The sequence below is a fragment of the Pristiophorus japonicus genome, chromosome 3 (assembly GCF_044704955.1).
Source record: "Pristiophorus japonicus isolate sPriJap1 chromosome 3, sPriJap1.hap1, whole genome shotgun sequence".
In the NCBI taxonomy this organism is placed as follows: Eukaryota; Metazoa; Chordata; class Chondrichthyes; family Pristiophoridae; genus Pristiophorus; species Pristiophorus japonicus.
Window position 1 is genome coordinate 319755273 of NC_091979.1, and position 144179 is coordinate 319899451.

General features: G+C 47.3%; 1 protein-coding gene across 1 annotated transcript; it reads right to left on the reverse strand.

Annotated features, from left to right (window-relative positions):
- Positions 1-10919: 10919 nt before the first annotated feature.
- Positions 10920-117327, reverse strand: LOC139259616 (pantothenate kinase 1-like). Its single transcript, XM_070875101.1, has 7 exons — positions 117034-117327; positions 67648-68000; positions 64386-64639; positions 31919-32095; positions 22041-22164; positions 15383-15508; positions 10920-12662 (listed from the first exon to the last, which is right to left on the reverse strand). The coding sequence occupies exons 1-7, from the start codon at positions 117227-117229 to the stop codon at positions 12603-12605; spliced, it is 1290 nt and encodes a 429-aa protein (XP_070731202.1). The 5' UTR covers positions 117230-117327; the 3' UTR covers positions 10920-12602.
- Between the last annotated feature and the right edge of the window lie 26852 nt (positions 117328-144179).

The following is a 144179-nucleotide window of genomic DNA, read 5'->3' on the forward strand; positions in this document are numbered from 1 at the left end:
GGAAATGCCCAAGCCGACCAGGCAGCTAAAGATGCCACTTCACAAGGCATTCCCCAGAAGAACCAACACAGATGTGCAGATTGAAAGCTCTCAGGACTCTGACACGGGACCTTCAAACAATGCAAGGCGAGTGCTCCCGGGAGGAAAAATGGACATGGATTGAGGCAAGAATTAAGCTATGCGAAGATGGTGTCTGGAGACAAAGAGTTACCGACAAGCCAGTCACGCCACAAGCGCTTATGCCATTTTTAGCCCAACAGATCCACTCGTGGAGACACTTGGCCTCACAACAGATGATGGCATGGTTCCAGAAAAGTTGGTGGGGTCGGGGATTTAAAAAACATGCCCAGCTGGTAGCAGACCGTTGTGTGGTCTGCCAGAAAAATAATTCTGGACCCATCACGGTAATGCCCCAACTGAGGCCCCCTGCCCCTGTCGGACCATTCCAGCATCTGCAGGTTGATTATAGCTCTCTCCCTCCATGCCAAGGATACACTAACATTCTTGTCATGGTCGACAGATTCTCTAGATGGGTAGAAGCTGTCCCAACTAAAAGAGCCACAGCCAATTACACTGCAAAGGTCTTGTGTAAGGATTACATTCTCCGATGGGGAGTACCGAGTAGCATGACTCAGATCAGGGAACACACTTCACAGGTGCTGTCTGCCAAGAAGTCTGTAGGTTACTGAACAGTACGTGGGATTTACACTGTTCTTGTCATCCACAATCATCAGGACAAGTAGAGCAAATGAATCGAACTCTGAAACAACGGTGTGCCAAATATCACCAAGAAGGAACACCATGGCCCCAGGCACTACCAATAGTGCTATGTAGTATTAGGGCAACCCCGAACAGAACTACAGGTCTAAGCCCATTTGAAATTATAACAGGAAGACCCATGTCACTGCCAGGAACTTTTGATTTACGGAAAGTTGATGTTCACTTAATGAGTAACACTTTGTTATCATACTGTCAGAACCTAACCAATGCTATTAGTTCTGTTTCCTGACAGGTATCGGCAGCTTGGGGTAATCCACCCGGAGGAGGACACGACGTCATCCCGGGAGTCTGGGTGTATGTGAAAAAGTTGCATAAAGAACCTTTGGGTGCCAAGTGGGAGGGACCTTACCAAATGTTATTGACCACCCAGGCAGCTGTTAAAGTTCAAGGAAAGAAAGCCTGGATCCACGCCTCACACGTTAAACGAGCACCCGTAACTGAAGCTGAAATCTAATAAGGACAATTACTTTTTGCGAAAATGTATAAATTTACTGTATTACTGATTGTAGGTATTCTAGGCATAGGCCTACTTCTTACTAGCCGACCCTCTGCACCAAAGGGAAATAGTAGAGGACCCAGGGAATTAAATGTAAATACTTTTTATATATGTGTCATACATTTATGCCAAACAAGGTAACATTTCCAGTTGTTGGGTGTGTGCTCATATTCCTATTCACTCAAAGGGAGGGATTCCCTTGAGGCCAGTTCCCTTGAATATCTCGGAAATGGCTGAGTGGATAATTAATCAAAACAAAACAGGCAATGCGTTTCAGGGTATGGAAAACTGGGCACGTAAATGGAAGTCAGCAGGTTACAATCTGACTACCTTTGAAGGGAGGTACCAACCATGCTACAATAATTCCAAACGGCCCCCATTTTTTGTTATCACTAATACAACGGGGGTAGGAAGACCGGGGGAATCGGTCTGTCTGATTAGAACAGCAAAGGAGGCCAAAATATGGGGTATAGTAACTGCTCCCGGAATTATAATATAATCAAGCCACGGAACCGTCCAAACTGGGCCGATGTGGGAGTTCTTAAAGTAACGGGGATCCTGAATAAAACAGATGGAAAAGCCTGGACAGGCCCCAGAGTGTTGCTGACAAAGAAAGAGCTAACATTCATTGCCTATAATGGCACCTATTGGGTGTGTGGCCACAAGGCCTACCCTTGGCTGCCCCAGAATTGGATGAGATCCTGCTATTTAGCCTATATTGTGCCTTATATGTATCATATAAAGTCACTGTCGGAACATCTACACCATCCTAAGAGAGCTATCACAGCAACAGAGAGGTTCTTTGCCATTCTGATCCCCGGGTATGGGACCGCCAAACTGGTAATGGAATCCATTACCATGGCATCCGTTGTGGAACGGATAGCCAATGATACCTCAGAGGCCCTAGTTAAAATCAATGCAGAAATGGTAGCAATCCGCACAGTAGCCCTACAGAATAGACTGGCCCTTGATTACATCCTGGCTGAAAAGGGAGGTACTTGCACCCTACTCGGAACTGAGTGTTGCACATATATCCCAGAGAGCTCCGAAGAAATTACCCACTTAGCGGAGCATATCCAAAAGGAGGTAGAAAAACTTAAGCAACCCCCATCATTCACTTTGTGGAGCGGAGCCACTGAATGGCTAGGTTCAATAGGAACTTCATTGGTGGAAGGTTTAATTCTATTTGTTGTAATTATTTTACTTTTATATTGTTTGTTTATGTTGATTAAATGTTGTTGCAACCAGGCAGCTGTAGCTGCTGTCCCGCAGGTGAGACACCTTGCAGGTCCCAGCAGACCGTCTGTACGTGGCACAGGGGTCTGTTATGCTTAAGGGAAGGTTGTTTACTGGTTGAATTAAGATATTGATATGGATTAAATTGGAATAAGGTTAATTAATCTACTAAAACCAGACTTCCATTGTGGCCACAATGGAATTCGGGTTGGTGTAAATTTGTGTGGAAGCTATTAGTCCGGACATGTGGCGAAACACATCAACAAATTTTAGAACGAAACTCTATTAACATGTATGAAATTATTTTGTAGAATGTTTAGCCAGTGATACTTGATGTTTTATGATTCAGTTTGTGAAAGAATCAAAGGGGGGGATTGATAGAGAATTCAAACAGACTGCAAAGTTGAGAAAACACAGACCCCTGCCTACATGAGAACCAGCACATTGCATTGAGCTATAACTCATGCTTGATATTTCAGGACTTTGGCCAGGGAGCCAATTAGGGGTTAACAACATATCAATTGAGCCAATAAGGTCAAAGGGGACGAGCCGGGGATAAGTACAGTCATTTCTTGCCATGTGTTTCAGAAGGATAAAGGACCTGGCATAAAGCCAGCAATTTGTTGCAGCTGCCAGAATAAAGTTATGTTAAACTATCACCCGAGTTCGCATCTCATTGAAAATTAAGAGACTTAACAACTGAAAGCATTTGACTTTTACAAGGTGAGCGTTTTTATAATACCGCGACCTTATCTCCAAGGCAGTAAAATACACAATAGGGTAACCATTCTTCAAATTACACAGCACACTAAAGACAGGACTAACTGCAGTATGTTTTTATCTCAGAGGTTGAAAAGCATGGATATTAAGATATACTTTTAAGGATGAGAAAAATAAAAAGCATGCAAAAATATCTTTAAAATGCCTGTGTTGTTTCAATTCTATAGTCACAATTTTAGACGATTTGTAATAAATTAGTCTTTAGACTACCCGTTAGACTTCTCAGTGGTAGCACACTCGCCTCCAGGTCAGAAGGTTGCGAGGTCAAGCCTCACTCCAGAGACTTGAACACAAGATTTCGGCTGACATTTCAGTTCAGTACCGAGTGCTACATTATCAATGGTGTCGTCTTTTGAAAGAGACGATAAACCGAAATCCCACCTGCCCTCTTGGGTGGATGTAAAAGAGCTCATGGCAAGAGAGTTCGCCCAGTGTCCTGGCCAACATTTATCTCTCAACCAACATCCCCAAAAACTGGTAATCTGGATAACATAAGAAATAGGAACAGGAGTAGGCCATACGGCCCCTCGAGCCTACTCCACCATTTAAGACGATCATTGCTGATCTGATCATGGACTCAGCTCCACTTCCCCGCCTGCTCTCCATAACCCCTTATCCTCTTATTAAGAAACTATTTCTGTCTTAAATTTATTCAATGCCCCAGCTTCCACAGCTCTCGAAAGCAATAAATTCCACAGATTTACAACCCTCTGAGAAGAAATTTCTCCTCATCTCAATTTTAAATGGGCGGCCCTTATTCTAAGATCATGCCCTCTACTTCTAGTCTCCCTCATTAGTGGAAATATCCTCTCTGCATCCACCTTGTCAAGCCACCTCATAATCTTATACGTTTCAATAAGATCACCTCACATTCTTCTGAATCTCAATGAGTAGAGGCCCAACCTACTCAACCTTTCCTCATATATTAACCCCCTCATCAACCTAGTGAACCTTCTCTGATCTGTCTCCAAAGCAAGTATATCCTTTCGTAAATATGGAAACCAAAACTGCATGCAGTATTCCAGGTGTGGCCTCACCAATACCCTGTATAGCTGTAGCAGGACTTCACTGCTTTTATACTCCATCCACTTTGCAATAAAGGCCAAGATTCCATTGGCCTTCCTGATCACTTGCTGTACCAGTATACTATCCTTTTGTGTTTCATGCACAAGTACCCCCAGGTCCCGCTGTACTGCAGCACTTTGCAATCTTTCTCCATTTAAATAATAACTTGCTCTTTGATTTTTTTCTGCCAAAGTGCATGACCTCACACTTTCCAACATTATACTCCATCTGCCAAATTTTTACCCACTCACTTAGCCTGTCTATGTCCTTTTGTAGAATTTTTGTGTCCTCTTCACACATTGCATTTCCTCCCATCTTTGTATCATCAGCAAACTTGGCTACGTTACACTCAGTCCCTTCTTCCAAGTCGTTAATATAGATTGTAAATAGTTGGGGTCCAAGCACTGATCCCTGTGGCACCCCACTAGTTACTGGTTGCCAACCAAAGAATGAACCTGAATGCCTGACCGAATTTTGCTTTTCCAAATGTCCTGCTACTGTTTCTTTAATAATGGACTCCAACATTTTCCCAACCACAGATGTTAGGCTAACTAGTCTATAGTTTCCTGGTTTTTTCTGCCTCCTTTTTCAAATAGGGGCATTACATTTGCAGTTTTACAATCTGCTGGGACCTCCCCAGAATCCAGGAAATTTTGGTAAATTACAACCAATGCATCCACTATCCCAGCTGATCCTTCTCTAAGTTGCTGACAATACTAGTAACTACAGGCCAGTCAGTATAACCATCAGTGGTGGGCAAGGTTTTAGAAACAATAATCAGGGAAAAAAATTAACAAGCATTTGGAGAGGTTTAAGTTCAGGAGAGCCTGAACGGATTGGTAAAAGGCAGATCCTGTTTGACTAATCTAATTGAATTTTTTTGATGAAGTAAGAGGTTAAGGAAATGTAGTTGATATTGTCCGTATGGATTTTAAGAAAGCATTTGACAAAATACCATATAAAAGGCTGGTTAGCAAAATTGAGGCTCATGGAATAGGAGGGTCAGTGTCAGCTTGGATAAGAAATTGGTTTAGGAACAGAAATCAGCGAGTCATGGTGAATGGTTGTTTTTCGGACTGGAGAATGGTGGACAATGGTGTTCCCCACGGGTCAGTAGGAGAACCACTGCTTTTTTTGATATATATAAATGACTTGGATATTGGAATAATGGGTAAAATTTTAAAGTTTGCTGATGATACCAAACTTGGAGGTGTGGCAAACAGGGCTGATGATACCAATCGACGACAACAGGACATAGATAGGCTGGCAGAATGGGCAGACAAGTGGCAGATGGAATTTAATACAGAGAAATGTGAGGTGATGCATTTTGACAGAAGGGATAGGGAGAGACAATATAGATTTAATGGCACAGTTCTAAAGAGTGTGCAGGGATAGAGGGACCTGAGGGTTCATGTGCATAGATCTTTGAAGGTGGCAGGACATAATGAGAGTAGTTAGCAAAGCATATGGCACCTTGGGCTTTTTAAATCGAGGTATTGAGAACAAAAGCAGAAAATCTCTGGTTAGGCCACAACTGGAGTATTGCGTCCAGTTCTGGTTACCGCACTTTAGGAAGGATGTGAAGGTCCTTCAGAGGATGCAGATTTACCAGAATGGTTCCAGGGATGAGGGATTTTAGCTATGAGGTTAGGTTGGAGAAACTGGGGTTGTTCTCTTTGGAGCAAAGGAGGTTGAGGGGAGATCTGATAGAGGTGTACAAGATTATGATGGGTTTGGATAAGGTAGACAGAGAAAGGTTATTCCCATTAGCTGATGGTACAAGGATTCGTGGATTTAAGGTTATGGCAAGAGATACAGGGGGGGTTTGTGAGGAAGAACGTTTTTACGCAATGAGTGGTAATGACTTGGAACTCGCTGCCAATGAGAGTGATGGAAGCAGAGATGATCAATCAATGATTTCAAAAAGAAATTGGATAGGCACTTGAGGGAAATAAACTATCCCAGGGATAGAGTGGCGAATGGGACTGATGGATTGCTCTACAGAGAGCCGGCATGGACTCAATGGGCTGAATGGCCTCCTTCTGTGCCATAATGACTGACTCTAGATCGGCAGCTGCGTTTCCTACATCAAAATAATGACTATACTTGAAAAGAACTTCATTGCTTATGAAGTGCTTTGGGACTTCTTGATGATATGAAAAGTGCTATATAAATGAAAGTGTTTCTTTTTAAAAAAAGTACAGGTGCAGCGTCCAAAAATCCAGAACCCTTGGAACTGAGGCCGTTCCGGATTCCGGGCTTTCGATTTGTTTTCAAATGTCACGAATCCGGAAACACCAGAGCCCAGGTTCGGGTATTTTCGGATTCCCGCCGAAGAGCTGTTCTGGCTGTCCAGCCCCGCCAAGGAGGTTACCGTCAGGCTGTCCAGTCACACCAAGGAAGATGTCTTAGGGCGGGCTCCGCCAAGCAGGTTGTCGTCGGGCTGGCCCCCGCCGAGGATGTTGCCGGACATGGCACTGTCAAGCAGGTTATCGGTCGATCCTGCCATGTCAAGGTGTTTGGCAGGGCCGGCCCCGCCGAGGTGTTCGGGCAGGCCCCACCAAGGAGGCTCCAAGGTAAGGCCAGCGGTGGCGAGGCGTGACCAGAGGTCGGGCAGTGGCGGGGCCCCCGAGGTCGGCCGGTCCGGATTCAGGAACATTTTACGGATTCCGGATGACCCTGCCACCGATCGGTCTGGAATTGGGAACATTCCGCACCTGTAAATACATCTTATTCCATCCATTAAGAAAATAGGTTTTCTGTTTCCTTTCTTACTCAATTCTCTCCACCCATGACTGTCTCTGCCAATCTTTATCTTACTGCACCAATCTTCATTCTACAAAAAACAATGCTCCAACTAAGCTCTTATTATAACCTTGCACGCAGAAAGAAAATCTCTTTCCACAGACCAACTTAGGAACAACAGTGACACCCTGATCGCCATTACAAAAACTTTCTGTACCCCAAACGTCTCTTTCTCCTTTCTTGAAGTTTCTAAAATGTGAGGTTCTACATCTTCCCAATTTTTATTTTTGCAGTTTTGCTAATTTTGCTTAAAGGTGTAGGGACACATTTTCTTAATGAGCAAAACAATTGAATGTGCGCTACATTGGCCAAAGGCAGAAATGACATTCTCTGTGGCTGACGGTAGTGTGTTATATCTCTTTGCCTTCAGTGTTTAATTCTGTTGACCAATCCATCAGCTCTCTTCCATAGGGCTGCCCTCACATAGTTCCACCCCTATACCTGTCTGAACAATGTATTTCCAGCAATGGTTCACTCTTCCTGCCGTTGCCCTAGTATGGTCATCGCTGGAGTCCCCCCCCCCCCCAACGATCTATCTTCCTCTTCCTCATCTACATCATCATCATAGGTGGTCCCTCGAACGAGGATGACTTGCTTCCACACCAAAAGGGACGAGTTCACGGATGTTTCATATTCCAGTCCTGAACCCCAATTGAGGGGGTGGAAGATGCCTGTGCGTGGATTTTTTTTAAACGTGTGGTGACCGTTGCATATCAGCCACCATATGGCCTTTATCCAGTGGCAAGGGTTAACCAGGACGACTGGAGACCTGCTCTGCTGCACGGACCTAGTGCACACACATATCGCAGTGTGCTATCTACATCCACATGCTGCCGCTCAGTGACAGCATTTTCAGGCAGGGGAAGGGGACACCAGCTTCTACATGTACATAGACGACACCCAGCTCCACGACGTCAGAAGAACAGGAGTAGACCATTCATCCCCTAAACCTCTTCTGCCATTCAATTAGATTATGGCTCATCTGCATCTTAACTCCATCTACCTGCTTGGGTTCCATAACCCTTAATATCGAACAAAAATCTAGCAATTGTAGTTTTGAAATTCTCAATTGACCTAGCATCAATAGCTTTTTGGGAGAGTACCAGATTTCCACTGCCTTTTGTGTGAAGAAGTGCTTCCTGTCATCACATCTGAATGGCCCATCTCTCATTTTAAGGTTATGCCCTTGTTCTGGACTCACCCATCAGAGGAAATAATTTCTCTCTATCTATCTTATCAAATACTTTAATCGTCGTAAACAGCTCAATTAGCTCACCCCTTAATCTTCTATATTCAAGAGAATATAAATCTGTTCTGTGCAACCTATCCTCAGAATGTAACCCTTTCAGCCCCAGAATTGTTCTAGTGAATCTGAACTGCACCCAGTCCAAGGCTAATATCCTTCATGAGGTGTGATGCCCAGAAATGAATGCAGTACTCCAGTTGCAGTCTAACCAGAGCTTTATACGAAGTCATCATTTTCCTTCACCCCAAGGCCACTCTGTGCTGTCAAGACTCCATCTCGGACATCAAATCATGGATGAATCAAAGTCCATGCCCCACTGAACATAGGAAAAACCACTTTGGTAGGAAAAACATAAGGACAAAGTATTATTTAAATGGTGATGGCTTGGGAAATGTCGATGTACAGAGGGACCTGGGTGTCCTTGTACACCAGTCATTGAAAGCAAACATGCAGCAGTTAGGAAGGGAAATGGTATGTTGGCCTTCATTGCAAAAGAATTTGCGTACAGGAGCAAGGATGTCTTAATACAGTTATACAGGGCCTTGGTGAGACCGCACCTGGAGTATTGTGCGCAGTTTTGGTCTCCTTACCTAAGAAAGGATATACTTGCCATAGAGGGAGTGCAGCGAAGGTTCACCAGACTGATTCCTGGGATGGCAGGACTGTCATATGAGGAGAGATTGGGTCGACTAGGCCTGTATTCACTAGAGTTTAGAATATTGAGAGGGGATCTCATTGAAACATATAAAAATTCTGACTGGGTTGGATAGACTGGATGCGGGGAGGATGTTTCCCCTGGCTGGGAAGTCGAGAACAAGGGGGTCACAGTCTCAGGATACGGGATAGGAAATTTAGGACTGAGATGAGGAGAAATTTTTTCACTCAGAGGGTGGTGAACCTGTGGAATTTTCTATCACAGAAGGCTGTGGAGGCCAAGTCATTGAAAATATTTAAGCGGGAGATAGATAGATTTCTAGAAACAAAAGGCACCAAGGGTTATGGGGAAAAAGCGGGAATATGGTGTTGAGATAGAGGATCAGCCATGATCATATTGAATGGTGGTGCAGGCTCAAAGGGCCGAATGGCCCACTACTGCTCCTATTTTCTATGTTTCTAAGAATGAAGCATCATTTTTGCCGCCTTCTCTCCCCTTCCCACCAATCCCATCCCCAGTCACTTACTCAGGCTGAACCAGACCATGTGAAACCTTGGCTTCCTGACAGAGTTTCAAATCCCACATCCTATCCATGACTAGTGCCACTTGCTTTCAGCTCTTCTATCGCTTGCCTTCATCCCCTATCTCACTCCCCACTGTCACTGAAACCCTCATTCACACTCTTGTCCTTCTAGAATCAAATGTTTCCAATGTCCTGCTTCCTGTCCTCCGCCATCCATAAACTCCAACTTGTTCAAAACTCACCTGCCCATATCCTGTCCTGCACCAAATCTCAATTGCCCATCACTTTCCTCCTCGCTAACCTATATTGGCTCCTTGTACCCCAATGCATTACATTTAACATCCCCATCTTCGAATCCCCATTTGACTTCATCCATGCATTCTCTGCAACCTCCTGCAGAAGCTACAGCCATTTTAACCCTATGTTCATAAAAAGGACAGATCAGTGTACTTTCTAAATGGTGAAAAACTAAAAACAGTGGAGGTCCAAAGAGCTTTAAGGGTCCATGTGCATAGATCATTAAAATATGTACAGGTACATAATAATCAAATAGGCTAATGGAATGCTAGCTTTTATATCTGGAGGACTAGAATACAGTGGGGCAGAAGTTATGCTGCAGCTGTACAAAGCCCTGGTAAGACCACACCTGGAGTACTGGGTTCAGTTCTGGGTTCCACACCTTAGGAAGAATATATTGGCTCTGAAGGGAGTGTAGTGTAGATTTACTAGAATGATACCTGGACTTCGAGGGTTAAATTACGAGGAGGGATCACGCAAATAGGGTTGTATTCCTTGGAATTTAGAAGATTAAAGGATGATTTAATCAAAGTTTTCAAGATATTAAATGGAAGTGTTAGGGTATATGGAGTTAGGTCACAGATCAGCCATGATCTAATTGAATGGCGGAACAGGCTCGAGGGGATAAATGGCCTAACTCCTGTTCCCATGTCCCTATAAAGTTCTAGGAATTGTTGATCGATCTGCGAAAGTTTGGCGATGTCACTTCCTGTTGAAGTAGTCAGCTGTGGAGGGCTGCTTCATGAATGCTCAGGATATTTCCTGCAGTAAATCCTTTTCCTGTAAGGTGCTAGGATATCTGACACTCTTCATTGTACCGTTTCAGAGTGACCCTTTATTTGTCGGTGTATTTCAACATTACTGGACTGCTATAAGCTGCCTGCAGAGCTTTCCAAGTCTTTATTGAATCTGGAATTTCTAAAATCTATTGCACAATGCCTGAATAATTTGGAAGTCTACAATGAAGCTGAATTTCTCAGTAAAATAAAAATACCACCATTACAAAATTTGAAATCAGACATATTTTGAGTCTTTATTTTAAAATGTAAATGTTGTCGACTTTCCCAGTTGGGTTAGAACAGACATCGTACAGTTCCATTTTTATACACAAAATGGACTTCCAAGAACAACACAAAACAGACTAAGAACCAGTAATGTACACTGTTAAACCATTTCAATTAGTGTTACATTCTCAGGTAAGTCAGCAACTAGCCTTACATTCCAGCTCTTCAGGGTCCTCACTCTTTTGAATTCAACAGGATTAATGCTGGTGGTGTACTTAATTAATCCATTGAACACGAGACCAGTTTCCATAAATGGCAAAGGACATACTAATCTTAGTCCATAACCCTGTCTTTTTTTTAAAAACACAAATACACGTAAAACAGGATAGAAATATAGATAGTATGACTAGTTACAATGAATTTAAATCAAACGGATCAATGTATACAAGCAGAGAAATGAAGAGTTTGGATAAAATCTGTTTACGCACCAGAAGGGGTAGAGCATTGCAACGAAAACCCAGTGCAACATTACACAGCCAAAGCCATGCATCTCCTGCCATCATGGAAACCAAACCCAGAAAAAAAGGGCCCTTCATATGTGTTAATGATTTTCTTTAAAGTCCCCAATAAAACTGAAGTCAATGTTAGAAACATGATATCAATGGAATATGGAATATATTCCAACAAGAAGCTGATTTTAACCCTTATGTACATCCAGTTTTCCTATTTGCATGATTAAGTTCAATGATCAGGTATACCCTAGGTATTGTGCAGTAATTACTAAAGGTACCTGCCTCAAAATGCACAGTACAATGATGGGAATTATTATTTTTTTTTTTTAAATAAGAGTTTTGAAATATCAGATAATGAGCTGTCACAGTACAATGTTATGCAGTTTGGTGATGTTTGAATCATACAGTAGTTTTTATGAAGTGGCTTTCCTTAAAAATAAGAGAACAAATATTACCCAAGCAGCTTCACATTTGCGGAAATGTACCTTCACTTATGTGACCAAAAATAGTGTTTACACAAAGAAGCTTTGTTGTGACCAGACAAGTACTTTCAACCATAAAGTCGGCACATCAAGAAAGGATAGGCTTTCAAACTGGTCTTTAGATGGGCACGTTTGCCAGTGCCCATGGTCACTACTTGTGCGTGTTCAAAGAAAGGTCATCCTTTATAAATACTTACGTAGGACAGTTTCACAAAGGCAGCAAAGTCAATGAGCTACACGATTAACAGGTTCATTTTCAGCTTTGTAGCTTCATTTGAAACTAAGGACAGTTCTTGAAATTACATGAAATTAAATTACAAATCTTCCAGGTGGTTTATAAATAATACTTAAATCATTACAGTTTGATCATTCACAAGCCAGTATGTCCCAGAAGACAAAAAACAATTCAGATTGGTCGACTTTTGTACAGAAATTATTATTTTCAAATATCAATACATGAAACCAGTGGGTTTTGGCTATCTTGCACATTGTTTAAAATATATACAGTATATACAACAGGTTATTTAATTTTCCTTAGAAACAAGTCTCAGTGCAGCACAACAGTAGCTGCTGTAAAGTACAAGATTTATTCTTAACCTAATGTGAAAATTAAGAATAGTTAACCGTTTAGTTAGACAAGTTCCTTTCCGGCACTAATTTCTGAACAGTAGCTTTTAAAATACAAACGATCTTTGTCGCTAGTTGTGGCCTACTCCGCACCTCAGTAGGCATCTGTCATCTTCAGTAATTCCAGCAATGCCCCAACTGCTCCAAAATAACCCTATAGGACGAAGAAGGAACAGATGTGACTGGGTCAAGTGTGGCTTTTCCCAAGAATGGTAAGTTTTAGCACACAATTATTTGACAGCACACCGCAAATTATGGCAGCGTAATTCCAGATGCCATAGAAATAGCAACATAAAATATCTGAGCCATGTCTGTGCCAGTGAGTTTAAAAGCCAAGTGCTTGAAGTCATTTTTTTTTTCTTGTGATTTATTTATCTTTTTTTCCCGCTTTCTCCACTCTTATTTGCAAGTGATTTTGGTCCCTTCCCATCAGAGAAGTGGAACAGTAACCCCGTAGCACTTATGCCTCTGTTCAGCTGTGCAAAGCGCCGTACGGATTGGTAAGTCCTTACAATCGCTTAACTGCTGGGCAACAAGAATGCCAACAAGCCCGTGAGGTCCAATGGTGCGATTTGTACTTCAGCAGGGTTTATTTAGATTAAGTCAGGGTCTTAATTTCTGCAATATTAGATTCCTAGTCAACATCCACATAACAGGATCGGCGTACATATTTAAAGATCTATGGTACATACACAGATCAAATATAGCAACTTAATGGGACTGATGTGTCATGTTACTGCCCCCATAACAGGACACTACGACGAAAACACTTCAGTCGGAAGAGAAAAGGAAGGCATGCTGCCAACTACCCAGCTATGCGTGGCCTCCAACCATCTCCAATGCTGTGTGTCCTTCCTCTGAAATGGGAGAGCGAAGGATTGCTGGTGCTGGGGCTAAAGTCTAGTGTTGCAGGGCTGTGTAGAGAGCAAGAGCGATAGAAAGAGGAGTCTTGCCTTGGTAATCCTAGTAAGGCTATTACATTTCTTTCTGCACAGCAGTCAGGTCCTAGGGACAGCGCTACCATTGGCCCGCCCAGCCACCTCCCTCCACCGCTGTTGCCTAATTTTCCAGGCACCCATCTGAAAGAAGGAGAACCTCCTTCCTGTTCCTCTTTTTCTCCACAAGGACCTCCATGGAAGCACTGGAGAATCGGGGTGCTCTGGCTGATGCCACGCTGCCTCACTGATCACCTCTGAAAAGTGCGCCTCCCCTTTAAGAGCTGAAGGCAGCCTTTAAATAGTGGCAGGCCCTAGGGTTCCCACCCTCCCAAATGGCGCACTGCCTATAGCGAGCACAATTAGCATTAGCAGCTCACTTGATTAAATGAGTCCCCAACGTGAAGATTGATTGGACCTCCCGCCGATGTCATCGGGCAGACACCGGGTCTACTACCTGCCCAATCTGCGCTCTACACCAAAATCTACCCTAGGGACTCCCAACACATACCTTTATTAACTCTCCCCTACTTATAGGATCTTGGCTAGTGGGTGCACCCTCGGCTTTACTTGTATGTGGGAGGCGGGGGAAAGAGAGAGAGATGGAGGGGGGGAAAAAGAGGGAGGTAGTGGGATAAGGGATGGAGGGAGGAAAATGGAGAGCTGGGAGAGAAGACTGTCGTCCAACCGGGGGGGGGGGGGGAGGGGGGATTCGTCTGATTGGCAGGTGGAAGAGGTTAAGGTTCACTCCTGTAATTTTTGATTTGTGAAGGGGATCCCCTTTGCCAGAATTACTGCCCGATGGTCATAGACTGGGCGGGGGGGGGGGGAGGAGTTGGGGGCTAAGTGTATGTTTGTGTTTTTTAATTGGGCTTTTTTATCAAGTGGGTTAGAGTGGAATTGGTTCCTTTTCCATTGTAGGGGTGGAGGTGGTCAAGATATTTGTCCATTTCCTGGCTTGTGGTTGATTGCCAATAGATGTGCTCAGTGGATGGGGTGGGGTGGGTTGTGGTGATTTATTTGACTGTGTTTGCAGCACCTTGTACTTTGCCCAAACAGCAGTGCTTCAGTCCATATTTTTGGACAACAACCATTAGCTTTTTTTGTTTATGCTTTTTCTGAGTTTGCAACATTTCTTTTTATCTTGCAAGTCACCATTTTCACAAGATTCAGAGTTGCTTAATAGATTGGCCTTTGCTTTTGTGCATTTGTTTATGTTCTGACGATACAGCTGCCTCATTGATCACCTTTGAACAGTGCGCCCCCCCCCCCGCCCCCCTTTAAGAGCTGCCAGCGACCTTTAAATAGGGGTAGGCCCCGAGGATTCTCGCTCTCCCAAATGGTGAATTGCCTATAGTGAGCGCTATAGTTTGGGCCTCACAAATTGTTTCAACGCACTGTTTGCCGGTTTTCCGGAGGTGGCAAAGTGTCACTTATCTTGCGACGTGGTCTGGTTTATTGTTGCGAGTCAAGATAGAGGCTGTCTCATCATTTTATGTGGCTCCACAGTTTTCAATCTGTACGTAACATTATGTTTATGGCGCCATTTACTGGTGCAACACCGTTGGCATCTTGATACCACTCAAACCGAGAGATCTTGCCAGCTACCTTAGGATCAGGTACAATGACGTAACAACAATGATCCTGTTGCATCCGTCCTTGTACAACGATAATACTTGGATTGAAGATTCCCCCAGTTCATTAATGTATTTGCTAAATGAAATTCCAGTCTAATCGAGTAGCCCGATCCTAACCATATAGATTTGCACCAGGTGTCTTCCTTGGCATGAGGTTTCCATGGTCAGTGTAAGTTGGCTCACTTGAATTAAATCACATGGTGAAATAGAAATTGCGTACATTTAAATCTTGTGCTGGTTTCAATTAATTCAGCTAAACATCAACTCAACTAATGCTGCAATATAGCACTGCTGATACCCACCTCATGTTCCAAGAACAAGGCTTTCAGTTGCCCATTAGACCAATAATCCATGGCATAGGCTAGTAACTTCATGGAGACCATATTGATTCTCAGGAAGTTTCCAACAAACACCACCCTGTCGATATTCTGTAACAAGGCCAAGATTCAGAAGATCAGGATTTAAAAAATATATATATTTATATCACTCTGATCAACTTGAGGAAACCTGCACTGGGTAAATGCATTGCATGGTAGTGACCTAATCAGACCAGGAAGATGCTTTACTTATCTCTGATCTATACTGAGTTAGCTCTCAGCCGGGGAATCGGTTAGACACAACAACTGACCTGAGTATCACCAGGAGAGGGGGGGGGACGGAAATCAGCAAGGGTTTCTCCACCGCTCTGAATGTTGGGAGAGCACAGATCAGTCCAACAGCTTACTGAAACTTTGTCTAGGCTCACAACTAGAATGGTCACCCCTCCCAGCCCAGTCTCCTATCCGTGGAACAGCTCATCCGGAGTCCCTATCCTTAGGAGAGGACAAAAAGAGTACCAATCCCCAGTTTCTCGAATCTTCTGCTTTCAAAAGGTTGTAAACATTTTTGTTGAATTAAGTTTAAGGTGTTTTAGGAAGTTTTAAGTGAGAGGCGATTACCTCCTTATCTGTTCCACATTTTCTCCTACTGCTCACCCCCACAAAAATATGATCTACGATGTCCTGGTTCACCTAATATTTCACTGAACTACTTGGGAGAGAGTGTACTCCCCGAACATTTCCATGATCCCCTGTGGAATATACACTATGCAGAGATTGCTATAGGATCAATTAATGCATTGGAGTTAAATTTCTTAGCCAGCTATTTTACTACAGGTGTTAAACCGCTTGTTTTAAAATGTTTTGACACCTCCATTAAAATATCAGGCTAAGGAATTTAATACGAACACTAAAACCTTTGGAAAGTAGCTTCACACATTTTGAGGCCAATGTTTTGAATTGGAATCATGCTAACCACAATGTGAGCACAGACAAGACAGAATCCCAGAAGCTTTGCAAAGAACAAACTTGGATTTATATAGCACCTTTCATGTCCTAAAGATTGTTTCCTACGACATATATTTTCCAATGGGCACAATATTTCCTACAAGTGTATTGTTCAATAGAAGTCATTGTATTCTAAATATATCTGTTTAATTCCTTTAAATTTATAGAGGCCTTTAATTAAAACTATGAACCACAAGTTATATTATGAAAGTACATATCATGTTTACTCACATAAAGCAACGGTTTCTGCAACACAAACAGACCGAAAACTTGCAGCATTGAGTCCAAGATGCTCGTCGCTGCACTTTGATAGCCCTGTACAATGCTGCTTGATCTCCATGCTACAAGGCAACACTGTAAAGAAGCTCAAAGCACAGAGAACATGTGAAGACTGATCTGTTCAAGTTTCAAAGGACCTTCTACTCGGGGTCGTCATTTTGTTTTAAAAAGACAAACCATGCAAACACCGATCACTGATTATATTCCAGAAGATCGCGCCTTGTGGTGTCAAGCAACACTTCTCCGCTGAGTTCTTATCTCAAACGTTTTCAAAATTCTTGGTGCGAGGAACCAATGCAAACACTGATGCACTCCCACGAATCCCCTGTCCAAAACCTCAGAAAAACAGGCCCGGTTTTAATGGGGGATGGCTCAGGAATGGTGCACGATATAAGTGGGCGGCCGGGCCTCATTTCAACCAATCGCATCGGACTCCCAAGCTGGACCCAGAAGGATCCATTACCTGGCGGGCCTCGCGAGCCGGAATTTAGGCAGCCTGTGGTCGTGGCCGGGGATCGGTGCCTAGCAGTCAGGTTCGTGTTTGGGCAATCGGGGAGAGGGTCAAACCCCCAAGGCATTCCTGCTCCTCCGGGCCCAAAGCAAAGCGTAAATATTTTAGCATCTCCCTGGGTCTCTTCAGGCCCACAATCTCTCTCCTAATAAGGTTTAATCTGACAGAGAAGCTGTTGCTATGCCCCCACTCAAGCCTCCAACTTAAATTGCATGCGATCGGGACCTAATCTACAAATTTGAAAGAAGGACTCCGAGAGGTGATCTTATCAAAACGTATAAGATTGTGAGGGGGCTTGACAAGGTGGATCCAGAGAGGATGTTTCCACTGATGGGGGAGATTAGAACTACAGGGCATAATCTTAGAATAAGGGGCCGCCCATTTAAAACTGAGATGAGGAGGAATTTCTTCTCTCAGAGGGTTGTGGATCTGTGAGGTTCGCTGCCTCAGAGAGCTGTGGAAGCTGGGACATTGAATAAATTTAAGACAGAAATAGACAGTTTCTTAACCGATAAGGGAATAAGGGGTTATGGAGAGCAGGCAGGGAAGTGGACTTGAGTCCATGATCAGATCAGCCATGATCGTATTAAATGGCGCAGCAGGCTCAAGGGGCCGCATGGCCTACTCCTGCTCCTATTTCTTATGCTCTTATGTTCCTTCCTGCGGGCAACCTGCTCACCTACTCCAAAGAGCAGGTTACTATCTGGACCAGTCGAGAAGGCAGCGGGATCACAGTGGACAAGTCGCTGCCCTTAATTTAGCTATCTCCCCTGCCCGGTTGCGGTTGTTAAAATCGAGGCCACAATCTTAGCTACCTGAGAGACAACAGTGCAATCACTGTGGAAAGCATTGCGTATTGGCTAAAAAAATAACATGTAAATCAACAAATGATGGAAATGATGTAGAATGCAGAATACTCGAGACAGTCCACGGTGCTATGTCAGCCAGTGGAAAGGCTTTGCTCTGTGTGATGCACTGATACATTGCTCAAGTGTTGTCAAGCGGTAGCGAAGTGAATAATTCTGGAAGAGAATTCCAGAGCGCTTGGAAAAATATGAGTTGATGAGAGAGAGAGAGAGAGTCAGAATGGATCTGTAAAAGATAGATCATATCCAACACAGCTAGTTGAATTATTTAAGGAGGTCACTGCAAGGTGAATAGGGGAGTATCTATGGATATTGTCTATGTAGACTTCCAGAAAGCACTTGATAAGGTTCTGCACAAGAAACTATTAGCAAAAGTGAAAGCGTATTAAATTGGAGGTAACTTTGTGGCATGATACTTGGTTGGGAGACAGGAAATGTAGAATAGAAGGGATAAATGGATTTACGCTGATTGGCAGGATGTGACAAGTGACGCTCCCCAGGGCTTTGTCCAGGGGGCTCAACCTTTCACTGTACACATCACTGATTGGATGAAACATAGAAACATAGAAACATAGAAAATAGGTGCAGGAGTAGGCCATTCGGCCCTTCTAGCCTGCACCGCCATTCAATGAGTTCATGGCTGAACATTCAACTTCAGTACCCCATTCCTGCTTTCTCGCCATACCCCTTGATCCCCCTAGCAGTAAGGACCTCATCTAACTCCTTTTTGAATATATTTAGTGAATTGGCCTCAACAACTTTCTGTGGTAGAGAATTCCACAGGTTCACCACTCTCTGGGTGAAGAAGTTCCTCCGCATCTCGGTCCTAAATGGCTTACCCCTTATCCTTAGACTGTGACCCCTGGTTCTGGACTTCCCCAACATTGGGAACATTCTTCCTGCATCTAACCTGTCTAACCCCGTCAGAATTTTATATGTTTCTATGAGGTCCCCTCTCATTCTTCTGAACTCCAGTGAATACAAGCCCAGTTGATCCAGTCTTTCTTGATAGGTCAGTCCCGCCATCCCGGGAATCAGTCTGGTGAACCTTCGCTGCACTCCCTCAATAGCAAGAATGTCCTTCCTCAGGTTAGGAGACCAAAACTGTACACAATACTCCAGGTGTGGCCTCACCAAGGCCCTGTACAACTGTAGCAACACCTCCCTGCCCCTGTACTCAAATCCCCTTGCTATGAAGGCCAACATGCCATTTGCTTTCTTAACCGCCTGCTGCACCTGCATGCCAACCTTCAATGACTGATGTACCATGACACCCAGGTCTCTTTGCACCTCCCCTTTTCCTAATCTGTCACCATTCAGATAATAGTCTGTCTCTCTGTTTTTACCACCAAAGTGGATAACCTCACATTTATCCACATTATACTTCATCTGCCATGCATTTGAAGGAATAGGGAGTTGTATATCCAAATTTGGAGATGACATTAGGTTAGGAGGCACAGTAAATTGTGTAGATAGGAACGATTAGTTATAAAGGGACAGAGACAGATTGGGCAGATGTTGTTCCAACAACAACATCCTGCATTTATATAGCAGCTTTAACACAGTAAAAGCTCCCAAGGTGCTTCACAGGGCCGTTAGTCTCTTGTGTGGAACCGTTCAATGCGAGGGGAGCGTTTGGATCCAAGAAAGACAAATCAGAATATTTTCTTAATGGTGAGAGGCTAGGAGTTGTGGAGGGGCAACGGATTTGCTGCGTGTCCGTGTACACAAATCACCAAACACCAGTTCACATCTACAAAAAGTCATCAAAAAGACTAATGGAATGTTGGCCTTTATCTCAAGGGGGCTGGCATACAAAAATGAGGACATTATGCTTCAGTTGTACAGAGCCTTGGTCAGATCCCATGGGCATCACACCTCAGGAAATATATACTGACCTTGGAGGGGGTGAAGTACAGGGTCACCAGAATGATACCAGGCCTTAAGAGGTTAAATTATGAGGGCAATTTCCATAAACTTGGTTTGCATTCCCTTGATTCTAGAAGGTTGACGGATGATTGAATCAAAGTATTTAAAATGATAAAGAGATTCGATAGGGTAGATAGAGAAATTATTTTCTTTGGTGGGGAAATGCAGAAAAAGGGGCCATAATCTTAAAATTAGAGCTAGGTTATTCAGGACTGGAATCAGGAAGCACTTTTTCCACACAAAGGGTAGTGAAAATCTGGAATTCTCTCCTCCCCCCCCAAAACACTGTCGATGCTGGGACAATTGACATTTTCAGACTGAAACCGATAGATATTTTAAGTAATGGTAGCAGGAGTTCTGGAACAAAGATGGGTAAATGTAGCTGACGTACAAACCAGCTGTGATCTAATTGAATGGTTAAACTCGCACAAGGGGCTGAAACTCCTGTTCCTATGTTCCCGTCAAGAGGAATGGAGGGAATGGGAAAAAGTAGTAATCCAAGGTCAGGCTGTGTCGTAGATCCAGCGATTCCAAGTGGATCTTTGGTGTAAAACCACATTTATTTATTTGGCGTGGGCGGGCAGGACGGGTGAGAGAGAAAGAAAAGTCACAAATACTTTAAAACTCATCACAAGATGCTTTGTAGGCTCTGTAGAAATGGCACTGGCAGCTATCAAATCATATATTTTTCTTTATCGTTCAGTATTCTTGGATTAGCAAGCAGCTGATGTGACACAGGATCTGCCACACTTCCCATCAGGCAAGACATAATTTGCCTCTTGCTTTCCTCACTACAGGACAACAGCAGCAAGCAACAACACGTTGTAGAATTGTGTATAAATATAGTTTAAAAAAATAGAAGTCCGTATTAATATCTCCGTATTAATGTATTCCGTGGATAGAGGCAGACACATGGCTTAGGATTAGGTCATTTGGATTTCGCAGGGGAATGCCAAGTAAGCAGGAGGTGTCCGGTTACTGCAATTTAAGAAGCATCAAAGGGTTTGTGTAAACATTATAGCTAGTTTGGAGTCAACATGTTTAGGTTTAGCAGTCATCATTTTGCAAAGGTGTGATGTTTATAGCCATGCAATACGGTCGTATCATCTCCACAAGTGGCACGTACTCCAGTGAGAATGAAGTATATGTGGTGTGGTGCGACACTGTCACCTACTGGTGTAGTAGCATATGACACAAAGTTCACATGACAGAATTGATCGGTTTAAAGCAAGTCATCAGACATTGCCCCTCTAAGTGTATAAATAGGCTCACTTTCAGTAATCGTTTGGTGCTGAGATCACGCCTGGGTTGGTTCGTCTCTCGCAGAGACCGATGAATAGACGTACAGGTAAAACTAACAAGTTGATTTATCTCTGGCATCTGAACCCCTCATCATTTGGATTAATCGACTGGGTAGACCCTGCACTGTGAACGGAAGTGAATTGATGCTTTGGACCTGCATCTCGAACCTGGCTACCCTCAAACAGTCAGCACCCATGCAGACAGCGCAACTCACTACAGGGTTGGTCCTGATGTGACATTTCTTGGAAGATGAAACCTGATACGGGGTTTGTGAGGCGGTCAAGCAGGAGAACCGGTTCCCTGGCCCCAAACGGGAGGCACTGCCCTGGAACCCTCGGATTTCCTCACCGGTTGAGAACCTCTATAATAAAATGCAAGAACCCTTGCGTCTAGTAACAAAAAGTGAATGTCAGTTATGTTTCCGAATGTCAACCCTATGCCAAAAGTAATATTAGTCTATTTCTGATCAAAGACATTTCTTTATTGCATTAAATAATTTGAAATAGGCGTTCATTTGAATTAAGCAATGTAAGTAACACAGCAAATTGTGAATTTTAGTGCCAACAAAAAATGAATTAGCAGACAATTTGAACAAAACTACTCTGAACTGCAAAGAGATGTATTTTAGATTGCCGCCATTCAGATTTTCTTTTAATCAATGCCTGCTGAGCAGAGAGAGATTGCATTTACTACAATTGACACAAATAATGTAACCGAGCAACAGAAGTCTCTAAAAACAAATGGTCACCTCATTCAGTGCGCACATTCGAGTTATGGATCCAATGTTGTTTGTGATGGTGACTAATGTCGCTCTGGCCAAGTCCTCCTTACTGATGGAATCACGCTTCTCCTTACTCATCATGTGACCAAAGCTGTATACATTAAATAAAAATAAGCTCTGATCAAAGACAGAAGAATACAGCTTCAAATTATTTCTGGTTGCTCTCCATCTAAAATGTTTCTCAAACAATTTAATAATATGCCTGCAGTTTATTTTCATGTTTTAAATAAAGCTGTGTTGTGCACCCGTGCCTCATGTCTTCAAATCAGAATCACAGATAAAGCAAACTACTCCCAGGAGCTGGACAGTGCAATTATAACAGAAATTAAATGATAATTCATAGATCATGCGAATACCAATACACAGTACGAGTCTCATTTAGACTGTTTCCCAGCCCATCTCAAAACACAATTAGATCCAGTCAAAATGATCATGGTTATATTGCAACTCTGAGGTTCGGAACTGTCCCAAAATCAAACTTGTTTTGCAATACATTCACCGCCAACTCTCAGAATCATAGATAGAATGTCACAGTACATCAAGTCTGCGCTAGTTTTTTCCTCCACGGGAGCACAGGTCTGCGTTTTATTCGTTCCGGGGTGTAGATGTCGCTGACAAGGCCAGCATTTATTGCCCATTCCTTAATTGTCCTGGAGAAGGTGGTGGTGAGCCGCTGCCTTGAACCGCTGCAGCCCGTGTGGTGAAGGTGCTCCCACAGTGCTGTTGGGGAGGGAGTGGCAAGATTTTGACCCAGCGATAATGAAGAAACGGCGATATAATTCCAAGTCAGGATGGTGTGTAACTTGGAGGGGATCTTGCAGGTGGTGGTGCTCCCATTGGGCCTGCTGCCCTTGTCCTTCTAGGTGGTAGGTAGATTTGGGAGGTGCTGCTGAAGAAACCGTGGTGAGTTGCTGCAGTGCATCCTACAGACAGTACACACTGCAGCCACAGTGTGCCGGTGGTGAATGGTGAAGGTGGTGGATGGGGTGCCAATCAAACGGGCTTACTCTTGGCTGGTGTCGAGATTCTTGAGTGTTGTTGGAGCTGCACTTATCCAGGTTTCGGGGAATCAGGTGGCGAGACACTCGCCGCAGAATACCCAGCCTCTGACCTGTTCTTGTTGCCACAGTATTTTTGTGGCTGATCCGGTTAAGTTTTTGGTCAATTGTTGATGGTGGGGGATTCTGCAATGGTAATGCCATTGAATATCAAGGGGAGATGATTACACTCTCACTTGTTGGAGATGGTCATTGCCTGGCACTTGTGTGCTGCTTGTTTGCCACTTATCAGCCCGTGCCTGAATGTTGTCCAGGTCTTGCTGCATGCAGGCATGGACTGCTCCATTTTCTGAGAAGTTGCGAATGGAACTGAACACTGTGCAATCATCAGCAAACATCCCCAACTTCTTTCCCCAATTCCCAGTGATTTCAGTTTTACTAACGCTTCTTGGTGCCGCACTGGGCCAAATGCTGCCTTGATGTCAAGGGCAGTCACTCTTCACTCACCTCTGGAATTCAGCTCTTTGGGACCAAGGCTGTAATGAGGTCTGGAGCCCAGTGGTCCTGGGGGAACCCAAACTGAGCCTCAGTGAGCAGGTTATTGGTGAGTACATGCCACTTGATAGCACTATTGATGACACCTTCCATTACTTTGCTGATATTTGAAAGTAGACTGATGGGGCGGTAATTGGCCGGATTGGATTTGTCCTGCTTTTTGTTGGCAGGACATACCTGGGCAGCTTTCCACATTATCGGGTAGATGCCAGTGTTGCAGTTGTACTGGAACAGCTTGGCTAGAGCCACGGCTAGTTCTGGAGCACAAGTCTTCAGCACAACAGCCAGGATGTTGTCGGGGCCCATAGTCTTTGCTGCATCCAGTGCATTCCGCTGCTTCTGGATATCATGTGGAGTGAATCGATTTGGCTGAAGAATGAATTCTATGATGATGGGGACCTCAGGATGCGGCCAATATGGATCATACACTCGGCAGTTCTGGCTGAAGATGGCTGCAAACGCTTCAGCCTTGTCTTTTGCACTTGCGTGCTGGGCTCCGCCATTATTGAGGATGGGGATATTCATGGAGCCGCCTCCTCCCGTTAGTTGTTTAATGGTCCACCACCATTCACGACTGGATGTGACAGGACTGCAGAGCTTTGATCTGATCCGTTGACTGTGGGATCACTTTGCTGGGTTTATAGCATTCTATTTCTGCTGCTTAGCATGCATGCAGTATAGTGCTGCAGCTTCCCCAGGTTGGCACCTCATTCTTAGGTACACCTGGTGCTGCTCCTGGCATGCTCTTGTGCACTCCTCACTGAACCAGGATTGGTCCCATGGCCTGATGGTAATGTTAAGAGTGAGGGATATGCCGGGCCATGAGGTTACAGATTGTGGTGGAATACAATTCTGCTGCTGCTGATGGCTCACAGCGCCTCACGAATGCCCAGTTTTGAGCGGCAAATCTGTTCTGAATCTATACCATTTAGCACGGTGGTAGTGCCATGCAACACGATGGTGGTTGCCTTCAGTGTGAAGCCGGGACTTGGTCTCCAAAATGATTGTGTAGTGATCACTGCTACCAATGCTGTCATAGACAGATGCATCTGCGACAGGTAGATTGGTGAGGACGAGGTCAAGTAGGTTTTTCCCTCATGTTGGTTCTCTCACTACCTGCTGCCGGCCCCGTCTGGCAACTATGTCCTTCAGGACTCGGCAAGCTTGGTCAGTAGTGGTGCTACCAAGCCACTCTTGGGGATGGACATTGAGGTCCCCCACCCAGAGTACATTCTGTGCCCTTGCTACTCTCAGTGCTACTTCCAAGTGGTGTTCAACATGGAGGAGGACTGATTCATCAGCTGAGGGAGGGCGGTAGGTGATAATCTGCAGGAGGTTTCCTTGTCCATGCCTGACCTGAAGTCATGAAACTTCATGGGGTGCAGAGTCAATGTTGGAGTATTCTCAGGGCCACTCCCTCCTGATTGTTTCCCACTTCTGCCACCTTGGATGTGTCGGTCTGCCCGGTGGGACAGGACATGCCCAGGGATAGTGATGGAGGATTCTGGGACATTGGCCGAGAGGTACGATTCTGAGTAAAGGAAAAAATACTTGCATTTATACAGCGCATTTCACGACCACCAGACATGTCAAAGTGCTTTACAGCCAATGAAGTACTTTTGGAGCATAGTCACTGTTGTAATGGAGGAAACGTGGCAGCCAATTGGCGCACAGCAAGCTCCCACAAACAGCAACAGATAACCTGTTTTGTTACGTTGATTGAGGGATAACTATTGGCCAGGACACTGGGAATAACTCCCTGCTCTTCTTCGAAATTAGGATCTTTTACGTCCACCTGAGAGAGCAGACGGGGCCTCAGTTTAACGTCTCATCCAAAAGATGGCACCTCTGACAGTGCAGCCTGGATTTATGTACTCAAGTCCCTGGAGTGGGATTTGAACCCACAACCTTCTGTATTGGTGAGGCCGCACCTGGAGTACTGCGTGCAGTTTTGGTCACCTTACTTAAGGAAGGATATATTAGCTTTGGAGGGGGTACAGAGACGATTCACTAGGCTGATTCCAGAGATGAGGGGGTTACCTTATGATGATAGATTGAGTAGACTGGGTCTTTACTGGTTGGAGTTCAGAAGGATGAGGGGTGATCTTATAGAAACATTTAAAATAATGAAAGGGATAGACAAGATAGAGGCAGAGAGGTTGTTTCCACTGGTCGGGGAGACTAGAACTAGGGGACACAGCCTCAAAATACGGGGAAGCCAATTTAAAACCGAGTTGAGAAGGAATTTCTTCTCCCATAGGTTGTGAATCTGTGGAATTCTCTGCCCAAGGAAGCAGTTGAGGCTAGCTCATTGAATGTATTCAAGTCACAGATAGATAGATTTTTAACCAATAAGGGAATTAAGGGTTACGGGGAGCGGGCGGGTAAGTGGAGCTGAGTCCACGGCCAGATCAGCCATGATCTTGTTGAATGGCGGAGCAGGCTCGAGGGGCTGGATGGCCTACTCCTGTTCCTAATTCTTATGTTCTTATGTTCTCAGAAGTGAGAGTGCTATCCACAGCCGATATGATGACTGTCAGATTATTGCTTGACTGGTACATTAGGAACACGAGTAAACATTCAGCTTCTCGAGCCCCTCTGTGCAAAGATATTTTTTTATAATTCCCCCTTTAATACTTTTTATACTTATCGGTTATATATTCATTGGATATATTCAAGAGGGAGTTAGATATGGCCCTTATGGCTAAGGGGATAAAGGGGTATGGAGAGAAAGCAGGAAAGGGGTACTGAGGGAATGATCAGCCATGATCTTATTGAATGGTGGTGCAGGCTCGAAGGGCCGAATGGCCTACTCCTGCACCTATTTTCTATGCTTCTATGTTTCTTAAACTTGAACACTTCATTTCATCAACCAGTGGAAACATGCCACTTTTTATTTCATTCTATCCTTTTGTAAATTTGAAGACCTCCATCAGGTTGTCCCTTAACTTCTCAGTTTTAATGAAAAAAGCCCAACTTCTCAAATCTCTCCATCCCTGGTAACATGCTAGCGAATCTGCACTGCACCTTTTCCATTGCTTTTATATCGGTCCTATAATAAAAATGCTTAAAACTGCACACAGCAGTCAGACTGCAAATAACTGTGGTCTTGTACAAATTCTTGTACGTACATGCTTTTGTATTCTATACTTCGAGATCCAAGACCAAGGATTCCATTTGCTTCTTTTAATGGGCTTATCTACTTGCGCTGTTACCTTGAATGACCTGTGCAACTCCACACCAAGGTCTCTCTGCTCCTCCACTCTATTTAAAATCTTACTATTTAAGGTGTCTTTCTTTGTCCTCTTCTTGGTTCCAAAACGTTTTACTTCCCATTTTCTACACGAAATTGCATCTTCTGCTTATCTGGCCATCCTCCTCGTCTTACGATTGTCCTCCTGGGGTCTTTCACAATCCTCGTCACAATTTTCCATTCCTCCTCCCCCAAAAGTTATCAGCAGAACTTGATACTGTTCCCTCAATTCCAAAGCTCAGATCATTTATGCTTTTGGTAAAAAAGTGTATTCTGTGGAACACAACTCACCACATCTTTCCAGTCCAACTTCCTTTTATCCATACCCTTTTCTTTCTGCTTGCTTACTGCCTTGCTAACCATGTGACCACATTCCCCTTATTTCCATTATCTTTGCCATTAGTCTCTCATGTGTTACCCCATCAAAAGCTTTTTGAAAATCTATATAAACTACATTCAATGCATTTCCTTTGACAATCTTCTCTGTTATTGCTTCAAAGAATTCTATCAGGTTGGTCAAGCAATCAATGATGACTCGCCCCAATCAGCTCCTGATTCTCCAAGTGCTTCGTAACTTCATCCTGTATTTATAGACTCTTAACAGCTTATCCAGTCTCCTTTTTTGAAAAGGGTTGTCACATATGCCACTCGCTGGCACAACTGTCCTTTCGATAGAATTCTGGAAAATTGCAGTCAGATCCTCTGCTATATCTTTCCCAGCTTCCCTCGGGATCCTCAGATATTAAACTATAAGGTCCCAGTGATTTGTCCAACTTAACTTAGAGTAACTTCATTTGTATCATCTGTCTCTGAATAACTTCCATGAATCATGAACACTCACCGCGCGTGGTTCTACAATCTCAATATCCACCTCCTTTGTGAAAACAAAATGCTTATTTAGTATCTCTGCCGTTCCCTCACTCCGCTACAATCTTGTTTCCTTCATCTCTTAGTGGCACTACCCCTACCTTGGCTATCCTCTTACGACTGAAGTTCCTATAGAAAGCTTTTCATTACCATTTATGTTTTTTTAAACCAACTTTTTTATAATCTGCCCCATAGCTATTCTAATCTCCCTTTTTCATAGTTTCCCATATTCTGGCTTTCTTGTTTAAGTCTACCTTGTCTGCGCTAAATATTTCCTTTCCCAGTTTCAAATTGGATCTAACCTATCTATGTCTCCATGGAACTCTAACTTTCAATACACTATCTTTTGTCCTTACTGGAATGAACTTGATTTGTACTTTTTCCATCTGCATTTCCCACTGCTGCCCTACTTTTTATTTTTGTTAACTGTTTAATCTGGACAAGGTCCCTCTTTATCTCACAACAATTTGCTCTTTTCCAGTCAAGTACCCACGTCCTCAACTTTACTTTTTACTTCTCTATTCCACTAGCTTTATTGTGATCACTTTATCCGAAATGCTCCCTTACTTCTCAGGGCAACTGGAGATAGGCAATAAATAGCCCTGGGGCACCCCACTAGTCACTGCCTGCCATTCTGAAAAGCCCTGGGGCACCCCACTAGTCACTGCCTGCCATTCTGAAAAGGACCCGTTTATCCCGACCCCTGATTGGGGGTAATGTACTGACGTGCCGCAGGGCTAATATGGTAGAATTTTTTATTAAGATGGAGTGTGACACAGTTAGTTCAGAGACTAGGGTCCTGAACTTAAGGAAAAGTAACTTCGATGGTATGAGACGTGAATTGGCTAGAATAGACTGGCGAATGATACTGAAAGCGCTGACGGTGGATAGGCAATGGCAAACATTTAAAGAGCACATGGATGAACTTCAACAATTGTACATCCCTGTCTGGAGTAAAAATAAAACGGGGAAGGTGGCTCAACCGTGGCTAACAAGGGAAATTAAGGATAGTGTTAAATCCAAGGAAAAGGCATATAAATTGGACAGAAAAAGCAGCAAACCTGAGGACTGAGAGAAATTTAGAATTCAGCAGAGGAGGGCAAAGGGTTTAAGTAGGAGGGGAAAGTAGAGTATGAGAGGAAGCTTGCTGGGAACATAAAAACTGACTGCAAAAGCTTCTATAGATATATGAAGAGAAAAAGATTAGTGAAAATAAACGTAGGTCCCTTGCAGTCAGAATCAGGTGAATTTATAATGGGGAACAAAGAAATGACGAACCAGTTAAACAAATACTTTGGTTCTGGCTTCACGAAGGAAGACACAAATAACCTTCCGGAAATACTAAGGGACCAAAGGTCCAGTGAGAAGGAGGAACTGAAGGAAATCCTTACAAGGCAGGAAATTGTGTTAGAGAAATTGATGGGATTGAAGGCCGATAAATCTCCTGGGCCTGATAGTCTGCATCCCAGAGTATTAAGGAAATGGCCCTAGAAATAGTGGATGCATTGGTGATCATTTTCCAACAGTCTATCGACTCTGGATCAGTTCCTATGGAATGGAGGGTAGCTAATGTAACACCACTTTTTAAGAAGGGAGGGAGAGAGAAGGCGGGTAATTAGAGACCGTTAGCCTGACATCAGTAGTGGGGGAAAATGTTGGAATCAATTATTGAAGATGAAACAGCAGCACATTTGGAAAGCAGTGACAGGATCGATCCAAGTCAGCATGGATTTATGAAAGGGAAATCCTGCATGAAATACCTTCTAGAATTTTTAGAGGATGTAACTGGTAGAGTGGACAAGGGAGAACCAGTGGATGTGATGTATTTTCACTTTCAAAAGACTTTTGACAAGGTCCCACACAAGAGATTGGTGTGCAAAATTAAAGCACCTGGTATTGGGGGTAATGTACTGACGTGAATAGAGAACTGATTGGCAGACAGGAAGCATAGAGTCGGGATATAGAAAATAGATGCAGGAGTAGGCCATTCGGACATTCGAGCCTGCACCACCATTCAATAAGATCATGGCTGATAATTCACCTCAGTACCCCTTTCCTGCTTTCTCTCCATACACCTTCATCCATTTGGCCGTAAGGGCCATATCTAACTCCCTCTTGAATATATCCAATGAACTGGCATCAACAACTCTCTGCGCAGGAAATTCCACAGGTTAATAACTCTTGAGTGAAGAAGTTTCTCCTCATCGCAGTCCTAAATGGCCTACTCCGTATCCTAAGACTGTGTCCCCCGGTTCTGGACTGCCCCAACATCAGGAACATTCTTCCCGCATCTAACCAGTCCCGTCCCGTCAGAATCTTATACGTTTCCATGAGATCCCCTCTCATCCTTCTAAACTCCAGTGTATAAAGTCACAGTTGATCCAGTCTCTCCTCATATGTCGGTCCAGCCATCCCTGGAATCAGTCTGGTGAACCTTCGCTGCATGCCCTCAATAGCAAGAACATCCTTCCTCAGATTAGGAGACCAAAATTGAACACAATATTCCAGGTGAGGCTTCACCAAGGTCCTGTACAATTGTAGTAAGACCTCCCAATAAAGTCGCAGTTATCATGGGCGACTTTAGTTTACATATAGATTGGGCTAACCAAACTGGTAGCAATGCGGTGGAGGAGGATTTCCTGGAGTATATTAGGGATGGTTTTCTTGACCAATATGTCAAGGAACCAACTAGAGAGCTGGCCATCCTAGACTGGGTGATGTGTAATGAGAAGGGATTAATTAGCAATCTTGTTGTGCGAGGCCCCTTGGGGAAGAGTGACCATAATATTGTAGAATTCTGTATTAAGATGGAGAGTGACACAGTTAATTCAGAAACTAGGGTCCTGAATGTAAGGAAAGCTAACTTCGACGGCATGAAGCGTGAATTGGCTAGAATAGACTGGCAAATGATACTTAAAGGGTTGATAGTGGGTAGCAATGGCAAACATTCATAGATCACATGGATGAACTGCAGACAATCAGGCCCCGGGGATTTATCGGCCTTCAATCCCATCAATTTCCCCAACACAATTTCCCGCCTAATAAGGATATCCTTCAGTTCCTCCTTCTCACCAGACCCTCGGTCCCCTAGTACATCCGGAAGGTTATTCGTGTCTTCCTCCGTGAAGACAGAACCAAAGTATATGTTCAATTGGTCTGCCATTTCTTTGTTCCCCATTATAAATTCACCTGAGTCCGACTGCAAGGGACCTACGTTTGTCTTCACTAATCTTTTTCTCTTCACATATCTATAGAAGCTTTTGCAGTCAGTTTTTATGTTCCTGGCAAGCTTCCTCTCGTACTCTATTTTCCCCCTCCTAATTAAACCCTTTATCCTCCTCTGCTGAATTCTAAATTTCTCCCAGTCCTCAGGTTTGCTACTTTTTCTGGCCAATTTATTTGCCTCTTCCTTGGATCTAACACTATCCTTAATTTCCCTTGTTAGCCACGTTTGAGCCACCTTCCCCGTTTTATTTATACTCCAGACAGGGATCTATAACTGTTGATGTCAGTTCATTGGATATATTCAAGAGGGAGTTAGATATCGCCCTTACGGCTAAAGGGATCAAGGGGTATGGAGAGAAAGCAAGAAAGGGGTACTGAGGGAATGATCAGCCATGATCTTATTGAATGGTGGTGCAGGCTCGAATGGCCTACCCCTGCACCCATTTTCTACGTTTCTATAAATGCCAGCCTTACCAGCAACACCCACTTCCCGAGAATGAATAAAGTAATGGGGCACTTCATCTAAGGAAGACAGCAGTGTCTGAGCTATGTGCAACGTGCACAATTGTCTGAGCAGTCATCTATACATCATGACAGTGTGTTGGACACTAATTAAGAAAATGCATCTTTTTAAAACCTGGTTTTGTTTATTCCAAATATTGTTGGTGCAGAGTTCCTTGGTAGCTTCGGTACTGCAGTTAGCGAACAGGAGCAGGAAGAACTACAAGTGTTCACGGAAGTGGGATCTTAAAAATGCACTTCAAGAGCCAAACAAAAACTACTCAACACATTCTCAGTGAGGTAGCACTCGCCCTGGGAGTTTGAAGATTATAAATATAGTGCGGCAGGCTTCAGATTATCCGAACCCCAGGCAGTTTCAATGAGACTTGATCGGCACCACCCGATCCCATTATTGCAAACAGGCCGGTCGCTCAGTTGGGACTTACCTGGAAGCTACTGCACATCCCAGTAGGCCAAATCGCTCATAATCTCCTCCATAGATATCCTTAACTAGTTTATCTACATTAGTGCTGTCGCCTTTTGCCGCCATCTCCAAAGCTTCTTCAAAGGTCTCACACCCAGTAAGCAGACAACACAGGCCGAGGAAAGTACCCCCACCAAGACTGAGGAAGGAAGGGGGAAATAACGTTAATTGTGAAGCAAATGCAGAGAAAAAGTTCTTAGCATGGTTGGGCTTTATTAATTCCCAGGTGTCTTCTGAGGGTTTGCTCGTGTTTCTGGTGAAAATGCTCTTTTGTATATTCGAGATAAGGATTTGTCTTGTCCTAATCACAATACAAGCTTGTCAGCTGTACTCATCAAGAAACCAATGTTCAACGGGTCTGGCACCACACTGGACGGGTGCCAACGTGACCCCATTTGCCCATGCATTTTGGCTGATTGTGAAATGTGCAGTTGTAGAAAAGAATAAATGCACGGGTGCAACATTTCAGTTCCTCGACAACTTTATATTAAAATCCCACATGCAAATTAAATCAGAGAAAGGACTGCAGAGGGTTCCTCTACCCGCCTCATCCCACCTAGTAGTTCTTGATAAGGAGCTTGCTCACCCGATTATCTCCTGAAAACAATCCTTTAGAATCACTTGTCCATAAATATTCACAAGATGCAGCTGTGGGTAGCCATTTCGGCAAAAATTATGACGACAGTTTGTTTATTGTGCCCCTCTAATTTTCTGCCTTCGCTCCTTGAGTCATTGCGAGGATATGATTCCATCGGCATTATTTGTCCTTTAATGCCTTCTACCCAAGTGGATATTATTAATTTGTGAGGCTCTACTGTAAATGTCGATAGGCTGTTTGACTGTTGGGGGGTTAATCACAGCAGAGCACAATCCCGCCCGACTGCAATGTCCACAGGTGGAGGGGTTGCTCAACAGTGATTAGGAATTGCAATCCTCGCCAAATTTATCCTTTCTAACAGAGGTGTTGAAGTCAACTCTACATGATACCCACTCACCCTACAAAGACCTCAATACCTCCAATTTGAAATTCTCACCCTTGCGTTTACATCGCTTCATGGCCTCGACCCTCCCTAAGCTTTGTAACCTCTCGCAGCCCTCCAATCCTCGGATAACTCTGCATTCATCCGCCTCTTGTGGATGCGGTTCAATAGTAACACTCTTGCCTCAGGAGTCAGAAGGTTGTGGGTTCAAGCCCGGCTCCAGAGACTACAGCACAAAACGTAGGCCGACACTCCAGTGGAGCACTGAGCGAGTGCCGTCTTTCAGATGAGACATTAAACCCCTCAAGGTGGGCATAAAAGATTCCATGGCACTATTTCAAAGAAAAGCAGGGGAGATCTCCCCGGTGTCCTGGCCAATATCTATCCCTCAATCAACAGCACTAAAACAGATTAGCTGGTCATTACCTCACTGCTGATTGTGCGACCTTGTTTTGTGCAAATTGGCTGCAGCTTTTCCCACATTATAACAGTGACTACACTGGCTACAAAACATTTTGGGACAACTTCACCACATGGACTGCAGCGGTTCAAGAAGAGTGGCCCACCACCATCTTCTCAAGGGCAATTAGGAATGGGCAATAAATGCCAGCGACGCCCATATTCCACAATAACCTTTAATGTAGTAAAATGTTGCAAAGCACTTTACAGGAGTGTTACCAAACAATATTTGACACCGAGACACATAAGGAGAAATTAGTGTAGATGACCAAAAGCTTGGTTGAAGAGGTAGGTTTTAAGCAGCGTCTTAAAAGGAGGAAAGAGGTGTAGAGTGGCGGAGTGGTTTAGGGAGGGAGTTCTAGAGCCGAGGCAGCTGAAGCCAACAATGGTGGAGCGATTAAAATCAGGTATTTTGAGGGGTTTAATGTCTCATCTGAAAGACGGCACTCGCTCAGTGCTCCACTGGAGTGTCGGCCTACGTTTTGTGCTGTAGTCTCCGGAGTCGGGCTTGAACCCACAACCTTCTGACTCTGAGGCAAGAGTGTTACTATTGAACCACATCCACAAGAGGCGGATGAGGAGCACAAGAGATCTTGGGCCAGATTTTCCCCAACAAGTTTTGTCGGCGCACTGGCCTCAAACACGCCGACTTTTCGCGCTGGAAACGGCGCTGGCAAAAACCCGCCCCATCCTAGCCGCTGCGTGCAGTCCCCGGAGTCCTGGCGTAGCGTCGATGTTGAAGTGGGGGGGGGGGGGGGGTGGCGGAGTCAAACGCCCGCGCCGAAAACACTGCCAGCACCTGCGCGCATGCGCAGTGGTAAAGGCCCATGCGCAATAGACAGAGATAGAAAGAAAACTTGGCTCCAGCAGCTGCAACTTCCCTCCCCTATCCCAGGCCGAATGGCCTCACACACAGGCCTGCCCACTGCCTTTCCCGGGTAGACTTTAAAGATAAAGATAAGGTAGGATTTACTTCTTTTTTAAAATTGTATTTTAATGGTTTGAGCTTTACCTTAATGTTTGGTGCTTGGTTGTTGAGGTCCTCTCCAGTTCCCTTCCCTCCCCTATCCCTGCCCTAATGTCTGCTGAATGTGCGCTGCTTTTTCTTAACTACCCGCAAGGTTTTTCAGAGCTGGCCACATACGCTGACCTAAGTGGATCTGGAGTATGTTTTTGCTGGCCAAAGTGGCATAAATGACCAAAACTGACGTCAGTGTCTGGGAACGCTCCCTTTTGAAAAAAAAAACTGATCTAAAAAAAAAAATCGTACCTGACTTACTCTGGAGCAAATTTTTGGGGGAAATGCCATTTTCTAACTTACGCCAGAAAAAACAACTTACTCCAAAAAAAATTGATACAAGTCATGGCCAAAATTGGGCCCCTTCAGAGGGATGTGGGCTGAAGCAGGTTAGAGATAGGGAGGGGCGAGGTCATGGAGGAATTTGAAAACAAAGATAAGAATTTTAAAATTGAGATGTTGCTTAACCAGGAGCCAATGTAGTTCAGCAAGCACGGGGGATATTTCAAGAATGAATAAAAATAAATACTAGTCATTAAATGTTGGTGTTTCTCTGCAACATATAAAGAAATGTTCCACATTCAAAGAATAAATGCTTCATAGGCTGATTTTTAAGAACATTTAAAGAAAAAAAGAGCAAAATGGTTCCAAATTCTATTCGCAGATATATGTCAGCTCAATTCTAAACTATTGAATTCTAAATTTGATTAATGGTACATTTTTCTACCAGTTACATTAGAGAATTGCGATTATACATTTGAAAATTCATGGCTTCAACAGAAATACCAGCAAATGCAGTAACTGAAGCTTTGCAGTTGTTGGGCAACGAGAATTAAAATACTGATGTGTGTGTGTTGCTTTGTTAAGAGATGAAATTCTGGAACACTTGAAGAAACAATGGTTTCAAATTGCAACTTGAAAACCACTAGATGTTAAAAGGAATGGATGTTACACGCAAGTCACTAAACAAAAGGTCTATTTGTATTCTGTGAAATAAGAGCCCAATTGTGAAAGGGGACTCTTACTGCAGCGTGTACTTCACACAGTTACTCGTTCACTATGTCGATGAAGAGAGTGTGAAAAGACCCAGCAGACCCAGCAATGCTCATCCTATCCACAAGATGGCGCAACTCTGCACTCCCAATCACAAAGAAAAACAAGGGAGCTGTGGCCAATTTCAGGAAAAACTCCCAAAAAATTCCTCCCCAAATTCATAAAGCTCCAGATCATCACCACCATCCTTGACATCACTGGGCCCAACTTAACTAATTTATTACCCCGTAACATCCAACAGACCAAACAAAGGTCTTTTCACAATTCATCACAATAAGTATTTGCACCTTGACTGAGGTCAATGTTCCAAGTCAAGACTCAAGCTGAGCACAAGAGGTCAGAGGTCATAGTTCCCCATCCTCAGTGCCCAACAGCAAATCAACTAGCAAGTGCACGACTGACCAATGTTCCCTCTAATTTTTGGGGGAGGGGGGCCTGCGCGACCCATTCAAAATTCCACCCATGCAGTTTTCTTTTTAAAAGCCCGCTCACTGGCTGCACGGGACCTGCAGAGTATTGCATGACCGCATGGCGGTATAAACCTGGTGCTACTGAACCACATGGCTGTAAAAGTTCAGAGCTTTGATCACTGGTCTTTGCCAGCTTATCTCAGCTGTTTGAAGAACAGCAATGATATATTGAAGGCTTGGTGCTGTGGAAGAACAGAGGGATCTGGCAGGGAGGTACAAGTTCACAGGACATTAAAAGCAGCACCTCAGGTTGATGAAGCCATAAAATAAACTAAAACTGGGTTTTATCAGGCGGTACAGAATGTGAAAGGCAGGAGATGAGGATGAACCTATATAAAACATGAATAAGACCTTCAGTTAGAGTACTGTGTGCAGTATTGTGCTCCACACTATAGGATGGATATGGAGGCTTTAGAGAGGGCACAAGGCAGATTCACAAAAATGTTACCTGGTATGAGGAAATACAAATATAAAGACCTGAAAAATTGGGGCTTTTTGTTACATTAGGGTGTGACCTGCTAGCAGGTGTTGAAAACCTATTCAAGGACGGGACAGGTTAGATTGAAGGAGACTGTTTTCGATGATGTATAGAACAAAGGGCCAGAGATACAAGATTAAATGCAAGTAATTAAAAAAAGAAAAAGCGCTTTATAGTCAATTAAGTACTTTTGGAGTACAGTCGCTGTTGTAATGTGAGAAACATGGCAGCCAATTTGCGCACAGCAAGCTCCCACAAACAGCAATGTGATAATGACCAGATAATCAATTTTTATTCTGTTGATTGGGGGATAAATATTGGCCAGGACACCAGGGATAACTCCCCTGCTCTTCTTCAAAATACTACCATGTGATCTATTACATCCACCTGAGAGAGCAGACGGGGCCTCGGTTTAACGTCTCATCTGAAAGACGGTACCTCCGACAGTGCAGCGCTCTCTCAGCACTGTACTGGAGTGTCATCCTAGATTTATGTGTTCAAGTCCCTGGAGTGGGACTTGAACCCACAGCCTTCTGACTCAGAGGTGAGGGTGCTACCCACTGAGCCACAGCAGACACTCGAACCAAGGGCACGAGAACCTTCTTTACACAGAGTATGAGGCTGTGGAATTTACTTCCAGGGTTTGTGGTTGAGGCAGAAATAATGCCACTTATATTGGATAAGTGGATGAAGAATAAAGAGAGAGATGGATAGATATGAATGCAGCAGAGGGAAATGTGATTAGGAGTATTTGCTTACATGCAGGACAAACACGAGCACAGACTAGGTGGGCTGAATGGCCTGTTTGTGTGTTGTAAATTTGATATATTTAGAAACATAGACAATAGGTGCAGGAGTAGGCCATTTGGCCCTTCGAGCCTGCACCACCATTCAATAAGATCATGGCTGATCATTCACCTCAGTACTCCTTTCCTGCTTTCTCTCCATACCCCTTGATCCCTTTAGCCGTAAGGGCCCTGGGGATTTATCGGCCTTCAATCCCATCAATTTCCCGAACACAATTTCCTGACTAATAAGGATTTTTTTCAGTTCCTCCTCCTCGCTAAATCCTCGGTCCCCTAGTATTTCCGGAAGGTTATTTGTGTCTTCCTTCGTGAAGACAGAACCAAAGTATTTGTTCAATTGGTCTGCCATTTCTTTGTTCCCAATTATAAATTCACCTGATTCTGACTGCAAGGGACCAAGTTTGTCTTTGTTTTGGTGACGGGCACGACCTCTGGTCTCAGTGTCCCTAACCTTTGGGAGGAAAAGGAAAGACAAACAGGATTTCTAGTCTTGGTCACTCTCTAGTGACCCCTGCTGGGAGGTTCAAGTGCAACAGCCAGCTAAATCCAGGATCACACTTGGTTGATGCCTCCTTGGACAGGTGAGGTGCTCTCGGCTTACAGAAGAATGGTCACTTGGGAGAGACACCAAAGAGCTGCTGATCCCCAAAAAACAGCACACCAACATCACTTACCCAAAACTGTGCTTGGCAAGTCATTCCTACCATTTGTTTTGTTAACGTATAAAGAAGTAGAAATGTTAAAAATATATACCGGTGACTGTAAACTGGCACAATTACTAGGATAAATACTTAAACAAAATGCCTTTGATTCCAACTAGATTCCTCACTCAACCAACATCGCCAAAAACTTATTTACTGGTTATTCATTACTTTGCTGTTTTGGGACCTTGCTGTGCGCAAATTGGCTCCCATGTTTGCCTATATAACAGTGACGTCACTTTAAAATAATCATTGGTTGTAAAACGCATTGCTACGACCTGAAGGCGTGATGAAGTGATACAGAAACGCAAATTATTTCTTTTTTCAAACCCTCTGAAACAAGTAAAATTTCAGAAGAATCACAAAATGAGGGGAACCATTGCTCCTGCTCAACATTTTCCGGTCAGCTGCTCTCCACACATGTACGCCAGTCAATAACACACACTTCTTACTGACCTGTTCCATTCACTCATCTCCTCCTACTTCCCCACATCAAATCTCACTTCAGAGCTGTGGTGGGAGGTTGCGCTGTTGGAGAAGACCTTCGTCATTAGTGAGAACTGACAGATGTAAAGGTATTTGCGCTACCAAAACTGGAACAGAGACTGCAACTCTGCCTCTGCCCACACACATGTCTCCATATATGTTCCACAAACCGTCCACCGAGGGCAAGCATAGGCTCCTCCTGAACAGACATTTGGGGGAGATTACTCACTTTTCAGGACTGTACAAGCTGTTGGCTCTGATTGAACTTTCTTCCTTATGGAAAAACATTTAAATATGGAGGTCTGTCGAAGTACGAGCTGGTGCAAGTCAAGGTTCCTCACTGTCAGACTATGATAATTGATCAACCTTGCACTGAACTCCCATATAACCGTTGTTTATATGTTGAGTTGACTATCCTAGGTGAAGGTGGCGTGTAAAGCATGGTTTATACTTTATTGAAGCCTAGTCAGTCCAAAGTTTTGCACATGTTTAAATTTTATTTAAAATGTTTCTGCCGAAGATGAATCCGCCTCAGGCTCCCGAAGCACAATGTAAACGGTACAGGAGCTAGAAATAATGACATCCTAAAGGCTTTGATGAAGCGTTCAAGTTTGAAGCATGCCAACAGATTTTTTTTGTTGAAGGTGCAATCTGACCATCTCTCAGACAACCCCATTCGCAAAAAGGAAATCAGATCCTTGAAATAAAAATGTCCAGTCATTCCTGCAGCCCTGCTGGTTCCCCACTCAGCCCAGTAACTTTCCAACATTAAGAAATGCATCCATTTGAAGTGTAAATACCCTCCGACTAAACCCAGCTCATGCTCCAATAGCTCAAACAACTTTTGCTCACAAAGGACTCCCCTTTCTCATAAAAACATAGAAAATAGGTGCAGGAGTAGGCCATTCAGCCCTTCGAGCCTGCACCGCCATTCAATGAGTTCATGGCTGAACATGCAACTTCAGTACCCCATTCCTGCTTTCTCTCCATACCCCTTGATCCCTTTAGACATAAGGGCCATATCTAACTCCCTTTTGAATACATCTAACGAACTGGCCTCAACAACTCTCTGCGGTAGAGAATTCCACAGCTTCACAATTCTCTGCATGAAGAAGTTTCTCCTCCTCTCGGTCCTAAATCCTTAGACTGTGATCCCTGGTTCTGGATTTCCCCAACATCGGGAACATTCTTCCTGCATCTAACCTGTCCAATCCCGTCAGAGTTTTATATGTTTCTATGAGATCCCCTAAATTCCATTGAATATAAGCCCAGTCGATCCAGTCTTTCTTCATATGACAGTCCTGCCATCCCAGGAATCAGTCTGGTGAACCTTCGCTGCACTCCCTCAATAGCAAGAACGTCCTTCCTCAGATTAGGAGAGCAAAACTGAACACAATATTCCAGGTGAGGCCTCACCAAGGCCCTGTACAACTGCAGTAAGACCTCCCTGCTCCTATACTCAAATCCCCTAGCTATGAAGGCCAACATGCCATTTGCCTTCTTCACCGCCTGCTGTACCTGCATGCCAACTTTCAATGACTGATGTACCATGACACCCAGGTCTCGTTGCACCTCCCCTTTTCCTAATCTGCCGCCATTCAGATAATATTCTGCCTTCCTGTTTTTGCCACCAAAGTGGATAACCTCACATTTATCCACATTATACGGCATCTGCCATGTCTCAGCCTTGCCTCTACCACATTCTTGGGGCTTGGATGCTTCGAGTGCTCCTGCTAGTTTTCAGGACTCTGCATGCTCCATCTCTCGGGGATGCCATTCTCACATTTGTTTATTTTGTTCTCCGAGGCTCAGTCGTTCCTAGTCAGTTAATCTGTTCTGATCAGCTCCGATTGCATTTGTTTATTTCCGTGTACCTCTTCTCATTTATTCTTTAATTCTTTCCAACTAGTCATTCAGAATTGGTTTTATAAATACTTTGTAGCCTCGTTTATTAATTTCAGCATTCTCCATCTGGGACGCTCATTTACTGAATTCTCTCCTGCCTGGCGAGTCATGTTTATTTATTGGTATCAGTCTTTCCAGCTGAAGCAATTTATATCTGTTTATTGGTTTAACGCTTTGCCACTTGCGCAATTAATGTTTATTTCATTGCTGCTTAAAAGTCCATGCCAGTCATCACTAATTTCTTCCTAGACACAGTAATTAATGGTTGTCCATTTTTTCTCACAAAGTGATCTCCTGTGGTATTGCTCACTGACAAACTATATGGTTTATAACACATCCGAAGAACCTGCGATCTGGTTTTAAGATGCATTTCCAGTAGAGCCACGAAATTGGCCATCCTTGCGGCCATTTTATCGGCGCTATTTCGCCTTTTTTGACGGAAAAAGGTATTCACCTAAACTGGCCAAAGTTATGTGCCGGCGGTTTTGAAATTCTGCTGAAAAGCGGAGCGCCGTCGTGCAAGACGGAAAAAAAGCGATTTCGCTTTAAATTGGCTGTTCGGCGCACCCGTATTCTGGGCGGGAAAAAAACTCCCGAGAAAAGCCTGCGTTGCAGCAACAGAAACAGCAGTAAGTATGAAGACCTGAAAAAATGGTAAGCTAGAGTTTTTATTTTTTTAATTCTTTTTCAGCGATTGTGAATTTTTTATTTTTTATTTTTTGCCCTCCCAGGTTGTTTTTTTTTAGTAGTAAATGGCCTCGGACTAAAGTTGGCAAGGGCCGCAGTTTCTACAGCAAATCCTCGTGCAATGGTGATTTTTACCGTCAGGTGCATTTTTTCTCCAATTTTAGGCCTTTAAAAAAAAATAGCGGTATTTTTAAACAGTATTTATTGGCGAAAAATACCGCCATCAGCCAAAGACCAATTTCTAGCCCAGAGAATTTATCAACTAAACCATCATTGGTCCAGCTTGATTCAGCCAAGTGAGCCATTTATTAGCAGGCTTGACACAGTTCCGTCAAACATAAGGATTGCTCGACCAAACAAAAACGTGAAAATTTCCATCTAGTTCACCTTTTACCATCCGAGTAATCGCATGATACAATGAGAAGAGTTGTTGACTAATCATAGCAATCAATATCTATCAACTAGTCTACAACGGACCCAGATATGAAGAAAACCTCAGTGCTTGAGAGCTTTGGGAACCATAGGTCCAAAGTCACCTGTCCACTTCCCCCCCCCCATTCCCCCGAAGCATGCTACACTTACCAGACGTCATGTCTCAAATTACTCATATACTGTATCCCAAAATGCTATTTTCTGAAAGAAATTCAAGTCATTTGACTGAAGCAATACTTCATTTTTGTGATCGTACGTGTTGAATTAAATCGATGTACATTTTTGCTCATGCGAGATTAGATCCAGTGATGTTGTGGCAGGTTATTGTAGTAGAGTATTATGTGACCATGTCAGGTGAGGAATTATACCAGGTTATCCAGCAACACGAACGTTGAAGCACTTGCTATTGTGCTCGACTTCACTACCTGTTTCACTGACACCCACGCTGTGGGAGGAGGGGCTACCCAGCTACACATATGGGCAATTCTGGCTGAGGGAGACCACCATCTCACTGAGCAATTGCTCAAGAGGGTTGTGACAGCAAGAGGTTGCGATAGTGGAGCACCATTGAATTACAGGTCACTGTTCAAGAGTGTGCAGGATTACCAACCTTAGAGTGGTGGACTTGACAACACAAGTGAAGAGAGAAATTTCAACATCAGGAGGTTCCAAGAACATGCTGGTGGAGCAGTTCTTCCAACAGAGGAAGGGATGGGGTTACCCCGGAGGTATGAGGATAGAGGAGAGAGGTGGCCAAGTCGATCTCTTGTGACGCTCACAGACAAAAAATCTGGTTCGATTTTCCAGTTGACGGGGTCTGTCCCACCGGCACGGAGTAGGCAGACGAGGGTTGGGAAGTCACTTGGGCTTCCATTTTACCAGATTTCGACTCAATTTGTGTGGTGTCTGATTCTCCACCCAACCTGATGTGCTGTCACAACACGCGTCAGCCATGACTCAGTTGATAGCACACTCGCCTGGGGGTCAAAAAGTTGGGGTTCAGGTCCCATTTCAGGGACTTGAGCACAAAATCTAGGCTGACACTCCATTACAGTACTGAGGGAGTGCTGCTCTGTAGGAGGTGTCGTCTTTCAGATGAGACGTTAAACCGAGGCGCCTTCTGCCTGCTCAGGTGGACATAAAAGATTCCATGGCACTATTTTCAAGAAGAGCAGGAGAGCTATCCCTGGTGTCCTGGCCAATATGTATCCCTCAATCACCATCACAGAAGCAGATTTTCTGGTCATTATCACATTGCTGTTTGTGGGAGCTTGCTGTGCACAAATTGGCTGCCGCATTTCCTACATCAGATCACATCAGTGACTATACTTAAAAAGTACTTCATTGGCTGTAAAGCGCTTTGGGACGTCCGGAGATCATGAAAGGTGTTATATAAATGCAAGTCTTTCTTTTTCTTATCAATATAATTAAATTCAAATTGCCTCGTGAAGTTTTCCATTCATTTTTGGGCCCAAATTTCTCCAGGAGTTGCTCCATTTTTTTTGAAGCAACTTGATTTTTCTGGAGTATCTTAAAAATCCCCACTCTGCACACTTAATTTGCACCAGTGTAAATGAGTTAGTTAGGATTTTTTTTTAAAGTTTAGTTTTTTTTTCCCCAAAAGGGGGCGTAAACAGCCACCTACGCCTGTTTAGGCCATTTAAGCCAGTTTGGACAGCTATTAGTCGCTCCAAACTAACTTAGGCCAGCGTTTGTGGCCACTTGTGGCTGCACAGAAAACCCTTGCGGAGAGTTAAGAAATCAGCGCAGGTAGCCAGAGATATGGGGGGGGGGGGTGGGTAGGGGGAGAGAAGGGAAGTGAAGAGACCTTGCAAAGCACTAAACACCTTCACAACATTAAAGAAGCATAAAAACCATCAATAATAAATAAATAAATAAATAAAACTTAAGTCACCAAGGGCTCAAGGCTGGTACATTAGTTCACACAGATTGGCTATCCTATCAACATTAAATGAAAACTATCTTTCATAGTCTAAAATGCTCTCTCCATTTCAACATATTGACACCCAAAATCTAGTTAAACGATGGATTGACCTGAGAAATTAAGCAGCATCGATGCCAGCATGTCTTTGGACTAGCTATGACCTCCATCTCTGGACAGCATATTAATGCCCCAGATCACCACTAGCCTCGCTAGCTTATTGTTATGAAAATTTAAAATTTAATATTACAGAAATATGTTTAACTGCATCAGAACTGGACTTTTCTTTAGAGGACAAAATGCTACCCCTCCCACCCGGCTATTAAAAAAAAAAGTTCCTTGTACACGAGTCCCAACGGCTCATGTATGCAACTGTGCACACTCTGCTTAGCGATTCACTATGGCTGCTGGTGCTTCCAAACAACAGGATTCCATGAACTCTGTGGGAACCTGTCTGACAGACATGCTACTCCTGCGAGCACCCCTAACTTACTTCAACCATGGCTCTTGTGTTGTGCAGCATAGTTTACCAGTGCAGTGCTGTTGAAGAGCATCGGGTCATCCCTTTGGCCAGGGATAGGGGCAGCGAGCATCAGGTCAGGCTCACAACCTGCAGGACGCGCTGGGAGGGCGAGGAGCTACTGCGCATGCGCGCGGACTCCACTGCGCATGTGCGCAGCTGCCGGCACTGTTTTCGGCGCAGGGCTGTAGCTCCGTCCCCCCACTGCTTTTGCCACGCTATGCCAAGGTCTATGACGGTCCACGGAGCGGAGAGAATACGGAGGTAAATTTTCAGCGCCGTTTTTGGAGCACAAAGTTGCCGCACGTCAGGCAAGGCGAAAGTGCGCCGTTTTAACCGGAGGGCCACATTTTAGCCCAAAGAAAGGGGCAGCTCAATGCAGCTAACGGAGCTTTTAAAGCTCCATTATTTCAGTGCCATCAGTATTATTTTTGGCTCTTTAACATTTAAAAAAAAAAAGTTCTTTGTACAAACAAAATTGGCTGAATATGGTCTGCAAAATCACTCGAAGCTGAAGTAATTGAAAAAGGGATTTCAATAGGAATTCAGCTGAAAGACAGATCATGCATAAAAGGCGGATATGAAAAGGGGCTCTGACTGTGTGGCTTAGGGAGCAACGATGCTTCTGACTGCAGGATACAGTGTCCTTTGGATAAAATGTGATACAGAAGCCCCCGTCTGCCTGAAATGCTGCTTTAGTTGGATATCAAAGATCCCACAACATTATTGAAATAAAAGCAGGGAGAGCTCCTTGCCAAGATTCATCAACGGATACGACGGCTTAACTCGTCCTTTGCTTATTTGCTGTTTGTGTAATTTAGCTGTGCACAAAAATGGCTGCTGCAACTGCCGACAAGACTCACTACATTCCAAAGTTAATTATATGTGAAACATATCATTTAGAATATATAAGCTGCAATCTTCTTTCTTTCAACAGTGGCCTGGAGTTTCTGCTAGGTTGCACTGCTATTTCCAGCGCAATTTGCCCCAGATCAGTGAAACCAGTGCAAAAGATAGAGGAATTTCAAGTGCAAATCGAGTTTCCATGAATTTTGCGCTAGACTTTTGCTGGAAGCTGCCCCCACCTTCTAAACTGGCCACAATCCCAGAGTGAATTATCACGATGGCGAGTTTCCGCTAATTGCGCCCGTTTGTGGGCCTTCAAAGAAGCTCTTAAAATTATGCTTCATTTAAAAATGTTTTTTTTTTTTTAAAAAGTACAACGGCACTAATAAGCACCTTTTAAATCGCTTTTAATTTTTTTTTGTGCTAGTATTGGCTCAAGAAGTGTAGCTCTGGCACTTATCTGCACCTCCTGGAAAGAATTTCCCTGCTCTTCAAATAGTGGGTGTGGAATTTCTTATGTCCACCTGAAAGGGCAGACTCATTGGAAAGACAGCACCTCCATCAGTGCTGCACTCCACAGCACTGGCACTGCGAGTCTCGGCCTAAATATGTGCTCGAATCTCTGGAATGGCAATTGAACCCATGACTCAGGGGCGAGAGTGCTGCCAGTGAGCAAGGCTGACAAGATCCATTCCCTAATCCCATTAGACTAGACTGTGCCTTTTGTTATTACGCAGAGCCCAGAAGAGGCGAGGGCCCAGGCACAGCACGGGCCAGCCCACACTGCGATCTATGGATAGTAGGAGCATGTGTGCGCACTAGATCCGTGCAGCAAAGCTTGGTCTCCAGTCGACTTGGTTAACTCTTGCCACTTGGATCAAGACCTAGCTCTGTCAAGCCCGTGTGGTGGCTGGTGTGCAACGGCCACCACACGTTAAAAGAATCCATACACAGGCATCTTCCGCCCTTCAATATATAGTTCAGAACCTAGAACATCAGGTCTCTCATTGAAACACCTGTGAACACCTTTTTTGGTGTGGAAGAGGGTCATCTTCGATACAAGGGACTGCTCAACACGAATACCGCGCACCATGCAGGTTAAAAGAAAATTAATGCTTTTAAAAGTACCCAATTTGTAGTATCTATTGGCTGCAATGGTGTAGGATGAAAAGGCTGCATGCCAGGAAAACCAGTTAGCACGAGAACCACACTGGCAGCACCAGCCATGTCACCAACCAGATTGCAAGCCCTGGCATAGCTACCCAGTAATAGCCAAAACCAACCATCACAAGCAGCTCTGGGCAAGCACAGATGCAATTTACAGCCACCAAAAGGGCACCTGCCACCAACCTGCAACATCAGGACAGATGTGTACAGTTGTGCTGCCGGTTGTCACCACCGCCCTCAATTTTCTGGCTACAGAATCAAGCAAAGCATTGGCCATACATGTATCATCTGATTCATACATCGAGCAGCCAACACTTTCAGCTCCTTTCCCTCCTGAATAGCAGCAGAAGCATAACGGCGCTTTCATCACACTTGTTTTTTTTTTAATGAATGGGGACCATTGGTTAACCAGGCGGCAGGTTCTTTGCTCTTCCTCCAACATCACCCCCTTCCTCATCTGTGCACGGTGACTCACCCAGTGCTCCCTCCCGAAGTTCGGTCACTGGGATGTACACCGCTGTGCTGGTGTTGGGGAGCGTCTCTTGTTCCTGGCCATGCTAACAGGCTTATGCTGGCTCCAAGATATGGTGTGTGATGTTTGCATTGTGCACGAGTGACTGAAGAGGACAAGGTGTGGTGGGGAAAGGTATGAGCCCCGAGTTTGGAAGAGGCCTTTAGCTTCATTTGTCTTCAAGAAGCAGATGTGCAGGATTACCTCTTGAAAGGAAATCAGACGTGTGTAATTGCTGGTCCTCCTTCAGTTGAGTCGGTTCTTTAAGTCCTCTTGTGCAAGCTGAGCAGTCTCAAGATGCTGTATGTTGAAGAAGCACATACGCAGCGACATACATGTGTCCAATCTGCATCGTGCAGATAGGTTGTGTTGCTACAATTTGCCCTTATAAGATGAGCAGGCATGATAAGCAATGAAGATTTTGGAAGGTCTGGAGTCAGCAGTAAACATGTCGCTAGTTGATGACCAACACTATGCAGCATGCATACACAGGGCCTCAACCTGGTATGTGGTATAAGAACTCAAGAAATAGGAGCAGGAGTAGACCATTTGGCCCCTCGAGCCTGCTCTGCCATTTAATAAGATCATGGCTGATCTGATCATGGACTCAGCTCCACTTCCCTGCCCACACCCCAAAAGCCTTTACTCTCTTATCACTCAAAAATCTGTCTACCTCTGCCTTAAAATATATTCAATGACCCAGCCTCCACAGCTCTCTGAGGCAGAGAATTCCATAGATTTAAAACCCTCAGAGAAGAAATTCCTCCTCATCTCAGTTTTAAATGGGCGACCCCTTATTCCGAGTCTATATCCCCCAGTTTTATTTTCCCCCATGAGTGGAAATATCCTCTCTGCATCCTCCTTGTCGAGCCCCCTCATTATCTTATAGGTTTCGATAAGATAACCTCTCATTCTTCTGAACTCCAATGAGTATAGGCTCAACCTACCTTCATAAGTCAACCCGCTCATCTCCGGCATAGTGAACCTTCTCTGAACAGCCTCCAATGCAAGTATATCCTTCCTTAAATACGGAGACCAAAACTGTACACAGTACTCTAGGTGTGGCCTCATCAATACTCTGTACAGTTGTAACAGGACTTCTCTGCTTTTATACTCTATCCCCCTTGCAATAAAGGCCAACATACGGGACACTTAGAAACTATCAACGGGATTAGACAAAGTCAACATGGATTTATGAAAAGAAAATAGTGTTTGAAAAACCTACTGGAGTTTTTTTTGAGGATGTAACAGATAGAATTGATAAGGGAGAACCAGTGGATGTAGTGTATTTGGATTTTCAGGTCTTTGAAAAAATCTGACAAAGAAGGTTAGTGTGCAAAATTAAAGCCCATAGGATTGGGGGTAATATACTGGCATGGATTGAAAATTGGTTAACTGTCACAAAACAGAGTAGGAATAAACAGGTCTTGTTTTGGGTGGCAGGCAGTGACTAGTGGTGTACCACAGGAATCAGTGCTTGGGTCCCAGCTATTCACAATATATATATAATATATATATATATAAAAATGATTTGGATGAGGGAACCAAATATATTTCCAAGTTTACTGACAACACAAAACTAGGTGGGATTGTGAGTTGTGAGGAGGATGCAAAGACTCTGCAAGGTGATTTAGATAGGTTGAGTGAGTGGGCAAACACATGGCAGATGCAGAATAACGTGGATAAATGTGAAGTTATCCACTTTGGTCGGAAAAACATAAAGACAAAGTATTATTTAAATGGTGATAGCTTGGGAAATGTCGATGTACAGAGGGACCTGGGTGTCCTTGTACACCAGTCATTGAAAGCAAACATGCAGGTGCAGTCAGCAGTTAGTAAGGGAAATGGTATGTTGGCCTTCATTGCAAGAGGATATGAGTGTAGGATCAAGGATGTCTTACTACAGTTATACAGGGCCTTGGTGAAACATAGAAACATAGAAAATAAGTGCAGGAGCAGGCCATTCGGCTCTTCGAGCCTACACCACTATTCAATAAGATCATGGCTGATCATTCACCTCAGTACCCCTTTCCACCCATATCCCTTGATCCCTTTAGCCGTAAGTGCCATATCTAACTCCCTCTTGAATATATATGCAATGAACTGGCATCAACAACTCTCTGCAGTAGAGAATTCCACAGGTTAACAACTCTCTGAGTGAAGAAGTTTCTCCTCGTCTCGGTCCTAAGTGGCTTACCCCTTATCCTTAGACTGGTTCTGGACTTCCCCAGCATCGCGAACATTCTTCCTGCATCTAACCTGTCCAGTCCCGTCAGAATTTTATATGCTTCTATGAGATTCACTCTCATTCTTCTAAACTCCAATGAATACAGGCCCAGTCGATCCAGTCTCTCCTCATATGTCAGTCATGCCATCCCGGGAATCAGTCTGGTGAACCTTCGCTGCACTCCCTCAATTGCAAGAACGTCCTTCCTCAGATTAGGAAACCAAAACTGAACACAATATTCCAGGTGAGGCCTCACCAAGGCCCTGTACAACTGCATTAAGACCTCCCTGCTCCTATACTTAAATCCCCTAGCTATGAAGGCCAACATACCATTTGCCTTCTTCACCGCCTGCTGTACCTGAATGCCAACCTTCAAAGACTGATGTACCATGACACCCAGGTCTTGCTGCACCTCCCCTTTTCCTAATCTACCCCATTCAGATAATATTCTGCCTTTGTGTTTTTGCCACCAAAGTGGATAACCTCACATGAGACCACACCTGGAGTATTGTGTGCAGTTTTGGTCTCCTTACCTAAGAAAGCATATACTTGCCACAGATAGAATGCAATGAAGGTTTATCAGACTGATTCCTGGGATGGCAGGACTGTCGTATGAGGAGAGATTGGGTTGACTAGGCCTGTATTCACTAGAGTTTAGAAAAATGAGAGGGGATCTCATTGAAACGTATAAAATTCTGACTGGGTTGGACAGACTGGATGCGGGGAGGATGTTTCCCCGGGGCTGGGAAGTCGAGAACAAGGGGTCACAGTCTCAGGATACGGGGTTCGAAATTTAGGACTGAGATGAGAAGAAATTTCTTCACTCAGGGTGGTGAACCTTTAGAATGCTCTACCACAGAAGGCTGTTCAGGCCAAGTCACTGAATATATTTAAGAAGGAGATAGACAGATTTCTAGACAGAAAAGGCATCAAGGGGCATGGGGAGAAAGCGGGAATATGGTGTTGAGATAGAGGATCAGCCATGAACATTATTGAATGGTGGTGCAGACTCGAAGGGCCGAATGGCCAACTACTGCTCCTATTTTCTATGTTTCTAACATTCCATTTGCCTTCCTGATTACTTGCTGTACCTGCATACCAACTTTGTGTGTTTCATGCACAAGGACCCCCAGGCTCCTCTGTACTGCAGCACTTTGCAATTGTTCTCCATTTAAATTATAATTTGCTTTTCTATTTTTTCTGCCAAAGTGAATAACCTCACATTTTCCCATATTATACTCCATCTGCCAATTTTTTGCCCACTCACTTAGCCTGTCTATATCCCTTTGCAGATTTTGTGTGTCCTCCTCACAATTCGTTTTCCCACCCATCTTTGTATCATCAGCAAACATTACACTAGGTCCCTTCATCCAAGTCATGAATACAGATTGTAAATAATAACAACTGTTATTTACATAGTGCATTTAAAGTTATTAAAAGTCCCAAGACGCTTCACAACAAGTTAGATATTGACCATTGAGGGAAAGAGAGAAAAAGCAGGAGGAGGACGTGTAAAAAGAGGTTAAAGGCTTGGGTCCGAAGTAAATAGTTTTAAATAGTTGAGGCCCCAGCATCGATTCCTGCGGCACCCCACTAGTTACTGTTTGCCAACCGGAAAATTACCCATTTATCCCAACTCTCTTCCATTCGATAGCCAATCCTCTATCCATGCTAATATATTACCCCCAAATCCCGTGAACTTCCACCTTGTGCTGTAACCTTTTATATGGCACCTTGTCGAATGCCTTCTGGAAATCCAAATACACCACATCCACTGGTTCCCCCTTATCCACTCTGCTTGTTAAATCGTCAAAAAACTCCAACAAATTTGTTAAACATGATTTCCCTTTCATAAAACTATGCTAACTCTGCTTGATTGAATTATGCTTTTCCAAATGTCCTCTACTACTTCCTTAATAATGGACTCCAGCATTTTCCCAACGACAGATGTTAGGCTAACTGGTCTATAGTTTCCTGCTTTTTGTCTGTCTCCTTTTTTTTTAAAAATAGGGGCGTTACATTTGCGGTTTTCCAATCCGCTGGGACCACCCCAGAATCCAGAGAATTTTGGTAGATTACACCCAATGCATTTACTATCTCGGCAGTCACTTCTTTTAAGACCCTAGGATGTAAGCCATCAGGTCCTGGGGATTTTCCCGCCTTTAGTCCCATTATTTTACTGAGTACTTTAGTGATAGCGATTGTATTAAGTTCCTCCCTCCTTATAGCCCCTTGATTATCCAACTATTGGGATGTTTTTAGTGTTTTCTGCCAGGAAGATCAACATGGTATGGGTATGATTGTGTGGCCATATCTTGCCAGCTTCTTCTGTATCTGTTCATTGGTCCTTTGAGTACTGTACAAATTGCCAGCTCCTGCTTGGCATGCTGTACTCCTGTCCACCGGGAAGAGTGCCAAAGAGGGATGTAGCCTTCTTTACACTCGCCTCATGAAACAGCGCTTCTACTTCATTATCCAACAAATAGGGGGGTTTTGGATACGCGCGACTCCATTATTTGCGCACCGATTCTGTTTCCTGCTTCCATATTTGTTTTGCCATGCACTGGTTTTTGCTAGCTTTGCTTCTGGCCCACACAGCCTCTGAAAAGCAGCCAAAATATTTGCACCCACATGTGGCTACTGAGTTTTAGCAGCGACAGCCCTGTAAATTCAAGCTGTTAACACACTGGATGTTTTGTTTCCCTCCCATCACCACCTTTGCAAAGCTCCCAGTAGGAAGTCCAATCCAGGCTGGATATCACTGTTTGTGTGAAATAAGGGCTGCGCTGGAACGTCTGGTGGTGGTGGTGTTCCTACTTTGGATCAAAGCAAAGGTTGAAAAACAACCCTATCTATAGTCTCGCTTTCTGTAACGGTCTTCTACGCTTGAATTTCTGTCTCCTTCCTTCTATTTGAAGGAATAGGAGCAAGGGTCGGCCATTCGGTCCTTGGAACCAGCTCCGCCTTTTAATAAGATTATGGGGCTGATATTCTACCTCAACTTCACCTTCCCACCCGATCCCCATATGCCTAGAGTCCCTCACTATCCAAAAATCTATCGATCTCAGTCTTGAATATACTTCTGTTATTCTGTTCGCCTTTCTCTGCTTTGAGGTCCCTCCCTGTATGACACTTATCTCATGGTACGATTTCAAAGAGGAGATGGGAGTTCACCCAATATCCTGGTTACCCTTCCTCCCTCAAACAATCACCAAAACCAGATTAATTGGTCACTCGTCTGACTACTGTATGTCAGATCGTGTGCAGACGATGGTTGCTGTGTTTGCCTACATAACAACAGTGGTTGTACTTGAAAGTAAATGACCACGTGTGAAGTACTTTGGGACATTTAAGATGTGATAAAGGATAACTTTTTCATTGTTAGTGTTGTTTTCACCTAGCCCTCTCCCTTTTGGTCACCTATCTCCTTTATAGCTCTCACTTTGCCTTATGAAAACACTCAGTGTCAGATAACAAGAGTGTTACATAAGAACTAGGAGTAGGCCATTCAGCCCCTCGAGCCTGCTCCGCCATCCAATGAGATCATAGCTGATCTTCGACCTCAACTCCATTTTTCTGCATTATCCCCTTATCCCTTAATATCCAAAAATCAATCTATCTCCGTCTTGAATATATTCAAGGACTGAGCCTCCACAGCCCTCTGGGGTAGAGAATTCCAAAGATTTACCACCTTCTGAGTGAAGAAGTTTCTCCTCATCTCAGTTCTAAATGGCTGGCCTCTTATTCTGAGAATGTGAACCCTGGTTCTAGACTCCTCAGCCAGAGGAAACATCCTCCCTGCATCTACCCTGTAAGAATGTTATATGTTTCAATGAGATCACCTGTCATTCTTCTCAACTCGAGAGAATATAGGCCTAGTATGCTCAATCGCTCCTCATAGGACAATCCCCCATCCCAGGAATCAGTCTGGTGAACCTTCGTTGCACTCCCTCTATGGCAAGTATAGCCTTCCTTAGGTAAGGAGACCAAAACTGTACCCAATACTCCAGGTGCGGTCTCACCAGGGCCCTGCATAATTACAGTAAGATGTCTTTACTATTACCATTCAAACACAACCATATCCACTGCCTCTTGGATATTTATGCAAATTGTGGTACTTGAACTGAAAATTGCTACACATGCCGTGTGAAAATCGGTGACATTGTGGAATGTCGTGCTGTGGCAAATCATGTGGGCTAATACTAATTATTCCATATTTACAGTACACAAAAAAATTAATCCAGGTTACATCAGAAAATCAATTAATTACATATTCAGAGTTAAATAACAAACCATTTCATAATTTATAACCCATTGAGAACGATTGCAACCAAGATAACTACAGAACTGTAGGACAGAAATCCTCATTATTAATCCACATAAAGGTCTTTTCAAACTTTACAAATATAAAAATCTACGCCTTTCATTTGACTTGAAAAACCTAAATTTTTTGTGCACAAACTGGGTTAAGTTGCTGTGTTTCAGTTCCTTTCTCTATTTTTTTCTTCTTTATGTAATCCACCTAGTCCCTCTGGTTGTCACATTTTGTGACAACTTAATCATGTCCATCTCCATTTCATTGTATCTCAACTTTCCACCATCTTGCATTTCCTGTTTTATTCAGTCTCATCCAGCTCTCCCACAAATCTTCACAATCTGGTCCAGGGAAGGAAAGACAGCAACAGAACCAAGTCTTTCAATGGCAATATTTCTGCTGGAATCAAAGCACTGCACCAATGGCCCGTCTCTGCAGACCCTACTGACAGGTGAGTCTCCAACCAGGTGGGTTTTCTGCACAGCTAAAGTGGAAGGATTGAGGACACTTGTGTTGGAATTCAGTGCAGAGCAGGGGAGGTTAAGCCAAGTTGATCAGAAGATGGTCATCAAGGCAGAGGTCAAGTGTTGGCTAAAGGGGCAGGTGGAGGGGGAAGAGGTTGGTTCAGCATGCAGAGGATAAAAAAAATAAGTTGAGATGGAGGCGATTGAGCAGGGAGTGGAGCAGAAGTTGGAGTTGTGAGCACTTACATGTGCGGTGAACATTGCGTCTTGGGACGTGGAGTCCATGTTGGACCAAGTGATGCAGTCGGTGGCTGTGGGTGGATCTGGTGCTGCCTGCTGATGGCTGAAGTCTATTGAGTCCTGAGAGGGTGGCGGTGAGGGATGCATCGGTTGGAAGGAGAGATGGGGTTTGGATTATAGGATATAAATAGTAGGGAATCCGCCAGAAAGATTTCCAATTTTTTGGTTTGTTGAGGGATTTGATTGGTTCCTCTTTGGATTTTGATTGACAACTTTTATGCTCGTTACTGGCTTTTCAGTGAATGGGAAATTTAAGCCAATCAGTGTTCCTTGCACCCAACGGGCATGTGGTCACACTGATGTCGCTTTCTACACCCCACGGGTATGCGGCAGACTTCAGACTTTCATACTTATTTAATTTTTCCAGTGTGAACCTTAAAACTCCGCCTCATCCCTGGCCACTGACTACCAGCAGCCCGCCACAGGGAAGCACTCAACCCCTACAAATCCATGGGTAATGCCATGGAAGATTCACTTACTGAATAACACAGTGTCACATGGTATAAGAGTCCTGTCGTTATAAAACCGGCATCACAGAGTTATCGAAATTTACCACACAGAAGGAGGCCATTCGCATCATCGTGTCTGTGCCAGCCGAAAAGAGCCATCCAGCCTAAACCCACTTTCCAGCTCTTTGTCCGTAGCCTTGCAGATTACGGCACTTAAAATGCATATCCAAGTACTTTTCCAATGCATAGAGGATTTCTGCCTCTACCACCCTTTCAGACAGCGAGTCCCAGACACCCATCATCCTCTGGTGGCCTAACAAGTGTTTTATACAGTTCAAGCATAACCTCTTTGCTAAAGCCAATGTAGATTAGTTAGTCAGACACGAACTTCCCTTAATAATTCCATGCTGACTGTCTTTAATTACTCCGTGCTTTCCTAAACAGATCCTCCAGTTCAATCTGAGGAACACAATAGAAGATCTACTAAATAAAAAGCTGTGTGTTCATCACACATGCTGTCTATGTCTTTGTTATATATTGATGCTTGGGGTCACTAGACACCAGGGGGCGCCACTGAGGGAGGTCATCGGGCTGTATATAAGAGCGAGTACCATGTCATGTATGCACTTTGGGCGCGAATAAAGTTGAACCAGGTTTGCACCTGAGTGAGTTTACAGTAACAAGTCTTTCAAGTCATTATATACATTACACTAACTTAAGAACCTTCGCATGTACAACGGGCACCCATTGGAACTCTGGAGAGATTCGTGGATGGCGAGGACTGGGCGGATTTTATCGACCGCCTGGATCAGAATTTCATGGCCAACAAAATGGAGGGAGGGGCCGACGCAGTTAGGCGCAGGGCAGTTTTCCTCACCGTTTGTGGTCTGAAAATTTATGGCCTCAAAGAATCTTCTCTCGCCTGCACGTCCAACGGACAAAGAGTATGGGGATTTGTGCACGCTCTGGTGCGTGAACATCTCAAGTCAAAAAAGAGGGGATCGTCATCTCACGCTATCGCTTCTACAAACATGTCCATGCTGAGGGCCAGGAGGTGTCGGGATTAGTCGCCGATCCAAAGCGTCTGGCTGAGCCGTGTAAGTTCGGGAACACGTTGGAAGACACGCTGCAAGATTTCTTCGTGATCGGCATCAACCATGATGTGATCCTTCGGAAATTATTGGCTGCAGAAACGCTGGATTTGAGCAAGGCCATCGCAACTGCCCAGGCATGCTTGGCGACTGATGATAATTTAAGGCAGATATCATCGAAGAGTTCCACGGCAAGTACTGTTAACAACACTGTGTCGCTTCTGGCAGAGCTGCTTATGGCAGGGCCTACTTGACTGCTTATGTCAAGCCTGCAGCTGCTCAAAGTCCGCCAACTGATACGAATCGGATTTCACCCTGTTGGAGTTGTGGGGGCAATCATCGGTCTCATCAGTGTCGGTTTAAACAGTACATCTGTAAAGGCTGTTCGAAAGTGGGGCATTTTCAGTGAATGTGCCCACAACTGTGCTGCTGCTTATCACATTGATGATGATGATGACCAGTCCAGTGCTGGCCCGGATATGGAACCCAAGATACCAGAGGAGGAAGTGTACGGCCTGTATTCGTTCCTGACAAAGAGCCAACCGATAATGGTTAATGTGAAGCTGAATGGTGTGCCTGTATCATTGGAGCTGGACACGGGTGCGAGTCAGTCAATAATGAGCCAAAGGACATTCAAGAAGCTGTGGGACACTGAGGCTGTGAAGCCTAAGCTGAGTCCAGTCAATGCCAAGTTGCGTACTTACACTAAGGAACTCATACCGGTGATTGGCAGTGCAGTAGTCAACGTATCGTATGATGGTGTGGTTCACGATTTACCATTATGGATCCTCCCAGGCAATTTGGCAGGAATTGGCTCAAGAAAATCAAGTGGAACTGGAATGATATCAAAGCATTGTCCTCGATGGATGACACTTCGTGTGCTCAAGTGCTGAAGAAGTTTCATTCTTTGTTTGAACCGAGCATAGGCAATTTTACTGGAGCCAAGGTGCAGATGCATCTGGATTCTTGCAAGGCCTGTCTATCATAATGCTCGGTCTGTTCCGTACATGAGGAGGGAAAAGGTCGAAATTGAGTTTGACAGATTCCAACGTGAAGTAGTCATATCACCGGTTGAATTTAACGAATCGGCCAGTCCTATCGTTCCTGTATTGAACAGTGATGGCACTGTCACTCTCTGTGGAGACTACAAGGTTACAATTAACCGATTTTCAAAACGGGATCAGTATCCGCTACCGAAGGCTGATGACCTGTTCGCCATGCTAGCTGCTGGAAAGTCATTCACTAAACTGGATCTGACGTCGGCCTAGATGACACAGGAGTTTGTCAACACTTCGAAGAAACTCACATAAGAACATAAGAATTAGGAACAGGAGTAGGCCATCTAGCCCCTCGAGCCTGCTCCGCCATTCAACAAGATCATGGCTGATCTGGTCGTGGACTCAGCTCCACTTACCCGCCCTCTCCCCGTAACCCTTAATTCCCTTATTGGTTAAAAATCTATCTATCTTTGACTTGAAAACATTCAATGAGCTAGCCTCAACTGCTTCCTTGGGCAGAGAATTCCACAGATTCACAACCCTCTGGGAGAAGAAATTCTTGTTCAACTCGGTTTTAAATTGGCTCCTCCGTATTTTGAGGCTGTGCCCCCTAGTTCTAGTCTCCCCGACCAGTGGAAACAACCTCTCTGCCTCTATCTTGTCTATCCCTTTCATTATTTTAAATGTTTCTATAAGATCACCTCTCATCCTTCTGAACTCCAAGGAGTAAAGACCCAGTCTACTCAATCTATCATCATAAGGTAACCCCCTCATTTCTGGAATCAGCCTAGTGAATCGTCTCTGCATCCCTTCCAAAGCTAGTATATCTTCCTTAAGTAAGGTGACCAAAACTGCACGCAGTACTCCAGGTGCGGCCTTACCAATACCTTATACAGTTGCAGCAAGACCTCCCTGCTTTTGTACTCCATCCCTCTTGCAATGAAGGCCAACATTCCATTCGCCTTCCTGATTACCTGCTGCACCTGCAAATTAACCTTTTGGGATTCATGCACAAGGACCCCCAGGTCCCTCTGCACCTCAGCATGTTGTAATTTCTCCCCATTCAAATAATATTCCCTTTTCCTGTTTTTTTCCCCAAGGAGGATGACCTCACACTTTCCGACATTGTATTCCATCTGCCAAACCTTAGCCCATTCGCTTAACCTATCCAAATCTCCTTGCAGCCTCTGAGTCCTCTACACAACCCGCTTTCCCACTAATCTTAGTGTCATCTGCAAATTTTGTTGCACGACACTCTGTCCCCTCTTCTAGGTCATCTATGTATATTGTAAACAGTTGTGGTCCCAGCATTGATCCCTGTGGCACACCACTAACCACCGATTTCCAACCGGAAAAAGACCTATTTATCCCGACTCTCTGCTTTCTGTTCGCCAGCCAATTCTCTATCCATGCTAATACATTTCCTCTGACTGCGCGCACCTTTATCTTCTGCAGTAGCCTTTTGTGTGGCACCTTATCGAATGCCTTTTGGAAATCTAAATACACCACATCCATCGGTACACCTCTATCCACCATGCTCGTTATATCCTCAAAGAATTCCAGTAAGTTAGTTAACCATGATTTCCCTTTCATGAATCCATGGTGCGTCTGCTTGATTGCACTATTCCTATCTAGATGTCCCGCTATTTCTTCCTTAATGATAGTTTCAAGCATTTTCCCCACTACAGATGTTAAACTAACCGGCCTATAGTTACCTGCCTTTTGCCTGCCCCCTTTTTTAAACAGAGGCGTAAAATTAGCTGTTTTCCAATCCGCTGGTACCTCCCCAGAGTCCAGAGAATTTTGGTAGATTATAACGAATGCATCTGCTATAACTTCCGCCATCTCTTTTAATATCCTGGGATGCATTTCATCAGGACCAGGGGACTTGTCTACCTTCAGTCCCATTAGCCTGTCCAGCACTAACCCCCTAGTGATAGTGATTGTCTCAAGGACCTCCCTTCCCACATTCCTGTGGCCTGCAAATTTTGGCATGGTCTTTGTGTCTTCCACTGTGAAGACAGAAGCAAAATAATTGTTTAAGGTCTCAGCAATTTCCACTTTTCCCATTATTAAATCCCCCTTTTCATCTTCTAAGGGACCAACATTTACTTTAGTCACTCTTTTCCATTTTATATATCTGTAAAAGCTTTTACTATCTGTTTTTATGTTTTGCGCAAGTTTACCTTCGTAATCTATCTTCCCTTTCTTTATTGCTTTTTTAGTTATTCTTTGCTGTTGCTTAAAATTTTCCCAATCCTCTAGTTTCCCACTACCTTGGCCACCTTATACGCATTGGTCTTTGATTTGATACTTTCCTTTATTTCCTTGGTTATCCACGGCTGGTTATCCCTTTCTGTTGCCGCTCTTCTTTTTCACTGGAATATATATTTGTTGAGCACTATGAAAGAGCTCCTTAAAAGTCCTCCACTGTTTCTCAATTGTGCCACCGTTTAGTCCTTGTTTCCAGTCTACTTTAGCCAACTCTGCCCTCATCCCACTGTAGTCCCCTTTGTTTAAGCATAGTACCTGCATCAACACTCAAAGGACTGTGTCTACAACAGATGTCCTTTTGGAATCCGTTCGGCTGCAGACATATTTCAGAGGAACATGGAGAATCTACTGAAGTCCTTTCCTAGAACCGTCGTGTTTCAAAATGGCATTCTGGTCACAGATCACGACATTGCTGAACATCTGAACAATCTTGAAGAAGTCCTTCATCGTCTGGACAAAGTGGGACTCAGGCTGAAATGTTCGAAGTGTGTCTTCATGACACCTGAAGTTGAATTCCTGGGGAGGAAGATTGCTGCTGATGGCATCAGGCCTACGGATTCGAAAACCAAGGCCATCAAAAATGCACCCAGGCCTCAGAATGTGACGGAGCTGCGCTCATTCCTTGGGCTACTCAACTACTTCGATAATTTCTTACCCAGATTGAGCACTTTATTACAGCCACTGCACACGCTGTTCAGAAAAGGCAACAACTGGGTCTGGGGTGTATCTCAAGATAGACCTTTTGAGAAAGCCAAGAATCTGTTCTGTTCGAACAATTTACTTGTTCACTATGATCCGTGTAAGCTTCTTGTATTGGCCTGTGATGCTTCATCATATGGGGTTGGCTGTGTACTCCAACAAGCAAATGAGTCGGGTAAGCTACAGCCTGTTGCGTATGCCTCAAAGTTTATCAAAGGCGGAACGAGCTTACAGCATGGTAGAAAAAACTTTGGCCTGTGTGTAAGGGGTCAAAAAGATGCATCAGTAACTGTGTGGTCTTCGTTTTGAACTCGAAATGGATCACCATCCACTCATTTCATTGTTTTCCGAAAACAAAGGTATTAATACCAATGCTTCGTCCCGTATCCAGAGGTGGGAGTTGACGTTGTCTGCCTATGATTAAGTTATCCGTCATCGACCTGGCACTGAGAATTGTGCCGGTGCACTGAGCAGTCTGCCTTTGCCCATACCGGAAGTGGAGACGTCACAATCTGCAGATCTACTGTTAGTAATGGATGCTTTTGAGAGTGAAGGAACTCTCATCACTGCTCAACAATTTAGGATCTGGACCAGTCATGACCCTATTTTATCGGTTGTGAAATGTTGTGTCCTCAGTGGTGATTGGTCTGCAATACTATGGAGATGTGTGATGAGACCAAATCTTACAATCGTCGCAAAGATGAGCTGTCCATTCAGTCAGATTGTTTACTGTGGGGTAATTGTGTTGTTATGCCTAAGAAAGGCAGAGAAAAATTTGTACGTGAACTACATAGCACTCATCCCGGTATCGTCATGATGAAAGCCATTGCCAGGCCTGGAATTGACTCTGATCTGGAATCATGTGTGCATGAGTGCAATACTTGCATGCAGCTAAGTAAAGTACCAGCGGAATCTCCGCTGAGTCTTTGGTCATGGCCATCCAAAACCATGGTCGAGGATACACTTCGATTTTGCGGGCCCTTTCCTGGGAAAGATGTTTTTTGTTGTGGTGGATGCATATTCAAAGTGGATAGAATGTATTATTATGTCATCCAGTACGTCCACAGCTACTATTGAGAGCCTTCGTGTCATGTTTGCTATTCATGGTTTGCCCGACATTGTTGTGAGCGATAACGGATCTTGCTTCACAAGTCGAGTTTCAGGAGTTCATCAAACTCAATGGTATCAGACATGTAAGGTCTGCTCCATTCAAACCTGGGTCAATGGTCAAGCAGAGCGTGCAGTTCAAACGATCAAGCAAAGCATGAAACGTGTGACTCAGGGTTCACTGCAGACTCGTTTGTCATGTAGTTACAGGACAAGACCCCACACGCTTACCGGGGTCTCCCTTGCTGAACTACTGATGAGAAGTCTCAAGACCAAGCTCTCTCTTGTCCACCCTGATTTGAATGATCATGTTGAAAACAGATGTCAAAATCAGCCGTGGTATCATGATCATGCTGCTGTGTCATGTGACATCTCTGTCAACGATCTAGTTTATGTGCTGAGTTATGGTCAAGGTCCAAAGTGGATCGCCGGTATTGTAACAGGAGGGTAACAGAGTGTTTATTGTCATGCTCAAGAATGGGCAAACATGCAGGAAACATGTTGATCAGATAAAACTGCGGCACACGGATGAACCGGAACCGGTTGAGGAAGATGCAGTCAGTGACCAATCAACCAATGTTCATTCATCAGAAGACTCTGCTGTCATTACTGAATCTGGACTTTCAGTCTCTGATAGGGTCATTACCAGTCCCATCAGATCGGTTGCTCAGCCTCCAGTCATAACTGACTCAGAACGCTCGCCCAGAACTGGAGTTGAACTGAGACGATCAACTCGTGAGCGAAAAGCACAAGACCGTCTTAATTTGCAAAGAGACTGATGTTAAGATCTTAAAGGGGGATGTTGTTATGTATTGATGCTTGGGATCACCAGACACCAGGGGGCGCCACTGTCGGAGGTCATCAGGCTGTACGCGCGTGTGCGCGGGCCCTGGTATATAAGAGCGAGTACCATGTCATGTGCGCACTTTGGGCGCGAATAAAGTTGAACCAGGTTTGTTCCTGAGTGAGTTTACAGTAACAAGTCTTTCAAGTCATTATATACATTACAGTCTTGATGCGACATTGCTTCTTCAAGTCGCTTTTCTCTTCTAATTGGTAATTTTCAGTTTTCATTACACCATACAAATCTCATCTTGATTCAAAACCCATAGAACCCTATGGAAGAAAAATAATAAAATCACAACACAAAATCCCCATTAATGGGGTCAATTAACCTTTCCTGGTCATTATCCTATCCTGACTGGCCTATCAATGAAACCGATTACCTCCCTTCCGTCCTTGGAATGTGGGTTTAAAGGAAACGTCTCCTGCAATTTATAAAATGAATAGGGCGCACCCTGCTTAATGGGCTTTGGATGAGGCAACGGAGTTTGAAGCAGCCAGTGAGCCAAGACATTCACAAACTGGCTTGTCTAGCTCACAAATTCAACACTTGCAGCTTACATTTGATTGTGAGAAATCAGTGTTTTAAACCAACACTTAAAATCCGTTGTGTAGAAGAAAATGATCAACAATCCTGAAATGTGAAGAAGTCTTCACATCCCTTTCCGAACAAGCAAAGAGGACTGGCTTGAGAAAACCTGCCTTCTGCCAAGGTATTACTATATTAGACGAAAGAGAAAACAGCTTTACTTGCATTCTCAGGCTGCTATTTTCCACTTGCTGGATTTTTGGTGCCTGCACATGTTAACGTACAGTTTTTGTGAGTACGTTTGCGCCAGAAAAAAAAAAATCGGGACTGTCGGCAAAAAAATATTTGAAATTGACACAGCGCTCGCCGAGGTTAGTCTAGGGGGGTTTGCTTCAAGTCTGCTCTTAAAAACTCTCTGGGCATGCACGAAAAGCTGAAGTTGCCAGGGCAACCAGAGATGCTGAAGCAAGCTGAAGCCCGCTCCTCTGAAAGGGCTGCAACCTCACCGCTGCCCAAAGGGCCCCACCCTCGCGCTGGACCCACCGCCATCGCACCCACCACCCCCCCCTCACTCCGCTAGACCAGCGGCCACCGCTCCCCCTGGTTACTCATCCTCTTCCCCCCACCGCCCCGCTGGACCCGATGCAATCCCAGGCCGGATGGCCCTCCCGCTCCCGAATTTCAACTCGCTGTGGGGCGCGGGGGGGGGGGGGGGGGGTTGGGCATTGGGCGCGGGATTGCAGTGGGGAGAGCAGTCCTATGGTCCGGGATTGGAGCGGGAGGAGCAGTCCTTTCGACCCGGAAATCTTCTTCCCGTGCTCCAAAAAAAAGAGTTCCCAGTGAAAATGTTTTCATTTTATTTTGTATTCTTATTGCGTCGCTCCTGTCCTCTTGTGCTCCGCGCCGATTCCTTAAATTAGCAGATGGGGGTTTTTTGCGGTGATTTTGGCCAGTTTGCGCCCCGCCGGAAAAAATTGTGGACGGCTAAAATCGATTAAGTGCACAAAAACGCCACACGCTCCCTTTTTGTCTCAGGTCGGCGCCAATAAATACTATGGTTAAAAAAAACCTGCCACATGCAGCCAGCGCTGGCGTCCAAACGTTTGCGAAAGTTGGAAAGCGAGTATTTCACGCCAAAAAAGGCTCACAATCATGGTGAAAATAAGGGCCGAGGAGTTTCAGTCTTTCAGAACGACACACACATTGACATTGGTGCGTTAGATCAGTTGTAGTCCAGCAGTGTGATATGAACAGATTGACTGGCGCCCCCTGGGAGTCTGCTACTTGCTGGATCCTCTTCACTCAGGGGTCTGGAAAGTGCAGCTGATCTCAAGCCTCAAGCTTGAGAGCGCGCAAGGGTGGGTCTGTATGGTCAGGTACTTCCTGGAGGCATTTCTAACATTCAATGGCTGATTTTATGGCTAGGTTTAGAGTTTTCTTCAAAATGATACTTTTAAAAAAAAAAATGATTTTAGCATCTTTTAAACTTTATTTATATAGCTATATATTCTGCAGCATTAGAAACAAAAATGTCAACTGGAACCACTGAAGAAATAAATGCAGTTTTGTGATAGTTGAAATAACCTTCCTTGGGATCTTTATTGATCAAACATTTCACAAATCTATGTGCTTAATTCTTTTATATTAATCGCTGAGAAGAGGATGGCACTCAATTTTTCTCCGTTACAGGCTTATGACACTACCCGCAGACTTCTATATGTGACACCCTCGATTAAAATAGTTTGCATGCACAAAGTATGAAATGCTTCTACCCCTTTCTTTAAATTGTCTAATATTAAAACCATCTACTTTTTAAATTCACAGTTAAAAAAGAAATATCCAGTGGCGTGAATTAGCAATTTAAATAGCTGTAGCTGAATGAGCAGATAATTCAAATAAAGTAACTTATTAAGAGTACACTACACATTCCTTGTGCTGGCCTTCTCATTTAGGGGTTGAATGCAAGCACCCCATATTAAATTGCCGTAGCCTAATTATATTGATCGACAACATTGTGTCATTGGGCGAGCAGGGATCAACCGACACCATATGAGAAAGAACTGAAGCCGAGCTTCCAGATAGCCCCGTAGAAAAGATGCAGCTGAGTCACATAGAAGAGATTACTCCAGCTTTCAGTCTTGGTCAGTGCTGATTTGCTAAGCAACAGTAAGGGTGCTGTACCTGGCCTCAGTACCCTAGTCTAGAATCAGCTAATGATCAAGATCGCTATACAGTGATACTTGCACGAGGATACTGGGGGGGGGGGGATAGAATTAACCTTAGCCGTGGTGCCTCTCTATCTCTCTTGCTATCTCAATTAGCCCTTCCACTTCCTGGGGTCACACATGAAAAATGGATACATGGGCAAGATACCACACAGCATGAGTCAACACCTTCAGGAAAGGGAGGGGGGAAAAATAGCCAAATATAAGAATTGAACCCACAGACATCAGAGTTGGCCTTGTCATTGCATATCATGTGTCTTTATATGATCTTTTTCTCCCACCCTCCACTCCAATTCAGAAAGTCAACATAAAAGTGGTAGAACAGTACAATTCAAACAGAAACCATTTTGGAGTTTTAAATGGCACACACAATACACTGACATGCTTAAGACTGTAAATCTGCCAGTCTACCATTTTACACAAGGTTATGAATATCTGTGCGCTTACCTGGTTCCGGTCACCCTTTTGTAATTATCTTTGGAATAAACAGCCAAGATGCTGACCCCTGAACCTATGTTGACCAGCAACATTGGGTAAGGGTTATCTAAGCAATACGGCTTTTTCTGGCACTGGTCGGGGTCAGTGGGTTTTTCAAAATAGTAGCATTCAGACTGACCATTGTACCCAACAGAATCAATGTAAAGCAGACCTTGGATTAAACAGTCCAACTCATCCAGTTTGTGGAGCTGTAAATCAGCCATCTGGAAAACAGCAGTAGTCAAACAAACAGCAAATAAGCAAATGCAGTGAGTAACATTTGTGCCAAAGAACAGTAGAAAATTCAATGCTGCAATGTATAATCTAAACTTTTCCAACTAAGCCAGTATACAGGGGTCAAGTTTCGGGCTGCCTGCGAGCCATGCCTGATTTCCGCGCTCAAAACCGCGCCGAAAACTTACCTCGATATTCTCCACTCCCTCAGGTCGATCCAGGCCCTCGGCGCAGCGCAGCACAAGCTGTGGGGGGCGGAGCCAGGTCCCGGCGCTGAAAACAGTGCCGGGACCTCTGCACATGCACGCTACAGTGTGCGCGCATGTGCAGTAGCTCCAGGTGCCTGAAACTGTGCAGGCTGCGTGGGAGGGCCGGATCCATTCAGCCTCCCCTCTCCCCCCCTCCCTCCCCTCTCCCCCCCTCCCTCTCCCCCCTCCCTCTCCCTCCTCCTCTTCTCTCCCTCCTCCTCTTCTCTCTCCCTCCTCTTCTCTCTCCCTCCTCCTCTCCTCTCTCCCCCCCTCTCTCACTCCTCCCCCCCCTCACTCCTCCCCTCCCTCACTCTTTCCCCCCCTCTTCTCCCCCCCCTCCCCCCCTCCCCCCTCCCCTCTCCTCTTCTCCCCCCTCCTCTTCTCCCCCCTCCTCCCTCCTCTTCTCCCCCCTCCTCCCTCCTCTTCCCCCCACCCCCTCCTCCTCCTCCTCCCCCCACCCCCTCCTCCTCCTCTCCCCCAACCCCCTCCACCCCCTCCTCCTCCTCCTCCTCCACCCCCTCCTCCTCCTCTCCCCCCACCCCCTCCTCCTCTCCCCCCACCCCCTCCTCCTCCTCCTCTCCCCCCACCCCCTCCTCCTCCTCCTCCTCTACCCCCACCCCCTCCTCCTCCTCCTCCTCTCCCCCCACCCCCTCCTCCTCCTCTCCCCCCACCCCCTCCTCCTCCTCCTCCTCCTCTCCCCCCACCCCTCCTCCTCCTCCTCCTCCTCCTCTCCCCCCACCCCCTCCTCCTCCTCCTCCTCCTCTCCCCCTCCTCCTCCTCCTCTCCCCCCACCCCCTCCTCCTCCTCCTCTCCCCCCACCCCCTCCTCCTCCTCTCCCCCCACCCCCTCCTCCTCCTCCTCCTCCTCTCCCCCCACCCCCTCCTCCTCCTCCTCCTCCTCTCCCCCCACCCCCTCCTCCTCCTCCTCCTCCTCTCCCCCCACCCCCTCCTCCTCCTCCTCTCCCCCCACCCCCTCCTCCTCCTCCTCCTCTCCCCCCACCCCCTCCTCCTCCTCCTCCTCTCCCCCCACCCCCTCCTCCTCCTCCTCTCCCCCCACCCCCTCCTCCTCCTCCTCTCCCCCCACCCCCTCCTCTCCCCCTACCCCCTCCTCTCCCCCTACCCCCTCCTCTCCCCCTGTCAGAAACACAGACACTGACAGACAGTGAGACACACACTGCGGGGGGCCCCTGTCTCAGCACGCTGTTGGAGGGCCCCCGGTGCTGCAGTAGGTGAGTGGAAACGTAATTTTTTATTTATTGATTTAAAAAAAAAATTATTATTTTTTTTTTGGATTGATTTATTGGTTGATTTATTGATTTATTTATCATTTATTATTGATGATGGTTCTTTATTTGTAAAAGTGATGAGTTTCATATTTGTAAACTTCCCTTTACCCCCCCCCCCACCCCCCAACCTCTCGTTCCCTATGCCTGATTTATAAAAGTGTAGGCAAAGTTTTTCTGAGCGTACAAAAATCTACACCTACTCCATTCTAAGTTAGTTTGGAGTAAGTTTTCGCTGCCTAAACTTGCAAAACAGGTGTAAGTGGCTGGACACGCCCCCTTTTGAAAAAAAAATTCTGTTCTAATATCAAACTATTCTAACTGACTAGAACTGGAGCAAACTAAATGCCAAGAATTGCAATTTCTAAGATACCCCATTCTAAACTAGTTGTTCCCAAAAAAATAGGAGCAACTCAGGCCGAAACTTGAGCCCTACGTTTCTGTTTGTTTTGCAAGAGAACGGTAATATACAAAGCATACATGGCATTCCAGAGTAGTAAATGTACCTCATCCTTGTTCATTTGATATCAATTCACATAGGTTATTCAGATTTAGGTCATCCAGATCTTTCTTTAGTTATACAACTAAACAGAAAATAGACGTGCCAATCCAAATGTGAATGTTTTTCTGTTATAACCACTTCCAAACATTTAAGACCTTTCTGCAACTTTTAGACTGGAGGCATCTTGAAGAAAGCTGTTCAATAATCTATATAATTTGGTACCATATACATGGTATCTTTGGCAATGGGATTTGGGATCACTGCAGCAGTGATATAATGGTGAGGATAAATGATGGGTTTTGGGTTGGTAGCTGTAGGTAATAATGTGGTTTGGGATCTGTACTGGGTCCTCTGTTGTTCTCCATTGGTATAAATGATTTAGACTGAGTCACAAGAGGAATGATATAGAAGTTTGCTGATGATACCAAATTAAAAGGCATGGAAAATTTTGAGTGAGAATGCAAGGCCATTGTCAGAGGTGATAAACAGGTTAGCAGAATGGGAAGCTTGATGGCAGACGCAATTCAGTACAGAGAAATGTGAATTGGGCTAAAGAACAATGAAAGGAAGGTACATCCTAAATGGCAAGACTTTCAACAGAGTAGAGGAACAGAGAGATGTAGTGGTACTGACAAAAAGATCTTTAAAGATGGGGAATTCAGGTAGAGAAAGGCATAAAAATATAAAAACAAGGAAGTGAAGTTGAATTTGTACAATAAGTTGATTAGACCGTGGTTCGGGTAATGCATGCAGTTTTGAGTACCCAATTACACGAGGGTTATTGGAGCCATGGTAGGGTACACTAGAATAACAGGCTACAGGTATGAAGAATTGCTTGAAAAAAGTCAGAGCTTTTTCCACTGGAACAGAGGTGGTTTGTTGCAGGCTGGATGGATCTAACAGTTTGCCAAACAAGACACTTTCTACATTCTCTCACAGGAATTAAGTTGCACAACTATGACGTACCATTCTGAAATCCTCCTCAAATTTGTAAGCACCACCTCCTGTGGCACACATAGTGGTGTGTAAACTCGAGAAATTTTTGTCTCTCCCCATTTGGATGAATTTAGGCATGGAATGCGTTGGAAAGCGGATAAAATGCAAGTTCCCTTTGCGTCCGCACATGATCAAGTTCTTCAGCTCCAGGTGCACATCCCGAATCCCTGTTTTTCCATAAGCTATGTTAGAGGTCAGGTACTTCCTAATGCTCTTCAGGTTCTCCACTTCTTCCTGTTCTTCTTCAGCGGTGATGTCTTTTGGTTCAAAATACACAAGTTTGACAAGAGTTCCACCAATATCCATTCCAAACCAAGGGAACGCTAGGAGAGGGGGGGGGGGAAAAGTCAGTATTATGTGTCAGTTGAACATTGTTGTTTAATTTATGCCGTGACTAGCATCAGACACTTAAAATCTATCAGACATTTTCAAATCTAAATCAGAAGCAATATCAAAAAATATTTACTTTTCAACTGATCAGTGGGAACAAAGTGTTTTTTTAAAATATAAAACAGGAACCAATTCTAAAAGCATGCAGCTCACTGTTAGCGAGTTACCATCATAGCTCGAAATTGGATTCAGCAGTACTTGGTACAAAGGAATCTACCATATTATGTGCATATGCCAAGACAATAAATACATTGTCACCTTCCAGGTTCTTTTTCCCTCTTAAAACCGTGATGATCATCCTTTAAAGGTTTGTTACATCCGAGTTCGGTAATTAATTGTTGAAAATGTATGGTTTCTTATTTAAATAAACTATTTATCCAACTTTTGCTTATAATGCCAACTAGAGCTTAAACTGGGGCACGCCAGTGGAATGTTTTAGCTGACTGAAATGACACCCACATAGAGACAGAGCCTGTTTCGTGCAACGATACCACAGTATTTTAGAGAAACACTGAGAAATAAGCAAAGATACATTTTAAAACTTTTAAAATTGCATTTTTAAATGGTCAATTTTAAATTTGAATTAGGAAGTTTATCTCAATAGTCTTCACATTTCAACATAAAAAAGTGGGGAAACAGAGGGTGCATCATGTTTGGCAGTTTTGAATTAAATATTTTAGAATAGTTCAAACACGAGTAAACAACTGAAGATAACATTTTAGTTTAATTGTTGCATTCAAAAAGCTCAGCTAAAAATCTTTACTCTCCCTCCCAAATATAGGGCCCAATTTTGGCCATGACTTGCATCAATTTTTTTGGAGTAAGTTGTTTTTTCTGGCGCAAGTTAAAAAATGCCATTTTCCCCCCAAAATCTGCTCCAGAGTAAGCCAGTTCGGTACGATTTTTTTTTTAGTTCAGTTTTTTTTTCCCCCAAAAGGGGGCGTTCCCAGACACTTACGCCAGTTTTGGCCATTTATGCCACTTTGGCCAGCCAAAAGTTACTCCAAATCGAATTAAGTCAGCGTGTGTGGCCAGCTCTGAAAAACCTTGCGGGCAGTTAAGAAATCGGCGCAGGTTAGTACATTTAAAGCACCAAGACTTGCAAAGCACAAAAATAAGCAATCAATAACAAATAAAAAAATAGAAGTCCTATCTTTATGCTAGAATCAATTTTTTTTTTAAGTTCCCTTCCCCCTGCATCAAAACACTCCTTCTCCCGCTCGGCCCCACCCCACCTCCTCCATCCACCAATCAAAACACTCAAGCACAACCATCAATGAATAAAAAAATAAAACTGAAGTCCTACCTCGGCCCGAGGACTCAGCGGGCCGGCTGGCTGGTGCGGGAGGCCATTCGGCCGGGGATAGGGTGCGGCGAGATCGGGGTGTCCCTTCGGCCGGGGATAGGGTGCGGCGAGCATCGGGTCCTGCTCACAGCCCACAGGACACGCTGGGAGGGCAGGAGCATGCGCGCAGACTTCACTGCGCATGTGCGCAGATGCCGGCAGTGTTTTCTGCGCTGGCCTGTTGCTCCGCACCCCCCACTTCACATTGCACACCACGCTGAAACTCCGTGGACTCGGAAGAGCGGCCAGGATGGGGTGACCTTTTTCTGGCACAGTTTCCAGCGCGCAAAGTTGCCGCACTTAAGGTAAGTGCGCCGAAAACAGGGGTTGGGCAAAATTGAGCCGATAGTTTTACATTGGCCGTTTCTGACGATTACATTATGAACTTTGATTTCGACCAGAGAAACTACTTAGAGCAGAGAAGGTTAAAGGGAGACTTAAGAGAGGTGTTCAAAATGATGAGGGGTTTAGTTTTATAGTAGATAGAGAGGAACTATTTCCACTGGTGAGAGAGTCAATAATCTGATAAATTGGAAAAAAAAAGGCCAATTCAATCGTAACTTTCAAAAGGGAATTGAATATATACTTGAAAAGGAAACATTTTCAGGGCTATGGAAAAAGAGCAGGGGAATGGAACTGACTGGATATGTCTTTCAAAGAGCCATCATCGGCCAAATGGCCTCCTGTGCTGTATGATTCTTATCTGAATACAAAACTCTCTAACAAAACACACCAGGATATAGAATTTTTTTTTTTTCTTCGCAAGTAGAAACTTGGCTAGTCCCCAGTGTCTAGGAAGAATCACATTTGCGATATCGCTTAAACCTCTCCCTCAGATTTTTGGCCAGGTACTTGTCTAATCTCTCCTTGAATTGAGTGATATAAATCAGCCCCCACTGCTTCCCTGGATTATCCACCCCATACATTCACCACCATCTTCATAAAGTAATTCAGTCTAAACCCTCTATTCACCTTCCCTCTTCTCCAGCTACACCCTCATTATAGAATCTGCGACTATGGTAAATATATCAACGTATAGCTTGTCTCTTTCCATTAGGATCCTGAAGACTTCTCTTGTTCAGTGTAAACATTCCATGCTTCTTTCTGCAGCCTCTCTTCAGAGCTGGCAGTCGGCACACGAGCTATCCATCTAAGTGCACTGTTCTACACCCTCTATGCCTGGATATCTTTCTCATAAACATGTCGACCAGAAGTGTAATATATCTTTTTTAAACTTGCTAATGCGATTTGTTGAATGCCTCCATTATAAGAACACAGGTTATAAATGTTCACTGATTTTTTTTTTAAAACATCTATTCATAAAATTAAAATAAAACATATGCAAAACCAGGAATTGTGAAGATGTATTGCTGAACAGGAGCTTCCTCAAAGGTGAGTTGAAACCTGCATTTTTGGGAGATTTGATGAAGGTCAGTTTGTTTAAAGCAATACCAACAATTTGATCATCTACAAGCAATGTGCTCAAATAAACCACTTAAAAAAATCGTACATTCATGCGGGCAAAAAGGACGAACAGCAAAGATGCTACAAATTCCAATTTTACAGTGGAAAAAAAGAATAATATAGGACAAAATCTACAAAATCAGTGTAATGTCTTATTGGGAGTGGAAGTTAATTGATCAATCTATGAAGAAAGCTTAACTTTGGCTCAGATAAGTTAAGATATTTATCAATTTAGATGACGTTTAAAAAAGCAAAAAGTGAAATTAAGTACAGGTACAACATCTCAAATCCAGCAACCTCAAGACAGAGACTGTGCTGATTCGGATTTTTCACGATTTCGGTCAAAAAAAAAATCAAGCGCGTACGTATGCTTCCGAGACAGACTAAGTACAAATGGTGGCGTGGGTTAGTTCAGGTCGGGCCGGTTCGAGGGTCATTCGGCAAGGCTCGGACCAATCGCACAACATTTAGAACATAGCGGCAAAGCCAATAACGAATCCATCCCGCTGGTTTTTGGACAATAATTCCGGATTTTATTTTATTAATTATCAAATGGGATTCTCTCAAAAATGTCCAGTTTTTGGACAATTCCGATTTTCAGACAGACAGATTTGAGATGTTGTACCTGTAATGTGAATGTGATGGAATATCATCTTCTGGCTATCAGGCTGGGTGTTCTAAGTTAATTGTGCATTAAAGAATTTGAAGAGAAGTAAACTCGTAAACTATTCTTTACTTTGCTCATGCATCTTCACTTAACTGCAGTAAATGCTTCATGTTTTTCTGCTGCTCTTCCAGTTGGAAGAATGTACTCACTTATTTAGTTCATCTGAGTTGCCACAGACAAGATGAAGATGTATTGTCTACAGTGCTCTTATGCTAAAAATTATGTATGTTATGCAATCAAGGGATGTGGAACTTTACTCATGAACTTGCAACCACAGCAATATAGCCATTTATCTTTGGTCAGCTTCATGTGTTTCAAAATATTCCTAGCAGCCAAAAAATAGTTCAAGGAAACGTAGTTAATAAATTTATTGCGTTATATACACGGTTAGTAAATGAGACCATTGCTCTCCTTTCTAGTTTGAACTCAAATTAGGGGGAAGTGACATAGAAACAAGGTGCAGGAGTAGGCCATTCGGCCCTTCGAGCCTGCACCACCATTCAATAAGATCATGGCTGATCATTCACCTCAGTACCCCTTTCCTGCTTTCTCTCCATACTCCTTGATCCCTTTAGCCGTAAAGGTCATATCTGACTCCCTGTTGAATATATCCAATGAACTGGCGTCAACAACTCTCTGCGGTAGGGAATTTTACAGATTACCAACTCTGAGTGAAGAAGTTTCTCCTCATCTCAGTCCTAAATGGCTTACCCCTTATCCTTAGACTGTGTCCCCTGGTTCTGGACTTCCCCAACATCGGGAACATTCTTCCTGCATCTAACCTGTCCAGTCCCGTCTGAATTTTATATGTTTCTATGAGATCCCCTCTCATCCTTCTAATCTCCAGTGAATACAGGCCCAGTCGATCCAGTCTCTCCTCATAGGTCAGTTCAGTCATCCCTGGAATCAGTCTGATGAACCTTCGCTGCACTCCTTCAATAGCAAGAATGTCCTTCCTCAGATTAGGAGACCAAAACTGAACACAATATTCCAGGTGAGGCCTCACCAAGGCCCTGTACAACTGCAGTAAGACTTCCCTGCTCCTATACTCAAACCCCCTAGCTATGAAGGCCAACATACCATTTGCCTTCTTCACTGCCTGATGTACCTGCATGCCAACTTTCAATAAATTGGTCCTCAGTGTAAAATGGATTTAGCAGTCAGATCCCAAGTAAACTCATTCTATAGATATGTAAAGAGAAAAAGGTTAGTAAAGACAAACGTAGGTCCCCTGCAGTCAGAATCAGGGGAAGTCATAACGGGGAACAAAGAAATGGCAGACCAATTGAACAAGTACTTTGGTTCGGTATTCACGAAGGAGGACACGAACAACCTTCCGGTTATAAAAGGGGTCGGGGGGTCTAGTAAGGAGGAGGAACTGAGGGAAATCCTTATTAGCCGGGAAATTGTGTTGGGGAAATTGATGGGATTGAAGGCCGATAAATCCCCAGGGCCTGATGGACTGCATCCCAGAGTACTTAAGGAGGTGGCCTTGGAAATAGTGGATGCGTTGACAGTCATTTTCCAACATTCCATTGACTCTGGATCAGTTCCTATGGAGTGGAGGGTAGCCAATGTAACCCCACTTTTTAAAAAAGGAGGGAGAGAGAAAACAGGGAATTATAGACCGGTCAGCCTGACATCGGTAGTGGGTAAAATGATGGAATCAATTATTAAGGATGTCATAGCAGTGCATTTGGAAAGAGGTGACATGATAGGTCCAAGTCAGCATGGATTTGTGAAAAGGAAATCATGCTTGACAAATCTTCTGGAATTTTTTGAGGATGTTTCCAGTAGAGTGGATAAGGAAGAACCAGTTGATGTGGTATATTTGGACTTTCAGAAGGCATTCGACAAGGTCCCACACAAGAGATTGATGTGCAAAGTTAGAGCACATGGGATTGAGGGTAGTGTACTGACATGGATTGAGAACTGGTTGTCAGACAGGAAGCAGAGTAGGAGTAAATGGGTACTTTTCAGAATGGCAGGCAGTGACTAGTGGGGTACCGCAAGGTTCTGTGCTGGGGCCCCAGCTGTTTACACTGTACATTAATGATTTAGATGAGGGGATTAAATGTAGTATCTCCAAATTTGCGGATGACACTAAGTTGGGTGGCAGTGTGAGCTGCGAGGAGGATGCTGTGAGGCTGCAGAGCGACTTGGATAGGTTAGGTGAGTGGGCAAATGCATGGCAGATGAAGTATAATGTGGATAAATGTGAGGTTATCCACTTTGGTGGTAAAAACAGAGAGACAGACTATTATCTGAATGGTGACAGATTAGGAAAAGGGGAGGTGCAAAGAGACCTGGGTGTCATGGTACATCAGTCATTGAAGGTGGGCATGCAGGTGCAGCAGGCGGTTAAGAAAGCAAATGGCATGTTGGCCTTCATAGCAAGGGGATTTGAGTACAGGGGCAGGGAGGTGTTGCTGCAGTTGTACAGGGCATTGGTGAGGCCACACCTGGAGTATTGTGTACAGTTTTGGTCTCCTAACCTGAGGAGGGACATTCTTGCTATTGAGGGAGTGCAGCGAAGGTTCACCAGACTGATTCCCGGGATGGAGGGACTGACCTATCAAGAAAGACTGGATCAACTGGGCTTGTATTCACTGGAGTTCAGAAGAATGAGAGGGGACCTCATAGAAACGTTTAAAATTCTGACGGGGTTAGACAGAATGTTCCCAATGTTGGGGAAGTCCAGAACCAGAGGTCACAGTCTAAGGATAAGGGGGAAGCCATTTAGGACCGAGATGCGGAGGAACTTCTTCACCCAGAGAGTGGTGAACCTGTGGAATTCTCTACCACAGAAAGTTGTTGAGGCCAATTCACTAAATATATTCAAAAAGGAGTTGGATGAGGTCCTTACTACTAGGGGGATCAAGGGGTATGGCGAGAAAGCAGGAATGGGGTACTGAAGTTGAATGTTCAGCCATGAACTCATTGAATGGCGGTGCAGGCTAGAAGGGCCGAATGGCCTACTCCTGCACCTATTTTCTATGTTTCTATGTTTCTAACGCAAGGTAAAATCCACAGCAAAAGTCCCTCAGGAGCATTACTGAATCAGCAACACATTAGATTCACATTAGGGAGATTCATATTAGGTGGATACCACAATGGTCCCTCTGTAGCAAGTGCGTCTTTGGTTAGTAGCCTCATGGGTGAGACTATGCATGTACATGACAAGTAGTTTTAACAAATCGGAAATGCCCATTTGGCCCAACAAAACTGATCTCTTGTTTTTGGTTAACGTGAAGCATATCAGATGTTTTCTCACCTCAATCCCTTCTCGAGTAACACAGACGCACACACAGACACATGCAGAGACACAGAAACCTCCCTGTCCAGCTCAAGATGAATTTGCATGTACAGGCAACTCTTGATTATCCAGGGCCCTTGGGGATCAGGCTATTCCGGGTGAATGATTTTGCCGCTAGGGCGAGTGCACATACTTGCCGAGAATGTTTGGGTCCCAAATTTATACTTTAATGCTAGATCACCTATTCATTTTAATATAAAAAGTGAAGAGACCCATGTTACACTGCGTCTACTTTTTCTTAAAATGGCCAATCTAAAGGCTTCAACCACTGGAGGTCGAATGAGACTCGGCTTTACTTACCCCCGAGGCCGAGGGTCCACAGATCCTGCCTAGAAACCCGAGCTCATTCCCCGCTAGTGCGTTGATCGGGCCCAGCGGCGTGGCTGAAAGGTGAAATGGCCAGGCTAAAGGCTTCAACCGCTGGAGGTCGAATGAGACTCGGCTTTACTTACCCCCGAGGCCGGGTGGCAGACAGGTGCAGAAAGTGGTCAGCGCAGGACTGTGTAGCTGTACATGGGACAGAATCACAGTTTTTAAAAAGTGCCATTGCAGTGGGTTCACCATTAGATCCGTGGACGGATAATCAAGAGTTGCCTGTACAGCTGATGCCCAAGTTTGCCTACAGTGCTGCAAAAAGCATCTGTATGTTTCACATCTTCCCAACTTCATCTTTTTGAATGTAATGACAGTCATTTGTAATTGGGTTCAGTCTGTATTCCATTTCCCTCACAGCTTGAGGTCATCAACATTACGCCTTTTCTTAATAAAACTATAAGGAGACACTGGGTTGTCCCAGAGTCATCAAACAAAAAAAAAAATCCTCTTTTAGAGGAACACAACCAAGAACGAACTAGGACTAAAATTTCCATAATTCCAGCCACCGCAGGATTGCCACCCAAAAGATCGCTAAGAATCTTAAATTAACACCGGCGAAAAATTGCACCAAAAAAAAGGAAAAAATACTGCCCGGTGAGAAAATGGATCTTACATGCAGATTCTCGGCAGTTAATCGCGATCCTGGGCAAATTGGACTGTTCTTAATTAAAATGGGCAGCACATACTCAAATTTAGACCGAGGCTGCAGTTGGGCCTAGGGAGGGGGAAAACACAAAAAAATATTTTTTCCAAATAACAAAAAAAAAATCAGATAACATTCTCAAGACACTTTTTAAACTTAATCGCTGTAAAAGAATTTTAAAAGAATTACCTTTGATTTACCTTTCTTCCGGCTCCGGCTGCTTTTCGTGGGCGTTTTTTTTTCCAATCTTACCTACGGGTCACCGCTGAGCCCAAACGTGGGCGGTAGCAGTTTTTTCAGGGGGTACACGCCGGCCGTCCGCTCCCCAGCGGTATTTCGAAACCGCCGGGGAACTCGGTGAAATGGAGCGGGAATTTTCGCCAGGTGGTTTTCCGTGAAAATGAGCAGAACCGCCAAGAAAACCGGGGCAAAGGGAGCGGAAATTCTAGCCCATTACCATAAAACAAATGAAACAAGTAAAATTAAATATCACCCGTGTCCACTATGGCCTTCAGTCCCTATTACTGCAGCACAACAAGTAGTTTGCTTTGTGACTGGCCACGAGTTGAAATGACGCAGTAACTGTCAATAAATCTCCAGAGGTTAACGTGTTCAGAAACTCAAAGATATGCCGGATATGAGAAAAATTGAAAAACAGCTTACAATAGTGTTTTGGTGCACATTATACCAGAATCTCACTCTGCTTCACTCCAAGAGCAAGTGACTGAAAGCTCCATTTACACGAGTAGTGTCGATACCAAGTAGTTTTAATTTACAACACTGCTAAGATGTTGAGGTGAAAATCCAGGGTCTGAGCTCGCTCTGGAACGAAAAGGAGCAAGATGACCTTAAACGACAACCGCTTAACGTTTTTGGAAAGTAAAGCTGCTTTGTACCAATGTTATATTTGTAGCGTAAATGCCGCCCAAGAAAAGAACCAGTCATTTGAGCCCATCTAAAAGTGTATTTTGCTTGAATAAAGAGTCCTTCTTTGTCTATAGCTTTTACTTACACAAGCACTATCACTTTCCCCAAGTGTTTGTTTGTTTTTATTATGACTCCCAACACAATTGGTTAGTGGACACACGCCCTAGGAACTCACTTTTGTCTAGGGCCAACGCAATTCTTATCTGTAAAATCAAGGACGACAACGTATCAGACCACATTACTGCCAAGGCATCAAAATCCAAACTGTTACATTTGAAGATACATGTAACCACATTAATAATTAAAGAGAGACTACACGGCATGAATGCATGGGAGTGGGCATCACAAATGGAACATTTCTGTTCTTGGCAACACACATGAACTTACAGCAGAAACGGTTGTGTAACTATTAGAAGCAGGAACCTTGATTCAATTTACTTCCTCTTAAATGTAGAAGCCTGAAGACCAATTGTATCTCGACACCATCCAGGACAAAGCAGTGTGTTTGATCAGCACCTAATCCACGCGTCTAAGCAATCCACACCCTCCACCAACAGCGCACCGGTGGCTGCAGTGTGTGCCATCTCCAAGACGCACTCCAGCAACGCGCCAAGTCTTCCTCGACAGCACCTCCCAAACCAGTGACGGCCACCGACCGAGAAGGACAAGGGGCATGGAATCGCCATCATCTCCAAGCTTCCTTCCAAGTCACAAACCATCCTGACTTGGACACACATCACTGCTCCGTCATCATCTGTGGCTCAAAATCCTGGCATTCCCTACCCAACAGCTTTGCGGGAGTACCATCACCACATGGACTGCAGTGGTTCAAAAAATGCAGCACAGAACCATCTTCGCAGGGCAACTAGGGATGGGTAGAAAAATGCCAGATTTGCACACCCTGGAGAAAAGAAATTTTTTTTTTTTTTTTTTTAAAGTGCCCCCTACTAAAATAAGCCAACTCGGCACAAATCAGAGATTGAAACAAGAAGTTCCTGATCTGTATGGCTCAGCTTTTCACTCCTTGATCAGGTGACCCACAGGAGTTTGGCACAGCTCTCCATTGGTTTGCAGCTCTAGGTTTTACAAGTGTAAATGTGGGAAGCCGATTTAAGGGTAACTTTAACCCAACTCGCCAAGTGGAAAATCCACAGGCTTTTTATTTTTAAACGTTCAATGCAGGGTAATATTGGGCGGGATGTAAAGCCGATGTTCCACCCAATCTTATTTTCTGACAGATGGGTTAGGTTAAAGTTATCCACAAGGAACCCAACTAAACAAGCACCATGTTAAAGTGGCTCTTGTTGCAGTAGCCGCCACCTCACCTGGTTATTGCACATATATTACCAGTGTAAGTACATCAAACAGCACATACTTACGCACCGATTACACAATGACCAGCTTTTCCAAATGAGCACACAGCATCCATGGGATGAGTTGGATATTGTTACTTCGCAATCCCCTGCCTCATAAAATGTAGCACTTTTCCATCAAACTTTGGTGGACACAAGGCTTGGGAGAAAGTTACATTACGCACAGGAGATTACTTGTTACAGCCAGTTATTAAGGCAAGTGATTTGTCAGGGTGTATTGCTACCAGAAGGAATGTGATTTTCACTTTAAGCTGCTGGTGGCTATTTAAGAAGCTGTTTTTTGCATAGACTTCTGCAGAAACACTCTACCCCATTGCCTACTAACTTATTCTGAAACTCCTTTCCTTCTTGTGAACCCCTCCTCTACCTGCACATTAATGGTGATAGATGTTGCCCAAGCCAATCTTGATTCCACGATGGAAGGGGGCCAATCAAAAGGTAAACCCAACAACTGTTAATGCTTCTACCTTGCTGTGTGCAAATGACCTTATAGCTAGTTGGCAGAACATTTTATTTCCCTGTGATTTGACCTTTGCTTAAAGCAGTTTTGAACATGCAAGGCTTCAATTTATTATTTCACATACCATAACTAAAGCAACAACAACTTGCATTTATAATAGTACCCCTAATATAGTAAAACGTCCCAAGGCGGGAAGAGAGCCATTGCCGGGACCAGGCGAGTGCAGTCCCACCCAGCTGGACGGTGGTGGGGAGGCTCGAGGACAACGGTGTGGTCAACTGTGTCAAAAGCTACAGACAGGTCGAGAAGGATGAGGAGGGATAGTTGACCTTTGTCACAGTTACATTAGCATGTCATTTGTGACTTTGATAAGAGCTCTTTCAGTACTGTGGCAGGGGTGGAAACCTGACTGGAGGAATTCAAACATGGAGTTCTGGGAATGATGGGGATAGATATGGCACATGACAACATGTTCAAAGACTCGCGAGAAAAGGGAGGTTAGAGATGGGGCAGTAAGTTTTTGCAAGGATGGAGGGATCAAGGGTTGTTTTTTTTGAGGAGAGGTGATGACAGCAGATTTGAGAGAGAGGGGTATAGTACCCGAGGAGAACGAACTGTTAATATCAGCTAACATGGGAGTCAGAAAAGGAAGTTATGTGGTCAGCAATGACCTTTTAACAATTTAATGGGACTTGGGTCAAGAGAGCAAGAAGTTGGTCTCATGGACAAGATGAGCTTGGAGAGGGCATGAGGCGAGATAGGACAGAAGCAGGAGAAAGTTGTGAGTTCAGGACTGGGGCAGGAGGGAATCCTGAAGTTTGGGCCAGGGGGCTAGAGGAGGGGAAGAGGCAGAGGCAGCTAATTGAATGGTCTCAATCTCAGAGACAAAGTCGTCCATGAGCTCCTCGCACTTGTTGTTGGAGGCGAGTGTGGAAGAGACGGGGGAGAAAGGTTTAAGAAGACGGTTTGCAACAGAGAAGAGGTGGCAGGCGTTAACTTTGCAATCCAGAATGATCCTGGAATAGTGAGCACTTTTGGCAGATGAGAGCAGGGCCAGATAATGCTTTATGTGGTCCAGACAGATCTGGCAGTGAATGGCTAAACTATAACTGTTCTAGTCTGCGTCCCTTGGACTTAAGGGAGTGGAGATGAGGGCCATATAGGGGGAGCAGCTGGGTTGAGAGTGTGTGTAATGGGTTTTAATAGGGACGAGGGCATCAAAGGTGTGGTTGAACAGATCAAAAGCTGCATACATTTCGTAGTGAATAGAGGGCCAAAGGCTAGAGAGGTGAGATTTTGAAAGTGCAGTTGGAAATTAATTGGGAGTGTGTTTTTTCAAGGTGGGCAGACAAAGAAGGAAGTAGGGTTGGGGGCGAAGGGATGTGGCTGGAAAGTGATACAAGGAAGTGGTCAGAGATGGCCTTGTTGTGATTGAGGTGGCAAGGTCAAGAGGCATGCCATGAATACTATTGTGTTCCTAACACAGACTAGACTGCACTCAGGGAGGTTAAAGTAACAGTGACCTCAGTCTTTCAATGCACTCCAGAGTGAGGAACAGGCCTTAGGGGCCGGCTTATATACAGTGCTCCCCAAGGGATGCTGGGATCCCTTGGGACTTCAGGGGATAGAAACATAGAAACATAGAAAATAGGTGCAGGAGTAGGCCATTTGGCCCTTCGAGCCTGCACCGCCATTCAATGAGTTCATGGCTGAACATGCAACTTCAGTACCCCATTCCTGCTTTCTCACCATACCCCTTGATCCCCCTAGTAGTAAGGACTACATCAAACTCCTTTTTGAATATATTTCGTGAATTGGCCTCAATTCCACAGGTTCATGCGCGCCCTGGTGGCGGAAGATGGGAATGCATGCTTTACAGATACACATCATCACTCCCCCGCAAAGTCAAAGTAAAAACTATTTACAAGGTGAGGCGGTCGGGAGCCTTTCTTTCCCTGGTGGACCGCCTCGGTACAAATGTCTGTTCTGGTGTGTTGGCTGTGCCCTCGCTGGGCTGGCGTGCTGTTGGCCCTGCAGGGCTGCTGGGTGAGCCTGGCCTTGTTGGGCGTTGTGGGTTCAATTTCCTGGTCCGGGGTAGTGTCGTTGATCCTTTGGGTGTGTGTTGTGGGCTCATAAAAGGTAGGGTCTGCTGTGGGTTGTTCAGGTCAGTCTGTGAACCGCAGCCTCGTTTGGTCCAGGTGCTTTCTGCAAATTTGTCCATTGTCTAGTTTGACTACAAACACCCTACTCCCTTCTTCAGCTATCACTGTGCCCGCGATCCGCTTGGGATTATGTCCATAGATTAGCACATACACAGGGTCATTCAGATCAATTTCCCATGACACTGTGCCGCGACCATCGTTAACATTTTGTTGTTGCCGCCTGCTCTCTACCTGATCATGCAGGTTGGGGTGAACCAGCGAGAGTCTGGTTTTAAGTGTCCTTTTCATGAGTAGCTCAGCTGGGGGCACCCCTGTGAGTGAGTGGGGTCTCGTGCGGTAGCTGAGCAGTACTCGGGACAGGCGGGTTTGGAGTGAGCCTTCTGTGACTCGTTTAAGGCTCTGTTTGATGGTTTGTATTGCCCGCTCTGCCTGCCCATTGGAGGCTGGTTTAAACGGGGCCGAGGTGACATGTTTGATCCCGTTGTGGGTCACGAATTTGGCACTGGTAAAACATGGCCCGTTGTCACTAACCAGTGTGTCAGGCAGGCCGTGGGTGGCAAACATGGCCCTCAGGCTTTCAATGGTGGCGGTGGCGGTGCTTCCCGACATTATTTCACATTCAATCCATTTTGAAAAAGCATCCACCACCACCAGGAACATTTTACCGAGAAACGGGCCCGCATAGTCAACATGGATCCTCGACCATGGTCTGGAGGGCCAGGACCACAAACTTAGTGGTTCCTCTCTGGGCACGTTGCTCAACTGAGCACACCCGCTGCATTGCCGTACACAGGACTCTAAGTCAGAGTCGATACCGGGCCACCACACGTGGAATCTGGCTACCGCTTTCATCATTATTATACCCGGGTGTGTGCTGTGGAGATCAGAGATGAACATCTCCCTGCCCTTTTTGGGTAGCGCTACGTGGTTACCCCACAACAAGCAGTCTGCCTGAATGGACAGCTCGTCCTTTCGCCGCTGGAACGGCTTGATTAGCTCTTGCATTTCAACGGGGATGCTGGCCAGCTCCCATGCAGTACACAGGTTTTTACTCGGGACAGCAGAGGATCTTGGCTGGTCCAAATCCTAATCTGGCAGGCCATGACAGGTGATTTATCATTTTCAAACGCTTCCATGACCATCAACAAGTCTGCGGACTGTGCCACCATCAACAAGTTTGCAGGCTGCGCCATTTCCACCCCCGCGGTGGGCAATGGTAGCCCACGGAGAGCATCCGCACAGTTCTCGGTGCCTGGCCTGTGGCGGATGGTATAGTTAGACGCTGATAGCGCGAGTGCCCACCTTTGTATGCGGGCTGAGGCATTAGTATTTATCCCCTTGTTTTCAGCGAACAGGGATGAGGGGCTTGTGATCGGTTTCCAGCTCAAATTTGAGGCCAAACAGGCACTGATGCATTTTCTTTACCCTGAACACACACGCTAATGCCTCTTTCTCAATCATGCTGTAGGCCCTCTCGGCCTTAGACAAGCTCCTTAAGACATAGGCGAAAGGTTGCAACTTCCCCGCAACGTTAGCTTGTTGTGATACACACCCGACTCCGTACAACGACACATCACATGCTAGTACAAGTCTTTTACACGAGTTGTACAATACAAGCAGCTTGTTGGAGCATAAAATGTTTCTGGCTTTCTCAAAAGCAATTACTTGGTTTTTTTCCCCATACCCAGTTCTCACCTTTAAGCAATAACATATGCAGGGGCTCGAAGAGGGTGCTTAACCCCGGTAGGAAGTTACCAAAATAGTTGAGGAATCCCAGGAATGACCGCAGCTCCGTGACGTTCTGTGGCCTGGGCGCGTTCCTGATAGCTTCTGTCTTGGCGTCTGTGGGCCGAATGCCGTCCGCCACGATCTTTCTCCCCAAAAACTCCGCTTCTGTTGCCATGAAGATGCATTTCGACCTCTTCAGCCACAGCCCTACGCAATCCAGTCACTGGAGGATTTCCTCCAGGTTTTCTAGATGCTCAACGGTGTCCCGACCCGTGACCAATAGGTCGTCCGTCCTGAAAAACTACCGTGCATGGTAACGACTTGAGTAGGCTCTCCAGGTTTCTCTGGAAGATAGCTGCAGCCGACCGAATTCCAAACAGGCATCTGTTGGAGATGAACAGTCCCTTGTGCATGTTGATGCAGGTGAGGCCCTTCGAAGACTCCTCCAGCTCCTGCGTCATGTAGGCCGAAGTCAGGTCGAGCTTGGTGAACGTCTTGCCTCCTGCCAGTGTTGCAAATAGGTCGTCTGCCTTAGGTAGCGGGTATTGGTCCTGTAGCAAGAAACGATTAATAGTTACTTTGTAATCACCGCAAATCCTGACCGTACCATCACTTTTGAGTACTGGAACAATCGGGCTGGCCCACTCGCTGAATTCCACTGGGGAGATGATGTCCTCGCATTGCAGCCTGTCCAGCTCGATTTCCACTCTCTCCCTCATCATGTGAGGTACCGCTCGCACCTTGTGGTGAATGGGTCGTGCCTCTGGGACCAAGTGGATCCGCACCTTCGCCCCGGAAAAGTTTCCAATGCCTGGCTCAAAAAGGGAAGGAAATTTGTTAAGAGCCTGGGTACATGAGGCCTCATCGACATGTGATGACGGGTGTCATCCCTGTTCCAGCGGATTTTGCCCAGCCAGCTCCTTCCAAGCAGTGTGGGGCCATCACCCGGGACAATCCAGAGTGGCAGTTCGTGCACCGTGCCCTTGTAAGTGACCTTGACCATGACGCTGCCCAGGACAGTGATGAGCTCTTGGGTGTACGTTCTCAGTTTCGTGTGGATGGGGCTCAGGGCTGGTCTGAGTGCCTTGTTGCACCAGTCTATCAAACATCTTTTTACTCATGATGGATTGGCTAGCACGAGTGTCCAGTTCCATGGCTACGGGTAAGCCATTCAATTTTACATTTAGCATTATAGGTGGACATTTCATCGAAAATGTGTGCATCCCGTGTACTTCAGCATCTGCCTCCTCTCTCTGAGGCTCGAAATTGCTTTGATCCACCATGGACCGATCTTGCTCTGCCACGTGGTGGTTAGCAGGTTTTGCAGAGCGTGTAGCTCGTCTGCAAGCTCGTTGGAGGTGCCCCATTGTTCCACAGCTCTTGCAAACATACCCTTTGAAGCGGGATGAAAACGCTGAATGGAAGCCTCCACAACGCCAACAAGGTGTGAATTGCCTTGCATTCATCCTTTGTTGCGGACTCAGTCATCTGGATCACCCGAGGCCTGCTGGCAGTTGCAGACTCGTGGTTTCTGCCCTGTACATTTCTGCTCGCAAACACAATTCTAGTTAATTTATGAACATTGCTAGCACTTGTGTGTTGAGAGATTTGTTTGGTGTTATCACTGGTGGACATAAACGCCTGTGCTATCGCAATGGCCTTACTCAGGGTCGGTGTCTCTGCAGTCAAAAGTTTTCGTAGGATGGTCTCGTGGCCAATGCCCAGTATAAAAAAGTCTCTGAGCATTTGCTCCAGATAGCCATCAAACTCACATTGTCCTGCAAGTCGCCTTAGTTCGGCGACGTAGCTCGCCACTTCCTGACCTTCAGATCACTGGCATGTGTAGAACCGACACCTCGCCATCAGCACGCTCTCCCTCGGGTTAAGATGCTCCCGAACCAGTGTACACAGCTCCTCATACGACTTATCTGTGGGTTTCACCGGAGCCAGAAGATTCTTCATGAGGCTGTAGGTCGGTGCCCCGCAGACCGTGAGGAGGACCGCTCTCCTTTTTGCAGCGCTTCCTTCTCCGTCCAGCTCGTTGGCTACAAAGTACTGGTCTAGCCGTTCGACATAGGTTTCCCAGTCCTCACCCTCCGAGAACTTCTCCAGGATGCCCACAGTTTGCTGCATTTTTGCGTTGGATTCGTATACTCGTCGCCAGTTATTGTGTTCCTAACACAAATGAGACTGCACACAGGGAGGTTAAAGTGACAGTGACCTCAGTCTTTATTAAGACACTCCAGAGTGAGGAACAGGCCTTCGGAGCCGGCTTATATACAATGCTCCCAAGGGATGCTGGGATCCCTTGGGACTTCAGGGGATGCGCTCCCTGGTGGCGGAACATGGGAGTGCATGCTTTACAGATACACAACAAATACGGGTTGGGGTGTTTACATGGAGGGAGAGATTAAGGGAGGCTAGGAGGGCAGAAAATGTCGGGGAGAGAGAGCACGATGAATTGAGATGGAGGTGGAAATCACCGAGGATGAGAAGTCGCTCGGTGCAGAGGCTGAGGGAGGAAAGCAGTGAAGCTATCTCGTGAACATTGTTATGAAACTAGTCTGTACTTTTTCCAACTTGGCAGTAATTACACTGACTTATCTCTGACTGTGTCCACTGCAACTGGTCTGTGGCGACTCAGGAGAGTGAGTGAACAGCACACACCTGAGAACTGACATTGGACAATTGCAACAGCGAAGTATGCTGTGCTTTCAAGGTTGCACATTCAGACTGCCGTATGCAAGAGTACTGGGGTGCATCATATGGAATCAGAAGTCATACAGAAAAACTACTATTTGCCAAACACCAGAATGCACTGAACACAAAAGTGAGAACACAAAGGGAGATGGAGGAAGTATTTGCCGACATTGCTCTCAATTAACTAGATCACTCAAAACTGCATACCTGACAACTTTGCAATTCCAGAATAGCCAGTCTTTAACAGCCCTACCTACCTGAAGCTCACACACATCATGATGCAGGTCTGACCAAGCTACGTGGTTGGCAAATGAAACAACTGACAGAGCGTCGTAAACATCCATAATTAACCCTTTGCATCAGCTGACAGACTACAGCGGATGACAATGTTTTAAGGAGGAACCAAATCAGACAGTTTTTGATTGCCTGTTGGATGCAACTAACTTGAAAACACTAATCCCTCCGTAAAAGCAGCAAAGGCGAACATTAAAATAAATAAACTGATCCACTGAAACTCTCAGCGTCGATAACTGATTACACAAGTTCCATGTATAACTCTAAAACCACAATATGTCTTAGAGGCATTGCACACACAACTAGGATTTTTGAGACATTTTGAACAAGTTTACATTACAGTCAGCTGTAGCTCAGTGGGTCAGAAGGTTGTGGGTTCAAATCCCACTCCAGGGTCTTGAGCACATTCCAGTGCAGTGCTGAGAGAGTGCTTCACTGTTGGAGCTGCCATCTTTCGTACGGGACGTTAAACCGAGGTCTCATCTGCTCTCTCAGGTGAACATTAAAGATCCCATGGCACTATTTCGAAGAACAATGGAGTTATCCCCAGTGTCCTGACCAATATTTATCCCTCGATGAACATCACAAACAGATTATCTGGTCATCATCACACTGCTGTTTGTGGGAGCTTGCTGCGCGACAATTGGCTGCTGCGTTTCCCACATTACAACAGTGACTGCACTCCAAAAGTACTTCATTGGCTGTAAAGTGCTTTGAGACCTCCGATGATCGTGAAAGGCGCTATATAAATGCAAGTGTTTCCTTTTAATGCATTAGACCTGATCATTTGTTACTTCCATCTTCCAAGGAGGGATAGTTAAGCCTGTAACTACTGTTAATCTATTGCATATCATGTTTTTTTTCTTCATTCATGGGATGTGGGCATCGCCGACGAGGCCGACATGAATTGCCCTCGAAAAAGTGCTGGTGAGTGGTCTTCTTAAACCGCTGCATCCGTGTGGTGAAGGTACACCCACAGTGCTGCAAGGGAGGGAGTTCCAGGATTTTGACCCAGCGACGATGAAGGAACGGCGATATATTTCCAAGTCAGGATGGTGTGTGACTTGGAAGGAAACTTGCAGGTGGTGCTATTCCCATGTGCCTGCTGCCCTTGTCCTTCTCGGTGGTAGAGGTTGTGGGTTTGTTTGATCACATCTATTTACTAGTTAAGTTGGCAGTTTAGAGCCTGAGCCATGGTCCAGTGAAGTGTCTAGTCAAGGAAGATCACGCGAGGGCGGGTTATTCAAGCAATAACCCAAATACAGTAACCAATAGCCCAAATGCAATATAAAGAGTTTTCTATTTGATCCCTGGGCTCACGACAATGTATCTACATATTTAGCATATGGGCACACTCTGGTTCGTAGGGAGCAAGAGCTCAACTGTGGGAGTGGTCAGAGATGCTGAACCCATAGAAAACAGAGTGTAACACCCAGACAGGTTATTGGAACATTGAACGCTTTGCCATATGTGTCTGTTGAGGCAGATATTAAATCAATTTAAAAAAAGCTGGATAAATATTTAAAAGGCAGTAATATAAAATAATATAGACAAAAAGATAGGGAAATTAATTAAAATAGATAGCCCCCATTATTAAATAGCTTGAACCTGCACAGGCCCATTGGGTTGAGTGGCCTTCCTCTGTGCTGTCATTTCTATGATTCTATAAGTACCGGAGATGCAGCCTCAGCTGGCACTGTGACCCTCCTGCTTGATACGCTGCTCCAGTTTAAAGAAACCAGCAAAGACCAAGATGTTTATAATGATATTCATGACCGAAGTAAATGGGCAACAACCCTAATTAAAACAGCCAAGAAAACATTTGCGCAAGTTGTATATGCATTGAGATAAGATTGCAGCACGATTTAGTCAGTCAACGGTACAGGTTTTGGAGATTAACAGGAATTAAAATGATCATGTGATTCTCGAGCGAGAACACAATTCTGCAGCAAAATTTAAATTTAGCATTTACCTGCACAAACCTATATATATATATATATATATAAACTATACTTGGATCATGCCCAACTTGTGGAATGATACAGCACAGAAAGAGGCCATTCAGCCCATCGTGCCTGTGCCGGAACGAATCAAAACAGCAATAAAACAAATTACAGTCCACTCCTTTCAATTCAAAGTTGTTTAATCAAATATTTTTGGAGGGGAAAACCACCTCCTGTACTATTTTATTAAAATTGCTTAATTCAAACTGCTGGATAATTAGATTTTTTTTCAAATAAAAATGTACTTCTAATTAACAGTACACGGTATTCTAACCCTTTTCAGTTGTTTCCATGGACACAGTTTGCCGGCAACTGTCTACGTCAATTTCCAGATATTCTTTGCAACATCACATCTGACATGCCAATTCACTTGCTGTACCAATTATTCATAAAATAACTCTAGTGCTAAGAACAGTAACAAGACACTTGGAAGTTTGAGCAGCAACTGTCAGAAAAAAATGCTCAATTGCAGGATAAAGTTACTGATTGTAGGCAACGGAAAGTTCGTTTAGAAAAACATTACAAGCATTTCAAAGATGATTCTGCAATCCCGCACTCCCTGTTCTGAGCCAAGCTTGACAGGAGTACGGGGACTGGTATACCCAATCTGCATCCTGTGCTCCTTCATTCATTGGGAGCGCAAAATCAGCTCTGTAATTGACTACCCCTTCTGCTTTATAGGTCCAACATTACATAGAATATATAGAATATAGAACTACTGCTCCAATATAACAGAAATTATAGAACTTAGAGCTTAACTGCTGTTTAGTATGACGGGAAAAGCTTATAATGGGATGTTTAGTTTGGCTATCCATTCGATGGCCTCCTGAGGTGCCGCGGGAGAAATGAGGTGCCTCCTGCAACAAATCTTCGTGTGCAGGGTGATGTGATGTGTTCCCTGGTCTGGGACTCATGGTAACAGTCGTCCTTTGGGTCGTCCCTCATCTTCCACTTGTGGAGCAGGCGGCCGTATCGTCCATGTTCTGTGCGGATTGGGTTGAGCGCTGTCCACTGTCATCGAGGGAGGTCAGAGCCAGGGACCTCTGCTGTTGGGTCAGTGATGAGGCGTTGGTTCTTTATGTTGCGTGCGTTGGATGATTCCGTCCATCTGGACAGTGGGTCGATACCAGCTGCATGTACATTGGCTGCGGTTTCCCAGAATGGCCAGCACGATTATAAGCGTTTTCGTGGTGGCTTTTTCCAAGTCTTCATGAATGGAAAGGTCGGTGCTGCTCATGACTTTTTCCATCTCACGGAGCACGGTGGCGTCATTACTCGTTGGAGTTCAGAAGAATGAGGGGTGATCTTATAGAAATATTTAAAATAATGAAAGGGATAGACAAGATAGAGGCAGAGAGGTTGTTTCCACTAGGCGGGGAGACTAGAACTAGGGGGCACAGCCTCAAAATACAGGGGAGCCAATTTAAAAATCGAGTTGAGAAGGAATTTCTTCTCCCAGAGGGTTGTGAATCTGTGGAATTCTCTGCCCAAGGAAGCAGTTGAGGCAAGCTCATTGAATGTACTCAAATCACAGATAGATAGATTTTTAACCAATAAGGGAATTAAGGGTTACGGGGAGCGGGCGGGTAAGTGGAGCTGAGTCCACGGCCAGATCAGCCATGATCTCGTTGAATGGCGGAGCAGGCTCGAGGGGCTAGATGGCCTACTCCTGTTCCTAATTCTTATGTTCTTATGTCATGGTGAATATGGGACAGCACCGGGAGCCACTCAGTTACAGTGGACACCGGCCTCATGGCAGCGTTTAGCTGCGCCTTCATGATGTGTGTGTGGAGGCTGTAGGACTAATGAGGTAGATCAGTATTCTGCAGCAGAGAAAACTGGGACCACTGTTGTGGTGCAAAGTGTTCCTACTGTGCTCCCCCATGACTTTCCAGTGAGTTTCTGGACCAGGTTCTCCCTGGTTTTTACTTTTTGGCCGGTGTTGGTGAGATGAGGCCAATAGGCAAGAGTCCTGTCCAGGGTGACGCCCAGGTATGTTGGGCGGTGTTCATGGGCAAGTCGCCTTCCGCAGAATGAAGTGTTGAGTTCTTTCCCAGGGGTGTTGTTGTTCAGATGGAACGTCGACATAACTGTCTTCTCTGGATTGGCGTGGAGGCACCAGGTCCGGAAATGGCGTTCCAGTATGTCCAGTTCATTTGTTAGCATCCTACTTGCTTCCTCTAATGTTGATGCCTTCATTAGCAATGCTACGTCATCAGCAAGGCATGAAAACATTGAACTTAGAGCTGATGGTGCAATATAGCACAGTAAAGGACAAGGTCTTTCATTACTCAATGCAGCCTACCTTCTTTTCTCTAATCTCTCATCATCGGCAACATTACCAGGCATTTTTCATTCTGCACTTCATTGTGAAAATGTCCTCGATTGTATAGTCTTGCTGGTTATGTGAAAGAAAAGCACGCATTTATATAGTGCTTTATCACATCTCTCAGAGGCGCCCCAAAGCGTATGTAATGAATTACTCTTCAGTGCAGCATCTTTCAAGGAGGCAAATATGGCAACCATTTTGCAGACAAGATCCCTCAAACAGCAATGAGACAAACAACTAGTTAAATCTACTTTTGGTGGAGTTGGTTGCAGGAGACATGTTGGTGGTAGAACTCCCTGCTCTTCTTTGAATAGTAGGCACCATTTAGATCCACCTAAGCAGGCAATCAGGACTTTGGTTTCATGCCTTTTCTGAAGAAAAGCACCTCCAACAATGCAACAGCCCTCAGTAATGCCCTGAAGAGTCGGCCTAGATTACATGATCTAGTCCTGTAGTTGTTATATATGTGGACTTGTATTTACTCTGTACAGCCACCAGAGGGCTCATCCCCTGGCGTCCCAAGGGATCCCATAATCCTTTGGGAACACAGGTATTTAAGGAGGCCTCACAGGTTGGAGAGACACTCTGGAGACCTGCAATAAAAGACTACGGTCACACTTTACTTTGAGCTCACAGCGTTCAGTCTGACTCTTTCTCCTTACACAACAGTAGTGATGCTTGAGCCTAAATCTTCAGATTGAGAGAGAGAATACGACCAAGCACTAAACTTACCATGACTTCACTTGGAGCATTTTGGTTATAAAACAGCCCTGTAATCTTCTTAATCTAGATTTCATAACTCACCCATTCCATATTCAAAGTTCAACTAAAGAGAGATTCAGCACAGCTCAGTGAGAAATGGAATTAAATTTAGTGTAATTTAAAAATGAGCTGTGGGGTACTGTACCAATGCAGCATTGGTAGCCAATTAGAGTTACTGTAAATAGTCCCGGAATGTCGTCAAACTAGAAGGTTAGAGGGAAGGAGGAAGAGAAACACTTCTTGGCTGTCGTCACTGCTTTTATATTGATTTATTGGCCCTGAAATCCCGGCCTCCCCTGGTTCGTACGGAGTGTATATGGACCCGGGAAGGCATCGCAAAAGCTGGTTTCCGGCACGCAATGCGCATGCGCGGAAAACTGGCTTTTCGAATCTATCAAGTTCTGGTTTGACAGATCGCACGCATCTCGGCAGCCAGGACATTCGCATGGGCACGATTGCGGTATTCGCTCAACTCTTGCCCAGCGAGTGTCCTGAAAACTCTTGCGTCTGATAAAAGCAGGCGCACAGCCTACTTTTACCAGTGTAAAAGTTTTTAGAACATACAACTTTTAAAACACATTTTAACGTTAGAAACCCTGCCTACTAAGGTAAGTTTATTTTAAGCCATAATTAAAAATCTTTCAAAAAAAATTCAGAAAAAATATGTTTTTTCTAAGACATTTATTAACTTTAATTTAAGTTAATGTTCAGTGTGATGTTTTTTTCTATTTTTTAATTGGTGTTTTGGTGTTGGGGGGGGGGTGGAGTTTCTTTTCATAATAATGAGAACTCCTACTTCCAGAGTTCCTATTATTATGAATGAGAAAATATTTGACTTGGATTGGCTGCCCAGTGCCATGCGACTCCAGCTCCATTATCCGTCCAGATGTGTACATGCTCCGATGCACAGGGAGAGGATGCCTCAGGATTGGGATCTCTGGTGGGCGGAGCAGCAAACGGTAAGTACGCATCCTTTCTCTAGAACGGAGTCGAATGCCCGTGGAAAGAAGAAACCGGGATTTCAAGGCCAATAGGTTGCTAAGCAATCTATCAATTTCTCTTTAACTTCTGATTTGGGAGCACTCTCTCTTTAGGTAGTAAAAGTGTGTGTTCTCAAATGTTTTAATGTGTAACTGCAACAAATGGGATGCCCATCACGAGCTGAAGATGTTCCTGTGCACCAAAAATTATTTGTTTGATTTTGATTGACTTATTTAACTGAATTTTTTCTTAGCAGGTATAATCGTGTTGCGTCAAGTGCAATTATCATTCGACACGTGGCCTGGTATACTTTTTCCATGTCATAATAAACTGTTTTTGCTTTTCTCAGCTTAGTCGTCACTTTATAAACTTGGTAGTGAATGAAAATAGGCTCTGGTTGCCCTCCAAGAACCAGATTGCAAGGCAATGGGATAATGACCCTTTTGAATAATCTTTCCCGCTCTAAACCTGACAATACGTGATGTAAATCTGCCCCTAGCCAGGCCAGAAATGGGGGAAAAGGAGTGACTGAAAGTCACTGCTGAGGTGTAGCAGAAAGGGTCCAGGAGAGTTAGCCTACTCCCTAGTAGTCTGATTTCTCACGGTGGGCTATTTAGACCCAGACATTTAAAGCATCTCTGGAGGAAATATGTTTTAGTTAGTCGGCCCTTTTTGAAGTTGACTAACCTTTGAATGATGGCATTTAGGTTCATTATCTTTAAAGGTTCCAATGCAGTGAAGATGGCCAGGTTACTAAACATTGTAAAAACACCAAGCTAGTACAATGACTTCTGAAAGATAAAATAGTTTATATAGATTGCATTGAAGCAACAATGTGAGGTACCAAAAATGAGTATCTGAAAACATCATGATCAATTCTATTATGAAGAAATATTCATTGGGAGAATATAGTTGTTTTCATCTGAGGAAGTTCCAGAGATATTTATAGTTGTACGTTTTTTGGGGAGTTTTGGCTCAAATCACTTTCACCTTGAAGACCCCACAAAAGTAGAAAATTTAAGACGGGCTGAGAATTTCTTACGATGCCCTTGTATATTTGCTGGAGCAGAGGTATAGACAGACAACTCAATGTTTCCAAGCGCTAGTGCCAATAATCGCAACTTAGTCTTTGAGCCTCTGTGTAGGCAGTATCCCCCGGTCTAGGTTCTGATTAAAAACAATAGGTATCATGTAGATATGTTTTACATCGCTTTTTTTTAAAGATAGAACAACTAATGTAGCGCTTTTCAGAGTCAATTAAGTACTTTAGATGTAGAGTCACTGTTGTAATGTACGCAGTCAATTTGCACACAATATGGTCCCACAAACAACAATGTGATAATGACCAGATCATTTCAAGTGATGTTGGTTGAGGGACATCAGGGCGAACTCCCCATATCGTCTTCAAAATCATTTACGTCCACCTGACAAGACAAGACGATGCCTCGGTTTCATGTCTCATCTGAAAGACGGCACCTCAGACAGTGCAGCACTCCTCCAGTATTGCACTGGAGTGTCAACCTCGACTGTGTGCTCAAGTCACTGGAGTGGGATTTGAGCCAACAACCTTCTGACTCGGGAGGCGAGACGGCTACCAACCGAGCCATGGCTGACAAAATTGTGATTAAACTACATGAATAAATCCAAATTTGTTTGACCTGTATGCTGGCAAACCTGATCTTTTGATCACAATGACATCCCAGGACAAAAGACATAGTTCAGAAAGAGCAAAGCTAGGCACAAAGATGGCTGAGATAACAATGGGACAGGATATCGACCAGGATGGGGTTGTATGTCCAGCAATTGGTTTGAATGCCAAGGGTCATAAAATACCCAAAGTTAAACACAACAAGAATTAGACAATAAAAACTTGTTTTTAACATGGTATAAAGAGGAATAAACAACTTCACTTCAGTTAGGAGCTTTGGCTACCTTCATGGCGAGGTACCGTGATAGGCATCGCTCACGAGTCCCTGCAAGTTCTTTACACACAAGTTTCTAGACGTAGGACTGCATGCAGTCTTAAGATGGATGTTTTGAAATAACGATAAATATATTTAATTGACAGACATATTACTCTCTTTCAGTTTACTAATCTGTTATTAAAAAGGGTGAGAATTATCCCAACATGATGGAAGAAATGCAGGACAACAGCTGAATTCCCGAGATGGTTGGTCTGGTAGCATACAATACAAGAGTCACCTCAGTATGAGCTGACAGTGAGCTTTAGACTACGAGGTAGAAAAAAACGACTGCTGGGTTTTGTAAAAGTTCAATCCTTTCTTCCAATCGCACAAGACTGTCTATACCTGTGTCAGTAGGTTATCTGAAAGATCCATTTCAAAAGCACCAAACTATGAAGTCCTCCTTCGTTAGGTAAAACGAATTGACTTCCAATATCTCTGCTTCTTTTCAGATTTGGGTTGCAGCCGCCATTTTGAATACTGGCACCTGATGACTGAGGAAACATTGAGCAAAACCATCTCATCTTGGAAGGAACAACTTCATGTAAAATTTGAAACTCACTGAAGGCAGACATCGATGCACTCTAACCCAAACAAAACAATAAAATGCTCTGGTGAAATTTGACAAACTTTGATCGAGTGAAGAAGAGGATAGCATCCGATTATAAAGCTTCAAAAGACTGACATCAGCTAATTTTAGCAAAGTTTTTTTTTTGACTGAAGTATTGTTCACATTGGGAGAGAAAGCGCTGTCACACTGAGAAAGACTGCTGTCGATGGGGTTTTCTGACAGCTGGGACTAAGGAATTAAAAATAAAGACAGTGCAATAAAATTCCTGAAGGAAGCATTTGTTCAGTGATTTTTATCGCCAGCTGGACCTAAATTCTAGAGTTTTATTCCTCCTTGGAATGAAAATGCCTTCCACACACCAAAATCATATTCAGTCCCTTTGGCCCTCTGAACTGTATTTAATTAATCTTATACTTTTCTTAATTTGACTGAGAGCTCAGAAATGTCTATGCTACTTGTAAAACAATGGGAGGGTGGGGTAGAAAGAGTCACAGATAGAGGGAAAGTTTTTTCAGTTGATGAATGCAATTTTACTTTCACAATGGTGCACCTAATTAGCAGCATAACAACACAACAAAGCATGACAAAAGGTTAAAAAGTACTATGGTACAGAAACATTCTGTACCAACTGGTTTATGCATCACACGACCCTCCTCCATCATCTAACCCCATCAACATATTCTTCTGTTCCTTTCTCCCTCATGTGCTTATCTAATTTCCCCTTGAATGTATCTTTGCCATTTGCCTCAACTACTCATCAGCCGTGGTTCAGTTGGTAGCACTCTCTCGCCTCCGAGTCAAAAGATTGTGTGTTCAAATCCCACTCCCGAGACTGGAGCACAAAAATTTGGGTTGACACCCGGGTGGGAAAGTGGGATTTGAGATCGAAGACCAGCCATCATTTTACTGAATGGCGGAGCAGGTTTGAAATGCTGTATGGGCCTACTCCTGCTCCTAATTCTTATGTTCTTATGTCCAGAGCAGTACTGAGGGAGTGCTGCACTGTCAGAGGTGCCGTCTTTTGGATGAGACGTTAAATCGAGGCCCCCCCTGGCCGTCTCAGATGGACATAAAAGATCCCATGGCAATATTTCAGAGAAGAGCAGGGAGTTATCCCTGGTGTCTTGGCCAATATTTATCCCTCAAATCAACATCACAAAAATCAGATGATCTGGTCATTATCACATTGCTGTTTGTGGGAGCTGCCATGTTTTCTATAGTACTTCATTGGCTGTAAAGCACTCGAGATGTACTGAGGTGCTGATAGGCACTATAAAACGCAAGTCTTTCTTTCTTGTGCCACATTCTAACCACTCTCTGGATGAAGTCTCTCCTGAATACCGATTGGATTTATTAGTGACTATATTTATGGCCCCTAGTTCTGGTCTCGCCCACAAGTGGAAATATCTTCTCTATGTTTGTCCGATAAAACCCTCTCATAATCTCATTTGTGAAGGCCTTGCGAGAGTTTGCTGCGATAAAGGTGCAATAGAAGTGCAGGTTGTTGTCGGATAGCGTATACAATGGAACTCAACTACTCACTGCTTGCAGTAGTCAGTCTTATAAATGTTCAAAATTAACAAATCTGCAACCCAACTGAAACTATGCTATTGTATCATTTTGGTGCCAGTTCCCCATTATTAAAGGACAATTGTCCCAGTTGTAACATTGTGAATCTGCAGGAGTTGACATATGGATGAATTGAGGGAGACTCAATGACTACACTGTTGGCATATGAATGAGTAACAAGTTACCCTGAGGATGACTCAATGACTATACTGTTGAGCAGTGCTGCCCAGCTGACTACATTGGAATGAAAGCTACACTACCTTGAATCTTAAAAAAAAAGTACTGAAATAAAGGAGCACGATTTCAAGTGAAGCCATTTGGTCAACGTTACAGTAAGCAGTTAATCTGTTGTTCAGTCTCTCCTCACCGATGCACTGCTAAAAGTTATAGTGCTTTTATTCTCCACACCCTCCCCCCCACCCCTCATTCATTTTGAGCCCCAAACTAGCATTCTTAGTGGAACAGGACTGTAAACACCAGCATTTCAAGTAACTGAACGAGTACAGTAAACACGGGGCAATTTCTACAATGGGTGACTTGTAGTGCTTCATGACTGGTCAAATAAGCAACTGGATTCTGCTGCAGTCCAAAATAATTCAACTGGCCACATAAAAACAAGGAATTGCCAGATCTGCAAATTCTGAATTTTATAAAGGTTGCTTTTCCTTGTACTGTTCTCTGTATAGCAGTATTCATTTCTAACACACTGAGGCCTGTACAAATAAGTGGTAGTTAGCCACATAAGTGACAAACACGGTGACTAAAGAGTGTTTCCACCACTGCTAAGTGCCGTATAAACAATGTCTCAGTTGAAGTTTAAGCCTTAAATTGGTTCCATCGAGCTCCAGTTACTGAGAGGGAGTTAAGTACTGTGAAAGATTGCTACCAAAATCCCATTGCCTTGGAAACTCTGCTAAGGATACTGCAATCATTGCAGAACAGAACATTCAGCTTTTCTTGAAGATAATGACCTAGAGTTTCCTGGAGACTTGTGCCATCCGAATTGTGCAATCACAACGCTGGGATTGTTTTCCAGTGCAAAAGTCTCCAGGAAGTGATGCCGCAACTTGTGACATTATTCACGTCACGCCATAATTTCCTGGGATTTTTGCACTGCTCCATGAAAAGTTGATCATAGCTCTACCCTTCCCATCCTCAGTCAAGTCAATGGAAATTGCAAATTTCCTGGATTTATGCGAGTTTTTTCATCTCTGCCTCTTATTAGAGTGAAAAATAATGGCGCAGGTGAATGTATTTAAATTCATGAGCTCAAATCAATGATCAAAGTAAAATAAAATCTCTGCTCTTTCTTAATATATTTAATGCTTAGCTAAAACCCATCAAAATAAGTCTGTTTCATTGTGTGTTGGGTTTAGTTTATATTGTGTACATGGTATAGGGCATTGCGATGTATGCGTGCGCACTGGGTCCATGCTGCAGAGCAAGTCTCCAGTCGTCCTGGTTCAACCCTTGTCACTGGATAAAGGCCTAGCTCTGTCAAGCCCGTGTGGTGGCTGGTGTGCAACGGTCACCACACATAAAAAAAAAAAAATCCACGCACCCCTTCAACTGGAGTTCAGGACTGGAACATGGAGTCCTTCATCGAAACACCTGTGAACGCGTGGAAGCTAATCATCCTCGTTCGAGGGACCGCCTATGATGACTGGGCATTGATGAAACTTGAAAGTGGGGGAGAAATTCCTTCAGTTTTGTTTTCGGGCCCACAACGGTTGGTGGGCTCACCGTGCGCGCCAGAAACCAGAGTCCCAAGGACCACCTGAAATTGGGCCTCGAGCCTGCCCTGAATAATTCCAGTGAGGCACGGGCTGACCACAGGAAAAACAAGATTCACATGACCTTAAGGAACATTGAAATAAAAAATGAGCTGCATTTCAAGCAAAGCCATGTCAAATCTTGGGGGGGCTCATCACACTTGTCCCACGTAACCAATTTATAACAACCCAGGCATCAAGCTACATCCAGTGTACAGCACAGAGGCAGGCCTTTAGGCCTAAGTGGCCCAAGTATGCATCAACATACTGGAAGCAAACTCTTCAGTAACACAAAAATGCCACTGCTCAAAGTTTGAATGCAACTCTTACATCAAAATGTAGCACGTGTAGCCACTACAAAAGATAATTACCCAGGACTGCACATCTCCTAAGGAAAGCTTTTGAAACGAGGTTGGAATGAAGAAGGATTGTAGTTGAAGCCCTGTGTTTTGACTCTTAAAACTTATACAGCAAGGCAATGAAATTAAGCAAAGCTGCAGACAGCTTAGTCAGCTAATAGCATTTCTAACTTACAGTAAATCTATTATGGAAAGGTTTATTTACATCAGATGTCTTCGTAGCATACCATTAGCTATAGATTTATGTAATGCTGGCTAAACGTACACCAATTCCTTTAGCTACTGCAATACTTCCACGCACACATTTATTCAATACTACTGAATCAGAACAGCTCCATTTATCACCCGAGTTTGTTATTTGGTGTTGTTTAGTGCTTTACAGAATTCTGAAACAACATACTCCAGACAGTCACAAAATGTACTCATCAGGTCAGCTAAAACACTCGAGAGGAACAAAGTTCCATTAATCAGCACACTCTTACCACCTTTGCGGAAAGAAGAGAGATTTTACAAAAAAAAAGCTGCCTTGGAACTGCTGTTAACATTTGTCGATTTTGGCAGAAGCTTAGTGCCTACATCTTGTGATTTGGAAACCAAGTTGACAAAAAGTGACCTGACTGGATCACTAATGTGAGCAGGGGAACAGCTGATAATTCGGAGAGAGGTCAATTTATCTTGCAACACATTTAATCCAAACAGAGCTGTATGCATTTTGTATCGACAGCTGCACGGTGCATAAGGAATGCTTAAACTATGGATTTTGTACAAACAGCAGGCTGTGCTAGGTCACTTAAAAAGGTAAATGGTCTCGATGTGATGCATAGTAGGCCAGTCATTATCTCAAAGAACACTGAACTTTAATTTATCTGAACTGGCGACTAAGGATCTGTAAATACAAGGAATGAAGCGTTTAAAATGAGTTTTTAAAATATGCAAAAATATATATGTGTAGATAGCCACAAGTCATCATAAGTAATGCAACTGACCAGAAGAGTGACAACTGTGTACAACAATCTGATTTTTTTTGTTAAACAGACAATAATGAAGATACTAAAAACATGAGTTATATTAGCGGTCAGCTATTTATCAGCAAGTTTACTGTGAAGCTCCTGAATGCAAATCCATAGTAATTAACCTACTTTAGAATCAGTGGGGGAGCGGTGGATGAGATTTCAGTGGTCAAGCAACAACTTGAATTTATTTAGCACTTTTAATGTAGTAAAACATCCCAATAAAGAGAGGGAAGCTAGAATACGAGAGTAAACTAGCAAGAAATATAAAAACAGGTAGCAAGAGTTTCTACAGGTATATAAAAAGGAAGCTAAAGTAAACGTTGGTCTCTTAGAGGGTGAGACTGGGGAATTATTATTGGGGAACAGAGAAATGGTGGAGACTTTGAAGAAATATTTTGTATCGTAGAAGACACTAAAAGCATCCCAATAATGGATAATCAAGGGGCTATAGGGAGGGAGGTACTTAATACAATCACTATTACTAAAGAAAAAGTACTCGGTAAAATAATGGGACTAAAGGCGGACAAGTCCCCTGGACCTGATGGCTTGCATTCTAGGGTCTTAAAAGAAGTGGCTGCAGACATAGTGGATGCATTGGTTGTAATCTACCAAAATTCCCTGGATTCTGGGGAGGTCCCAGCAGATTGGAAAACTGCAAATGTAACGCCCCTATTTAAAAAAAGGAGGCAGACAGAAAGCAGGAAACTATAGACCAGTTAGCCTATCAGTCGTTGGGAAAATGCTGGAGTCCATTATTAAGGAATCAGTCGCAGGACATTTTATAATATGGTCAAGCAGAGTCAGCATGGTTTTATGAAAGGGAAATCATGTTTCGAGTCAAATTTGCTAGAATTCTTTGAGGATATAACGAGCAGGGTGGATAAGGGGGAATCAGTGGATGTGATGTATTTGGATTTCCAGAAGGCATTCAATAAGGTGCCACATAAAAGGTTCCTACACAAGATAAAAGTTCACCTGGTTGGGGGTAATATATTAGCATGGATAGCGGATTGGCTAACTAACAGAAAACAGAGAGTCGGGATAAATGGGTCATTTCTCGGTTGGCAAATGGTAACTCGTGGGGTGCAGCAGGGATCAGTGCTGGGGCATCAACTATTTACAATCTATATTAATGACTTGGATGAAGGGTCGAGTGTAATGTAGCCAAGTTTGCTGATACAAAGATGGGCGGGAAAGCAATGTTGTGAGGAGGACACAAAAAAAAAATCTGCAAAGGGATATAGACAGGCTAAGTGAGTGGGCAAACATTTGGCATAATGTGGGAAAGTGTGAGGTTATCCACTTTGGCAGGAAAAATAAAAAAGCTAAATTATTTAATAAAGAGAAATTACAAAATGCTGCAGTACAGGACCTGGGGTCCTTGTGCATGAAACACAAAAAGTTAGTATGCAGATACAGCAAGTAATCAGGAAGGCAAATGGAATGTTTGCCTTTACTGCAAAGGGGTTGGAGTATAAAAGCAGGGAAGTCCAGCTCCAACTGTACAGAGTATCAGTGAGGTCACACCTGGAGTACTGCGTACAATTTTGGTCTCCTTATTTAAGGAGGGGTATACTTGCATTGGAGGCAGTTCAGAGAAGGTTCACTAGCTTTATTCTGGAGATGAGAGGGTTGACTTATGAAGATAGGTTGAGCATATACTCAGTGGAGTTCAGAAGAATGAAAGGTGATCTTATCGAAATATATAAGATAATGAGGAGGCTCGGCAAGGTGGATGCAGAGAGGATATTTCCACTCATAGGGGAAACTAAAACTAGGGGGCATAGTCTCAGAATAAGGGGTTGCCCATTTAGAACTGCGATGAGGAGGAATTTCTTCTCAGAGGGTTGTAAATCTGTGGAATTCTCTGCCCCAGAGAGCTGTGGCGGTTGGGTCACTGAATATATTTAAAGTGGAGAGAGACAGATTTTTGAGCGATAAGGGAATAAAGGGTTTTGGGAAGCGGGCAGGGAAGTGGAGCTGAGTCCATGATCAAATCAGCCATGATCTCATTAAATGGTGGAGCAGGCTCGAGGGGCTTAATGGCCTACTCCTGCTCTTATTTCTTATGTTCCATGTTCTTAACGCGCTTTATAGAAGCGTTATCAAACAATATTTGATGCCGAGCCACATGAGGAGATATTAGGACAGGTGACCAAAAGCTTGGTCAAGGAGGTAAGTTTTAAGGAGCATCTTCCAGGAGGAGAGTTAGACAGTCAGAGAGGTTTAGGGAAGGAATTGCACAGCTTAGAGCCTAGGCAGCTGAAGGCATGGTCGTCAATGGTGGAGCAATAAAAATCAGCGATGTGCAAGAGGCCAGCAATGGGGAGAGCACAGAAATCTTGGAGGGTTGTAGGGCTGGGGGAGGTTAGAGATAGGGAGGGACTTGATGTAGAAGAGAAAGCTCAGCCACAGATCAAGCAATACTCCAAAGATCTACACCTATGTACCTAGCCAATAGCAGCTTTCACAAACAGGCCTCATCTTACAATCGGAAATCTGCATGTTTCACTTTCTTCCCCGCAAAATTTGTGGGATTAATAATTATTACAAGTGTGATAAATTATTTACTGTAATTTACACAGAATTCCCACTCTGTCCTTTTAAAATATGCTCTCCGAATGTAGATGACATTGGCACGGCTGTATTTATTGGCCATCCATAGTTGCCCAGAGAAGTTGATGTTTGGTCTTCTTATTGAACCTCTCTAGTCTATTCCTAGAAGTGGAAATAAACTAGAAACTGAACATAGACTAGAGTTTCAACAGTCAAAATTAATATAATGGGACTGAATTTGCCGTCGGAGGCTTCGCGCATGCGGATGCCTCCGACCATCAAAAAATCTATTCACTTACCTTCTGCCTGAGGATCCATGGAGACTTGCACTCCTGGGCCTCTATGCGTACGCCTGCATAGAGGCCCACGTATCCCAGGGTGGCTCGCAAGCGACCCTGGGATCACGTGGATTGGCCCAACCAATCAAAGGGGGATCCCCATTCATTAATATGTATGGAATTCCCATAAGCATGAATGGGGATCACATTAAAATATACATTTAACATAATGCATTTTAAAAAGCATTACATATTTAAAATCAATTAAAATACAATATAATTAAACATTTAAAACAACATTTAAAAAACATAAATGTAAATGTTTTAAACAGGCTAAAAATAACCTTACCTTATTGTACATGTTTTAATGTTTACATGAATGAAACTTAAAAAAAATGTTTTAAACTCTTATGCTGGTAAAAGGCAGGCCTTACGCAGGCGTAAGAATTTCACAGGCATTCACTGGGCAGAAGCTGGGCAAATTCCCAGCTCTCCGCCCACGGAGGCTCTTTTCCAGAGGATGCGTGCCATCTGTGAAAAGAATTCTTGGCAGTTCGCAAGTTCCGGGTTTAGGCACATGCGCAGAGAAAGGCTAAACCCGGAAATTGCACGACACTTATGGGTGGATACGCACCTCGTACTCACCCATATGGTTGTAAATTATGGCCCAATATGGTTGCAAAATTAGGTAGTTATACAACCAATGAGATTCATAGAGCACAAGACAATAAACATACACTGGAACTTTCAACTTGGGCAGGGATGCAAAATGGGTGGCCGATGGAAGGAAAATTCTGGCAGGGTGTTAACAGGTGGCCAATCCAGTATCACCCATTTTACGTCAAGTTGAAAGTTCTGTCCAGTTCGGCAATAAATGCTGATCTTGCCGGCGACACCCATACCACAAGAATGTCATGGCTCAGTGGGTAGTTGTTCACGATTGAGTCAAGTCAAGTCCCTCTCCAAAGACAAGTGCAGTACTGAGGGATTGCAACATTGTCGGAGATGCCGTTTTTCAGTAGAAATATTAAACGGAGGCCTCGTATGCCTCCTTCGTTGCAGGTAAAAAAATGTCCCTTGTATCTCTCAACCAACTCACAAACAGATTATCTGGTCATATATCTCATTGCTGTGTGTGGGAGCTTCCCACTTTAACAACAGCGATTACACTACAAAAGTACTTCATTGATTGTAAAGCACTTCGGAACATCCTGAGATTGTGAAAGGCGCTATATAAATACAAGTCCTCTTTTTTCCTTTCATCAGAGCTCTCAATTCCCCTTCTCCTGTAATTTGATTTCATACCAATCTGGTTTCAACTAGTAACAAAATGTTGTCTCAAACCACATCCTTCAGGTACAGATTTCAAGATAAATTATACTCATGAAATTCCTTTTCCTTCAGAATTCACCGAGGACGAAGGAACCAGCGGACAGACACCGCTTTACAAAAGCAAAATACTGCGATGCTGGAATCTGGAATAAAAACAGAAAATGCTAGAGATCTCGGCGGGTTAGGCAGTGCCTGTGGAGAGGAAGCAGAGTTAATGTTTCGGGTCGATGACCCTTCGTCAGGACTGGAGAGTGTTCGAAAAGAACATTCTTAACAAGCACTGAAAGGGGGAGGGGAGGGAAGAACAAAAGGGAAGGTCTGTGTTAGGGTGGAAGACAGGCGAGATTAGAGAGACAAAAGGGATGGTGGCCCAAATTCAAATGGTAATGGCAGGAGTTAGAAAAACATTAGTCAAGATAGGGTGTGGATGGCAAGACAATGACCAGCTGTCATTAGAGACAAGGAGAAAAAAAAAAGAGAAAGACACAGGCTCTGGGGGTGGGGGGGGGGGGGGGGGGGGGAAGGGGGAAGGGGGGAGGGAAGGGGGGAGGGGGAAGGGGGGAGGGGGGGGCGGTAAGGGAGCCAAAGATTGGCAGCGGTTACGCTCTGAAATTGTTGAACTCAATGTTGAGTCCAGAAGGCTGTAAAATGCCTAAACGAAAAATGAGGTGCTGTTCCTCGAGCTTCATTGGAACAGTGCAGGAGGCCGAGGACGGAGAGGTCAGAGTGGGAATGGAGCAGGGAATTAAAGTGACAGGCGACCGGAAGCTCGGGGTCACGCTTGCGGACTGAACGGAGGTGTTCCGCAAAGTGGTCACCCAATCTACGCTTGGTCTCCCCAATGTAGAGGAGGCCGCTCCGTGAACAGCGAACACAGTATACTACATTGAAAGAAGTACAAGTAAATCGCTGTTTCACCTGGATGGAGTATTTGGGGCCCTGGACAGTGGGAAGGGAGGGGGTAAAAGGGCAGGTGTTGCATCTCCTGCGCTTGCACGGGAAAGGTGCCGTGGGAAGGGGAGGGGGTGCTGGGGGTGACTGCAGAATGGACCAGGGTGTCGCGGAGGGAGCGGTCCCTTCGGAATGCTGAGAGGGGGGGGGGGGGGGGGAAGGGGAAGATGTGATTGGTGGTGGGGTCACGCTGGAGGTGGCGGAAATGGCGGAGGATGATCCGTTGAACGTGGAGGCTGGTGGGGTGAAAGGTGAGGACAAGGGGAACCCTGTCGGGGTTCTGAGAGGGAGGGGAAGGGGTGAGAGCAGAGGTGCGGGAAATAGAACGGACACGGCCGAGGGCCATGTTAACCACGGTGGAGGGGAATCCTCTGTTGATTAAAAAGGAAGACATGTCAGAGACACTAGCGTGAAAGGTGGCATCGTCAGAGCAGATGCGACGGAGACGGAGAAACAGGGAGAATGGAATGCAGTCCTTACAGGATACGGGGTGGAAGGAAGTGTAGTCCAGGTAGCTTATAGCGGAGTCAGGGGGCTTATAGCGGATACTGGGAACAGCGTGGAGGCCCCGACCTTCGTGAGAACACCAGCAACAGGTCGGGGCCGTAAAAGATGAGCGGCCCTGGGAGCAGCATGGAGGCGTACCACTTCAGGGAACAGCGCGAGCTGGTGCAGGAGGGCAATGGCAGTGAAGAGGATGACTGGATTGGACATCACCATAATCCAGGTCACTGATTGGAGCATGGGCAGGTGCAGCAGGAGTGGCAAGGTCGGGGCGAAGGAGCGGTGAGAGATCGGGGCCCAGGAGAGGCGAGAGTCCTGGGCCAGCCCACACTGCGATATGTGTGCGCACTAGGTCCGTGCAGCAGAACTGATCTCCAGTCATCTTGGTTAATCCTTGCCACTGGATCAAGACCTAGCTCTGTCAAGCTTGTGTGGTGGCTGGTGTGCAACAGCCACCTTACATTAAAAAAATCCATGCACAATCATCTTCCACCCTTCAACGTGTAGTTCGGGACCTGGAAGATCAGGTCCCTCATTGAAACACCTGTGAACTTATCCCTATTTGGTGTGGAAGCAAGTCATCCTCGATACGAGGGACCGCCTAAGGAGAAGAGTGGATACTGGTCGAAAGCCTATCCCTAGAGATGGAGAAGTTGAGGAAGGGAAGGGAAGGGAAACTGCTTTTATCGACTTCATTTCTTTAAAAGGAACAAACAAAATTGATTTTCCTCAGGATTGAAGGCAAACAACCTTTAAAGTAAAAAAACAATTGGGCAACTGGCTTTTATCCTTGCTTTTTAACCATTGTTATTCTGAACCTTACGGCAATTGGGCTCACAGTTGGTGACTCCTTCCCCTTAACTGAAGCTGCCCCAGCCAGGTACACATTCAATTATATCCTGCCCTAATCACTGTGGCAGTAATGCAGCTCTTATCATCAGACCCTATCTTGATCTGTCCTCTTATTCCTCTGGCACCTCGTCTTTTGGACATCTCGCCCATTCCCCTTTCCTTCAAAGTACTTCTCGCATATCGTCCTCCCAAGTCCCTAGCAACATCCAGTTTCTTGCTCCTCTCCTCATGCAACCCTGCACTTAGTGAATTCTCACCCTCGAAAATTTCAACCTTCAACTGAATTCCCTTCTCCTATGATTTATCTGCACTCCTGAACCTCACTCTCCACATAATCTCCCCCGCCCATCACCTCAACCACATGGGAAGTCTTGCCATCTGAGAGGATTCTATCTTCGCTGATAAGAGAAACAATAAAGTTAACAGCCACATAATCTTGCCTGCTTCTGCCCCTGAATGTAAGTATCTCCCAGCTCCCTGGTCAGCAACTTCACAAACTCCCAACTTCCTCTCTGGTCCATCTGCCTCGACGCATCTACCAAATTCTGTCGCTCTCTTCTTACCGCTGCCTTCAAATGTTCCCATTCCCTCCATCCCCATCAATCCAATTCTCATCTCCACACCAGAGGTCTCCTGGGCTCCAGTGCACTGAGGCCACAACTGACCTGGTTGCTCACTGACTCTAATCCAAATTCTCCCACTACTTCAGGACTATCCTCGAGAGAGAGAGAGAGAGAGAGAGAGAGAGAGAGAGAGAGAGAGAGAGAGAGAGAGAGAGAGAGTAAGGATGAGCCCAGGTTCCTGTTCCTGATAACAAACCACTTCCTCCAACTTCTCCTCCACATTTTAATCTCCAGCACCAAATGTGACGAGTTCATGGATTTCTTCATCTCAAAAATCGAGACCATCCACTGGGATTTTTCAGCAGGCTCCAGCTACACCACCACCCCCTAATCACACTACAGCTTCTTTACTGTTGCTCCTAGGCATACCCTAAGGCCAGCTTTTCAATGATACCCACCTCCAGTGCCATCAGACCCCACCTGGCCCAATCTATCACACAACTATACCTCCTCAATTCAATTCTCACTGACAGTTAATGGCTCCCCCTCATCAGAATCTGCAGCCCTACCCCCCCGCCCCTCCCCCCCCCCCACCTCCAAGATTGTCATCATAATTCCGTTGCTCAAAAAAACCTACCCCATCCCTCTATCTTTACCTATTACCTCCCTATCTCCAATTCTCAACCTTTGTCTATAAAGTGCTCAATTATATCATTGCCACCTAGCTCCGCGCCCAACTTTTGCTACACTCTCCCTATTCGGATCCCTTCAATGTCCACCCTACACAGGACCAAGAGTGCTCTGGTATGGCATGAAATGCTAATTCACTGTCCCTCCTCGTCTTCCTTGGTCGTCCTGCTGCATTTAACAAAGATGGCCATGCCATTCATGTGTCAGCCTTGGTACACTGGTAACACTCTTGACTTTGTTCAAGCCCCATTCCAGGACCCAAGCTGCATAATATAACGGACACTCGAGTGCTGTACTGACAGAGGTGCTGACTTTTGAATGAGATATTAAATGAAGCCGAAACTGCCCTCTTAGGTTGACATAAAGGATATTATGGCACTAATCAGAGGAACAGGGTTGTCCTCCTCATATCTCAGCCATCAGGAGCTAGGAGCCAAATTAAAGTGCAGGATTTTGAGGGTGGAAATCTCCAGATTTCCATCCCCATGTGCTAACTGACATAGGAATAAACAGCTCAGGAAAGTGAATGCGTGATTGAAAGAGTGGTGTGGGAAGAAGGGATTCCATTTCATGGAACATTGACATCAGTATTGGGACATGAAACTGTATCGCTGGGATGGGCTGTCTCTGAACTAGGCTGGGGCCACAATCAATGTCCTATTTAAGCTGCGCGGTCACGCGACGCTCTGGAGGTCCCGTGCAGCGGCTCACCGGCTTTTAAAAAAGAACAGCTGCACATGCACGGAAGTTTGAATGGAGCGCGCAGCTCATTAAAGGGACCACGCAACCCCAAAAAACAGAGGGAATAGTGACCACTATTCCAGAAGAAACAGAGCTGTGGAAGGACTTTAACCCAGCAAAAGGGAGGAGGGAGTATGCGAGTAAAAATGATAGTACACTAAAGATAATAAGAATGGAAAAGAGCAAAGATCAGAGTACAAAAGTAATAATTAGCAAATATTCCGGGAACAGAAGAGGTTATAACAAAACACCTGAAAAATAAGAACATATTAAATCATCTGTATAGCAATGTACAGAGTATCAGCAAAGATTGAGGTCAGTCCAAGTGTGAAAATACACCAGCAGGACATACGGGCAGGGCTGGGGAAGTTATCCAAAGAGTGCTGTGCACAACTGCACACAGCTTAAGAAATAAAACAAGCGAGTTAGTAACAGAAATTCAGTTAAAGGGTCTAATCTAGGAGCCAATGCAGAGGCTAAATGTTCCAGGCTACAAGATCTTTAAAAAGGACAGGCAAATTGGGACAGGAGGAGAAAAAAATAAATATTGATACAAGACACAATTGCAGCAGTAGAAAGGATATCAGTAATGGTGATCAGACAGTGGAAACACTATGGTTAGAATTGAGGAGAGCAAAGGATGCAAGACTCTAGAGGGAGTTGTCTACAGACCTCCTGATAGTGAGGTAGTGGAGATATATAAATATGGAGATCGGATAAGCATGTCACGGAAACAATGTGGTTATAAAGGGAGATTTTCACAACGACTGAATGAAGCTAAACAGCTCAAGTAATAAAGGCAATGAATTTCTAGAATATATGCGGGGCACCTTTATAGAACAATGGAGAGACAATTGCGGCCTTGCAAGGTGCGTACGAAGTGTGCACTGACCCAGCGACACCTCGCAAAAGACAGTTTTCGAGGTGAGATGCACATGAGCCGAGAACCAGCTTTTCCGATCCGTCAAGATTTCGCCGAATAGATCCTCTGCATCCCCAGGAGAAGGACATTTGTGTGCCAGAGATTGGGCTATTTGCCCATCGAATCTCCTTCAAACTTTTATGTCTGGTAAAAGCAGGCATATAGTCTACTTTTATCAGCTTAACACTTTTAAAACATAGAAAAATGAAATGTAATCATTCATTTTTAATATTAAAAACCCTGTCCATTAAGCAAGTTTATTTTTAATCCTATTAAAACAAATTCCAAAAAATATTTTTTTTTTCTAAAACATTTAATTTTAAATGTGAGGTTTGTTTTAAAACTTATTATGCTGTGTTTCATGCTTTCGGAGGGTTTTCTCATCGATAGTAATGGGAACTCGTAAAAGGGAGTTCCCATTATTATCAATGAGAATACTACCTCGTGATTGGTGGTCCAGGCCCATGTGACGCCAGCATTTCCGTACGTACGGGGAAGTCGTCTCCCCGTACGCTGCACAGCGAACCTAGGCCTCCGACTGGAATCCTACGTAACTCCATGACCACCGGATACTTTCGTAGATTTTTTTCAGTTCAAAGGCGTTCATCCAAAGGAAGCCTCTGACTGTAATTTCTGCCCCAATATGTTTTAGAACCAGCAAAGAGAACAGGTCATACTCGATTTAGTGATGAGTAATGAACCAGAATTAACAATCTGACGGCAACAGAACATTTTTCAAATTTTGACCAGAATATAACTGAATTTGAAAATAGATTTGAGAGGGAGAGTCACAAACTAAAGTTTAAAATTTAAGTAAGTCTAACTTTGAAGAGATGAGAAATAAACTGACCCCTGTAAACCGGGCTGAACTGTTAATGAGCAAACCTACAGACAAAGTATGCAAATAGATATTTGGTACAATACAAAACCAGTACAAAGCAAAAGCTCCACTTGTGTAGTTAAGCATCCATGGTCTTACTGCTAGGGGGATCAAGGGGTATGGCGAGAAAGCAGGAATGGGGTACTGAAGTTGAATGTTCAGCCATGAACTCATTGAATGGCGGTGCAGGCTAGAAGGGCCGAATGGCCTACTCCTGCACCTATTTTCTATGTTTCTATGTTTCTATGTTTCTAAATGAGGTAAGAGACAGTATCAAGCTAAAAGAAAAGGCTGACACAAATGCAAGGAAATGCAAAAGTCCAGCAGACTGGGAGAGCTATAAAAAGCAACAAAGAGATACAAAAAAAGTAACGAGGTGCAAAAAGGGAATGAGGAAAGGGTTATTAAAGCAAACAGTAAAAGTTCTTTTGAATATATTAACATAAAGAGAGCGGTAAAGGGAAAGGGGTCCAATGAAGACAGATGCAGGTGAGACAATAATGGACATAAGGAAATGGCAGTCTTGTTAAATGAATACTTTGTATCCATGTTCACAGTATAAGAGGAGGACAAAATACCGGCAGTACAAAGGAACCTAAAAATATATCAAAGGGAGGAATGTATTGAAGTAATAGAAGTTTCTTTAAAATGGCAATGGAGAAAATAATGAGACTCAAGATAAACAAATCTTCAGGACCTGATTTTTCTTTTAATATCCTGGGTTAGAAACAAAAGGAAGGAAATTGTAGATACATTAGACAATGTTCCAAAGTTATCTAGATTGGAAAATTACGAATGTCGCTCCATTATTTAAGAGAGGAAAGGAGAAAACAGGAAACTCCAGATCCATCAGTTTAACGTGATTAGTGGGGAAGTTACTGGAATCTGTCGTCAGATACAGAGTGACTGAGTAGTTTGACAAGAATGAACTGATCAGAGAGAGTTAGCATGAATTTGAATGGTAGGTCAATGGTAATGCAATAGTTAGGAAGGACATTAGCTTGGATGATGTGGAATCTATATGGGTAGAGCTGCAGAACACCAAAGGGCAAAAAACATCAGTGGGAGTTGTGTACAGACCTCCAAACAGTAGTAGTGATGTTGGGGAGGATATCAAACAGAAAATTAGGGGTGCATGCAATAAAGGTGCAGCAGTTATAATGGATGACTTTAATATGCACATAGATTGGGCGAGCCAAACTGGAAGCAATACGGTGGAGGAGGATTTCCTGGAGTGCATAAGGGATGGTTTTCTAGACCAATATGTCGAGGAATCAACTAGGGGGGAGGCCATCTTAGACTGGGTGTTGTGTAATGAGAGAGGATTAATTAGCAATCTCATTGTGTGAGGCCCCTTGGGGAAGAGTGACCATAATATGGTGGAATTCTGCATTAGGATGGAGAATGAAACAGTTAATTCAGAGACCATGGTCCAGAACTTAAAGAAGGCTAACTTTGAAGGTATGAGGCGTGAATTGGCTAGGATAGATTGGTGAATGATACTTAAGGGGTTGACTGTGGATGGGCAATGGCAGACATTTAGAGACCGCATGGATGAACTACAACAATTGTACATTCCTGTCTGGCGTAAAAATAAAAAAGGGAAGGTGGCTCAACCGTGGCTATCAAGGGAAATCAGGGATAGTATTAAAGCCAAGGAAGTGGCATACAAATTGGCCAGAAATAGCAGCGAACCCGGGGACTGGGAGAAATTTAGAACTCAGCAGAGGAGGACAAAGGGTTTGATTAGGGCAGGGAAAATGGAGTACGAGAAGAAGCTTGCAGGGAACATTAAGGCAGATTGCAAAAGTTTCTATAGGTATGTAAAGAGAAAAAGGTTAGTCAAGACAAACGTAGGTCCCCTGCAGTCAGAATCAGGGGAAGTCATAACGGGGAACAAAGAAATGGCAGACCAATTGAACAAGTACTTTGGTTCGGTATTCACTAAGGAGGACACCAACAACCTTCCGGATATAAAAGGGGTCAGAGGGTCTAGTAAGGAGGAGGAACTGAGGGAAATCTTTATTAATCGGGAAAATTGATGGGATTGAAGGCCGATAAATCCCCAGGGCCTGATGGACTGCATCCCAGAGTACTTAAGGAGGTGGCCTTGGAAATAGTGGATGCATTGACAGTCATTTTCCAACATTCCATTGACTCTGGATCAGTTCCTATGGAGTGGAGGGTAGCCAATGTAACCCCACTTTTTAAAAAAGGAGGGAGAGAGATAACAGGGAATTATAGACCGGTCAGCTTGACATCGGTAGTGGGTAAAATGATGAAATCAATTATTAAGGATGTCATAGCAGTGCATTTGGAAAATGGTGACATGATAGGTCCAAGTCAGCATGGATTTGTAAAAGGGAAATCATGCTTGACAAACCTTCTGGAATTTTTTGAGGATGTTTCCAGTAGAGTGGACAAGGGAGAACCAGTTGATGTGGTGTATTTGGACTTTCAGAAGGCTTTCGACAAGGTCCCACACAAGAGATTAATGTGCAAGGTTAAAGCACATGGGATTGGGGATAGTGTGCGGACGTGGATTGAGAACTGGTTGTCAGACAGGAAGCAAAGAGTAGGAGTAAATGGGTACTTTTCAGAATGGCAGGCAGTGACTAGTGGGGTACCGCAAGGTTCTGTGCTGGGGCCCCAGCTGTTTACATTGTACATTAATGATTTAGACGAGGGGATTAATTATAGTATCTCCAAATTTGCGGATGACACTAAGTTGGGTGGCAGTGTGAGCTGCGAGGAGGATGCTGTGAGGCTGCAGAGTGACTTGGATAGGTTAGGTGAGTGGGCAAATGCATGGCAGATGAAGTATAATGTGGATAAATGTGAGGTTATCCACTTTGGTGGTAAAAACAGAGAGACAGACTATTATCTGAATGGTGACAGATTAGGAAAAGGGGAGGTGCAACGAGACCTGGGTGTCATGGTACATCAGTCATTGAAGGTTGGCATGCAGGTACAGCAGGCGGTTAAGAAAGCAAATGGCATGTTGGCCTTCATAGCGAGGGGATTTGAGTACAGGGGCAGGGAGGTGTTGCTACAGTTGTACAGGGCCTTGGTGAGGCCACACCTGGAGTATTGTGTACAGTTTTGGTCTCCTAACTTGAGGAAGGACATTCTTGCTATTGAGGGAGTGCAGCGAAGGTTCACCAGATTGATTCCCGGGATGGTGGGACTGACCTATCAAGAAAAACTGGATCAACTGGGCTTGTATTCACTGGAGTTCAGAAGAATGAGAGGGGGCCTCATAGAAACGTTTAAAATTCTGACGGGTTTAGACAGGTTAGATGCAGGAAGAATGTTCCCAATGTTGGGGAAGTCCAGAACCAGGGGTCACAGTCTAAGGATAAGGGGTAAGCCATTTAGGACCGAGATGAGGAGAAACTTCTTCACCCAGAGTGGTGAATCTGTGGAATTCTCTACCACAGAAAGTAGTTGAGGTCAATTCACTAAATATATTCAAAAGGGAGTTAGATGAAGTCCTTACTACTCGGGGGATCAAGGGGTATGGCGAGAAAGCAGGAAGGGGGTACTGAAGTTGCATGTTCAGCCATGAACTCATTGAATGGCGGTGCAGGCTAGAAGGGCTGAATGACCTACTCCTGCATCTATTTTCTATGTTTCTATGTCATAGGATCATAGAATCTGCAGCTCAGAATGAGGGTATTTGGCCCATTGTGCCTGTTCTGGTTCTCTGAAAGAGCTAATAATTAGTCCCACCCACTTACTTTTTCCCCGTAACCCTGCAAAGTTTTCCTTTTTAAGTAGAGATCCAATTCCCTTTTGAAAGTTACTGCCGAATCTGCTTCCACCACCCTTTCAAGCAGTGCATTCCAGATCATAACTCACCGAGTATAAAAAACCTAATTTCTCCAGACTAAACTAGCTGAATTTTATATAAATGCAAGTTTTTTTTTCCCCCGTGATGCCAGTGGTTTAATTTCTCTAAGCCACTGATCAAAAACCAATTAGATTTTAAAATGTGCATTTGTTTTCACCCACCTATTATTTGCTGAATTACAAAATTTGGTGCATTAAAAGGCAAGAACATTAAAGAAAAAGTACTTAATTAAAAAAAAAAGGTTTTAACAGCATGGACACATGTCCAGAATTATCTGGTGGGCATTTTGTGAAGTTCTCATGGGCACATAAATCACTTCAACATTCTATTAGCTTTGTTAATTGCTGCTCTGCAAGATACAAGGAAGATAGTCAAGCACTGGAGGCAGTCCATGGAAGAGCCATTCGAGTGAACGCAGTGTTCGAGGTCTGCATCGGTTGGACAAGTTGAACAGCAAGTCTACTAAGACGCCTAGGGTCACTTTCAACTTCATCTTTAGCTATTTCAACATCATTGAGTATGTTTGTCACCCGTTATGCCTTCCTATATGCAGCACTTTACACTTGTCTGCATTAAGTCTGATCTGCCATTATTCTTACCCAATTACATATTGCGTCTAACTCCTACTGTAACTTCTGAGCTGCCTCCTCAAATTCCACTGTCCTTCTAGTATCAGCTACAAATTTGACCAATTCACATTGGTGTAAATTAGAAACAGTAATGGCCCCAATACCAACCCCTGGGGCACACCACATCCACGCCCAACCCGACATAACAAATAGCCAATTGTATCCTGCCTTTCAGCCAAATTATTATTCATACCCAAGATTTACCGTGAATCCCCACAGCTTTGAATTTAAGGACTAAACTTTGGGGTGGAATTTTGTCAAATACCTTCCAATAGTTTAAGAACAATACCTCATTGTGCTTACCATTTGGCATGCCACTGCCCCAAAGAAATAAAGGAGATGGATCAAGCATGATCCTCCCCCTGCTTGCATAGAATGTACAGCCCAGAAACACGCCATTAGGCCCAACTGGTCTATGCCGGATTTTATGCTCCACACGAGCCTCTTCCCACCCCTCTTCATCTAATCCTATCAGCAGAAGTTTCTGTTCCTTTCTCCTTCGTGTTTATATAACTTCTCCTTAACTGCATCTGCGTTAATCACCTCAACTACTCCTCGAGGTAACGAGTTCCATATTTTTCATCTCCCACGAGTGAAAACATCTCGATTTCATACCCTATCAAACCCTTTCATAATCTTAAAGATCTCTACCAGGTCACCCCTCAGTCTTCTCTTTTCGAGAGAAAATTACCCCAGCCTGATCGGCCTTTCCTGACAGGTATAACCTCAGTTCTGGTATCATTCTGGTAAATCTAGTTTTCACCTTCTCCAGTACCGCTATATCCTTTATATAATAGAGACCAGAACTGTGCACAGTACTCCACGTGTGGTTGAACCAAAGTTCTATACAAGTTCAACATAATGTCACTGCTTTTCAATTCTATCGTTGATTTCTTTAACACCCAGGGCCTCAGTGTAACGTATTATCTACAGTACATGGACTACACTTCAAAAAGTACTTCATTGGCTGTAAAGCGCTTTGGGACATCCGGTGGTCGTGAAGGGTGCTATATAAAATGCAAGTCTTTTCTTTCATCTGAAAAACTTGAGAGTCCATTATTGTACAGAGAACCCGCAGGTTTACTTCTGATAACCCATTCTATTATTTTACACAGCTACAGTTAGGCCAAGGTGTGATTTGGAATGGCACAGCACAGCTCATGACAAATTCCGTTAACGTTGACATTTACTGTTTGCAATGTGATTTTCTGCCCAAGTATCCCAAATGAGCACAAATGTCTCCTGGATGCAGTGAAAACACAGGCTTCTGAGCAATAATAAACCACATGCCATAATCTATCATTTATCCAGGTTAAAATCATCAAATCATAGAATGATACTGAAAAATGACACAGGAGGCCATTCAGTCTATCGTGCCTATGTCAGCTCTTTGAAAGTGCTGTCCACTTAGCCCACTGCCCTGCTCTTTCCCCATAGCCTTATAAATTCTTGCCCTTCAAATATTTATCCAATTCTCTTTTGAAAGTTAAGGTTACAGTTATTAGTACAATTCAGTACTATTACAAATCTATAAAGTTACAATAAGCATGTTACTTACATGGCTTTTTAGCTTGTTTCAGCTTCATTGCAACTACAAGTGTTGTCAGGCACAAGACGCAGTAACCTTATATCACTAACAAATCTTTTTTTTTTAAAAAAGACTCAAAACAGAACTGCAAGATGAATTCAGCACAAAACTGGAAACTGATTGAGTAAGAATATGTTCAGCATTTGCAAATGTAAAGTGGCCCAGAAAACCTGTTCTTGCACTTTGGCAGCAATCATGTTACCTCTCCCTGGTGTCAGTGGGAGTACTTTACGTGAAGTGGTTTTATTGGCCATCACGGGCGGCTCACGAAGTCAGCAGTGATTACGAACAACCAACCAGAGCCCCTGAGGAAGCGACACCCAATCAGACAAAGCAAACGCCGCAGGCAGACCCGGCGTTCAAGGATCGCAGCAATAACACATCGACCTCATATATCGCGGGTCGCACCATGGTCACAAGCACTGGCACACACACACTGTGTATCGCAACTATAGATTAGATAACGATGGGCAAATACCCGCAGGATTGTTCAAACTGTTTTTATAACATAGCTGCTGCTGCTGCCATGTTAGACTGAGATATAACTCAAGCACTCAGCTCACGCCGCAGCTTCACACATGACACATCTGTACAGCTACACATCTAGACCCAGTCCCCAATCTCACGACATCTTCAACCAGTACACATCTGTACCGTCATCTCACTGTATCGTCAACCAGTACACATCTGTACAGCTAGACACATCTGCACCATAATGTCATATATTGCACACATCTGCACCATCTCATATCATGTTGCACACATCTATACAACACATCTGCATCATCTCATATCATATTGCACGCATCTGTACACCAACACATCTGCACCATCTCATATCATAGGTTGCACACATCTGCACCATCTCATATCATGTTACGCACATCTGTACACCAACACATCTGCACCACAATCTCAGCTCATGTTGCACACATCTGTACACCAACACATCTGCACCATCTCATATCAGGTTGCACACATCTGTACACCAACACATCATGTTGCTCACATCTGTACAGCTACACATCTGCACCATTATCTCATATGTTGCACACATCTGTACAGCAACGCATCTGTACAGCAACGCATCTGCACCATCATCTTAAATCTTGCACACATCTGTACAGCAACACATCTGCACCATCATCTCATATGTTGCACACATCTGTACAGCAACACATCTGCACCATCATCTTAAATCTTGCACACATCTGTACAGCAACACATCTGCACCATCATCTCATATGTTGCACACATCTGTACAGCAACGCATCTGCACCATCATCTTAAATCTTGCACACATCTGTACAGCAACACATCTGCACCATCATCTCATATGTTGCACACATCTGTACAGCAACGCATCTGCACCATCATCTTAAATCTTGCACACATCTGTACAGCAACGCATCTGCACCATCATCTTAAATCTTGCACACATCTGTACAGCAACGCATCTGCACCATCATCTTAAATCTTGCACACATCTGTACAGCAACACATCTGCACCATCATCTCATATGTTGCACACATCTGTACAGCAACACATCTGCACCATCTCATATCATGTCGCATACATCTGTACAGCAACACATCTGCACCATCATTTCATATCATGTTGCACACATCTGTACAGCAACACATCTGCACCAGGTCCCCGTCTCACCGCAAACATCTGCACTGTCACGCTGCACAGCTGTACACACCTGTGCCCAGCTCCCATGTCGCGCAACAGCATCACATTTGCATCGCCACCTCAGCCGCCCATCCCCCGAGCGGCTGCACACATTTGCACCGCTGCCACCCTCCCCCTATCTCTCTCTCTCTCTCTCTCTCCCCCTGCCACTTACGCGGTCTGTTTTTCCTGCCCGAATCCATCCTCCTGCGGATGCGGCATTTCTTGGCGGGGGAGCCGTGCTGCTGCTCCAGGCTGCCGCTGCCGCCGGGCCCCGGGTGCAATCCGTTCTGCAGCCGCTCGGCGCAGGGCTGGGGCTGGGGCAGGGGCAGGGGCAGGGGCTCGGGCGGGGCGCGGGCTTTCCTCTCCATGCAGCCAGGCTGTGAGTGTGTGTGAGACGGACAGGTCCGGGGTCCGGCTCCCGCGGGCTCAGCGCCGGTCCGGCTGCGGCTCCCGCTCCGGGATCACTCTGGGTCAGTCCGCCTGACGTCACCGCCAGACCTGCGCCTGCGCCTGGCGCTCCCTCCCCGCCAGACCCAGACTGAGAGAGAGCCCACCTCAGACCCAGACCCAGTGACAGAGAGCCCACCCCCAGACCCAGTGAGAGAGAGCCCACCTCAGACCCAGACCCAGTGACAGAGAGCCCACCCCCAGACCCAGTGAGAGAGAGCCCACCCCCAGACCCAGTGAGAGAGAGCCCACCCTCAGACCCAGACCCAGTGAGAGAGAGCCCACCCCCAGACCCAGTGAGAGAGAGCCCACCTCAGACCCAGACCCAGTGACAGAGAGCCCACCCCCAGACCCAGTGAGAGAGAGCCCACCTCAGACCCAGACCCAGTGAGAGAGAGCCCACCTCAGACCCAGACCCAGTGAGAGAGAGCCCACCCCCAGACCCAGTGAGAGAGAGCCCACCTCAGACCCAGACCCAGTGAGAGAGAGCCCACCTCAGACACAGACCCAGTGAGAGAGAGCCCACCCTCAGACCGAGACCCAGTGAGAGAGAGCCCACCCCCAGACCCAGTGAGAGAGAGCCCACCCCCAGACCCAGTGAGAGAGAGCCCACCCTCAGACCCAGTGAGAGAGAGCCCACCCTCAGACCCAGACCCAGTGAGAGAGAGCCCACCCCCAGACCCAGTGAGAGAGAGCCCACCCCCAGACCCAGTGAGAGAGAGCCCACCTCAGACCCAGACCCAGACCCAGTGAGAGAGAGCCCACCCCCAGACCCAGACCCAGTGAGAGAGAGTCCACCCCCAGACCCAGACCCAGTGAGAGAGAGCCCACCCTCAGACCCAGACCCAGTGAGAGAGAGCCCACCCCCAGACCCAGTGAGAGAGAGCCCACCTCAGACCCAGACCCAGTGACAGAGAGCCCACCCCCAGACCCAGTGAGAGAGAGCCCACCCCCAGACCCAGTGAGAGAGAGCCCACCCTCAGACCGAGACCCAGTGAGAGAGAGCCCACCCCCAGACCCAGTGAGAGAGAGCCCACCCCCAGACCCAGTGAGAGAGAGCCCACCCTCAGACCCAGTGAGAGAGAGCCCACCCTCAGACCCAGACCCAGTGAGAGAGAGCCCACCCCCAGACCCAGTGAGAGAGAGCCCACCCCCAGACCCAGTGAGAGTGAGCTCACCCCCAGACCCAGACACAGACTGAGAGAGAGCCCACCTCAGACCCAGACCCAGTGAGAGAGAGCCCACCCTCAGACCCAGTGAGAGAGAGCCCACCCTCAGACCCAGACCCAGACCCAGTGAGAGAGAGCCCACCCCCAGACCCAGTGAGAGAGAGCCCACCCTCAGACCCAGACCCAGTGAGAGAGAGCCCACCCCCAGACCCAGACACAGACTGAGAGAGAGCCCACATCAGACACAGACCCAGTGAGAGTGAGCCCACCCTCAGACCCAGACCCAGTGAGAGTGAGCTCACCCCCAGACCCAGACACAGACTGAGAGAGAGCCCACCTCAGACCCAGACCCAGTGAGAGTGAGCTCACCCCCAGACCCAGACACAGACTGAGAGAGAGCCCACCTCAGACCCAGACACAGTGAGAGAGAGCCCACCCCCAGACCCAGACCCAGTGAGAGTGAGCCCACCCCCAGACCCAGACCCAGTGAGAGTGAGCTCACCCCCAGACCCAGACTGAGAGAGAGCCCACCTCAGACCCAGACCCAGACCCAGTGAGAGTGAGCTCACCCCCAGACCCAGACACAGACTGAGAGAGAGCCCACCTCAGACCCAGACACAGTGAGAGAGAGCCCACCCCCAGACCCAGACCCACTGAGAGAGAGCCCACCCCCAGACCCAGTGAGAGAGAGCCCACCCCCAGACCCAGACCCACTGAGAGAGAGCCCACCCCCAGACCCAGACCCAGTGAGAGAGAGCCCACCCTCCGACCCAGACCCAGTGAGAGTGAGCTCACCCCCAGACCCAGACCCAGTGAGAGAGAGCCCACCTCAGACCCAGACCCAGTGAGAGAGAGCCCACCCCCAGACACAGACACAGACTGAGAGTGAGCCCACCCCCGACCCAGACACAGTGAGAGAGAGCCCACCCCCAGACTCAGACTGAGAGAGAGCCCACCCCTGACCCAGACGCAGTGAGAGAGAGCCCACCCCCAGACCCAGACACAGTGAGAGAGAACCCACCCCCAGACCCAGACACAGACTGAGAGTGAGCCCACCCCCGACCCAGACACAGTGAGAGAGAGCCCACCCCCAGACCCAGAAACAGTGAGAGTGAGCTCACCCCCAGACCCAGACACAGTGAGAGAGAGCCCACCCCCAGACCCAGACACAGTGAGAGAGAGCCCACCCCCAGACCCAGACACAGTGAGAGTGAGCTCACCCCCAGACACAGTGAGAGTGAGCTCACCCCCAGACCCAGACTGAGAGAGAGAGCCCACCCCCGACCCAGACACAGTGAGAGAGAGCCCACCTCCAGACCCAGACACAGTGAGAGTGAGCTCACCCCCAGACCCAGACTGAGAGAGAGCCCACCTCAGACCCAGACCCAGTGAGAGTGAGCTCACCCTCAGACCCAGACACAGACTGAGAGAGAGCCCACCTCAGACCCAGACCCAGTGAGAGTGAGCTCACCCCCAGACCCAGACACAGACTGAGAGAGAGCCCACCCCCAGACCCAGACACAGTGAGAGAGAGCCCACCCCCAGACCCAGACACAGACTGAGAGAGAGCCCACCCCAGACCCAGACACACTGAGAGTGAGCACACCCCAGACCCAGACACAGTGAGAGAGAGCCCATCCCAGACACAGTGAGAGAGCGCCCACCCTCAGACCCAGACACAGTGAGAGAGAGCCCATCCCCAGACCCAGACACAGTGAGAGTGAGCCCACCCCAGACCCAGACACAGTGAGAGAGAGCCCATCCCCAGACCCAGACACAGTGAGAGAGAGCCCATCCCCAGACCCAGACACAGTAGGAGAGAGCCCACCCCCAGACCCAGACACAGACTGAGAGAGAGCCCACCCCCAGACCCAGACTGAGAGAGAGCCCATCCCCAGACCCAGACTGAGAGAGAGCCCACCCCCAGACCCAGACACAATGAGAGAGAGCCCATCCCCAGACCCAGACACAGTGAGAGTGAGCTCACCCCCAGACCCAGATTGAGAGAGAGCCCACCTCAGACCCAGACCCAGACTGAGAGAGAGCCCACCCCCAGACCGAGACCCAGACTGAGAGAAAGCCCATCCCCAGACCCAGACTGAGAGAAAGCTCATCCCCAGACCCAGACTGAGAGAGAGCCCACCCCCAGACCCAGACCCAGACTGAGAGAGAGTCCAGACCCAGACCCAGACTGAGAGAGAGCCCACCCCCAGACCCAGACCCAGACTGAGAGTCAGCCCAGACCCAGACCCAGACTAAGAGAGCCCAACCCCCACACCCAGACACAGACTGAGAGTGAGCCCACCCCCAGACCCGGACTGAGAGTGAGCTCACACCCAGACCCAGACTCAGACTGAGAGTGAGCACAGACCCAGACGCAGACCCAGACTGAGAGAGAGCCCAGACCCAGACTCAGACTGAGAGTGAGCCCACCCCCAGACCCACACACAGACCCAGACTGAGTGAGCCCACCCCCCAGACCCAGACTGAGAGAGAGCCCAGACCCAGACTCAGACCCAGACTGAGAGTGAGCCCAGACCCAAACCCAGACTGAGAGTGAGCTCAGACCCAGACCCAGACTGAGAGTGAGCCCAGACCCAGACCCAGACTGAGAGTGAGTCGAGACCCAGACCCAGACTGAGAGTGAGCCCAGACCCAGACCCAGACTGAGAGTGGACCCAGACCCAGACTGAGAGAGCCCAACCCCCAGACCCAGACCCAGACTGAGAGTGAGCCCACCCCCAGACCCGGACTGAGAGTGAGCCCAGTCCCAGACCCAGACCCAGACTGAGAGTGAACCCACCCCGAGACCCAGACCCAGACTGAGAGAGCCCAACCCCCAGAACCAGACCCAGACTGAGAGAGCCCAACCCCCAGACCCAGACTCAGACTGAGAGAGCCCAACCCCCAGACCCAGACCCAGACTGAGAGAGCCCAACCTCCAGACCCAGACCCAGACCCAGACTGAGAGTGAGCCCACCCCCCAGACCCAGACTGAGAGTGAACCCACCCCCAGACCCAGACACAGACCCAGACTGAGAGTGAGCCCACCCCCAGACCCACACACAGACCCAGACTGAGAGTGAGCCCAACCTCCAGACCCAGACTGAGAGAGAGCCTGCCCCCAGACCCAGACCCAGACTGAGAGAGAGCCCACTCCCAGACCCAGGCCCAGACTGAGAGTAAGTCCACCCCCAGACCCAGATCTAGACTGAGAGTGAGCTCACACCCAGACCCAGACTGAGAGTGAGCACACCCCCAGACCCAGACTCAGACTGAGAGAGAGCCCAGACCCAGACTCAGACTGAGAGAGAGCCCAGACCCAGACTGAGAGTGAGCCCACCCCCAGACCCAGACTGAGAGTGAGCCCAACCTCCAGACCCAGACTGAGAGTGAGCCCAGACCCAGACTCAGACTGAGAGAGAGCCCAGACCCAGACTGAGAGTGAGCCCACCCCCAGACCCAGACTGAGAGAGAGCCCAGACCCAGACCCAGACTGAGAGTGAGCCCAGACCCAGAGCCAGACTGAGAGTGAGCCCAGACCCAGACCCAGACTGAGAGTGAGCCCAGACCCAGACCCAGACTGAGAGTGAGCCCAGACCCAGACCCAGACTGAGAGAGAGCACAGACCCAGACACAGACTGAGAGAGAGCACAGACCCAGACCCAGACTGAGAGTGAGCCCAGACCAAGACCCAGAGAGTGCACAGACCCAGACCCAGACTGAGAGTGAGCCCAGACCCAGACACAGACCCAGACCCAGATCCAGACTGAGAGTGAGCTCACCCCCAGACCCAGACTGAGAGTGAGCTCACCCCCAGACCCAGACTGATAGTGAGCTCACCCCCAGAACCAGACTGAGAGTGAGCCCACCCCCAGACCCAGACTGAGAGTGAGCCCACCCCCAGACACATACTGAGAGTGAGCCCTCCCCCAGGGCCAGACCCAGACTGAGAGTGAGCCCAATCCCAGACCCAGACCCAGACTGAGACTGAACCCACCCCCAGACCCAGACTGAGAGTGAGCTCACCCCCAGACCCAGACCCAGACGAAGAGTGGGCTCACCCCTCAGACCCAGACACAGATGCAGACTGAGAGTGAGCACACCCCCAGACCCAGACTGAGAGTGAGCCCAGACCCAGATCCAGACTGAGAGTGAGCCCAGACCCAGACCCAGACTGAGAGAGAGCACAGACTCAGACCCAGACTGAGAGTGAGCCCAGACCCAGACCCAGAGAGAGCACAGACCCAGACCCAGACCCAGACCCAGACTGAGAGAGCGCCCAACCCCAGACACAGACCCAGATCCAGACCCAGACCCAGAATGAGAGTGAGCCCAGACCCAGACCCAGACCCAGACTGAGAGTGAGCTCACCCCCAGACCCAGACTGAAAGTGAGCTCACCCCCAGACCCAGACTGAGAGTGAGCCCACCCCCAGAACCAGACTGAGAGTGAGCCCAGCCCCAGACCCAGACTGAGAGTGAGCCCACCCCCAGACCCAGACTGAGAGTGAGCCCACCCCCAGACCCAGACTGAGAGTGAGCCCACCCCCAGACCCAGACCCAGACCCACCCCCAGACCCAGACTGAGAGTGAGCCCACCCCCAGACCCAGACTGAGAGTGAGCTCACCCCAGAGCCGGACCCAGACTGAGAGTGAGCCCACCCCCAGACACAGACCCAGACTGAGAGTGAGCCCAATCCCAGACCCAGACCCAGACTGAGAGTGAACCCACCCCCAGACCCAGACTGAGAGTGAGCTCACCCCCAGACCCAGACACAGACGAATGGTGGGCTCACCCCTCAGACCCAGACACAGATGCAGACTGAGAGTGAGCACACCCCCAGACCTAGACCCAGACTCAGACTGAGAGTGAGCCCAGACCCAGACTGAGAGTTAGCCCATCCCCAGATCCAGACCCAGACCCAGACCCAGACCCAGACCCAGACTGAGAGAACCTCACCCCCAGACCCAGACCCAGACCGAGAGTGAGCCCACCCCCAGATCCAGACCCAGACTAAGAGTGAGCCCAGACCCAGACTCAGACTGAGAGTGAGCACACCCCCAGACCCAGACTGAGAGTGAGCCCACCCCCATACCCAGACTCAGACTGAGAGTGAGAGAAAGCCCATCCCCAGACCCAGACTGAGAGAGAGCCCAGACCCAGACCCAGACTGAGAGAGAGCCCACCCCCAGACCCAGACTGAGAGAGAGCCCACCCCGAGACCCAGACCCAGACTGAGAGTGAGCCCAGACCCAGACCCAGACTGAGAGAGCCCAACCCCCAGACCCAGACCCAGTCCCAGACTGAGAGAGCCCAACCCCCAGACCCAGACCCAAACTGAGAGTGAGCCCACCCCCAGACCCGGACTGAGAGTGAGCCCAGTCCCAGACCCAGACCTAGACTGAGAGTGAGCTCACATCCAGACCCAGACCCAGACTGAGAGTGAGCACACCCCCAGACCCAGACTCAGACTGAGAGTGAGCACAGACCCAGACCCAGACCCAGACTGAGAGAGAGCCCAGACCCAGACTCAGACTGAGAGTGAGCCCACCCCCAGACCCAGACTCAGACCCAGACTGAGAGTGAGCCCACCCCCAGACCCAGACTGAGAGAGAGCCCAGACCCAAACCCAGACTGAGAGTGAGCTCAGACCCAGACCCAGACTGAGAGTGAGCCCAGACCCAGACCCAGACTGAGAGTGAGTCGAGACCCAGACCCAGACTGAGAGTGAGCCCAGACCCAGACCCAGACTGAGAGTGAGCCCAGACCCAGACCCAGACTGAGAGAGCCCAACCCCCAGACCCAGACCCAGACTGAGAGTGAGCCCACCCCCAGACCCGGACTGAGAGTGAGCCCAGTCCCAGACCCAGACCCAGACTGAGAGTGAACTCACCCCCAGACCCAGACCCAGACTGAGAGAGCCCAACCCCCAGACCCAGACCCAGACTGAGAGAGCCCAACCCCCAGACCCAGACCCAGACTGAGAGAGCCCAACCCCCAGACCCAGACTGAGAGTGAGCCCAGTCCCAGACCCAGACCCAGACTGAGAGTGAACCCACCCCCAGACCCAGACTGACAGTGAGCCCACCCCCCAGACCCAGACTGAGAGTGAACCCACCCCCAGACCCAGACACAGACCCAGACTGAGAGTGAGCCCACCCACAGACCCACACACAGACCCAGACTGAGAGTGAGCCCACCCCCCAGACCCAGACTGAGAGAGAGCCTACTCCCAGACCAAGACCCAGACTGAGAGAGAGCCCACTCCCAGACCCAGGCCCAGACTGAGAGTAAGTCCACCCCCAGACCCAGACCCAGACTGAGAGTGAGCACACCCCCAGACCCAGACTCAGACTGAGAGAGAGCCCAGACCCAGACTCAGACTGAGAGAGAGCCCAGACTCAGACTGAGAGTGAGCCCACCCCCAGACCCAGACTGAGAGAGAGCCCAGACCCAGACCCAGACTGAGACTATGCCCAGACCCAGACCCAGACTGAGAGTGAGCCCAGACCCAGACCCAGACAGAGAGTGAGCCCAGACCCAGACCCAGACTGAGAGTGAGCCCAGACCCAGACCCAGACTGAGAGAGAGCACAGACCCAGACCCAGACTGAGAGTGAGCCCAGACCCAGACCCAGAGAGAGCACAGACCCAGACCCAGACTGAGAGTGAGCCCAGACCCAGCCCAGACTGAGAGTGAGCCCAGACCCAGACTGAGAGTGAGCCCACCCCCAGACCCAGACTCAGACCCAGACTGAGAGAGAGCCCAAACCCAGACACAGACCCAGACCCAGACTGAGAGAGCCCAACCCCCAGACCCAGACCCAGACTGAGAGTGAGCCCACCCCCAGACCCGGACTGAGAGTGAGCCCAGTCCCAGACCCAGACCCAGACCCAGACTGAGAGTGAACTCACACCCAGACCCAGACCCAGACTGAGAGAGCCCAACCCCCAGACCCAGACCCAGACTGAGAGAGCCCAACCCCAACCCCCAGACCCAGACCCAGACTGAGAGAGCCCAACCCCCAGACCCAGACTGAGAGTGAGCCCAGTCCCAGACCCAGACCCAGACCCAGACTGACAGTGAGCCCACCCCCCAGACCCAGACTGAGAGTGAACCCACCGCCAGACCCAGACACAGACCCAGACTGAGAGTGAGCCCACCCACAGACCCACACACAGACCCAGACTGAGAGTGAGCCCACCCCCCAGACCCAGACTGAGAGAGAGCCTACCCCCAGACCAAGACCCAGACTGAGAGAGAGCCCACTCCCAGACCCAGGCCCAGACTGAGTAAGTCCACCCCTAGACCCAGACCTAGACTGAGAGTGAGCTCACACCCAGACCCAGACCCAGACTGAGAGTGAGCACACCCCCAGACCCAGACTCAGACTGAGAGAGAGCCCAGATCCAGACTCAGACTGAGAGAGAGCCCAGACGCAGACCCAGACTGATACTAAGCCCAGACCCAGACCCAGACTGAGAGTGAGCCCAGACCCAGACCCAGACAGAGAGTGAGAGAGAGCCCAGACCCAGACTCAGACTGAGAGAGAGCCCAGACCCAGACTCAGACTGAGAGTGAGCCCACCCCCAGACCCAGACTGAGAGAGAGCCCAGACCCAGACCCAGACTGATACTAAGCCCAGACCCAGACCCAGACTGATAGTGAGCCCAGACCCAGACCCAGACAGAGAGTGAGCCCAGACCCAGACCCAGACTGAGAGTGAGCCCAGACCCAAACCCAGACTGAGAGAGAGCACAGACCCAGACCCAGACTGAGAGTGAGCCCAGACCCAGACCCAGAGAGAGCACAGACCCAGACCCAGACTGAGAGTGAGCCCAGACCCAGCCCAGACTGAGAGTGAGCCCAGACCCAGACTGAGAGTGAGCCCACCCCCAGACCCAGACTCAGACCCAGACTGAGAGAGAGCCCAAACCCAGACACAGACCCAGACCCAGACCCAGAATGAGAGTGAGCCCAGACCCAGACCCAGACCCAGACTCAGACTGAGAGTGAGCTCACCCCCAGACCCAGACCCAGACTGAGAGTGAGCTCACCCCCAGACCCAGACTGAGAGTGAGCTCACCCCCAGACCCAGACTGAGAGTGAGCTCACCCCCAGACCCAGACTGAGAGTGAGCCCACCCCCAGACCCAGACTGAGAGTGAGCCCACCCCCAGACCCAGACTGAGAGTGAACCCACCCCCAGACACAAACTGAGAGTGAGCCCACCCCCAGAGCCAGACCCAGACTGAGAGTGAGCCCAATCCCAGACCCAGACCCAGACTGAGACTGAACCCACCCACAGACCCAGACTGAGAGTGAGCTCACCCCCAGACCCAGACCCAGATGAAGAGTGGGCTCACCCCTCAGACCCAGACACAGATGCAGACTGAGAGTGAGCACACCCCCAGACCCAGACTGAGAGTGAGCCCAGACCCAGATCCAGACTGAGAGTGAGCCCAGACCCAGACCCAGACCCAGACTGAGAGAGAGCACAGACTCAGACCCAGACTGAGAGTGAGCCCAGACCCAGACCCAGAGAGAGCACAGACCCAGACCCAGACTGAGAGTGAGCCCAGACCCAGACTGAGAGTGAGCCCACCCCCAGACCCAGACACAGACCCAGACTGAGAGTGATCCCACTCCCAGACCCAGACCCAGACCCAGACTGAGAGTGAGCCCAGACCCAGATCCAGACTGAGAGTGAGCCCAGACCCAGACCCAGACCCAGAGAGAGCACAGACCCAGACCCAGACTGAGAGTGAGCCCAGACCCAGACTGAGAGTGAGCCCACCCCCAGACCCAGACACAGACCCAGACTGAGAGTGATCCCACTCCCAGACCCAGACCCAGAACCAGACTGAGAGTGAGCCCACTCCCAGACCCAGATCCAGACCCAGACCCAGACTGAGAGTGAGCTCACCCCCAGACCCAGACCCAGACTGAGAGTGAGCTCACCCCCACACCCAGACTGAGAGTGAGCTCACCCCCAGACCCAGACTGAGAGTGAGCTCACCCCCAGACCCAGACTGAGAGTGAGCCCACCCCCAGACCCAGACTGAGAGTGAGCCCACCCCCAGACCCAGACTGAGAGTGAGCCCACCCCCAGACCCAGACTGAGAGTGAGCCCACCCCCAGACCCAGACTGAGAGTGAGCCCACCCCCAGACCCAGACACAGACCCAGACTGAGAGTGATCCCACTCCCAGACCCAGACCCAGAACCAGACTGAGAGTGAGCCCACTCCCAGACCCAGATCCAGACCCAGACCCAGACTGAGAGTGAGCTCACCCCCAGACCCAGACCCAGACTGAGAGTGAGCTCACCCCCACACCCAGACTGAGAGTGAGCTCACCCCCAGACCCAGACTGAGAGTGAGCTCACCCCCAGACCCAGACTGAGAGTGAGCCCACCCCCAGACCCAGACTGAGAGTGAGCCCACCCCCAGACCCAGACTGAGAGTGAGCCCACCCCCAGACCCAGACTGAGAGTGAGCCCACCCCCAGACCCAGACTGAGAGTGAGCCCACCCCAGACCCAGACCCACCCCCAGACCCAGACTGAGAGTAAGCCCACCCCCAGACCCAGACTGAGAGTGAGCTCACCCCAGAGCCAGACCCAGAATGAGAGTGAGCCCACCCCCAGACACAGACCCAGACTGAGAGTGAGCCCAATCCCAGACCCAGACCCAGACCCAGACTGAGAGTGAACCCACCCCCAGACCCAGACGAAGAGTGGGCTCACCCCTCAGACCCAGACACAGATGCAGACTGAGAGTGAGTACACCCCCAGACCTAGACCCAGACTCAGACTGAGAGTGAGCCCAGACCCAGACTGAGAGTGAGCCCACCCCCAGATCCAGACCCAGACCCAGACCCAGACCCAGACTGAGAGAACCTCACCCCCAGACCCAGACCCAGACCGAGAGTGAGCCCACCCCCAGACCCAGGCCCAGACCCAGACTGAGAGTGAGCTCACCCCCAGACCCAGACCCAGACTGAGAGTGAGCCCATCCCCATACCCAGACTCAGACTGAGAGTGAGCCCAGACCCAGACTGAGAGTGAGCTCGAGCCCAGACCCAGACCCATACTGAGAGTGAGCCCAGACCCAGACCCAGACTGAGAGTGAGCCCACCCCCAGATGCAGACCCAGACTGAGACTGAACCCACCCCCAGACCCAGACTGAGAGTGAGCCCACCCCCAGACCCAGACCCAGATTCAGACTGAGAGTGAGCTCGAGCCCAGACCCAGACCCAGACTGAGAGTGAGCCCACCCCCAGACGCAGACTGAGAGTGTGCCCAGACCCAGACTGAGAGTGAGCTCACCCCCAGACCCATACTGAGAGTGAGCTCACCCCCAGACCCAGACCCAGACTGAGAGTGAGCTCACCCCCAGACCCATACTGAGAGTGAGCTCACCCCCAGACCCAGACCCAGACTGAGAGTGAGCTCACCCCCAGACCCAGACCCAGATTCAGACTGAGAGTGAGCCCAGACCCAGACCTAGACCCAGACTGAGAGTGAGCTCGAGCCCAGACCCAGACCCATACTGAGAGTGAGCCCACCCCCAGACCCATACTGAGAGTGAGCTCACCCCCAGACCCAGACCCAGAATGAGAGTGAGCCCACCCCCAGACTCAGACTGAGAGTGAGCCCAGACCCAGACTGAGAGTGAGCTCACCCCCAGATCCATACTGAGAGTGAGCTCACCCCCAGACCCAGACCCAGACTGAGAGTGAGCTCACCCCCAGACCCAGACCCAGATTCAGACTGAGAGTGAGCTCACCCCCAGACCCAGATCCATACTGAGAGTGAGCTCACCCCCAGACCCAGACCCAGACTGAGAGTGAGCTCACCCCCAGACCCAGACCCAGACTGAGAGTGAGCCCAGACCCAGACTCAGACTGAGAGTGAGCCCAGACCCAGACCTAGACCCAGACTGAGAGTGAGCTCGAGCCCAGACCCATACTGAGAGTGAGCCCAGACCCAGACCCAGACTGAGAGTGAGCTCACCCCCAGACCCAGACCGAGACTGAGAGTGAGCCCAAACCCAGACCCAGACCCAGACCCAGACTCAGACTGAGAGTGAGCCCACACCCAGACCCAGGCCCAGACTGAGAGTGATATGATAGGTCCAAGTCAGCATGGATTTGTGAAAGGGAAATCATGCTTGACAAATCTTCTGGAATTTTTGGAGGATGTTTCCAGTAGAGTGGACAAGGGAGAACCAGTTGATGTGGTGTATTTGGACATTCAGAAGGCTTTTGACAAGGTCCCACACAAGAGATTAATGTGCAAAGTTAAAGCACATGGGATTGGGGGTAATGTGCTGACGTGGATTGAGAACTGGTTGTCAGACAAGAAGCAAAGAGTAGGAGTAAATGGGTAATTTTCAGAATGGCAGGCAGTGACTAGTGGAGTACCGAAAGGTTCTGTTCTGGGGCCCCAGCTGTTTACATTGTGCATTAATGATTTAGATGAGGGGATTAAATGTAGTATCTCCAAATTTGCGGATGACACTAAGTTGGGTGGCAGTGTGAGCTGCGAGGAGGATGCTGTGAGGCTGCAGAGTGACTTGGATATGTTAGGTGAGTGGGCAAATGCATGGCAGATGAAGTATAATGTGGATAAATGTGAGGTTATCCACTTTGGTGGTAAAAACAGAGAGAGACAGACTATTATCTGAATGGTGACAGATTAGGAACAGGGGAGGTGCAACGAGACCTGGGTGTCATGGTGCATCAGTCATTGAAGGTTGGCATGCAGGTACAGCAGGCGGTTAAGAAAGCAAATTGCATGTTGGCCTTCATAGCGAGGGGATTTGAGTAAAGGGGCAGGGAGGTGTTGCTACAGTTGTACAGGGCCTTGGTGAGGCCACACCTGGAGTATTGTGTACAGTTTTGGTCTCCTAACCTGAGGAAGGACATTCTTGCGATTGAGGGAGTGCAGCAAAGGTTCACCAGACTGATTCCCGGGATGGCGGGACTGACATATCAAGAAAGACTGGATCAACTGGGCTTGTATTCACTGGAGTTCAGAAGAATGAGAGGGGATCTCAAAGAAAAGTTTAAAATTCTGATGGGTTTAGACAGGTTAGATGTAGTAAGAATGTTGCCAATGTTGGGGAAATCCAGAACCAGGGATCACATCTAAGGATAAGGGGTAAGCCATTTAGGACCGAGATAAGGAGAAGCTTCTTCACCCAGAGAGTGGTGAATCTGTGGAATTCTCTACCACAGAAAGTTGTCGAGGCCAATTCATTAAATATATTCAAAAAGGAGTTAGATGTAGCTCTTATTACTAGGGGGATCAAGGGGTATGGCGAGAAAGCAGGAATGGGGTACTGAAGTCACATGTTCAGCCATGAACTCATTGAATGGCGGTGCAGGCTCGAAGGGCCGGATGGCCTACTCCTGCACCTATTTTCTATGTTTCTATGTTTCTATGAGCCCAGAGCGAGACCCAGACCCAGACCCAGACTGAGAGTGAGCTCACCCACAGACCCAGACTGAGAGTCAGCCCACCCCCAGACCTAGACCCAGACTGAGAGTGAGCCCACCCCCAGACCCAGACCCAGACTGAGAGTGAGCCCACCGCCAGACCCAGACTGAGAGTGAGCCCACCGCCAGACCCAGACTGAGAGTGAGCCCATCCCCAGACCCAGACTGAGAGTGAGCCCATCCCCAGACCCAGACCCAGACTGAGAGTGAGCTCACCGCCAGATCCAGACTGAGAGTGAGCCCATCCCCAGACCCAGACCCAGACTGAGAGTGAGCCCACCCCCAGACCTAGACCCAGACTGAGAGTGAGCACACCCCCAGACCCAGACTCAGACTGAGAGTGAGCACAGACCCAGACCCAGACCCAGACCCAGACTGAGAGAGAGCCCAGACCCAGACTCAGACTGAGAGTGAGCCCACCCCCAGACCCAGACTCAGACCCAGACTGAGAGTGAGCCCACCCCCAGACCCAGACTGAGAGAGAGCCCAGACCCAAACCCAGACTGAGAGTGAGCTCAGACCCAGACCCAGACTGAGAGTGAGCCCAGACCCAGACCCAGACTGAGAGTGAGTCGAGACCCAGACCCAGACTGAGAGTGAGCCCAGACCCAGACCCAGACTGAGAGTGAGCCCAGACCCAGACCCAGACTGAGAGAGCCCAACCCCCAGACCCAGACCCAGACTGAGAGTGAGCCCACCCCCAGACCCGGACTGAGAGTGAGCCCAGTCCCAGACCCAGACCCAGACTGAGAGTGAACTCACCCCCAGACCCAGACCCAGACCCAGACTGAGAGAGCCCAACCCCCAGACCCAGACCCAGACTGAGAGAGCCCAACCCCCAGACCCAGACCCAGACTGAGAGAGCCCAACCCCCAGACCCAGACTGAGAGTGAGCCCAGTCCCAGACCCAGACCCAGACTGAGAGTGAACCCACCCCCAGACCCAGACTGACAGTGAGCCCACCCCCCAGACCCAGACTGAGAGTGAACCCACCCCCAGACCCAGACACAGACCCAGACTGAGAGTGAGCCCACCCACAGACCCACACACAGACCCAGACTGAGAGTGAGCCCACCCCCAAGACCCAGACTGAGAGAGAGCCTACCCCCAGACCAAGACCCAGACTGAGAGAGAGCCCACTCCCAGACCCAGGCCCAGACTGAGAGTAAGTCCACCCCCAGACCCAGATCTAGACTGAGAGTGAGCTCACACCCAGACCCAGACCCAGACTGAGAGTGAGCACACCCCCAGACCCAGACTCAGACTGAGAGAGAGCCCAGACCCAGACTCAGACTGAGAGAGAGCCCAGACCCAGACTCAGACTGAGAGTGAGCCCACCCCCAGACCCAGACTGAGAGAGAGCCCAGACCCAGACCCAGACTGAGACTATGCCCAGACCCAGACCCAGACTGAGAGTGAGCCCAGACCCAGACCCAGACAGAGAGTGAGCCCAGACCCAGACCCAGACTGAGAGTGAGCCCAGACCCAGACCCAGACTGAGAGAGAGCACAGACCCAGACCCAGACTGAGAGTGAGCCCAGACCCAGACCCAGAGAGAGCACAGACCCAGACCCAGACTGAGAGTGAGCCCAGACCCAGCCCAGACTGAGAGTGAGCCCAGACCCAGACTGAGAGTGAGCCCACCCCCAGACCCAGACTCAGACCCAGACTGAGAGAGAGCCCAAACCCAGACACAGACCCAGACCCAGACTGAGAGAGCCCAACCCCCAGACCCAGACCCAGACTGAGAGTGAGCCCACCCCCAGACCCGGACTGAGAGTGAGCCCAGTCCCAGACCCAGACCCAGACCCAGACTGAGAGTGAACTCACACCCAGACCCAGACCCAGACCCAGACTGAGAGAGCCCAACCCCCAGACCCAGACCCAGACTGAGAGAGCCCAACCCCCAGACCCAGACCCAGACTGAGAGAGCCCAACCCCCAGACCCAGACTGAGAGTGAGCCCAGTCCCAGACCCAGACCCAGACTGAGAGTGAGCTCACCGCCAGATCCAGACTGAGAGTGAGCCCATCCCCAGACCCAGACCCAGACTGAGACTGAGCCCACCCCCAGACCTAGACCCAGACTGAGAGTGAGCACACCCCCAGACCCAGACTCAGACTGAGAGTGAGCACAGACCCAGACCCAGACCCAGACCCAGACTGAGAGAGAGCCCAGACCCAGACTCAGACTGAGAGTGAGCCCACCCCCAGACCCAGACTCAGACCCAGACTGAGAGTGAGCCCACCCCCAGACCCAGACTGAGAGAGAGCCCAGACCCAAACCCAGACTGAGAGTGAGCTCAGACCCAGACCCAGACTGAGAGTGAGCCCAGACCCAGACCCAGACTGAGAGTGAGTCGAGACCCAGACCCAGACTGAGAGTGAGCCCAGACCCAGACCCAGACTGAGAGTGAGCCCAGACCCAGACCCAGACTGAGAGAGCCCAACCCCCAGACCCAGACCCAGACTGAGAGTGAGCCCACCCCCAGACCCGGACTGAGAGTGAGCCCAGTCCCAGACCCAAACCCAGACTGAGAGTGAACTCACCCCCAGACCCAGACCCAGACCCAGACTGAGAGAGCCCAACCCCCAGACCCAGACCCAGACTGAGAGAGCCCAACCCCCAGACCCAGACCCAGACTGAGAGAGCCCAACCCCCAGACCCAGACTGAGAGTGAGCCCAGTCCCAGACCCAGACCCAGACTGAGAGTGAACCCACCCCCAGACCCAGACTGACAGTGAGCCCACCCCCCAGACCCAGACTGAGAGTGAACCCACCCCCAGACCCAGACACAGACCCAGACTGAGAGTGAGCCCACCCACAGACCCACACACAGACCCAGACTGAGAGTGAGCCCACCCCCCAGACCCAGACTGAGAGAGAGCCTACCCCCAGACCAAGACCCAGACTGAGAGAGAGCCCACTCCCAGACCCAGGCCCAGACTGAGAGTAAGTCCACCCCCAGACCCAGATCTAGACTGAGAGTGAGCTCACACCCAGACCCAGGCCCAGACTGAGAGTGAGCACACCCCCAGACCCAGACTCAGACTGAGAGAGAGCCCAGACCCAGACTCAGACTGAGAGAGAGCCCAGACCCAGACTCAGACTGAGAGTGAGCCCACCCCCAGACCCAGACTGAAAGAGAGCCCAGACCCAGACCCAGACTGAGACTATGCCCAGACCCAGACCCAGACTGAGAGTGAGCCCAGACCCAGACCCAGACAGAGAGTGAGCCCAGACCCAGACCCAGACTGAGAGTGAGCCCAGACCCAGACCCAGACTGAGAGAGAGCACAGACCCAGACCCAGACTGAGAGTGAGCCCAGACCCAGACCCAGAGAGAGCACAGACCCAGACCCAGACTGAGAGTGAGCCCAGACCCAGCCCAGACTGAGAGTGAGCCCAGACCCAGACTGAGAGTGAGCCCACCCCCAGACCCAGACTCAGACCCAGACTGAGAGAGAGCCCAAACCCAGACACAGACCCAGACCCAGACTGAGAGAGCCCAACCCCCAGACCCAGACCCAGACTGAGAGTGAGCCCACCCCCAGACCCGGACTGAGAGTGAGCCCAGTCCCAGACCCAGACCCAGACCCAGACTGAGAGTGAACTCACACCCAGACCCAGACCCAGACCCAGACTGAGAGAGCCCAACCCCCAGACCCAGACCCAGACTGAGAGAGCCCAACCCCCAGACCCAGACCCAGACTGAGAGAGCCCAACCCCCAGACCCAGACTGAGAGTGAGCCCAGTCCCAGACCCAGACCCAGACTGACAGTGAGCCCACCCCCCAGACCCAGACTGAGAGTGAACCCACCGCCAGACCCAGACACAGACCCAGACTGAGAGTGAGCCCACCCACAGACCCACACACAGACCCAGACTGAGAGTGAGCCCACCCCCCAGACCCAGACTGAGAGAGAGCCTACCCCCAGACCAAGACCCAGACTGAGAGAGAGCCCACTCCCAGACCCAGGCCCAGACTGAGTAAGTCCACCCCTAGACCCAGACCTAGACTGAGAGTGAGCTCACACCCAGACCCAGACCCAGACTGAGAGTGAGCACACCCCCAGACCCAGACTCAGACTGAGAGTGAGCCCACCCCCAGACCCAGACTGAGAGAGAGCCCAGACCCAGACCCAGACTGATACTAAGCCCAGACCCAGACCCAGACTGAGAGTGAGCCCAGACACAGACCCAGACAGAGTGTGAGCCCAGACCCAGACCCAGACTGAGAGTGAGCCCAGACCCAGACCCAGACTGAGAGAGAGCACAGACCCAGACCCAGACTGAGAGTGAGCCCAGACCCAGACCCAGAGAGAGCACAGACCCAGACCCAGACTGAGAGTGAGCCCAGACCCAGCCCAGACTGAGAGTGAGCCCAGACCCAGACTGAGAGTGAGCCCACCCCCAGACCCAGACTCAGACCCAGACTGAGAGAGAGCCCAAACCCAGACACAGACCCAGACCGAGAATGAGAGTGAGCCCAGACCCAGACCCAGACCCAGACTCAGACTGAGAGTGAGCTCACCCCCAGACCCAGACTGAGAGTGAGCTCACCCCCAGACCCAGACTGAGAGTGAGCTCACCCCCAGACCCAGACTGAGAGTGAGCTCACCCCCAGACCCAGACTGAGAGTGAGCCCACCCCCAGACCCAGACTGAGAGTGAGCCCACCCCCAGACCCAGACTGAGAGTGAACCCACCCCCAGACACAAACTGAGAGTGAGCCCACCCCCAGAGCCAGACCCAGACTGAGAGTGAGCCCAATCCCAGACCCAGACCCAGACTGAGACTGAACCCACCCACAGACCCAGACTGAGAGTGAGCTCACCCCCAGACCCAGACCCAGATGAAGAGTGGGCTCACCCCTCAGACCCAGACACAGATGCAGACTGAGAGTGAGCACACCCCCAGACCCAGACTGAGAGTGAGCCCAGACCCAGATCCAGACTGAGAGTGAGCCCAGACCCAGACCCAGACCCAGACTGAGAGAGAGCACAGACTCAGACCCAGACTGAGAGTGAGCCCAGACCCAGACCCAGAGAGAGCACAGACCCAGACCCAGACTGAGAGTGAGCCCAGACCCAGACTGAGAGTGAGCCCACCCCCAGACCCAGACACAGACCCAGACTGAGAGTGATCCCACTCCCAGACCCAGACCCAGACCCAGACTGAGAGTGAGCCCAGACCCAGATCCAGACTGAGAGTGAGCCCAGACCCAGACCCAGACCCAGAGAGAGCACAGACCCAGACCCAGACTGAGAGTGAGCCCAGACCCAGACCCAGACTGAGAGTGAGCTCACCCCCAGACCCAGACCCAGATGAAGAGTGGGCTCACCCCTCAGACCCAGACACAGATGCAGACTGAGAGTGAGCACACCCCCAGACCCAGACTGAGAGTGAGCCCAGACCCAGATCCAGACTGAGAGTGAGCCCAGACCCAGACCCAGACCCAGACTGAGAGAGAGCCCAGACCCAGACCCAGAGAGAGCACAGACCCAGACCCAGACTGAGAGTGAGCCCAGACCCAGACTGAGAGTGAGCCCACCCCCAGACCCAGACACAGACCCAGACTGAGAGTGATCCCACTCCCAGACCCAGACCCAGAACCAGACTGAGAGTGAGCCCAGACCCAGATCCAGATTGAGAGTGAGCCCAGACCCAGACCCAGACCCAGAGAGAGCACAGACCCAGACCCAGACTGAGAGTGAGCCCAGACCCAGACTGAGAGTGAGCCCACCCCCAGACCCAGACACAGACCCAGACTGAGAGTGATCCCACTCCCAGACCCAGACCCAGAACCAGACTGAGAGTGAGCCCACTCCCAGACCCAGATCCAGACCCAGACCCAGACTGAGAGTGAGCTCACCCCCAGACCCAGACCCAGACTGAGAGTGAGCTCACCCCCACACCCAGACTGAGAGTGAGCTCACCCCCAGACCCAGACTGAGAGTGAGCTCACCCCCAGACCCAGACTGAGAGTGAGCCCACCCCCAGACCCAGACTGAGAGTGAGCCCACCCCCAGACCCAGACTGAGAGTGAGCCCACCCCCAGACCCAGACTGAGAGTGAGCCCACCCCCAGACCCAGACTGAGAGTGAGCCCACCCCAGACCCAGACCCACCCCCAGACCCAGACTGAGAGTAAGCCCACCCCCAGACCCAGACTGAGAGTGAGCTCACCCCAGAGCCAGACCCAGAATGAGAGTGAGCCCACCCCCAGACACAGACCCAGACTGAGAGTGAGCCCAATCCCAGACCCAGACCCAGACTGAGAGTGAACCCACCCCCAGACCCAGACGAAGAGTGGGCTCACCCCTCAGACCCAGACACAGATGCAGACTGAGAGTGAGTACACCCCCAGACCTAGACCCAGACTCAGACTGAGAGTGAGCCCAGACCCAGACTGAGAGTGAGCCCACCCCCAGATCCAGACCCAGACCCAGACCCAGACCCAGACTGAGAGAACCTCACCCCCAGACCCAGACCCAGACCGAGAGTGAGCCCACCCCCAGACCCAGGCCCAGACCCAGACTGAGAGTGAGCTCACCCCCAGACCCAGACCCAGACTGAGAGTGAGCCCATCCCCATACCCAGACTCAGACTGAGAGTGAGCCCAGACCCAGACTGAGAGTGAGCTCGAGCCCAGACCCAGACCCATACTGAGAGTGAGCCCAGACCCAGACCCAGACTGAGAGTGAGCCCACCCCCAGACGCAGACCCAGACTGAGACTGAACCCACCCCCAGACCCAGACTGAGAGTGAGCCCAGACCCAGACCCAGATTCAGACTGAGAGTGAGCTCGAGCCCAGACCCAGACCCAGACTGAGAGTGAGCCCACCCCCAGACTCAGACTGAGAGTGTGCCCAGACCCAGACTGAGAGTGAGCTCACCCCCAGACCCATACTGAGAGTGAGCTCACCCCCAGACCCAGACCCAGACTGAGAGTGAGCTCACCCCCAGACCCAGACCCAGATTCAGACTGAGAGTGAGCCCAGACCCAGACCTAGACCCAGACTGAGAGTGAGCTCGAGCCCAGACCCAGACCCATACTGAGAGTGAGCCCACCCCCAGACCCATACTGAGAGTGAGCTCACCCCCAGACCCAGACCCAGAATGAGAGTGAGCCCACCCCCAGACTCAGACTGAGAGTGAGCCCAGACCCAGACTGAGAGTGAGCTCACCCCCAGATCCATACTGAGAGTGAGCTCACCCCCAGACCCAGACCCAGACTGAGAGTGAGCTCACCCCCAGACCCAGACCCAGATTCAGACTGAGAGTGAGCTCACCCCCAGACCCAGACTGAGAGTGAGCTCACCCCCAGACCCAGACTGAGAGTGAGCTCACCCCCAGACCCAGACTGAGAGTGAGCCCACCCCCAGACCCAGACTGAGAGTGAGCCCACCCCCAGACCCAGACTGAGAGTGAACCCACCCCCAGACACAAACTGAGAGTGAGCCCACCCCCAGAGCCAGACCCAGACTGAGAGTGAGCCCAATCCCAGACCCAGACGCAGACTGAGACTGAACCCACCCACAGACCCAGACTGAGAGTGAGCTCACCCCCAGACCCAGACCCAGATGAAGAGTGGGCTCACCCCTCAGACCCAGACACAGATGCAGACTGAGAGTGAGCACACCCCCAGACCCAGACTGAGAGTGAGCCCAGACCCAGATCCAGACTGAGAGTGAGCCCAGACCCAGACCCAGACCCAGACTGAGAGAGAGCACAGACTCAGACCCAGACTGAGAGTGAGCCCAGACCCAGACCCAGAGAGAGCACAGACCCAGACCCAGACTGAGAGTGAGCCCAGACCCAGACTGAGAGTGAGCCCACCCCCAGACCCAGACACAGACCCAGACTGAGAGTGATCCCACTCCCAGACCCAGACCCAGAACCAGACTGAGAGTGAGCCCAGACCCAGATCCAGACTGAGAGTGAGCCCAGACCCAGACCCAGACCCAGAGAGAGCACAGACCCAGACCCAGACTGAGAGTGAGCCCAGACCCAGACTGAGAGTGAGCCCACCCCCAGACCCAGACACAGACCCAGACTGAGAGTGATCCCACTCCCAGACCCAGACCCAGAACCAGACTGAGAGTGAGCCCACTCCCAGACCCAGATCCAGACCCAGACCCAGACTGAGAGTGAGCTCATCCCCAGACCCAGACCCAGACTGAGAGTGAGCTCACCCCCACACCCAGACTGAGAGTGAGCTCACCCCCAGACCCAGACTGAGAGTGAGCTCACCTCCAGACCCAGACTGAGAGTGAGCCCACCCCCAGACCCAGACTGAGAGTGAGCCCACCCCCAGACCCAGACTGAGAGTGAGCCCACCCCCAGACCCAGACTGAGAGTGAGCCCACCCCCAGACCCAGACTGAGAGTGAGCCCACCCCAGACCCAGACCCACCCCCAGACCCAGACTGAGAGTAAGCCCACCCCCAGACCCAGACTGAGAGTGAGCTCACCCCAGAGCCAGACCCAGAATGAGAGTGAGCCCACCCCCAGACACAGACCCAGACTGAGAGTGAGCCCAATCCCAGACCCAGACCCAGACTGAGACTGAACCCACCCCCAGACCCAGACTGAGAGTGAGCCCACCCCCAGACCCAGACCCAGATTCAGACTGAGAGTGAGCTCGAGCCCAGACCCAGACCCAGACTGAGAGTGAGCCCACCCCCAGACTCAGACTGAGAGTGTGCCCAGACCCAGACTGAGAGTGAGCTCACCCCCAGACCCATACTGAGAGTGAGCTCACCCCCAGACCCAGACCCAGACTGAGAGTGAGCTCACCCCCAGACCCAGACCCAGATTCAGACTGAGAGTGAGCCCAGACCCAGACCTAGACCCAGACTGAGAGTGAGCTCGAGCCCAGACCCAGACCCATACTGAGAGTGAGCCCACCCCCAGACCCATACTGAGAGTGAGCTCACCCCCAGACCCAGACCCAGAATGAGAGTGAGCCCACCCCCAGACTCAGACTGAGAGTGAGCCCAGACCCAGACTGAGAGTGAGCTCACCCCCAGATCCATACTGAGAGTGAGCTCACCCCCAGACCCAGACCCAGACTGAGAGTGAGCTCACCCCCAGACCCAGACCCAGATTCAGACTGAGAGTGAGCTCACCCCCAGACCCAGACTGAGAGTGAGCTCACCCCCAGACCCAGACTGAGAGTGAGCTCACCCCCAGACCCAGACTGAGAGTGAGCCCACCCCCAGACCCAGACTGAGAGTGAGCCCACCCCCAGACCCAGACTGAGAGTGAACCCACCCCCAGACACAAACTGAGAGTGAGCCCACCCCCAGAGCCAGACCCAGACTGAGAGTGAGCCCAATCCCAGACCCAGACCCAGACTGAGACTGAACCCACCCACAGACCCAGACTGAGAGTGAGCTCACCCCCAGACCCAGACCCAGATGAAGAGTGGGCTCACCCCTCAGACCCAGACACAGATGCAGACTGAGAGTGAGCACACCCCCAGACCCAGACTGAGAGTGAGCCCAGACCCAGATCCAGACTGAGAGTGAGCCCAGACCCAGACCCAGACCCAGACTGAGAGAGAGCACAGACTCAGACCCAGACTGAGAGTGAGCCCAGACCCAGACCCAGAGAGAGCACAGACCCAGACCCAGACTGAGAGTGAGCCCAGACCCAGACTGAGAGTGAGCCCACCCCCAGACCCAGACACAGACCCAGACTGAGAGTGATCCCACTCCCAGACCCAGACCCAGAACCAGACTGAGAGTGAGCCCAGACCCAGATCCAGACTGAGAGTGAGCCCAGACCCAGACCCAGAGAGAGCACAGACCCAGACCCAGACTGAGAGTGAGCCCAGACCCAGACTGAGAGTGAGCCCACCCCCAGACCCAGACACAGACCCAGACTGAGAGTGATCCCACTCCCAGACCCAGACCCAGAACCAGACTGAGAGTGAGCCCACTCCCAGACCCAGATCCAGACCCAGACCCAGACTGAGAGTGAGCTCACCCCCAGACCCAGACCCAGACTGAGAGTGAGCTCACCCCCACACCCAGACTGAGAGTGAGCTCACCCCCAGACCCAGACTGAGAGTGAGCTCACCCCCAGACCCAGACTGAGAGTGAGCCCACCCCCAGACCCAGACTGAGAGTGAGCCCACCCCCAGACCCAGACTGAGAGTGAGCCCACCCCCAGACCCAGACTGAGAGTGAGCCCACCCCCAGACCCAGACTGAGAGTGAGCCCACCCCAGACCCAGACCCACCCCCAGACCCAGACTGAGAGTAAGCCCACCCCCAGACCCAGACTGAGAGTGAGCTCACCCCAGAGCCAGACCCAGAATGAGAGTGAGCCCACCCCCAGACACAGACCCAGACTGAGAGTGAGCCCAATCCCAGACCCAGACCCAGACTGAGAGTGAACCCACCCCCAGACCCAGACTGAGAGTGGGCTCACCCCTCAGACCCAGACACAGATGCAGACTGAGAGTGAGTACACCCCCAGACCTAGACCCAGACTCAGACTGAGAGTGAGCCCAGACCCAGACTGAGAGTGAGCCCACCCCCAGATCCAGACCCAGACCCAGACCCAGACCCAGACTGAGAGAACCTCACCCCCAGACCCAGACCCAGACCGAGAGTGAGCCCACCCCCAGACCCAGGCCCAGACCCAGACTGAGAGTGAGCTCACCCCCAGACCCAGACCCAGACTGAGAGTGAGCCCATCCCCATACCCAGACTCAGACTGAGAGTGAGCCCAGACCCAGACTGAGAGTGAGCTCGAGCCCAGACCCAGACCCATACTGAGAGTGAGCCCAGACCCAGACGCAGACTGAGAGTGAGCCCACCCCCAGACGCAGACCCAGACTGAGACTGAACCCACCCCCAGACCCAGACTGAGAGTGAGCCCACCCCCAGACCCAGACCCAGATTCAGACTGAGAGTGAGCTCGAGCCCAGACCCAGACCCAGACTGAGAGTGAGCCCACCCCCAGACTCAGACTGAGAGTGTGCCCAGACCCAGACTGAGAGTGAGCTCACCCCCAGACCCATACTGAGAGTGAGCTCACCCCCAGACCCAGACCCAGACTGAGAGTGAGCTCACCCCCAGACCCAGACCCAGATTCAGACTGAGAGTGAGCCCAGACCCAGACCTAGACCCAGACTGAGAGTGAGCTCGAGCCCAGACCCAGACCCATACTGAGAGTGAGCCCACCCCCAGACCCATACTGAGAGTGAGCTCACCCCCAGACCCAGACCCAGAATGAGAGTGAGCCCACCCCCAGACTCAGACTGAGAGTGAGCCCAGACCCAGACTGAGAGTGAGCTCACCCCCAGATCCATACTGAGAGTGAGCTCACCCCCAGACCCAGACCCAGACTGAGAGTGAGCTCACCCCCAGACCCAGACCCAGATTCAGACTGAGAGTGAGCTCACCCCCAGACCCAGATCCATACTGAGAGTGAGCTCACCCCCAGACCCAGACCCAGACTGAGAGTGAGCTCACCCCCAGACCCAGACCCAGACTGAGAGTGAGCCCAGACCCAGACTCAGACTGAGAGTGAGCCCAGACCCAGACCTAGACCCAGACTGAGAGTGAGCTCGAGCCCAGACCCATACTGAGAGTGAGCCCAGACCCAGACCCAGACTGAGAGTGAGCTCACCCCCAGACCCAGACCGAGACTGAGAGTGAGCCCAAACCCAGACCCAGACCCAGACCCAGACTCAGACTGAGAGTGAGCCCACACCCAGACCCAGGCCCAGACTGAGAGTGATATGATAAGTCCAAGTCAGCATGGATTTGTGAAAGGGAAATCATGCTTGACAAATCTTCTGGAATTTTTTGAGGATGTTTCCAGTAGAGTGGACAAGGGAGAACCAGTTGATGTGGTGTATTTGGACATTCAGAAGGCTTTTGACAAGGTCCCACACAAGAGATTAATGTGCAAAGTTAAAGCACATGGGATTGGGGGTAATGTGCTGACGTGGATTGAGAACTGGTTGTCAGACAAGAAGCAAAGAGTAGGAGTAAATGGGTAATTTTCAGAATGGCAGGCAGTGACTAGTGGAGTACCGAAAGGTTCTGTTCTGGGGCCCCAGCTGTTTACATTGTGCATTAATGATTTAGATGAGGGGATTAAATGTAGTATCTCCAAATTTGCGGATGACACTAAGTTGGGTGGCAGTGTGAGCTGCGAGGAGGATGCTGTGAGGCTGCAGAGTGACTTGGATATGTTAGGTGAGTGGGCAAATGCATGGCAGATGAAGTATAATGTGGATAAATGTGAGGTTATCCACTTTGGTGGTAAAAACAGAGAGAGACAGACTATTATCTGAATGGTGACAGATTAGGAACAGGGGAGGTGCAACGAGACCTGGGTGTCATGGTGCATCAGTCATTGAAGGTTGGCATGCAGGTACAGCAGGCGGTTAAGAAAGCAAATTGCATGTTGGCCTTCATAGCGAGGGGATTTGAGTAAAGGGGCGGGGAGGTGTTGCTACAGTTGTACAGGGCCTTGGTGAGGCCACACCTGGAGTATTGTGTACAGTTTTGGTCTCCTAACCTGAGGAAGGACATTCGTGCGATTGAGGGAGTGCAGCAAAGGTTCACCAGACTGATTCCCGGGATGGCGGGACTGACATATCAAGAAAGACTGGATCAACTGGGCTTGTATTCACTGGAGTTCAGAAGAATGAGAGGGGATCTCAAAGAAAAGTTTAAAATTCTGATGGGTTTAGACAGGTTAGATGTAGTAAGAATGTTGCCAATGTTGGGGAAATCCAGAACCAGGGATCACATCTAAGGATAAGGGGTAAGCCATTTAGGACCGAGATAAGGAGAAGCTTCTTCACCCAGAGAGTGGTGAATCTGTGGAATTCTCTACCACAGAAAGTTGTCGAGGCCAATTCATTAAATATATTCAAAAAGGAGTTAGATGTAGCTCTTATTACTAGGGGGATCAAGGGGTATGGCGAGAAAGCAGGAATGGGGTACTGAAGTCACATGTTCAGCCATGAACTCATTGAATGGCGGTGCAGGCTCGAAGGGCCGGATGGCCTACTCCTGCACCTATTTTCTATGTTTCTATGTTTCTATGAGCCCAGAGCGAGACCCAGACCCAGACCCAGACTGAGAGTGAGCTCACCCACAGACCCAGACTGAGAGTCAGCCCACCCCCAGACCTAGACCCAGACTGAGAGTGAGCCCACCCCCAGACC

Coding starts and splice junctions, on each gene's coding strand:
- LOC139259616 (XM_070875101.1), bottom strand. CDS start 117,229: ATGGAGAGGAAAGCCCGCGCCCCGCCCGAGCCCCTGCCCCTGCCCCTG. Junction 15,509..22,040: donor GAATGTGCGCACTGAATGAG/GTGACCATTTGT, acceptor GCCTTGTTACAG/AATATCGACAGGGTGGTGTT. Junction 12,663..15,382: donor CCTTGTTCTTGGAACATGAG/GTGGGTATCAGC, acceptor TTCGTCCTATAG/GGTTATTTTGGAGCAGTTGG.